The 144,179-nt window shown below is 37.3% G+C and overlaps 2 protein-coding genes across 7 annotated transcripts; one reads left to right on the top strand and one right to left on the bottom strand.

Annotated features, from left to right (window-relative positions):
- Positions 1–41,162: 41,162 nt before the first annotated feature.
- TMPRSS15 (transmembrane serine protease 15) lies at positions 41,163–92,621 on the top strand. Its single transcript, XM_066206772.1, has 27 exons — positions 41,163–41,264; positions 41,556–41,623; positions 42,452–42,493; positions 42,901–42,990; positions 44,717–44,859; positions 46,584–46,628; positions 48,919–48,960; positions 51,258–51,377; positions 57,777–57,885; positions 60,595–60,704; positions 61,554–61,691; positions 62,767–62,916; positions 65,158–65,260; positions 65,714–65,864; positions 67,030–67,171; positions 71,611–71,700; positions 72,953–73,078; positions 73,543–73,674; positions 76,160–76,270; positions 79,168–79,300; positions 83,055–83,150; positions 86,398–86,447; positions 86,890–87,064; positions 88,659–88,840; positions 89,055–89,150; positions 90,054–90,193; positions 91,849–92,621. The coding sequence occupies exons 1-27, from the start codon at positions 41,163–41,165 to the stop codon at positions 92,002–92,004; spliced, it is 3,042 nt and encodes a 1,013-aa protein (XP_066062869.1). The 3' UTR covers positions 92,005–92,621.
- Positions 92,622–95,847: 3,226 nt separating this feature from the next.
- CHODL (chondrolectin) lies at positions 95,848–122,604 on the bottom strand. Of its 6 annotated transcripts, none has more exons than XM_066177332.1 (8): positions 122,432–122,604; positions 107,253–107,565; positions 106,093–106,250; positions 102,327–102,374; positions 101,880–101,963; positions 100,422–100,524; positions 98,140–98,212; positions 96,264–96,350 (listed from the first exon to the last, which is right to left on the bottom strand). In XM_066177332.1, exons 1-7 carry the CDS (start codon positions 122,520–122,522, stop codon positions 98,143–98,145), a joined length of 867 nt encoding a protein of 288 aa, XP_066033429.1. In that variant the 5' UTR covers positions 122,523–122,604; the 3' UTR covers positions 96,264–96,350; positions 98,140–98,142. The 6 variants fall into 6 exon arrangements, with proteins under 6 accessions (XP_066033427.1, XP_066033432.1, XP_066033429.1 ...); XM_066177331.1 differs by lacking the exon at positions 98,140–98,212 and adding an exon at positions 97,930–98,008 and having other exon boundaries at positions 96,271–96,350; XM_066177333.1 differs by lacking the exon at positions 96,264–96,350 and adding an exon at positions 97,929–98,008 and having other exon boundaries at positions 98,102–98,212.
- Between the last annotated feature and the right edge of the window lie 21,575 nt (positions 122,605–144,179).

Genomic DNA, 144,179 nt, shown 5'->3' with positions numbered 1-144,179 from the left:
AGACCTTGATTTCCAAACCCCTGCCATGATCAGGGACACCTTTCACTAGACCGGGTTGCTTTGGGCTCCATCCAACCTGGCCTTGAAATGTTTCCAGGGGTGGGGCTTCCACAATCTCTTCAGCAACCTGTACCAGGGCCTCACCACTCTGACAGGAAAATAATTCCTTCCTGACATCTGATCTAACTCTACTCTCTGTAAATTTGCACTCATTCCTCCTTGTTCTGTCACTACAATTTCAGGTGAAAAATCTGTCTCTGGCTTCTTTTTATGCATCCATGGGAGAGAATGTTGCCTAGCAAAGTCCGAATCAGTGAAAACTCTCACTGAGATATTTGCAATCATTTTATTTAAATGGTATCAGCACTTCATAAAAGCTCAAGAACTGAGGAAACAAGCTCTTTCGAGAAGAGCCTTGAGGGATGTGTTATAAAAGCTTGCATATAAATACCTCTTGTGATCAAATATACTGCGGTCCATGCAGCACTACAGTGACTGCACTACTGTTGTAAATGAAAGTAGTAAAGCAGTCATAGGATCTCGTGGGGAAAAGAAATGAAAATGGACTACGCTTTCAGCAGGAAAAGCCTTAGTCAGGAACAGAGTCTGGAGAAATGCCACAGGCAAGTAAGTTATATGTCCTTCTAAGAAATATGTCTGTCCACCAGGGCGGGTAAATTCCTCCACTTTCAGCTTGACAGTCTCAGTCAAATGCTGTGGATCTCAGGAGCTGTGCAGCCTTTGTCTTGCTGCTGTGAATGTTAGTTTTGTTCTTGGGTATTTTATCTCAAGGTTGATGGGGTTGCAAGTGCATTAGCAGCTAGTGCTCTGAAAGGTGAGTGGAGTTCTCTCTATTAAAATAAATAAAGGAAAAAAAATCTATGTAACTCCAAGGCAAATAAAAATAAAGAATGAGCTATGCTGCTCCATTAGATGTCTCTTTTTTTTTGTTAGCTGAATATCAAGTTTATGCTTTACTGCTTCTAGTTGTTTTTTCTTCCTCCCAGTCCATCAAGAAATCTGCTGACAAAAGGAAAAAGATATTTTTCTTTCTTCTCCATACGTGTAAGCCTTAAAGGGAGCATAAAAAAAAACTTCCAAATAATTTCTTAACAATACCTTGTACAACATTAAAAGTAGTGGCATGTTAATTTCCCTTCTGACTAATGTGTAGCCTTTGCCTGTCTCCTACCCCAGAAATTACCAGCTTGTTAGAAAGAGAACTCAAGATGTATGGCTCAAATGCCTCTTGTTTCATTCTCCTGGGCATCAGCCTGCACAAGGAAAGCTGTATTGATCACTACGGTGATCTGTCCCTCCTTTTGAATAGACAACTTGAACTCAAGCAGACGAATTCCTCTCAGCCATCAAAATGAAACTTTTTAAATTGAAACTCAGCTTTGTAAAAGACTGTAAATATCCTGAATATCTGAAATGCAGAATATAAGTGAAAGCCCCTGCTTGGTAAGGGAAGTTAGAGAAGTGAAAGGGAAAACAGGATTATCCCCAAATGGAACCAAAACTACTCACCTTCTCTTTCTTTTTTGTTTTAGCTGCACTGCATATATTCAAAATGTTCAGAACTGAGTATATTCACAGAGACCTGCCTGCAAGAAGAAATCAGTGAGTGTCCTTGGCACACACTGCATAGTGTGTGTAAAGGAGCTCACCCTGCAACTGAGAGTGGCTGAAAGGCTTCCAGGCCTTAGACCATGATAATGTACCAGCTCAACTACTCAGGGGCTGAAACCATAGGAAGCTCTTGCTGTCCACTAGAGAACATTAGGTAAGAAATGTTTACTTTTTTTTAAGATTTCTGTAATCATGTATTTTTATAGGCAATTTCTTACAGAACAGATTATTCTTAATTCAGAATAATTGCCTGTCGTATTTTTGTTGAAAGCAATCAGAAGAGGAAGGGCTGAGAGATTTGGGATTGTTCAGCCTGGAAAAGAGAAGGCTTTGGGGTGACTAAATTGTGGCCTTCCAGTACCTGAAGGGAGCCCACAAGAAAGACAGAGAGAGACTATCTACAAGTGCCTGGAGTGACAGGACAAGGTAGAATAGCTTTGAAATGAATGAGAGTAGGTTCAGAACAGATATTGGGAAGAAATTCTGCCATGTGAAGATGGTGAGGCACTGGAACAGGTTTCCTTGAGAAGTTGTGGATGCCACATCCCTGGAAGTGTTTCAGGCCAGACTGGATGGGGCTCTGAGTAACCTGGTCCCTGCCAAGGGCAGCAAATGAGAGAATTTTTAATGTCCTTCCCAGCCCAACCCACTTTGTGATTCTAGGAAACTCTAGCTGATCTTACCCACTGCAGAACAGCTACTCCATGAATTTGTAGGGAAGGGCTGCTCCAGAAAGGGGAGAGTGAAGTTAATGGGAGAAAGATGTTTCTGCTGTTGAAGAAATTGTTAGATGATGGGGAGGATCTTTCCTGTCTTCCAAGCTTTATAAAATATTTTGGAAATGCAGAAGAGACTCGAAGGAGTTTGTTTAAACTTCCCCTCAGCTTTAGTTCACACACACCTATTTTACACCATGCAGGGCATCACAGGGATACTTAAAGTTCATGACCCAAGGTTCTCACAGGTAAATGGATACAAAGGCCTGGCATCTGTTTACTTTACAGGGTAAAGTAGCTTTGGATGAAAGAATTTCAACTGAGAAAGTTTGAAAAACTTTTTTTTTCCTTTTAATTATCTTTTGTTTTGTTATATATGAATCAGACTACACTCTAGCAAAATTTTAAAATATTAAAAAAATATTCTCTTAAATTAATTAAAAATTACTTCTCTCAAATGCAATAAAAGCTGTGCTGTCCCACTCTCACTGTTTCCCAGATGCCAAACAAAAGGTAATGCACTTTTTTCAGACATTTCCCTTAATCAGCAAAAAGCTTGGAATAAAAGCTCTCTCTGATTATTAGCTTTAAATCTTAATCTCCTTAACCTGTCAGGTCCCTGCCATTACTTTTGAATGTTTAAATATAGATTAATAGAGAGAAGACATGTCTAGTCACTGCAATCATGTAGCTATTAGAAGAGCAAATATGTTAAGAGCTCAAGCTGAAGTGAACCCCAAAAGAGACAAGGTTTAAATTCAAAAGAATGCAGTCTTTAATTTAGGTGAAAACAGGGAGGATTATGAATTGTTTGTCACTACAACCTCAGTGTTTATTTTGCTGAAGATTTGTAGTGGTAATTAAATGTTGACTTCCAAGTAGTGTTAAGAATCCATGGAAATAAATACAGCCTGTCTTCATAGACATAGAGATGAAATGAAGGTGTTTGTGGAGAGAGAATTTGTGTTTATTTATTAATTCAGCTTGTAGTACTGTGGGAATATCTGTCTTAATTTAAAATATTTGCTTATTTGCAAGTCCCATGTTTTCATTTTTGTCTCCCTAGTGGGAATAAAACAGACTTTCAGGTTTTTAAAAGAACTCACAAAACTTCAGTGTCTCTTTGGCATTGCACAGTGTCTTCATGAGATACTTAGGGCAGACTTTAGTCCTGGAATAGTTTTAGTTTTTAAAATTACCAAGATATTTGTAAATTTTAGGCTGAGCTCTGCAAAATTATCTGTGACTCTGAAGTCCACAAGTTTTCAGTGCATTATTCTGTCAGGAGAACTCTCTTGTAATTGAAGAATGGAAGCATTTTCCTCTGTTGTTCAATGCTTTTCTACCCTCCAGTCTTCTTCCCCATGCTTTGACCATCGTAGTAATAGGCACAGTCCTTAGATATTTGCATGCTCAGTACAATGGTATAAAGTAGGAATTTTCCTTTGACTGGATTATTAACACTTAAGTTGATTTTTCATTAAAATGTTGTTCCAGTCTTAACTGGATAAATTTGGGTTTGCTCAGAAAGCAGGGCAAATTTCCACTTTCTCCTAAAACCAAACCAAATAGAATTACAACAACAAAAGCCAAAAACCCTGGAAGAACTGATAGCTTATGTTCAGACCTGAATCCTATACCTATTTTTTTACACTGTTAGTGCCTCCAATAGTGTATGGAGTACTCCTGAGAGAAAATCCATTCTCTTCCTCAAATTAGAAATGGAAGAAAAAATGAGCAGCTGATTTATTCTTCTGGTTCCCATCTGAACATAAAGCTTCCTGGGCTTGTTTGAGGCCATTTAGATATGATTGTTGTCTTGCTTTCTTTCTAGTTCTCACAACATCAAGGAGTGTTTCCGGATTTCAGGATAATTTCCTGGTTTGGTAACTGATTTATTTCTATCTTGTTTTAAAGCTACATTGGCAGTGTCTTTCAAAGCATTCCCAGATGACTTTTCTCCTTGCAGCACTGTTGAGATTTAAAGTAAAAAGAAGAGAAGAAAATATGATGCTTTTTTTTTCTTTGAAAGGTTTCCCTTTTGTCTCCCGTTCCTTCAATGAGTAGAAAAGCATAAAAGGATTTGAAGTAAAGTAAGTCCAAGAGTCCAAGAGGTAGATAAACAACAGCCTGACAAACTGCAGTTTGTTTGGAAACCAGAGCCAATATTGCCTTTCTTATCTGTACGGAAAATGCTAACAATAGAATGACCTATTTTTATGGCCTGATCATTAAATCTATTCCTATGGCCATAAATTACTTTGAACTACTAACAGTCATTGTTTGCAGTTATTTCCTAGGTTTAAATGCTTCAGATGAGACTCTGGATTCCTTTTCAGTTTCACCCTGTATTATATAACAGTGACTGTCTCTGGGCATGCAAGGTCATGGCTGAAATGTCACTGTTTTTGGTGTCCACACTCAGTTATTTTCATTTGCTGATGAAGATCTGAGGCTAGTCAATCAATTTAACTAAATGCAAAAACAATTTTAATGGCTCAGTGGTTTCCTCCTGGGAGTGTGTTTCCTCCTACATGGCCAAACAATTGAACAGACATCATGCTGTGTATATTCAATCTGTGTAATGGGTATTTCTGGGTGTTCCTAGAAATTCAGGAGACCAAAGCATGGATAGAAACTTTTCACTGCGGTTCCAAAGCAGTGCAATAGTGGAGTTCCTTGGTACAGATGAAGGACTGTTTTGAGACAGGGTTTGGTTATTGACGACTTTTCACACAATAAAAGGAGGACAAGTTTTGTGAGTGAGAGTGAAGGTTTAACAGTTTCAAAATTATTTTTGGTCATTAAAAATAGATATCTAAAGGTATTTCAATAAAATAGGTATTATAGTAAGTTCATAATCAATCAGATGGCAATGAAATTATGGCAGTGCAATTAGTTTGGATGCTCTGGGTGTGGGTTTTGCTTTTTTTTGTTTGTCTTTTCTTACATAACTGCATGACATTCGCTGCCATGAGGGACTTCCAGGTCTCCAGTAATTTTAAGAGGAGTCAGAGCAGAAGATCTTCCATATATGAAAGTGGGAGCTTTAATTTATATTTCTCTTCCACCATCAACCAGTAATGCAGTTGTGGGAAAATCTCTCTGGTGTGTGTATGTGTGACAATGATCCATGAAGTGACACCAGTGATGGCAACATGGCACACACAGAGGAGATCACTAGACTGATAGGAACAGTAAAGATGGAATTGTTAAGATGTGCTCATGGATGAACTCAAAATTCCATATATTTCAGGTGCAAATATGTGTTCAAACTGCAATCTTTATAAAAATCACAAGTGCAAGGCTAAACAGCATTACTGTCCTGATGAGAGCAAACAGCATTACTCTCCTGATGAGAATAAACAGCATTATACTTCCATAGCAAGTGATTTAAACCTGTCCTAATTCAAGCAGAACAAGAACCAGATAGTAAAGGATGAAAATATCAATCTTTCTCCATGTGGAAGGCCAAAGATCACAGAAAAGTGGAAAACCACATTGTGGGTGAGGGAAGTGTTTCATTGTTTTGGAGTTATAGATCAAAATAGCAGCAATACTCATGCTAGGTCCTGAAACTTGGGCTGTGCTGCTTAGGAAAGCAGAAATGATCATTAATCAAGAGGGAAAAAACCTTGAATATATACTTCTGCCTTCATTTCTGTGTAACAAAGAAAAAAATTCTAGAAAGGTCTAGATTCACTCTTGTTTCAAAAAAAAAAAAGAAAAAAAAAAAAAAAGAAAAAAAGGATTGCAAAAGACTGTAAAATCACTGAACAATGTAGTGGGAAAAGTTTACTTCCAGTCTGCCTTCATTTTTGGGTGCCTAGCCCATGTTCTACACAGGCTGACTGTCATCAGGACATTTTGATCTCATTTTCTGGCTTTCTCCAAGACACCTTATGCTCTGCTAATAGCTACTTTTTCCCCCAAAGATGATAGCTGCTCACAGCTGCTATCCCTATCCTTTGTGGATGCTTGGCAACCCCTCTTCTGTCATGCTGAGAACAAACACCTGGTCACATAACTGAGAGGCTACTGGGCCCTTTGGAAGGATGACAACTAAGCACCAGCTGTTATCACTAAAACAGTTCATCCATTCCTCTCCTTATCATCTCCTGAAATGTTTAAAGGGAAAAAAAAATGGTGAACAGGAGTAGGCTGAAGTAATTGTTGCCCAGAACAGGGGTACTTCAGATCCTGAAGTCTTTGTTCTCCATATGATTAGAAAGACTGGGTGCACCTGCTCTCTTTTGTTCTAGTCCTTATGTGGTTCCTGTTCCTACAACGTTGGAAAATACTTGCTGCAGTTTAAACTTTCTATTTAAAAAATCACATTTTTAACTCCTATCCCAATCACTCACTCATTTTTAAGCATGCCTATCCTGTCAGTATTGATGTGCAGGAAAAGGGACAAGGATACTGTGTTAAGTCATAGTTAATGGCAGCTCTGGCCTCATCTTTCAACTTCAGGAAAATTTAATTACAATTTTTGGGTTCACTGAACTGATTTCTCTGCTTTCTAATATCAACTACTTGACTTACCGTTATTTTATCAAACATAGAAAAAGAAAAGAACACCCCAAAGTAGACAGATAACATAACTATCTTATATTCTGTAGCTGGAACTATTTCACAGTTCACTTCTCCAATGAGACTGTGAGGCAGCTGCTACATCAGTTGGTTGCTTTCTTTCTGTCATGGAGCATTCACCTCCTTCCTAGTTTGATCTTCTCAAGGTGCTGCCAGGTACTGAGCCCTTATCTAAGCAGAAGCTTTCCATGTTTGACCTGTCTCCCCTCTGACACCTATTCCTTACCTCCTGCACTTCCATTATGTTTGGTTAGCTATTCCCTACTCCAACAGTTGTTCCCTGCTGCCCCTTCCCTAACTGTTGCTTACTCCGTGACCTGTTCTGTCTACTGCAGTTTTACTATTAATTTCTGTTAATTCATCTCTTTCAATACAAACATTGCTGGGGGCTGATGCAGCCTATACAGCATCACTATTCTAACTTCCACTGCTTGTCTGGAAAATCTGAAGTAAAATATCCCATTTTTCCTTTTTTTCCACAGGACATAATTTGCATACACATCACTACAGAACTGCTGTTTAAGGTGAGCATTTACTTCAGAATTTGACTTGTGAGCTGACCGGTATTTTCCTATATCCTTACAGCTCCAGATTTTCTCTGGTTAGCTGTGGATTTCTTTTTCAATAACTACCAAACGCAATAAAATAGGATATGTTAAAAGAGGTCATGTTTCATCAGTTTCTTTCATCTATCTTCCTTTCTCTCTATCACAAATCCACAGAGCTGTCTATGGTCTCTGAAAATCTCCTGTGATTTTCTTCTAGCATCCAACCACCAGAATTATTTGAGAAAGCAGAATTTCTGCTCTGCAAGTGTAGGACTATAGTAGTTTATGGAATAGAATGAACCCTATTCTCTCAACCCAAAATTAATTTTAAGTATGGAATTCTGCCTTTCTCTTAGAATTATTTGTGCCAGTCAAAATTCAGAAGACATCTGACACAAAAGTAGGTTCCCATCCTGTAGCAGCTAGAAAAGCAGCGTCAGAATAAAGTACAAAGCCGCACCACCAGGTCCAGGACACACTCTCTGACTTTGTCACTAATCTCAGTTTAACTGATCTGGGGAAAACCTACACTAAGAATAGAAATTATTGCTCAAAATATAGAAAAGCGAGCAAGGAAAAATGTCCACTTCAAATGGATGAAACAACGAAGGAGGAAAAATCTTGATTTTAGGAAGATTTAGCATGGTAATTTACAATTGCATCTGACTTGTATAGCAAGCTGTGGACAACCAGCCATGTTAGTCAGTTTAAGAGAAGTGGAATTAACAGCATTTAACCACCACTTTCCTTTAACAGCTCAGTGTCCTAAAATAGCATCAGGAAAAATTGCCCCAGCCATGTGGATATCAAAAAATGCTGGTTTGCCATCCCACTGACAATCATCTCAGTTTGATCTGATTGCAAGTGGTGACATTGTCCACTGAGGAGACACATCCATTTTTGAAAGTCCTTCGACTTCTCCAAATTTTTGTGGCCTGGACTCTTCTGGGAAAATTTGCCTTCCTGGAAAGAGAGTAAGGACTTACTTCTCATGAATTTCCATAAGGGTCTCAGTGTCTCCATTTACTGCTGTGATGTATCACAGACCTGTTTGGTGCTCCCTCTGCAACCATCTCAAACCTTTAATGGATTAAGATATTTACAGTTTATCACAAAGAAATAAATTCCCTCTCTCTCTTCAAACTCAGATCTTACTGCTGGTTATCACACACCTGGCTGTGTTCAAATGCCACCTTCCTTGTGCTGTTATCTGCACACACTATTTCATGCCTTTTTTTCTCAGTAAGAGATAATCTCCAGTTTCTGCGGATCTATTTTCTTTGTATGGGCTCTGGACTGCACATGTGGTGAAGGACACATCTGTTAAATCACCTTCGAAGTGAGAGCAGGGCTTTTCTGAGCAGAGGTTGGCAAATATGAGCTCCATATTCACAGTAATGATCAGGTATTCTCTACCTCAAACAGTCCTCTTTTCCTGAGAAATCTCCTTATGCACATGCATTATATGAAGGCATTGACTGGATTCACCTTTTTCCTGGTGTCAGTAGTCTGTATATAGCTATGGGCTATGGACAATAATCCTGACAATGGCATCCGCTTCTGTCTTGAGAAAGCACAAAGGCCCTGGTCTACCCCCACTTCAGTCCTGACAAAGAGAGGACCTCGGCATGAGCTCAATTTGGATGAAGACCTTTTAAATTTATATATATATATATATATGTATGTATGTATGTATAGTGAAGACTGCTGTGTGCTGTTTTTGTGCTATGGAAAAAATAGTGGCAAGAGAGTTTCACTACCCCTGATACCCCTGAGGGTGTGGATGTTTAACAATAGACAGACCTGATCAAAAAAAAAAGATTTGCAATATTTTATACCATCTTTCTAGCTGCTTTATTAATGCTGAAGCAGCTGAGTCTCGCTCAGAATCTGGTATCTGGCAAGCAGTGTATTGAAATGCACTTGAATACAGTACTTGTAGAGCAGATACTGCTGAACAGAATATTCACAAATGGATGCAGCAATAATTTTTCCAGGGGTGCCTTGTAGCTTCTGCAGAGTGACAGCCAAATTCTCTGAAGATCCACCCCAGAACAAATTATTTAAACTAATTTCTCGTTGGCCCTTGCTCTAGTGAGTGCTATGCTCAGAATGAGAGCCTGACGTTTAAGAAGATATTTACTGTCCTTTGTTTGAATGACAAGTGTTGACCTTTGTGGTCTGAAATGAGCAATGATAGGCTGAGACACTGAAGTGAATGAGGGTTTGGTAAACATTTCTTGCAATGAAATAATTTTTCTGATACATCCATGTGGGTACCTTGAATGCTTTAGTAAAAATCTGTTTGAAGCAGGCAGTAATATGGAAGGAAGCATGCTGAAAATTTCTCAGAGGTATTAAGAGAAACAGTCTCGTATGATGTCATTAATGGCTTGTGAAATGGAGTTTAGTGTTTAAGTAAAGCAATTCTGAATGAGCTATATATATTTAAATTGGTTGCTAAGTTAGCTGTGAAGAAAAAGATATCTCCTTAAGGATGTTTTCATTCTTTACAAAAATCTTGCCTTTTGAGATCTTTTCTGCAGCACACTTGACTTAATTGAATTTCAAAGAGTAATAAATATGTTTTGTTGAAGATGTAAGATTTAATACCCATTTGAAGCTAAGTTATATTTCAAGTATGAACGTGCAACACAGCACAAGTATTTTAACTGCATCTTCTAATTTGGAGGAAATACTGTTTTACCTACAATGAGTCTGGTCATTCTTATAAAGTGATACTTATCTAAAGCAAATAATCCCTGCTATGAACATTTGGCTAGTACTAACCATGAATCTGAATATGGGTTTTCCTTAAGTAATATCTAGGATGCACACCACTTTGAGTTGATGTCTTCTAGAGAGAGCTTTGTTTGGTTTGTGCAGCAAGGAAGTTTAATGTACTCACAGTGTTCTCACAAATACGTAACTCTTGATCAACACTTGCCAACATGACCTTGAATTCTTAATTGTTAATTTGTTTTACACAGTTCCTTGCAGAGATGACACTTAACTCATTAATTTCTTTGCATTCCCTTTTCACAAGACATTTCTCACTAAAGGATGAACAGTTCTATTTGGGTACTTATTATCTTGATTTACAGATTGCTTATATAGATCACAGACTGTCTCTGTTTAGGGCATTAAAATTTATCACTTAGGTGCAGAAAATAGCTACAAATGTGTGGCTGTTTACTGTCCTGTAAATGATCTCATTTGTCACCGAGGTTAGATGGAGCCAGAGGAATGTAACCCCTGAATGCCACACTTTTTCCATAGGAAAACCTGTTAACAGAACAAAACTGACTGCTTTTGCCTGCCTTGAATGACTGCAGCAACAGTAGGAATAACAGCAGGTGCTTAGTATGATGTGGTTTGCGATAGAAAAAGCAGAAAAGGAAGAAGAATTCTGGGTAGAAAAAAAAAAAAAAAATTCAAATGGGTTTCTTTTAAACCTAGCTGTGTTTAGCAAGAAGTTTACAGAGAAGCTTTTAAACTTAGCTTGTATTTAGCACCGAAGGTCCAACAAACAGATTTTCATGAAGTATATTGAGTTGAATTTTGCTTGGTGGCCTGTGTTTCCTGCACTCCTTACTCTGAGAGTTCCCCTGGGCAATATAGGCAGGGATGAAGTCATTACTGCACTTCTGGTCAAAATCAAACAGTCCTGTAACCTTTATTAAATTAAATTAAATTCATTGCTTATTTTCATTTGTGGAAATGTCTGTTCTTCCCACTTTGCTTGGCCTTAAGTGCTAGTTTTTAAGCAACAAGAGGCTAGGGATCTTTGTCAGCCCCAAGGAAAAGAGAATTTTATTCTAGGCTGAATAAAAGAGCAAATATAGGGTCACTCACAAGTATTCTTTCTTGTATCCCTTGTGTCTCCCTTCTTTATCATAAAAGAGGCATCACTGCAAATTAACCCCAAACCATTTTTTTCGTCTTCATCCTTCCTACATGAGAGGCTGAGAGAATTATCTCAGAATGTCCAGGGAGAGAAAGCAAAAGGTATGGTCAAACTATCACCCTCTAAAAGGACAATTCACCAACTTTTTTTCTCCTGGACCTGGAGCTGGCTCCAGAACTCTTGCTTTAATCATGTACAACATAAAACATTCTGGGGCTGTGATTGTCTTGCTGATGCTTACCCAGCAGATTTAGTTTCTCATTCATTTGATGAAATACTGTATTTGTTGAACTTACCTGTGATGGTTTGACTGGGTGTTGAGGCTATAAAACCTGTTTACCTGCACTTAATAAATAGCATTTGCAGACATTTTACAAGTATCTTGGCTATTTAAGTCTTGCCTTCTGAATATTGTGGATATGGAACAAGCAAATCTGAATTTCCCTTTAAAATTTCATCAAAGGCATAGTTCTCAAAAGTGACTAGCTGTTTGACAGTCCAGGAGTGCCATCCACAGGACAAAATTCATATTTTATGCCACAATGCCTTTGAGATTTTAGTTGGAAAAAAATAGCTTTAAAAAAGAAGAAAAATCAGTAATTTACTTTTGATATCACTTAAATATTTATACTGTAACCAAACAGGAAAATCTTTCTCTTTTTCTGCTGGAAATGAATGACAGCAAAAGATATTATTTAGATTTTTAGGCAGTTGATAATTGACTTTGAACAGTTTATAAAAAGTAATGAGACAAAAACAACTTAGCTATGGTTTAGGGTTTCTTTAAGACTGTCCTGTGATATTGACAGAGAACATATTTCTTCTGTATTCATTGAAAGCTCAAGGGAAAATACTCCTTTTCCCAAAGAGAGCTCACTGGATAATAAAACCATGAAGTTGTGCAGGTCTGGATTTTCTAGCTAAGGTGATAGCATACAAAGCCAATTTCCCAAACTCAGGTGATATTCTTAGAAATAAATTATTAAATAGAAAACATTTCTTCATATATATTCTGTTATTGCGTTTAACACTGCCTTGAGAAACTATAATGAGAATAAAGAAATTATGGCAATTTTGTAATACATAGAAGGAAAAACTTTCCCTCTCAAGTAGAGGGAAATCTGCAACTAGAAAGGGGTATGTGTATTGAAAGGTAACTGTACAGAAACTATATAAATGTAAATGCTCTCTCACATCTTTCAAAATACCTATGCGTTACTATTTCCTTAAATACTTTCATAATGTGAGTCCACATAGAGAAAGTACTTAAAACTACAATAGTTTCAATGTGAGAAACCATTGAAATGCATCTTCATTATATCTTTGGCCAGTGTTAGTAGCCACTGTGAAAAAAATCTGGTTTTGGTGGGGAGTCATAAGTTGTTTTTAGTGATCCTCTACCATCACTGGTATTGCTACCATAGTTCTGGAATTTCTGGCCCATAATTTTTGTAAATCTTCTTACATTAGTTGCAATGAAACAAAAGATGGACAGCTGCTCATGGTCTCCTTATGGTCAGGAAGTTTTCCTTGCCCTTTTCTTTTCCCCATTCTCTATCCCCCAGCACTGTTTTCTATGCCTGTTATGATTTGCCAACTCACTCCAACACACTTTCTTTCCTCCCCTCTTGTGCCATTTTTTTGTTTTACTGCCTTCCTGTCCCAGCTGAACACAAGGCTTTGCTGCTCTGTATACATGAAAAAATTATGAATGACCTCAAGTCAAAACCCACTGAATCTGTTAATTTCTTTGACCTTGAATGTGCTTTATCTTGGTACAGTTGCTATCACAGTAAGTGTAATTATCTCCCCACTGTCAAAACTTTTCCCATATTCTATGGTTTTTGTGTAGCTAGGTCAAGCACATTTTCTTTCCAGTCCACAAAACACATTCCAAAACGTTCCAAAGAAAAAGTGATTATGATCCAGCTATCATTTTGCTTTAAGAAGAAATTGTGCTTGATTTGATATTTTTGGGAAAGTTGTGCCAGGGAAGCTAAAGACCAATAAGCAGTTCAGATGCCCAGTACAGCTCACAAAATTAACCTTCCATGATTAATTAGCCTTTTGGGCTCTCAGCTGAAAGTAACACTGAATGTTTTGGGGAATACCTAAGTGCAACACTACATACATACAGAAATACAGCTATTAGGACTGATACAGAAGTATACAGTCCAGACAGTTCAGTCCCAGCTGAAACTATAGGAATGGTGTTTTCACATTGGTTTATTAGGCTGGAATGGAGAAGAAATCCCTATTGGACTCATAATCTTATTTTATAGAGCATTGTTTCAGAATATCCTCCATAGAAAGTGTGACCCAGAAATTTATGCTATTTTTATTTGTTAGACTGCTGGCTACCATTGCGCAGGTCAGTCCTTAAATAATGCATCACCTAAGGTTATTCTCTCTCTTCGTTTCTCATGGAGAGTAAGTTCTGGTATCATGGGGGTTCTTAGTTTATGCTATTAATCTCTATAAAGTTCACATCTGAGAATGGAGAATAATCCTGAGGTGTGGAGAAAAAGATAACAGTTTCAAGTATTTTTTTCTGAGTTTCAGATATTTTTCAAATATCTTTTTATTTTTCCTTCAGAGAATCTCTATAATGTTTGCTCACTAGACTAATGACCCCTCATGTCTAATTTTTTCTATTTGTACCCTTTACAGCTTTATTCTTCCAAACCCCAATCTGCAAGAAACTCCATTTGTTTAGAAGTATCAAGATCTGTGTCTTCCCATGAATGTATATTAAGCAAACCAAAATGTACCATTTTCTGGTGTTTGTCATTATTGACAATATCATACTTGGCCTGAAGCTTATTATAGTTGTGGAACTCTTTCTGTATTACCACAGCATTCCTGCAATGTGATTTTAGCCAGCCATTAAAGATGCAAAAATTTCCAGTGATTTAGGTCCCAGTTAACACAGAAAAAACAACCATTCCCAGAAATAGGTACCTCTTCCAGGATCATAGCGGGAGACTAGAAAAGGAAAAATATAACTGTTCATAGATGCAAGACTTAAATTGAAGGTGCTGTGAGATACCCAGAGAAGCTGTGGCAGCTCCATCTCTGGCATTGTTCAAGGCCAGAACACTGATCTGGTGGAAGGGGGAGTGGAACTGGATGATTTGTAAGGTCCTTTCCAACCCAGGACATTCTATGACAACTGTGTAGGGGCTAAGAGAACAGCATAGGTTCTGCTGTGACACCAGTGCCCTCTAAAATGGTTTTCTATCATTTTAACGTTCAGAACATAAACACTGAGAATTCTGCCACCCCTGAGTGTCTTAGCAAGTCATATTTATTGCCTGATCAAATATTGATGTGATGAGAGGTTGTGCTTCTTTCTGAAATCCCATTAGTAACCCGTGTATTGGGGGAGAGCTCCAACATTCTTTTTAAATTTGGCTGCCTTAGAAATTCTTGTCTAAGATACTGATAAATAATACATACCTCAGGCCTGGCCTAAAAATATCAAATTCACTCTGAGCTGCTGGTCTTGACTGGAAACAGATTGTAAATGGTGGAGGAGTTATGATTTGTTCAGACTTCTTTTTCAGGACATAACACAACATTACAGAACAGAAGTGCTAATCACTTTTGGAAGGTCTCATTTGAGTGTTAATCTTTGAAACTGACCTTCCAAGCCTGGCATGAGATGAGCCTATTGAATTCTCTTTAGTAAAAGCAGGGACTGCTGGGGGATGGTCTAAGGTTGCAAGGGATCCCCACCTCTGTTCATGGGCTTTAAGCTGAGTAAATGAGCAGGAAAAGTTTTAAAAAAGCACACACACAAGAAAATGCCCTCTAGGCCAAGGACAGATTTATTTGCTCTACAGGCAGTACAGAGCACAGTGCATTATAAGCCTGTTTAACAGGTTGCAGGTTGCTTGGGAACCATCTCAGACTTTTATAACCTGATATGACAACCTTTGCTCAAATTTGTGCAATACCAGCCTGGATGCAGCTGTTCCAAGGGCTCCTTATCTTGCTATTCCACCTGGTCTATGAATGCAGTAATCATTAACAACTTTACTGATCCCATGGCTAGCAATGATAACTAATAATTAAGTTAATATGAACATCCATAGTATTATTATTTGTCCTAGTCACAATGCCATTTGTGCACCAGAGGAAAGTGAGGTCCCCTTTCAGTGAACATTATTGTCACAGTTCATTTGAATATCTCAAATTTAGGGAACAATGGTCTCTGTAAATTAAGCTTTATTTTATGAACTCATTAGCCAAAATAAAACCAAACAAGACAAATATTGCCTCTATTCCCTTTGTACGGACTCACATGTCTATGAGCAAAGTGGTTCCCTAGACAATGGTGAGAGGGCTCATTCTTCATCTTTCTCCCCTGCATCACTCTGGGAAGCACAAAAACCTCTGCAGTCCCACTGCTGCTGGAACTGTTTCAAATGCTTTTTTCAAAGAACCATGCAGTCATTATGTTTGAAAAAGACGTCTGACACCATTGAGTTCAACCTTTGACTGATCACCACCTTGTCAACCAGACCACGGCACCAAGCGCCATGTTCAGTCGCTTCTTGAACACCTTCAGGGAATTGTGGCTCCACTATCCTGGGCAGCCCATTCCCTTGTTTAACAACCCTTTCAGTGGAGGAATTCCTCCTTATGTCCAACCTGAACCTCCTCTTGCACAGCCTAAGGCTAAGCTTGAGGTAAGCCAATGTATTTATACCTTCCATCTTGGAAGTTTGGTCTGTACCACATCCATTAGTTGCTGGATTCTGAAGAGACTTCCAGACAATTGTTATGCAAGAGGGCAGGAGGTGTTATCTTCAGTTGAGGGTGAGCTTAGGCTGATAATGACTGCAGAGTGGATTCCCATGCATTTCATCCGAGCAGCATGTTGTTTTGTCTTTGACCTAAGCATCCATCATGTCTTAGCAGGAGGAATGTGTCAGGCCAAAACTGGAGCAGGAGTTGAGCCAACAGTTGGAGTTATGCAGGCATGAATTCAAAACTTCCAGAACAGCCAGATTAATTGTTGGGTATTATAAGGTTATCTTAAATCAAAGGAATTCAGAAAGATATTTTGTTCTTCTCTAGACCACGTCAGAGGGTCTGCAGGGTACATGTTAGCCTCAAAAGCTTTGAAAATGTCTAAAGGAATGCAACATAATCACCAACATCTTCAAAGTCAGACATCCAAATACACTATTCTGTAACTGAGAAATTACTCAGGAAATTCTTACCCAGGAAAACTAAAGTGACAGCTGGTGAATGTCTACTCAGAACGTCTGTGAGAGGAGCTGTAGGTGTCTACCGCCATGGGAAATGTCAACGTGTGTTTTCTTCATGGACTGATTACTTATCTTTATGAGAAAAGTCCATCTTTCACATTTCTTATTTGGAAGACTCTCTCAGAAAGTAATATTTATTACAGACAGTTTGTACCTGTTTGCATTTATATGGATGGAAGATTGTTATTTCTTCTTGCCACTGACACAGTCTGATCAAAGTAAATATTCTTTGCATAGCTGATGGTATTCCAGCAAATGATCTTCATATTCGTGAAGGATTCCTTTATGGATTACTTGGATTCCTTCATGGAATTATTTTGATAGGAGAAAAAAGGAAGAGAAAATGGAGAGAATGTTTTCCCAACTTAATTAAGCAAAGCTAGTTCATTTTTCTAGATTCATTAAAGACTCCATGTGCTAAATTTTCTCTCCCAAAGACTTTTTTCAAAAATACAATATAACATAATTTTCTACATGTACATCTTCTGGATCCACTTAGTCAGGAGTAGGCTGATTGTGGAAGCTGTTGCTGCTGCTAAGCAAAAATTACAGTGGGGGTTAAAGGATATGATTTTTTTTTTCATTCTACTTTTAGCTATTAACTTCAGCAAAAATCAACTTTCTAATATAAATTCAGTTGTCTCTGGTGTTCCCTTAATTTTTCTTCCAGTTTCTAGAAAACATCAGAATGAGTTTGTATTCTAATTTTTACCTCAGGTACCAAGATAGGCATCATTTATACATGGAACAGACTGTTTTCTTCTTGAGGCCAAGAAAAATTCTTAGGACAACCTCAGGTAACCTGCTTAGAACTATCAGTAATATGTTTTTCTCCTGTGTGTTGTTTGCACTGCTCTGTCCATGAAGTGTTCTCGGCCTGAGGGGGGCTGAGCTGGGTTCCCATTGCCCAGCCTGTCTGAGCTCCAGCTCTGGAAGTGCCACCAGGAAAAGGGATGGAGCCCCTGGGTGATGCTGGGGGTCAGCAGGGCATCTTTCACCCTTTCTCTGGGAGCAGAGGAAAAGTAGCAGATGAGGCAAAAGAAAATCCACCATCAGCATCCTTCTCCTGAAAAGTCTTTGGTATGCTGATGCCACTTTCTCTGCTACAAGAAAATTGTCACAACTGACTGTAGCAGTCGTAGAAAAGATGAGCATAACACATTAGAGGCACAGATAACTTGTAAGTCTTCCTGTACAGCTCTTAAAGTTTTATAGTCAGTAAGATTTTGGGGTTTTTTATTTACTAGTTTGAACTATGTGTTAGTGTTTTGTAACTCTAATAATTACTGCTTCATTTGAATTTATGTTAAGATTTTTATTAGGCTAACAGGAAATTCTTGGATACATGTTTACTGCATATTCCCCTCCACCCACCACCTTATTTTTAATGGTGCTCAGTGCTATTCATACAGCAGGTCTGTTCAAGGCCATAAGCAAAAATTATTTACACATCTATTTTTAAGTCACAGCAAACACTGAGGTAAAATCAAGGCCTAGCACAACATCCACAATAAGTGATGCAGATGGGAAGACAAGTACATATGAAACTCTAGAAGAGTTTATATATGGAACCTCCAGCTATGACAGCAGATTTTCACCTGTGTCCATTGCAAAAAAAAATAAGCCCTAATTTAAATGAAGAGTCAGAAAAAGGTGCAAGTGGATACATTAGTTATAGAGATACTCTTTATAAGCTAACAGCTATTTTTCTTCTCATTTTTTTCTGCAAAAGCCCTTATTGACTGTGTCAACATCTGAGATATCCAGGTCATTTTGCAGGTGATTTGTGGCTATTTAGCTTTCTATGCTTCCTGTTCAAAGTTTAAGAGAAGTGAGCTGTGTTTCCCTATTTAGTGATTATTTGATTATTTGCAGTCTGTCAGTTTAAAACCCTTTAGCAGTAAGAAAATGAAATAGAATAATTCTTCATGAACTTTCTGTCTTTCTCCTCCTAGTTTCTGATTATGGTCCAGCATTATGAAAACATCCCAATGGAATTTGTTGTGAAGTTAAAAATCAGTGAATTTGAAGGCACGGGGATCTTATTAGAAGTGAGCTGTGGATGTGGAGAGTGGGCTGAAAGGTGAAAATATAAAACTTCTGGGACACATACCAAGTTGAATTTTGAGCATAGTCATTACCATGCAAAACTTGTCCTAATTTAGTATCAGATTAGATCTTATTCTGCAGTTGTGAGAAGTGTAAGTGGTGCCAATACAGTCAACAAATCTAGAGGGACCCTTTCCGTTATCCAACAGGGAAACAGATTCCGTATCCAAATCCTCTAAAAAATGGTGATATGAGCAAGAGTGAGTGGAAAACAAGAAACAGGCAGATGTAATCAGAGTAAAACTGGATTCACTGATCTTTATCTAAGACAACACTCCCTAGAAACCATTTTTCAAGAAGCAATATAATTTGGCAATTAAACTATAGAAACTAACTAAAAAGAACTATCATTTCACAAACAGGTCATCCTCATTCTTGTAATTAATATCTTTCTCCAAACCCATGTGATTGGATGTGAGTTTCAGGACCATAATTCTTTCCCCAAGACAGCTATCATTCTCTTTTGCCTAGAAATAATGATGCACACATAAATCTCCTTTGACATATTCAATCTTATTTCCCGTCTACAGCTGTTGTTGAGCTTGGATGGACTACATTAAAAATCCTGTAGCAAAGACTACACTAAACTGTGTATAAAGTCATAATCATGCTGGAGAAGTACCACCTTAGAAATCCTGTGGGATATTTCTAGGTTTTGTAAACATGAAGAAAAGAATTTTGAAGCTTTATTTTTCTGTTCTGAAATCCTGAGTGATAATAATCTATTGTACCTTCTTCACATGTTCAAAATAGATTAAAGAGCAATATTTACATAGGTACTGGTAAAGCAGAACCTAAGGAATGATTGTCTCATCTTAATGAGTGCAGTACTGAGGGTAAAAACAAATACTTACAGAAAGCATTTCTGTTATTCTGAAAAAAAAAACCCAGCAACAGCTTTTACTCCTTTTTTATCTTTCTTGAAGAGAAAGTTTTCAACAAAAACAGTCCAAATTAATTTTTGTTGGTGTGCTACTTTGTTTTCGAGGATTTGAATAAAAAATTAGTCTGGCAGATACATAAACATGTGTTGCAGAAGGATCCATGCCTAAGGAGTTTGTTTAGCCATCTGGAATGCATTTCTTTTCCTGATTTCTAGGAAGAGGCAATCCTTTTATCAAGAAGCAGAATTGTTCTTGCATAGTCTGTGTGATCATCAGTTTCCAAGTGAATGAAAGAATGAAATTGTTTTGGGAATTACTCAGAGACCAAAATGTAATGTTTGAAGAATAAGTAGAACAATTTCTGGTAACTGCAGTTTTTATCAGAAACAAAGTTTGTTTGGAGTGATTTTCTAAAATTTTTAAACTGTAATCATAATAACAAATCAGCAAAGATGTCTCCCAGGAGTAGGAAACCAAGGCTGCCATTTACAGAAATAGAGTTTATTGTTAAATTCTTTCTTTTTTATATAATTCAAACTGAGATGTACAATTTCTATCAAAGTTGCATAGGCTGAGTATCATCAAATCAGGATGAAACTGTAAATTGTGGAAGAATCAACACAAAGTTTACATGTGTACATGGTTTCAGTGGTTAGTTAACTCCATCCAGAAGATAACTTTGGGAACGTTTCTGTGTGTTTTCCCTATCCTAAGCTGTCAGTGCAACACTGAGAGCAAAATACAGCTGCACTTTGTAGAGATGCACCCTGAAACCCTGGCTTCTAATGTTTGTCCTATTTTCCTTCCCAATAATGGAGGAAAAACATGGGATTTGGAAAGAGCAGCACTGCCCTCCGGTGGGCAGATTGATCCTTCACAGAGGGAAGCCTTGGTTTTCCTTCGGATCTTGAAATATTCAAAAAAACAGTGCCTAGAACTGTACTCCCAGCGAAACATATGTGGTTGGATTGAATATGGTTCGAATATGAATAATGAAAACCTTTTTATTTTTGGAGGGTTTGTGGGGGGGGGGGTGCGTTGTTGGTTTTTGTTCTTTTGGTTTTTTTTTCTTTTCAGAAATCTGTGAAATACTTCTATGCAAGATTAGAAATCACTGCAAAATAGAAGGGGAGTAAATTTGTCTATAGTAAACTAAAAGCAATGCATTTTCACTAAAAGTGAGTTCATTTCCTTCATGTCTCATTCAGTGTCTTACATTTTCAGCCCTGAATGAGCACCTGCCATTAATTTGATTAGAATTAAATATTCCACTCTTTGATACCCTAATCTTTTTGGTATTGGACAGAGCAAAATAAAGACTAGCTCAAATCAACAGAAAAAATGTTTCTATTTGAAGTTAATCAGAAACAGCAAAAGAATAAAATGTGTATGTTTAAAATTTGCATATATACAGCTGTATTTACATAGAAATAATGTTGGTAAGCAATTGTTTCTGCTGAAGTATAATTCTTATAGAATCCTTTCACAGACTTTCTGCTGGGTACCAAACCACTGATAGTAGCTTTCTGAGAACAGGATTTCAAAAGTTTTGCATTCACCTTGCAAAGGTTCATCATGATAAATTTTTATATAAAACAGAATCAGAAGTCTGCTGAAGTCAAAACATCTGACTGAGCCAATCTAAAACATTTGCTGTCATAGAATTCTGGAATAGTTTGGGTTGGAAATGACCTTAAAGATCATTTCATATACACCGCCCCTGCTACAGGCAAGGACACCTTCAGCTAGGTCCTGTTGCTCCATCCAGCCTGGCCTTGAACACTTCCAGGGATGGGGATCCAAAATTTCTCAGGGGAACCTGTTCCAGTGCCTCACCTCTAACACATCGCCCTTTTTTCGGTCTGGTTTTGTTTGTTTGTTTGTTGGGTTTTTTGTGTATGGGGGGTGTCTCTTTTTTTGTTTTTTGTTTGTTTGGGTTTTGTTGTTGTTGTTTCTTTTTTTCTTTCTTTTTTTTTTTTTCTTTCTTTTTTCTTTTTTGTAGCATCTAGTCTAAACCTGCTCTCTTCCTCTCCTGGGGAAAAAATAAATTGAATGACATTGCTCTGAGTGAATAATTTTTAAAATATCCATGTTATAACTTCTGTTTTCCTAACATCACCGTGTCATTTGGGATGCTTCCAATAAGTTGGAGTATTTTTTTTTTTCCATTCTTTGCCAGATATTTGGCCTGGGAATTGAACCTGCAATGGGAGATTTGGGGGTTGCAGGCAGACTTTTTTGTTTGTTTGTTTGTTTTTTCTAAATACATTACATGGTGAAAGTTCTTCTAAAGTCCTTTAACACTAGTAGTTTGAGATTGATTTAGAGAGATATTTTGGTTTAAGTACCTTAAGAAAAATTTCCTCAGACCCAGTTGGCTGAAAGCATGTGTCTAATACGAAGTACTCTCTAACGAGTATTTTTCACCCATACTTCGAGGTAAGGTCTTGTCCCACTCTTGCAATATTCACTTCTCTAGCTATATGAACATGGCTGAAATTCCTAATAAAGAAATAACATTTCCTCCTTTGCTGACACATCTTTTTTGTTGGCACATCATACCTTAATTTTTTTTTTTTTTTTCATGCTCCAACTAATTTTATACCCTTGGATGATCTCTCTGGCTCAACAGGCTTTCCTCAGACGGAGGACTTTTTATTTCACTTTGGGGCAGACTTGACTTCCCAGCTCTGCATTAGCTTTAAGCATGTGTTTCCATGCTTTACTGAATCAGTGTTAAAATTATGAATCAGGTTTAATTTTCTCTTGTTGATTTTCCAACTGCTGCAGTAATATGTTTTTCCTCAACAATTAATTTGTTTAATATTCATGAATGTACATTTTAAAACTATTCTCAAGATCATCACCAACTCACCTAAACACTTGTTAAAATGTGGGACTAAACTTCACTGGTTTTCAAGTACAGTCATTAGATGAAATAATGTAGGGACTTTTAACGTGGCTTAGCTCATTTTTATATGCTGAAAAGAGTTTAAAATTAAGTTGACTCTTTTTTAAATGCAATAACTTAATGAGAAATACACTACAGTTTGTTAGAAAATTACTTTTAACTATAGTTTCTTAATTAAATATATGTTTAAAAAGCTGTATTTGAATATAGATTTAAAATACTACTGAAATACAGGATATTTACATTGAATTTCAGTTTTATTTAGCCACTATAAATGTTTGGTGCAGTAAGATTAAAATGCAAGTATGATTTTTAATTTTTTTTTATAAACATAATCACTATTCTGTGATGTCCTGGGGCTTCCTCTAAAACCAGTGATGACTGCAATGGTGATGCCATTGAGAGTCTTCCAATTTAAGTAGGCTTTGGACCAGGCCTGTTAACATCAACTTCCAACTATGACCAGCTGGATTCATAGGAGTTAGTTGACACAACTCCTAGAGAAAGGGTAGATTGTTTCTGGAGCAACATTTACTACATCCCTAAGCTTAGCTGATACTTCCAGATATTAGAAGAGGCTACTCAATGATCTGTACCTGTCCATTTTGGGTGATGAAAAGGATGTATTTCCCTGCTATCTAAATTCCAATATACAGAAAGAAGACCTAATGAAGCTGAACTCACAGCTCCAGGAAAGAACATTTGAGTTCTATTTTTCTCCAAAATTGCAAGAGGACTAATACAGCCTGGGGAAGATTGTAAAATGAATTATCCTTAGCTGCACTTTTCCTTATGGCCTGCTTCCAAAGCAAAGAAGTTTCCTTTTACTCCCTATGAATATTTTTGCTGTCATCCTTTGGTTCATTTTACTTTAGGGGCATCATCAACTTTTATCTGCCATTAAAGATCCATTTCTGACAGCAGGTAATGGCCTTTGAAACCTTGTCCCTACACTATCACTTTAGACTCTGTGCCGTGGAATTGGTCCTTTTTTCTTTTTCTCCTTCTTAGTTTGAAGATAGTGAAAGTTGATGCGGCAGCCTCCCTGATGTTTCCCATTGGGCATTAGGAAATGACCTGGCAAAAAGCCAAGTCTGGATGAGATCAACACAGAGATGACAACAGAAACAAAACAAAACAAACAAACCCCCAAAAACAAGCACACAAAAACAAAACAAACAATAAAAAGCCATTTTTTTTCCTCAACTCTTCATTTAGCTAGAATATTGTATTGACTCCAAAACAGGAAAGACTGACTTTTACCAAAACTCCCTTTTTTTTTAAGAATTGAAAGCTTTTAACTGAAAGCTTCATTCTCAGCTTAAAAACCCTCTTTAAAATTCTAAAAAAAATTCTATAATTAGTTTAGACACTTTGCCTACCTTAATCTCTAAGGTCAAGGAAGCAGCAAATGACTCAGGGTGTTTCCAGGTCTGCCAGACTCTGGTTCCAAACGCAGCACACTGAACTGAGCCTGAATATAGGTCCTGAATTTGTCTCCCTTATCCATCCTACTTAACCTATGTATCTCTTCATCAGCACCACAATCCCCTGGATCACTTGTCTGGGTTTGATTTGATGTAGTTAGGCAGCGTGAGGAGGCCACATGCCGTGTTCTGTGAGCAGTTCAGTGCTGTGGAGTGAAGGGTCAACGCTCCCTGACCCCTCTTCGGTCATGTCTGGCTTAGCTGAGCCAGGTCAAGGAGGACAGTTTTAATCTGATATAGCCCAGTGGCAAAAACCCCTCTTCTATAGAGAACCCAGAATGTGCTTAGAAAACATAAAAGGTTGTATGACTAGGAGTACAGATCATACGGGCTTTTCCTGAATGTGCATTTATCCAATAGAAGAATATCATACAGCGCGAAACAAGGCATTTCCCACCCACATTGACATAGTCTAATATTCATTTACACATTATCTATCATGTGTGATATTCTATTACATATTATATATGTGTAATATATTCTATTACACATTACATAGAATGGTCTGCGTTGGAAGGGCCCTTACAGATCATCTAGTTCCAACTCCCAGCAGTGGACAGAGACGCCTTCCACTAATTCAGAAACTTTCAGAAGTTCTTGAAAAAGTTCCTTTGATGTAGCAGGAGCCTAATATCTGTGTACATTAATCACTTCTTAAGAAGGAGGACTTTTAGAAAGATGTATCTTAAGGTGTCTGAAAATAGACTGCTGTCCAGCAGATCCCAAATTATCACTACCAGTATGTTGTAGCAAGCCCAGTGGATATGCTACAGTCAAATGTCTGTTTAAAATTTGTCGTATTGACTTCAATGCACATTGGAACATGACTGTGAAGGTTAAACAGAAGGGATGTTCAGTCTAAATCCTGTAGCACAAAGCAGAAATCCCAGCAGTTCATGCAGTAGTATAAAACCTGATCAATGAGAATTTAAAAGCTAGTTTTCTAACATGGAAAAAGAAAATTATGTTTTATTTGTCTGAGTTAAAATATGAACACTGTGCAGAGAATAAGATTCAACAATAAACATAGTGGCTGCCTCCTGATATTGAATATATTGTTTCCAAAAGGGTGACAAATCAAGCAAGGAGTGTGATTCGTAATAGTATTGGTCTGACTGTGAGTTTTGTTAATGCAGGGGTTCATACCTTCTTTCAACTTTTCAGAATTGAGCTGTTAGTTAAGTTTCCTTCCCAGGAGGTTAAAATTCCCTATTACATAAATAGTGGTAAGTATTGGAAAAATTACCCTCACTTTTTCTTTTTTTTTCTCTCTTTACCTTGTCGTTCAGTGTCACCAACTGTCACCATTGTAAAAGCTTCATATGATTCAAGTAGATGTGGTGGTTATCATATTTAGTTAATTTTTACTTGCTCATTAAATTGCATCATTAGATTAAGTAATATTCTTTTTGTCTATTGTACTGGGCCCAGCTGGAGTGGAGGCAATTTTCTTCATAACAGTATGTGTAACAATGTGTTATGTAATCATGTCTGAAAGTCTCTCATATTTTGGCTATGGCTGAGCAGTGCCAAGGTTTTCTCTATTTCCCATTCTGACTCCCACAGTGAGCAGGGTGGAACTTGGCAAGATATTAGGCTGGGACAAAGTCAGGGCAGAGGGATATTCCAAGCCTTATAAAATCATGCTTAACAATGAAAAACAGTGTAAATGTTTGTAGCCAATTTTGTCAGGGAAATCTCATTGGGAATTCCTCACTATGGTTTGAAAGTTGCAGTGTCAAGGCAAGACCGATGGCACATCTGTAGGAGCCACAGGGTGTGCGTGTTTGTCCCTACCTATCTGTACTGCAGATACAGCTTTAACGTCCACAAAGTCACATTCAGGAAGGGAAATTTAGAGCATCCTTTCCCAGATGCCTGCAGCCAGGCTCCAGCGTTGCTGGCAAGTGCAGTGCTCTGACATGTTTAGCAGACAGATCTCTATACAAAATTTTAGGGATGAACGTGTTTCTCATTCTTCAGCAAGTCAGAATAAAATCATAGAATGTTAAAGGGTTGGAAGGGACCTTAGAAATCTTGTTGCAAGATTGGGTGGGGGCATTTTCCACCACACCAGGTTGCTCAGAGCCCCATCCAACCTGGCCTTGAACACTTCCAGGGATGGGGAAGCCACTGCTTCTCTAGATAACCTGTGCCAGGTCCCCATCACTTTCACAAGGAAGAATTTCTTCCTAACATCTAACCCAAATTTCCTCCCCTTTAATTTACACCCATTATCCTACCACTATGGGTCTTGATGAAATGCCCCTCCTCAGCTTCTCAGTATATACACACAGTTTCTTGCAACAGTTTAAATAGTGTTTAACAGATACTGTCTTCACTGTAATATGCAAAATTTCACATTACTGTAGAGAAGAGTAAACAATGAGTTTCTTTAAGAAAGAAAAAATGAATAATTAATACCTGAATTACTCATAGTTGACAGAATTAATTTATTTTTTTTATTTTTTTCATATTATGTCAAAGATTAGTCTACCCATTGTGGTGTTTTCAAAATTCATTACCTTGTCCTTTTTTTTTTTTTTTTTTTTTTTTTTTTTTTTTTTTTTTTTTTTTTTCCTTTTCTAGTATTTCTGGGTTTTGGTTTGATTTGGGTTGGGTTGGGTTTTTTACCTGGATTGTATTTTTTTCTGTTCTCTGGCATGGCCTTCCAACATGTTTCCTCTTACCTTTCATCTTACCAAATCTAAATGTCACTTTGGACAGAATGTCTCCTACTTGTCTGTATTGTTTTTTTTTTCTCTCATGATTGAGGATTTTAGTTATTAGAAATAAGGTGAAAATTCATCTTTTGTCCTTAATTTAACACATGGTTTCTCTGTATTTCTGTGATTTCTGAATGACCAAGAATATTTTGTTGACTTTCCCAAGGGTGGTGTAAATGCTATTAACTACATCATCTGTTTCAAAAGTGTCATGTTTTTCATGTATTTATGGAAGATGGTTTAAAAATATTTTTAAACAAAAATATCTCTAAATATTTGAATTTGTTTCACATAATTCTTAGCCAAGAGAAAATATATGAAATTATGTAACAGAAAGAAATTATAATTCCATTATCCTTTTACTTCTCAAGAGTTTAGACTTTAATATTATTTTAATAATATTAAATATATAATATTAATTTGTTGTATAATATTATTTTTGTACAGTTGTACTATTACACCATTTAATAGGAATTTTATGAGCCCACTTCCCCCTGAAAAGTTACTCTTTTTCTTTATATTTGACTGTTCCTATGCTACCATGTGACTGCAGCGAAAATCATTTTTTGTGGGAGACTATGCTGTTTTCATCCTCCACATACTCCTTTTTTTTTTTTTTTTAATGCTGCAAAAATACATGTAGTGACACAATTTGACTTTATTATTTACAAGCACTTTTTTCTCTTGGATAAACTTGATCTCAAAGATAAAATCTCAAAGATAACCAGCAAGAACAAGTATTACTGGGGGAGAAAAGAAAGATGCAGGATATTAGTGTCCCCAAAAGAAACTCTAAGCTCATGGAAGAAAGTCAGACTTGTGCTACAGTGTAGGAAAAATTTTTACTTAAGAAATAAGAAAATAACAAACCAATTCAATTGAAATAAACCAATTGAAATTGAATAAAAATTGAAATAAAATTGTCATGTCTGTTCTTTTAGAAGAAGTCACATATCATGATTATTCTTTCATACTCCTGGAAAAGAAATAGAGGCTTAATATTTGTTATAAAATATGTGATACTTATTCAGAATTTACAGATTCTGAATGTTTTACCTGTGTTGCTCTCTCAACTTAAATGTCTAAAAACTCATTAGACTTAAGAGTCCTTAGTATTCCAGAGCAGAGACTTTCAGGCCAGTTTATAGCAGACTGTGCTAAAAGTTTTTGTCCCCAAGACAAGAAGTAAACTGTAAATACATATGGATATTTTTCAGTTGGTAGTAACAGGAAAATCTTGCAATACAGTTGTATCACTAACAGTGATTTCTAAAATTATATTTCCAACTCAATATAATATAATTTTAAATTCAAGTTTAGTCTTTCATGACTGAAACAGTTTAATTTTCCATTTATAATTTGGAGAATTGACAGAGGTATGAGAGAGGGAACTGCAGCTATTTTTAGCAATAGAATTCCCAACTTGGTTCCACTCCGGTAATCTTTCATCAATTCTATATGTAAATGAAAACAAACAAACAAACAAATCTCATATCCATCTGCTGGGCTTGTACTTAAAAACACATATTTTTTTCACCGTAAATTGATTCAAAATGTGTTGTTTCTGCAAAGGTGGGAAAAATCAGGGAGTTTACGGGCAATATAATGTTTTCAGGGTTTTGACTTTTCTATTGAAATAAGTGATATGTGTGTTAGCTGGAAATGCTAAAATCCTTGTGTAATTGCACAGTGATAGATGGAGAGAAGGTAAAATGCAGATATATCTGCAAGTTTTAAAATATTTTTTTTGTAAAATTTCACTGAATCATCCCATTCCCACTGCCTGATCCTTTCTTCGTACAATGGAAAAAAGAAATGTATGAAATCCGAAATCTTGGTCACTTCTATAAGGATTTTGTAAGGCCTGATTTTTGACATCATTGCATTCTATCTGTTTCTAATAATTTTTATGCTTTTCCTATATTTCAGACTGACTTAAAAGAACAAATTTTTTGTCTTAGCATTTTCGTTTGTTTGTTTCTTTTCCTCCAAAGCATATGAAACCTGCCAGAGCTGATTTATGTTGGGATGCAGATCCTTCCACACAGGCTAGTCCTGTGTCTCAGTTGTCCAGTTCTCATTGGTTTTTCAGTGGCAATTCCAACTTTTAAATGAAGACAAATTGAGGCTGAAGGTTTGTAATAGCTATAAAATTTTGAATATCATTGTTAGCATTTCCTGCATGGTGTTGTGTTTGATATCAGGTATTTTTTTCCCAATTTAGATAGGCATTAAAATAAAGAACCTGTTGATAGTTTCAAGAACTGAGGGTTATAAAACATTTTTTCATTCAGTATCTTGGGAATATTTAAAGAGTTTTGAAATAAAAAGTGTTCTCTCTGTAATACCTACAATGGGTAATGAGGGACAATTTAAACACAATGACCAAAATTTGAACCCTTGTTCAAACAGATGAGCCCAGTTATTTGAATCTCTGCAAAAGTAATTACATGCTTAGTTGCTTTCAAAATCCAACAGCATTTTCCTCATCCTTCCATGTTACTTGTTGCTAAAATAGTTATTATGTTAAAAATAAGAAACCAATTGTACATTATTTTGGTTTTTTATCATCTTGTCAAATGTCCAATATGAAAAGGTAATTTGGTGCAAGAAGCTACATGGATTATCATAGACGTCTGACCTGAATATCTCTCCACATGTGTCTAAAAGAGTATAAATTACCTTTAGTTCAGTAGTTATTTTGGGAGTCAAGTACAGAGGACAAGAATATAAGAATGACCAAATCATGTAGTGCCCCAGCTTGAGATCTGTGTTACCTGGTTTGGGGAATCTTTTAAGATGAAGTACAGTAGTTTCCTTGTCATACCTTTTCTCCAAAACCCACATGTAATTGTTGTCTTGCTGTTATGTTAGGTGTAAAGTGGGACTTTTCAAAGGATTCTGCACTGACGTAAATCTTCTTTTTCAAGACAGGCTCAGCTTCTACTGAAAGCTGCATTACAGATTTCAAAAGGAAAGGAGCAAGGCTAAGGGCGAATGTTTTTGGGAGGATGTGTAGACAATTTTTAACATCAAAAAAAAAGTCGTGCTGCCAATATGCTTTGGAATATGTGTGTTTAGAGAGTAAGCTTATGCTTACCCTTGACACACTGAGCACTAGGTAAATGCTTATCAGTTTTCTTTTATAGCTTCTCTGGCCTCAGCTTTCACCTCATTTTGTGTGCTATTTGGGAGTGAAATGCAAGGAGTTCAGATTTACTTCTTCCTATCTTCTCCCTTTATTTAAGTAATCTGTTTCTGACCCGAGTATCTGATTTTCCTTTTCTCTGCCTGACGTGGACTACAAAAAGGTAACCACATGAGGTGGCAACAAAAGGTATAATAATGGAGAAATTTGAGGGTTTTTTCTTTATGATCTGCCCTTCAGAATCTCAGACAGTTAAGAATGTTACATCCATAACACATACACACAGGAGAGCAAATGTTTCATAAAACCATATTGGATTTAACATGCAGATTTCCAAAATCATTCCAAAGGGTCACAGACAAACTATCTTTGTATTATTGATTGTATAATGTAGCAATAGAGATAATTATTGCTCCTTAGGCATTTCTGACTTCTCCTGTTATGGAGATACCTATGCTTAGGATTCTTCAGGATCGTAAGAAAAGAGATCAGTTTAAATATGAGTAGGCCTAAAAGAGATGGATATTTAACAAGAGGACCTGGGAATTTTGAAGTACTTAAATTTCAGAGAAATAGATATATTCACTTTTTTAATAATAAAAATGTAGTGACCTTTTAAGTACCTGCAGCAAGCTGATCCGTAGAACAGGGCATAGAAAAGCTTATCAAGATCTGCAGTCAAGAGCATTCATTGAACAGTTGAAATAACACTCAGGAGATATAGATCCTAGTGCTTTAATTATTATTTGAATATGAAATTTCCCATTTTTCGTATTTTTTGCAACAAAAATCTGTGAATATTCATCAAGAATAACAGTTTTCTAAGTATCATTGACAAACTCAGGAAAAACTGCTGGGAACTACACAAAAGATGAAGATTAATTTTAATGACAGCAAGCTTTTCCCCAGATTTTTCCCCAGATTTTGCAGAGGTTATAGATATCTTGAAATGGTTTACATATGACAGAAAGAGGTTAAACTACCCCATATCTCAGTCCTTGTTTTAGACAGTTCCATCTTCTGTGTTTTTGTGGCCCTTTAACCTGCAAACAGATATGAAGATTTTCTTTCAAATCTCTTTGGAAACAACTATATACTGACAAAGCCTTGTGATGTATAGTATTGAAAACTTAGTTTGCATTTATTCTATCATTCTGAACAAAAGGTAAGGATGAAAGAGGAGAACCATTCCCCTGCCAATTGAATTTTCTTTTCAATGCTTCCATATTAGCCTACAAGGCACAAATCCTTATACACACCAATGTTCCTGTGATTTGTTTTATTTATAGAAACTATTACGTTTTATAGAAACTATTACATTGTGGCAAATTTACTGCTGTTTTCAATGACTGCTCCACACTGGCAGTTACATCAATTAACCAGAGATTTCAGAGAAGCAATAATGTTGCTGCTTCATGTTGACCTTTGCCTTTTACCTGCCTATTTTGCCTTGCAGTGCTATCAGCTGAGTTAAGACTCTGATTCTTTCCCTGGTGTGCCATATCTGTTCCTGACTCATCCCATTTACTTGCCACAGAGAACTTTACATTGACATGGTTTTTTTCCATTGTTTAGATGGTTCATGCTATTTTCTGTTTTCTTTTTGATTGCTACTATCTTCACTTTGTTCCCATGATCCACACCTTTTTCCCCTAACAGTAATAAGGGGGAATATAAGTATGTATACGTAGTAGCTTAAGCTCAGCTAAATAATTCAGTCTGGTCTATTAATTTATTTTTTGGATGCAAAATGCTATTCTCATTTTATCTAATTTTAATTTACTAAAAATTAGAAATTTATGATAAAATATTTATAAATTTATTTTTATATGTTAATATTTTTTAAAATTTAAATTTTATAATTTAAAATATTTGATGTTTAGTGAATGCAGAAGGAATTGATTGCCTCCAGAAGCAAATTCTTACTCTCACCATTGAGTTTCTAAAGTTAGGTGAAAATCTTCCTTTATTCTCAATGGCTGTTGCTGGCTCTGTGATCACTTCTGCTGATGTCAACTGTTTTCATCACAGATTTTCATTCTAGATACTTTTAATTTGCCCCACTTTTTATTATAATGTATTCAGAAATATATTTCTCTGAGTCCAACTTAAAATAAGACTCTTTGATTCTGTATTGGAAACTACTGGGAAAAGGAAGTGAATGTTGAGCTGTAGCTAACCAGTCAGACAAGATATGGACTGGACCAGAAAAGAACCCCAGTGCTGTCCTGTGAGATCTTCCTGGATGTGCTTAAACTAGGAGAGTTTTTTGTTTGCTTTAAAAACGCATTCCTCTGAATTGAGGGAAAAGTGATAAATTCCAGTTTTGCTTTCTGTGCAATTTTTTTTTCCTAAACAGTCTGAAGAACTATTCCTGGTGACAGCAGTGCCTTTTTAATTACTTTTCTGATATAAATCTGTTAACATGAAGACAGACTACTCCCCAGCAATTTGTTTGGATCTTTTAATAAAACAGTTCGGCTTAATCCAAATTTCTGAACACTTTTCAAGGGATGTACAAAATCTGTAATGGATTTATGCTTTTTTTCTTCCTTTTTGTAACAGTCTTCCTTGAATTTAGAATTTAAACTATGAATGCAGAAAATAACATAGATATTTTCTTGTGTAATAAGAATCTAAAACTCATCAGAACCTTTTGTCAGTCTCAATATGGTCTTCCACTCATAGTAAATGCATTGCTTACTTAATCTATTACTGCATTATCCATTACTATATTATTTTGCACATTACACATCCCCTCTGCTTCATGATCACCCCTAGAAACTTGTTAGGCGTGCATGTGGAAGTTCTTGGTCAGTGTCTCAGAGCAAACACTCAGATGACTCCAAGATCTTCCCACTAGAGTAAATCTTCCAACCTGATGAGGCCACCAGACCTCATCAACTCAGAGATTTCAATAATTGCTAGCTCAATATACACTTAGACCCAGAATTTGGGGAATGTTTAGGGACTGAAGGCGGATATCAGGTTCAATTCCCTTCTCTATCTTCCCACCTTTAACATACCACAGACAAATGCAGACCTACATAACCTAGACCAAGGGGCATTTACACTTGTTCCATGGCCTTGAAAGCAGGTTGGGGTTCTTTCAGTTTGGTTTTGGAGGGCTTGAGATGGTCAATTGCTTGGATTTTTAATTATCATAAACTGTATGACTGCAGGGCAGAAATGGAGGAACTGTTCCTTCATCTTTTCTCTTGGTTAAAATACAGGTATTCCCAAATTTGTTCAACACTTTTGTGTTCTATAGCATTGTTGTCTTACCATCTCTAATCCAAACTAAAGAGAATAACATTGCTCATTTCTGACATCTTTAATACTGCATGCACTTTTAAAATTTTGTGATCTTCTCTAAGAAGCTCAGGATAAGAAATAGCATTCCAGAAAACAGAAGATTCAGCATGTCCTCCAAGTTGGGTTATCCTGGAAACAGGTGAAAATAGGGTGAATGAAAAGACTGTGTACTCCTCTGCTGCCATGAATCCTCTGCCAAGTTATGTCTTGCTGGATCAAACATGAATGAGAAGATCTTTGAAGAGAGAATAACACATTAGTGTTGTATATTATGTGACTTTTAGTCAGCAACATTTAATAATGAATTACACAAAGAATTAAATACTTTTAACTAAAATTTCTGATAACTTGTTTCATAAATGAGGTCCATGTTTTTCCTTCCATATGAAGTTTCACAGTTGAACGACCACTGCCATGGATATTTTTCATCTTTTTTCTTTTTTTTTTTTTTTTTTTTTTTGTAACATGGCATTGTTGCAATCCAGCGCTGGGGTCCCTCGCACAGGAGGAACATGAACCTGTTGGAGCACATCCAGAGAAGGGCCACCAAGGTGATCAGTGGAATGGAGCACTTGTCCTATCAGGAAAGGTTGAGAGAATTGGGATTGGCATTGTTCAGCCTGGAAAAGAGCAGGTTTTGGGGTGACTTCATTGCAGCCTTCCAGTACCTGAAGGGGGCCAAGAAAAAAGATGGAGAGAGACTATTTAGAAGTCACCTGGAGTGACAAGAAAAGGGAGAATAGCTTCATACTGAAAGATTATATGTTTTTATCAGATATTAGGAAGAAATTCTTTACTTCGGGGATGGTGAGGCATTAGCACAGGTTGGTTTGGGCTCTGAGCAATCTTGCCTAGTGGAAGGTGTCCCTGTACATGGCAGGAAGGTTGGAATGAAATGATCTTTAAGTTCCCTTTCAACCCAGGCCATTATATGATTCTACAATTACTGGGAAATTGTTCTTCCATATGATCTCCATTTTAAACTTCTCCTTTAAATGCAGGGGTGAAAGTAGCTCATAGTCTGTTTCTGCACTTTCACAGTAGATCTTTCACTTTCATTTTCTATCTCCCACTCTGGAAGTCTGCTCAGGGAAAGGGACAAAGGACTTTAGACAACTGGTAAGAGCTGCCATAAGAAAGCTGATTTTCATTTCACTGTGGGGGTGACAAAATGTTTTCCCACAAAGTGCTAGCTATTAATGCAATGTCACGCTTTAAGTATGTTTGTGATAGTCTTGGTATTAGAGGAATTATCTGAGCACAACATCCCCTCTCCTCCTATGTCAGCAGTCTTTTCAGCCTGTGCTGGAGACTGATCAAACAAGGAAATAAAAGCAGCCCAATAAGGCTACAAAACCTGCGGGGCTGCAGATATGGATGCAGTATAAATCACCTAACTTGTGAATCTGTTAGATTTCTAGAGTGTCAATGGCCTATTTCTTTAAAAATTACCTAACCTGAAGTTTCACCTGTATGGCTATAGTAATAATTACAAAAAAAGCTCAATTATCAATATTAAATATGTTGACATCTTTCTCTGGGTTTTATCACATCAATAGAGTATTTGCCTTTATATAATTTAAAGTATTTAAAAATCATGTTGCATTACCTTATCATATAGTTCATATGTAGTATCTTAAAACTAGAGTTTAGAAAATAACATGCAACTGATTTTATTAGTTTCAATGGAGTAATCTCATTTGTTATTTTTAATTTTGCATTCTTTCCTTAGGTGATTAATTTCTTTGCTGCAGGGTGTCCATGACTTGTGAATATTCACAACTTGCAGTAGATGGTAATAATCTGTTAGTAACAGTGGTTAATGCTCACTCTTTTCCTTAATGTCTTATACCACTTTATCAGTTTAGTCATGTAGCAAACCAACTAAATCCAACTTTCAAAAGCCCTATCAATCCACAGAGGAAATTAAAGTGAAAACTAAATGTTAGAATTATGCCAAATACTTAAAAAAAAATGCAACTAAGACTGCAGAAGAAGAATGAAGGAGAAAAGTAATTAAATGAGGAATAAAAGTAGAAGCAAGTGAAGTCAATGTCTAGAGGGCAGTTTGCAGTCACAGGATGTGCTTATCATTAAGAGGCATAGAAATGGCCTGGAATAAACTTCATAATGTTCAACCAAGTTCAACAAGTCCAAAGTCCAGCATCTGAGGTGAAATGACCCAATGTCCCAGTACTGACTGAGGCTGACAAGCTGATAGGGATGTCTAATTGCTGCCTTCAGATATCTAAGGGATGATTGCAGAGAAGGCAAATGGACTCTTCTCAGAATTCCAAAGGAAAAGCTCAAGAAGCAACAAACACAAATTGCAGCAGCTGATATTCCAATAAAACACAGAGGGAGGAAGAAAATCACTATGCAAAGAGTCAATGCATAGTGTCTATGGAGTCTTCCACCTTGGAAGTATTCAGACTTTGCTAACATGGCCCAAAGAGCCTGATCTAATTTCAATTAACCCTGTCTCGAGCAGGAGGTGGTACCAGATGCTTGTCATAGGTCCCTTCCAGCATTAATCACTCTGCTTCTGTAATTCCTGACTGATAGCAAGCAAGCACTGGCACACTGTTGAGTTCTGCTCCCCTTATATTGAAGTTTTACAAATGAAAATGTAGAAACATGGGTCCTAATATTGTTTTATAACCAGCTCATACTAGAACAGACTGTAATATTTTGAAAAAAAAAAAAATTAAATGCAAGAACTCACTCTTAATTACTATAAGCTTAGTGTCCAGGGCTTGCCTATTAATTATTACTATCATGGCATTATTGCTTGATAAAATTGTTCAGCAAACGAGTTAATTTGTAGGAGTCACAACTCCAACTTGAGACTACCCATGCTAAATTATGTCTTTGGCCAGACTGTAATCAATCTGTGTGAACTGTAAGTGGCCACAGTTTTTACTCCTCTGGGCTAATCTCTTCACCATGAGAGCATAAATTCAGAATTTAAAATGCAGTGGCACCTTTGGGTAATAGTGTTTGTCTTTTATTAGTGATATATAGTGTCAATGATACAAATAGTGAAATTCTACAAAATAGGACAGAGGAATCCAAAGTCCATCCGCACAAAACTCCTCAGATTTGTTACAAAAAATATTTGATTAGGAATTAGACAGGACTAAACTAGTATTGTTTCAGATAGCATGGACAATGGCAGTGACTTAACCTCACCTGGCTGCCAGATTCCCACTCAGAAGATTCCTCAGTGCCCTCTTCAAAAGAACAGGGCAAAAGTAATTTATAGCCGTATAGTGGTGCAGGGAGATGGGGACTGAGAGCTTGTGATCAGTCCATAACAGCTCTCTGTCACTCCCTCCTTTTCATATTCTTCCCCTGCTCCCTATAACAGCACAACTCTGCTAGGTGTGGGAAAACCTAACACGTGTAACTGAGCAAAGTGAATTATTTACAGGCATCATCAATTTGCGTGATAGAGTCAGTATTCAAAAATATGTAGAAACTTAAACCCCTCAAAATGAAGGGTATTAAAATCATTGCTGAGAAAGCACAAAAAGTTACAAAGACACTACTGTGCCACAGTTCAGCAGTGCTCAGCACTACAAATATGGTCTGGTGATAAGTATACATCTATATCTACACACATTTGTATTCATATATGTGTGTCTGTGATACACAATATCTACAAAAGCAATTCCTACTCTATCCAGCATGACAACCCAGAGATCTCATCCATTTGCAAGATACAGAGTCAGTTTGCTCTCTCTCTCTCTCTGTGAGGGCAGTATGATTAATCTGCACTGAACTTTGTTTTAAAATCTTTGGGTTTAAGTAAATAATATTTATTTTAAGTAAGGTGAAAGATTACTATATTGATTTCATTATGGTATGATATTACACTAAAAGGAGGATCCTACTGTAAGGCCATGATTTTGATCATGATTTAGTCCAATTATATCCAATCATTTGTGTGGCAATACTTTCAAATATCATTGTTCCCAAAGACTGGACACAGAACTGCTATGTCATCCTAGAGTCTCATTTCAACACTTTCCCAGTTCTTCCCAATTTATATTATCTCCATTTCTGTCAATTAACAGATAGGTAGAGCTTCACTCTTCCAAAGATTGACTCAGAAGTTTCCCTCTCCTTTGACAGGCAGGAATAGGGCTGGTGTGCTCAGATTCTCCACAAGGAAGAGTGTCATACCACAAATCTGGTATGACACTCTTAGCACTCTGATTGGTAGTCAAAAACAGTAACTCCCAGGGCACAAAACATAGAATCAGTATGACTTCACTTTTCTGAAGCTCCAAAGTTTTGACAGATTAAATTTATAATCAAATTTATAACCAATTTATGACCAAGTTATACTGGTTGCTACACTGCCTGTTTAATTTACTCTTGCTCTACTAAGGCTGCAGCTCTGGCCATCTACAGTGCTTTAACTTTATCAAGGGCTTGCATCCCACGGCACATTTATGCCTGGAAAGAAAATACAAAACAAGCATACATTTCATAATGCCTTCTCTGATTAGTTCTCCAGTTCTGTGGTCAGAGAACCATGCCTCACACGGATTAAATTTGTGCTGCTGAATTACTATTCAGTGCTGAACACGTTGTTGAGCTATGGCACATTACTAAACAATTCATTTCCCAGCACTTCCTTTATAAATAAAATTACTTTTAAAGCAACTTTCTAAGCAGAACTAGGAAAGATGCAGCTTTCAGTGTTGCCCTCACAATTGCCCTTGTGAGGAATTAGAAAAAGAAAACTGTATAAGCAATAAATTTGGCAGCAGTATTTTATATTGTCACTTAAAAATATCAAATTACAAAAAAAAAATGTTCAAATTCAGTGTCTAAACTTACATTTCTGTGGCTTTGCTTGTTCTTTGTCTGAGACATCATCTTCCCTGCTTCCCCTCTGAGTGGATTTCTTTCCCTCTTATTTGCTTATCCTGTGCATGATTATGACTGCTCAGAAATGTAAGAACCTATGTCAGTGAAGTTTTATGGTGTAATTAATTTACAAGCATCTCCTATAAATATCTGTTCAGGTGGATTATTGCCTTCCTTTTCAGACTGTGTCTTTTGTCAGTTCTTGATTCGCAGAAGTTTTTGAGACAGAAATGAAGCTGAAAAAAACATCTGATAAGAAATATGTTCTTCTAAGTAGCTATGAGATTTTCTTTGCTTCTCTGCTTGCAATTTTTGTGTGTGTTTGTGTTGGACTGATTGTAGTTTCTTGGTTATCAATCCAGGAGCTGGAACGTGGTGAGTAACCAGCCTTTAGCTATGGACCTTTAGGAATTCCTTAGACTTTGAAGACAGTGCTCTTACAATTGTAATCGTATTATTCTATTTCATGCTATGCTTTTAATGCTGGGAGCAGGGGAAGTGGTGTTTTAGGGTTCATGTGTTCTTCTCCCCTGGAAATTGATGTGAACAAAAGAGGGAAAAAAAAACCCAGCACTGGAATCATGCTCTGAAGGCATATAAAATAATTTTCATGGTTAGGCTTTGGGAAAGGTCCCTAAGATGCAATCCAAGCTACAAAGCTTTGGTTATTCCACCATATTCATCAACTCGTGAAGGTAATATAGAAAACTGTGAATTTTTGCCTTTTTCTCCATGTATGAGGTTTGAGTCAGAAGACAAATAATCCACTGAAAGACTAATAATCTAGAGTTTGTGAGGCCCATCTCTTGGAATCTATTAATTTTTTATTTAAAAAATATATATTTTAAGTCATTTATTGGTGTGAGAGAGCTCCTGCATCAGTCAGTTGCCAGCCCCATGTAAAGCTCAGATAAAGTGACTCTTAGTCTTTATCTTTACTCAGTGCTCGGAATGTGATGGAAGAAGTTTCTGATACTCAAAGCAAACTAAATTAAAATAACAATGTTTTATGATTTTCAAATGGAATTAAAATTTTGGTTAAGAAATCTTGTGGATATAAGTCAACTGGGAAGGACACACCTGGAGGACTGCATCCAGTTCAGGGCTCTAAAACAAGTGAAGGATATGGAGCTAAAGGGGAGAGTCTCAAAGTGATTTTTTGTTGCTGAAGGAATATTCTGCTACACTGATGATTTTGCTCCTTTCATTAACCAAAAATCCATACCATTTCATTCTGAAGACTAAATTTTCATGAAGACTAAACTTTCTGAAAGACTTACATTAAAAAAATAAAAACAAACAACCAAAACCACTTTGTCAGAATATCATGTTCTTTCAGTTGTCAATGTTTTTTTCCCAGATTTTAAAAACTCCACCACCTACCAACTTTCTAACATTCTTATCAGAATGTTATCACACTCCAGTAAAATAAAAAGGTGTATTATTGAATCTAGAGATAGGCTTTAACCTAATTACTTTTTTTTTAGAAGATAAACTGGCAAAAGTTTATCCATATACAAATATGATTATAAAATATTTTTAATCATAGCTAATAATTAAAGAAGGCTTTTGCTATTTAGAAATATTTTTAAACAGGTTTGCAATTGTTTTAAAGAGAAGCCTTCAGAGAAACTCAAAGCAGTCTGCTATTACTTGTTGATATTAAATTGGTGTCACTATTGTGTGCCTTCCATCATACACTGTTCATTGTAGTATTTATTGCTTTCTCCTGTTATGATTGAGTTATTAAAACTATTGTAAATGCTTCTGCCGAAATTAAGGTGCAAATGAGACCATGTGCCAAAGTCAACAGCATGGATTTTATTTAACACTAAACAAGAGGGATAGAGAGAAAAAAAAAAGGGAAGAAATAGGAAAGGGGGGATTGGAAGGGTGGAGGTGGAGATAGATTAAGTAGAAAATATCAGTACTAAGTGGATCCCAATGTAATCCTGTTGATCTTTTTCCTGGTGGTGAGGTTTTCTTGAAAAACATAGAATCCAAGGGATTAATATACGGTTAGGCCAGGTGGGAATGCCCAGTTTCCTGTTAGGAGGTCTCTTCAGGGAAAAGAGGGCTTTGGTGGTAACAGCTTCTTTATGCAGTTTTGCTATAATGGGCCAAACTCCTTCACAATAATGTTTAAGCTATGAACTATAATATTTCAGTCTCTGACATCTGCTTTTCTCTTGGAACTTGCTTTGATGTTAATGCCTTCAAACACACCCTAAAATACCACTGGTACTGCAACTGGCAAACAAAACGCATTTCCTTTCAATCAACTTTAATTCAGATATTTGCTGAGAATTTCCAGTGTGTTACACAGTGAAGAAATATGTTTTTGATGTGTAATGAGTTCCTTTAGGTATGCCTCATGTCCTGTAGTATATTAAAACCAAGATTATATTTGCAGCAATGACCAGTTGTCTAATTTCTTTATATTTTCTCCCAGAATTTTATATATGTATTGGTGAGAAAGGTCAGGTCAAAAATAGTTTAATTATTCTGACACTGGATGTTTGCAGTGCTCTCATTGAAACCAGCTTACACATATAAAAAAGAGCACAACACAAATATGGAAAGTGTGAGGTAATAATACATAATAATTTTTATCTATAACATGCAAAATAGTCATAATTCACTTTTTGCCTTCCCATGTATCTCTGTCCATTATGTTAGACATAACTGGACATACCATTGTATCTTTTATGCTCTCACAGTTTTGCTGGAAAACAGCATCTAAAACAAAATTAAAAGTAATGAGACTGAGGGGCAAATAGTATTCATAAAAATATGATTACAGTTATAACTATTGTAAACATCAAAGAAAGTCTATTTTTTTTCTTTAAACTCAGCACTAGGCAGAACATGTCTGAGTGCAAAGTAACAAAAAATGCTAGAAGTTATTGTATTGATGATCTATGTGAAATAAAATCCAATGTAATATTTTTCATTTATTTCTATATAATTAAAACACCTTTATTTCTAATTATCTAGCTCAAGCAGGTGTGAATACTCATGGCTATATGGGGATATTTAAAATAGTCTCTGGCATGTCTTTCACTCCAACATTACAAAACAGTTCATCAGCTGATTTCAAAGTCCTCGCCTTTGATGTCGAAAAATTGGTAAGAGCCTATCATCTTGTGGTTAATTCAAGAGTATTTGTAGGTATATTAATTCCCTAACATTAACTGCTGCTGATTGTTTTTACTTTCTAAAAAAAGGAGATATTTCAGGTCCTAAGCCTGGTCAGAACTCAATACATTCCTTATTTGACAAAATCAGTGAATCACCAAAGAAACACCTTGCTTATGTAGGCTAGAAAAAGTTATTTAGTACTAAATCCGTGACCATTGTTTGAGAATGTGTGTATTTTTAATTATTGTATTGGTTCAAGATTTCTCTTTTTCATATAGATACAAAATATCTTTCAAGAAAGTGATTTGAAATACAAATTTGAAAGATGTGAAATTTCCTGGTTCAAGTAAGTACAGCTCAATTAAACTTTGAAAATAAATATCAAAAGCCCTCACTTAGATATTTCTCTCAGAAGGATTTTGATTTTCAAGATGTCCTTGGGAACCTCATGTTATGCCTTTCACATCTTGCATCTTCCAAGTGCTACTGTGCTCAGTTTGACACCAGTGTGCTTCCTGGGGCAACCTTCTTTCTCAAGCTGATGTGTTTCCCTGCCTTGGCCAAATCAGCAAGGCTGAGCCCCAAGACCTATCCACAAAAATTCTATATTTTAAAGAGTTATGAGAGTACTTTTTTTTTCCAAGGTGCTGTTTGCAGGATTGCCAGTCCTTGCTATCTAGAAGAAATTTCAGTTTAGAGATCTCCTGGCATAAGCCTGGAGGCTCAGGTACTCATATGTCCCTATGGATACAAATCCACTTAATTCATATTCCTTAGGGTGTTAGCAAGTGAGGGTCTCATTTGACACCAGGAAAAGCTACAGCTTGTGTCCTAAAGATTCCATAAAGTCAGTACAGCAAGATCTGCTTCATTTAGTAAAGCTTGTTTAACCTCATTTTCAATATCCTGGGGTGTTGGCTGTCCTACTGAAGGCCAATTGACAAAAATGTCCAGGTTACACAACCAGGTCTGTGGTGTTAATTCCATATGCACTATTCTTAATAAAGCCCGGATTCAGCAAAGCACATGTAACGCTATCTCTCATTATTAAACACTTCCAGGATGTGCATCCATCCTGTCCAATACATTACAATCTCAATGGGAACCATGTGGTGTTAGTTGTGGTTTTCCTTTTTTTTTTTTTTTTTTTAAATTGTTGCTTTTCATTTTACAGGAAATCTGAAGATGACCATGACAGATTCATGTCAGACACTGGGTAATTGTTTATAGAAGAGATTACTTAAAATATGGGCAAGAGACAATGATGATACTAATTTAAGCAATTCTTCTGTGGATTATGAATAGATTAAAAAAAAAAAAAAAAAAAAAAAAAAAACAAAAAAAAAAAAAAAACACAAACACTTTTAGAATTTGGATAAGGCCCTCTAAACAGGATGAAACTTTAGGATATATCTTTTCTCTAAAAACTGCCTTTAGCATTAGATGAAAAAAAAAATATATATATATATATATAAATATAATGCCTGGGACTGCCAATTTAGAAAGAAAAATGAAAGAGTTATAAAGATAAGAAACTATCTAGAAAGGAAAATATATAGATTTGTGCTGAGTTTGCTTGTGTAAAACTGCTTAAACTGGGGTCAGATCTCATGTCATTACCAGAAACTCAAGTTTTAAGTCAAGTCTGATGACACACTGTGATAGGCAAGAACAACACAGAGGACAAAAGATCAAGACTCTAGAAGAACCCTGAGAAATTAATGGTATAATTGCCTGTCTCATAGGTAAGCCCAGAAAATTAAAGTACGCAATACATGAAAAGAGATCAATAGTTCTGTGCTAGCACACGTTCCTGTGATAAATATGTAAATATATAAAGTTGATAAATATGCAGAGGACTTTAGTTTATATGAGTGATTGTCCTTGAAAAAAACCCCGACAAGATACTGGGATATTTGCTGACCATGAATATTAATAAGTAATGGGAAGCAGATTCGAATTGATGCAATCTTTTGATTGGAAAAGTGATGACATAACCCTAATTAGCTAGAAAGTGGAGTATTATCACTTTATGAAGAATTACATAATTTCCGTTCAGGAAATTTGGATTCTGCACAACAAAAGGGACTATTCTAATCAAAATTTGGGCATTAAAGATGGAGATATCTCTGAGTGGTTTGCTCAAGACTGTCTTTGTCAATACTGGGTTTTTAGCTTTCTCATCTGGTCAATTTAGATGCCTTTTTTAGGAGAAGACTAAATATGCCAAAGAACAGCTTGTCTTTTTCCATCAACCACAATAGGAACCTAGATATCTACACTATTAATATCTATGTTGGGCAAAATTCATTCCACTCCTGTATCTTGACACAACAATCAGAGAAACCACAAAAAGTCTGACGTTTCTGAATGTTGGATCTTTTTAATACATCAGTAAGGATTTGTCTTCACTTCTGCGTTGAATAACTTTGTCTCAGACATTACTTTCTTTTCACTTAAAAAGTCTTTACCCCTTCAGGCAATCTGCTTGGCATTTCACCCATGAAACAATGCTGCTGAGTCACAAGAGCAGCAATAAAAGCTTTTGTTTGCTCAGCATGGCCCAGAGGTTATCAGAAATATGCAAGAAGGAGAGTTTTTTTACATATTGCAAACTGCAAACTATGCTCAGCAAAATGACAGGATTAATCACTCCTTACAAAGAGCACTACTAAGTCAGTTGCAAGTGTGTAGCTTAAGGACAAAAAATAGTTTACACCTAAATTTAACTAAAAGGAAGAAACCTTTATCTTTGGCAAGTCTCATACTTCAACATTACCTTACTCTAGTTACAAACATAAAATTTCATAATAGTGTCTAGAAGAGATGGGAGAGAACAAACAAAACACTCTGGATAAAATTCTTCGAAGCTAAATGCAGATTAACCACAATTTCTAAATATCTCTATTTTCAGCCATCACTGTTTCCTTATGAGAATGCAGGCAGTCACACAGAAGATCTGCAAAAATGCAGAATCCACAGATGGTATTTGCTTTATAGAAATGGTTACTTTGGATTATATTTTGTCCCATGAAATCATTATGCAATTTTCACAATACTTCAGGGTTCACCTTCAATATTTTAGGGCTAAAACTAATAGACCTGTTGAACAAGTTAAGCTACTTTAGTTTTCCTCAAGTTCAGCCCCATTGCAGCAATTGAAATGAATGTTGTCTTTGGTTTTTTTGTTGATTTTTTTTTTCCATCAGTGCAAATAAGAGTAGATAAAGAAAGAACGAAGTTTCTCCAAGGTTCAAACTGACCTGATGATTAAGAGATGTTACCTGATGTCATCTTTGCCAGCCAATATTTAAAAAAACAATCTGCCTTTGCCAATGGACCCAGTGTTAGAACAAAATATTGATGAGATGATAAGTCTTATAGCAGATTTATTTAATCAACTTAATAACTAATTAACTTCTCTGTTTTGTATTGCTAGTGTGGTTGTGATCTTCACTCTGTATTTTACCCAGATGATACCAGTTGTGAAAGTGGAAAATGAGCTGATTTCGGGTGTCCTTGCAAATAACCCTAATCCTACCGAGACTTTGAAAATTGATGTGAACAGCATACAAATAACAGGTAATATTAGTACGGGTTTTTGTTTGAGGTTTTTTTGGGGGGAGGCAGGGGTTAGGGTTTTTTTTTCTTGATTCTACAAATCCTTAAGAGCTACAGGTAGCAGGAGTAAAAGCTTTGGCTCCCAGAAGCAACTAGATTGTTACTTTTTCTCTTGGATGCCCTCCTCCCCCATTACATAACTTTCAGTAGCAGCTGAAAGAACAATTTACAACCTTTTCTACTGGAAAGTATGAGCCAGTATTTTGTACATTCCCTAAGGAGGGAGTAAAGGACAAAGTAGTGGTTTCCCATGAAAATCACTCAATTTCACCTCTTATGAAGCAGAATATTTGTAATTCTTTAGCCCTCTAATTAAAGCAATTAAACCCCAACCATGTTGTTTCATAAGTAAATACAGTTACAATTTTGTTCTGCTAAAGAATAAGAAAAGGGCTCAGACTTGCAGGGAGTAAAGACTCATTTACTGAAAATGTGTCAGGAAGAAAATCAAACTGCTTTGGGAGAAGCACACTCAGCGAACCGGCTCCATATTCCTGTAGAGCTTAGGCAAATGTAAGTGGGGGGAAAAAGGAACAGGGCTTTAAGGACTAGGTAGCTTTAAATTCTGCAAATATACAGATATTTTATGTAAGTACTTGAAAATTTATCAAAACCTAAATGGAAGCCCTTCAAGATCAATGGGAATCCTTTTTTCTTTCTTTTTACCTGAATAAAGCTTCAAAAGAGCCCTTCGCTGAGGATGAGGTTAAAAAACAATCTGAATTCTTCGAAGTTTATTAGCTGATATTTGAAGACCTGCTGGAGTTACTATTAAGTAGAAACTGAGGAGTGAGAATCTGGTGTGCAATGTCTCTTATTCTGCCCTAAAAGCTGCATTTTTTTTGCTAAGTACTTCAAGTATTCAAAGGCTAAATTCAGACTCTGGGCATATTTAGTTCTCTTTACAACTTGTTTATTCCAAATTACCACACAACACTGTGGAAATTGCTCATTATACTTCAAAAAGGCCACCAAAAATATAATGAAGGGCTTCTTAAAAGGTTCAACCATTGATGAACTTTGAAGTAGTCAAACTTTTACTGCTGTGGATCATTAAAATGCCTCTTTTCACATGAGATATCACCTGTCCACTCCACCAGGAGTGCTTCAATAAAATAATTGAAACTAATTCAGAATCACAATCGTATGTGGCACTTTTGCATTGTGTATATCAATATATTCTGCCAGACACATTCCTGTTTCAGAGAGGGAGAGAGGTGTTACACAGGTGTGACTTGCTTGAAACAAGTTTTCACAGTGATTAAAAGTAACTTTCTTGTAAACTGTCCCAGGTTAATTTTAACTCATTCATCTCTTCTAAATACTGTTCTCTAAGGCACAGGTGCTCTGTAAATCTGTATAGAATAAAAAGCCTCGAGAGAGATTACCCAGGTGAAGGTATTCTGTATGCAATACCATCAGTAGGCATTGACGATTGAAAGGAGCTACAGTGGCTTTGAAACCTCATAACCTCAACTCATTTTTTGGGATCTTTCTTCCTTGGGAATATCATGGAGTTAGAAAAAAGATTTGGAGCAGGATGAGGCAAAAGGAGGGAAGCAGGACACTGATAGTGATTCAATGAGAAATAGTCACAGGTGATTTCTTTTTAATCTTTATATCTGTCTTCTGAAACTAGACACTGTGCTATAAAAGAAGTTTATAATGAACTTGCTTTCTTCCAGTAGCTGTTGAAAATCCTACTACAGTGAAGCCTTTAACCTCATCAGGTCAGTATCTTTCACAAAACAGGCACTATTTTTGTTACCAATACAAGATGAAGGAAAATAGGACTTGCTGTTCAGCTCATACAGCTTAGTAAAGCTGCTCTGACTGTAGCTGGGGCTTGACTGCCAGGGTCCTTTCAGTGCTAATTAGCTGCTTTTGCCATTTCTGACTGTTTGAGAAGGCACTGAGTGATCTGAAGTCTGTACAAAATCTGTAGGAGCTTAATAAGAGTATCAAACCAAAAGCTGAGTCTCAATTAACCAGATGAGCTGCAAGCTGAAGTTTTTGCTGATTTGGGGAGGTAGATCAGGCTAGGGAGTCCTGCTCTCATGTTGTGGTTATTGATTTACTAAGAAATATTGACAGACAGATTTTCCTTCCACCATCCCTGGAAGTTTTACGATGGTAAGACATGAAGCAGGCAAAACTCTTTGGTCTCACAAGCCTGCCAAAAGTCAGCCGGAGAGATAAACATTAAAATTAGTGCTTTATAGCACTAGATGCAGGTAGTCACACACGGACTGCATGCAAATTATCACATACAAACTCTCCAGGGCAGAGTACCAGACCAGAAGCTAAACTGCCCCTATAAATATAGGAGAGAAGTATTTATTGATATTCTAATTACAGTCATAGTAATGAAAGAGTTATTATTAGTTTGGTTACAGGCCTAATAATGTGTATAGTCCAAAGTGTGCAAGTACTCTAGTCTGTCTCCAAAAATACAGTTTAAACTGCTAGCATTCAGTTTTTTCCCCTTTCTGTCCCTCCCTCTGGTATGCTATCTTAATGCTCCACTGGTTCTAAGCTCAATGTTGCTAATCATCCTCAAGTAAAACTTTGGAGATAGAGGGAGGCCCCTAAGGAAAGGGGAATGGAGTTGGGAATTGTCAGTACTCAAAGCTGGAATGGCAACCATATTCCTGGTGTGAACTTTTCTCTTGGCCTTTAGCCTGCTTGAGGTAATTTTTGTATTTTTGTCAATATTTTCTACTTCCTTATTCTTTCTGTTTCAGTCCAAATGTCATTACATACCTATGTACCATACCAGGTACATTTACACCTGCTGGGTGCAGGGTTATGGCTCTGCTGTCTCTAAAAACATCCTTTGCCATCTCAACCTGTTACTTTAGTGAGATTTTTCTAGTAGTTGTGTTTATATCATTGCTACTTCTATCACTGTCCTGTGTTTTCCTTTGCAGATTTTGTTGTCAACATGTGCATGCCCTTTTGGGAAAATCTGTAGCAATTACAATTTTTCAACAGTTTTCAAGATGTAGCTCCCTGATAACTGTTTTCTTAGAACTATTTGCTCCTGTATGCATCTAGTTTTAGGTCTTGGAATGTTTAATTCCTTCTAAATTGGTTATGCTGTAGTAAAAGTATATGTATATATACCAGTAGATATGTTGGTGTATATATATCTGTGTGTGTGTGTGCATGTATAACTCTTCAAAAACCTGTGATGGCATGAATTAAGCTTTTTCTTCTCTGCTGTGAGAACAGTACATCTATTCCTTGCACTTCTCTCTCTCTGCCAAAGAAACTGTGTCCTTAAATTTGCTGACACAGAATGCGCCATAACCAGAATGATCTAGTTTAGCCTAATAGTATTTGCTAAATAAGCATGTTTTGATCAAAAATTGGTGGAAAATCATCCTGCAAGTTTGTGCATTAGGTCTGGGAACACAGGAATATCTAACAAAAGTACATTGGTGATGGCTAGTGGTCAGCATTTTCTGCCCACAAAACTGATGGGTGACAAACTATAGAGAGAGCCTCACTGTATTTCCCCCTTTATTCCTTCAGTCTCTTTGTCTTAAAAACTGAGGTACAGGATCCAGTACCTGCAGTGACATGAGGATTGTTTTCAGTTGAAGATGTCATCGTCCTACTCACATATTTGAGTCTTAATTTAGAAAGTAAAAATAGTAAACAGGGATGCTAAAGTAATTTCAGAGAGGAAAAGAAAAAAGACTGTTTGGGAGCTGTAAATGCCAGGTGCATCCTCAATGAAGTGGAACTTCTGTTGGAGCAATCACAAATACACATTCCATTTTTCCGGAATGTCTTGCAGTTTACAATCACTAACACAAATCTGCTTATTTACCTAGGCATTTGTTCATGTGTAACTATGTACACACACCGGTATATTTATATGCACCTGTATGCAAATAGACAAACACTAGATAGGTTTTAAACTCTTAACTTGATTTGTAGAGCAATGCTATTTGTCAGAAAATGTACATTTACCTAATGTTGAGGTTGTCATAACTTTTCTTGTTTCAACAGATCCCACAAGTTTAATTACAAGTTCCCTGACACCAACTTCAGGTAAGAACTTTTACAAAGGAAGACAAGAAAGCATTGCTCTTATTTTAGTGGGAGGAAGGCAGAAGGAGGAAATAAACCTTTTGAGGTTATTGAAATACTTGGGTTTCACATATTTTTTTCTTATGCTTTTTGTGATACTTGAGCTTCTGGACCGAGCCCTCAAACTGGCACTACCATATAATTACCTGGAGTGTGGGGAGCAAATAACGCAGATATAAAAGCAGATTAACTGCTGCTTAATTCTGCCCAAGCAACCACAGAGGTGCTCTCAGAGAGCAAGAAGTAGAGTTCTAATGTTGGGTTGTGTTTGTTGAGGTTCAGGACTACTCACCAAAAGCAAATCCTCAACAGCAGTGGGTGAGTAACTGTGTGTGGAGGAGCAGGGAGGTTACATAGAACAATCTGAGATTGCAAAATTGCACTGCTCGTGTACAGTCTCTCTTAACAGTATTCAATCCCTTTATTCCAATCCTGAAAATTCAGGATATGCAGGTTTACTTTAGACCAAGGAGACCTCTTCAAAGTGAAGGAACTTCTAAGACTGTGCAGGGTACAAAAATATTGCATGTGTTACGCATGTTAATGCACACATTGACACTAATACTAGGTGCTCTTTTTTTTTCCATATTATTTCTTTACTTTTATGAGGAAAATGAAATAAAATAAGCAATCTGATAGCAAAGTATGACTTCCAATGGACAGAAAGCTGATGATATTTGAATCTTTTAAAACGTTCTCCAGCCTTCTTACATGGTAAAATACATATGATATCTACAAGCAATCTAATGTGTTGAAGTCTTATGTGTTTACTGCCCTTATTTAATTGAATATAGCACTTACAGCAAAATTTAGAGCAATTTGCCGTTCAGAAGAGACGTCAGAATGTTTTAGTAGGAAAAGTTGACTTCTTTCAATCCAGGAGGTGGCAGTGCTGTTTAGTTTTCTGAGTTGAATAAGCTGAGAATTGATCATGTTGTATGTAAACAATGATTTCCTGCCTGATGGGCTTGTGCAAAATCTCTTCCTGGGTTATTGGTTGTAATTTTTGCTTTGGGTCTAGAATGCACACTTTTGTCTCTGGTCATCTGCAGAAATTCATTCACTGGCTCTGTGTACCTCCTACATTGGACTGGAGTATGTTTCGTTCATTTTAATTTCCAGTTGGATGCAAAATGGCAAATATTTTGGCTTTGTAACATTTGCATTGCCAGCACTGACAGTGTTTTGTAAAGCACTTTGAAATGGTACAGTACACCCATACCAATGTCAGTTTGGGACACACAATAGAATATCATACTTAATCTGATTACAGAACTAACAGCTCTGTTAAAAAAAAAAAAAAAAAAAAAAAAAAAAAAAAAAAAAGGTGAAACTTTACAGATTACTATTTTTCGTTCTTGCATCAGAAATATTGACCTTTTTTTCTGTAAGGATTCATTAAAGTAAGAGACAAGGAACTGTGTGAATAGTTCTATAGAATTTAATGCAATTTTAAGAATTTTGAAATTAGTAGTTCTCCAGAGTTTTTTTTAGCTGCATGTTTCTGTTCTGTTTAATAGGACCTACTTGAATTCTACAGATGTCTAAGACCAAAACCCTCTAAAGACTAAAAGATTTTGTTTGCAGCAGATGAATATTTATAGTATAGGAAAAGACATTCATAAAGATCTACAATTTCAAGGATCTGCTCGTGTATTCTTCTAACAGAAATTTGTTCTTAAATTATACATTTAATTTGTAAATCTGAAAAGAATATGGTTTCTGATAATTCTGGTGTTTCAGAATCTAGTCTTAAAGGCTCTTTTTTAGGATATGCTGGTTAAAAAATCAGATTGCTTAGCATGATGAGGTGCAACAGAGTGATGTGTCAAAGTTGAAGAAATAAATTAAATTGTATTTAGCTAAACCCAGAGATTTTTAACTGTTATTTAAACCAAAGTATAGTTTTCTCACATTATTTGAGCATAAGAAATTGGAAAATGCCATTTATTATGTTGCAAAAAGTAGTTTATTTGTGTAAAGGAAATAAAAAGGAATTCACAGAGAATTTCCTTCCAGCCTTACTTCAAGATAGGTTTCAAAATATATTCACTTCTGAGAACTCTCTCCTTTCTGTGCCAAATTTATTTTTTTAGTATGTGATATTTCATTCCAGGCTTCTAAAAATGTGGTTTTGCAAAACACTATAGAGTGGTTGACTTAATTTGTGGTAAAGCAACCAGATGTAAGTCAATTTTAGTTTGTAGGGAGACTGCATTACTGTTGTGCTGTAATTGTTCTCATCTTTACTATTCCAGCTGAGTGTTTGCCACCTGCTGAACTCTGTGCTGATGGTGTAACATGCATTAGCGAAGATTTCTTCTGTGATGGAGTCTTGAACTGCCCAGATGGTTCAGATGAATCTGAAAAAAGATGTGGTAAGAATGTAAACTCCTGTAAATCAGTCTTTTTAAACGTGCTTAACACTGTCAGTAGTTTGTAGTTTATGGGCAATAAACTGCACAGTGAATTCCAAATCAATTCTACTAATAATAATAATAAGAGTGATTTTATAGTCTTTATCTTGCAAGAGGAAACAAAGTTCTGTATAATTATCACTAATTAAGAATATGCTTAATAAAGAACGAAATATTAGTCTTTCTGTTTTAATATAAAGTTATATAATTTGTTGCTTACTATAGAAATAATAATAACATAAATACTATGTAAATTACAAAATAATCTAGAAATTTAATATGAAGATTTGCATCAGTGATATCGAACAATGTTCAGACCAGATGACCTCCAAAGGTCTCATTCAACCTCAGCCCATCTGTGATTCTGTGAAACTACAGACCTGAAACTCCTGAAATTGGAGTTTAAGATAAAGAGTTTTTATCCTGCAGTCCCAGTCAATTTGTTTGCTTTTGTCTTATCTTTGAGGGCTCTGCCCATTTCTGGGCCCCTCACCACAAGACATTCAGGGGCTGGAGAGGGTCCAGAGAAGGGAAAGAGATTTGGAGAACAAGCCATATGGGAAGCTGGGAGGCCTCAGCATGGAGAAAAGGAGGCTCAGAGGGCGACTTCTCACTGTACTACTCCCTTTCAGAAGGGTGGAGCCAGGTGCAGGTCGGGCTGTTTTCCCAGGCAACCAGTGGCAGGACAAGAGCAAATAGCCTCAAGCTGTGCCAAGGGACATTCAGGTTGGATATCAGGACGAATTTCTTCACAGAAATGTTTGTCCAGCATTGGAATGGGCTGCCCAGGGAGGTGGTGGGTCACCATCCTTGAAGGTGTTCAAGAAATGACTGAACATGGTCTGGTTTCCAAGGTGGTGATCCGGCAAAGGCTGAATTCAATGACCTTGGAGGTCTTTACTGACTGAAGTGATTCTACTCTAAGATTCCATTTGACTCCCTGGTTTCCCCAAGAAATCATTGTACCAAGGAGTTTGACTACAGTGCTCCTTACCAAACTGCTCTGCAATTTTCTGGGGAGGAACGTGGGTTAATGCTGCCTGCGTTGCTCTCCACAGTCTCAGCTCTCAGTTAAAAGTCTGTCAAGTTGTCTCACAGAGAACACTGCAAATGTTTTAGGAGAAATGGGAGCAATTAACTCCCTGAGTGTTTTGTTTGCTTGTCTGTTATTTTTTTTTTTTAAATATAGCATTTGGTGCTAGAAATCTGGAAAGCTTCTTTCCATTCTGCTGTGAGAAGAGGAAAACAGTGAGGGCAGTCTGCCTCGAGCTTTCAGAAACATGTGAAATGCTGTGGTCTAAAAACAAACAAGCGAGTAAAAGACCAATTATGTTTTTAAAGAACCTGATAGCTTGATCCTGATGGTTTGTGACAGGCTGAACCTCTCTGTCATGTGTAATTTCGTCAGAAAAAAAGAAAAGAGAATTGCAGATTCCCTGCCCATTACCTACATCTTTTTCTGACCGCAGTCAGCTCAGAAGGGAGACTTGGCTGAGCATTTTGGGGAAAATATCCATCAAAATACTTAGGTAGTATATCTACTGAAGCACATCAAAATGTCTACTTATCATAACAACAGCATCTAGCTAGAGCATAATTATTATTGGCTCTGAGTTGGTACTTCTACAGTTGAGGAAATCAAAAGGTCCTAAGGTTCACCTAGAACTTAGTTTCATGGAAAGCATTAGGTAACATAACTTTTATTTTTGAGACAGTGATATTATTGGGTGTATTTGTGGGTTTCTTATTATTTTTAATTATTTTTTTATTTTATGTATTGCTAAATAAGAAAAATGTAGGCCCTTATATTCATAAAGTAATATAATGCATCTCAAAAAATGAATGCATTTTACTTACCATCATAGAATCACACAATGGCCTGGGTTGGAGGGGACCTTAAAGACCATCTCATTCTAACTCCCTGCCAGGTACAGGGACACCTTGCACTAGACCAGGTTGCTCAACCTGGCCTTGAACACTTCCAGGGGTGGGACATTCATATAGTCTCTGAGCAATCTGTTCCAGAAGTTTTTCCTAATATCTGTTCTAAACCTATTCACTGTCAGTTTGAATCCATTTCCCCTTGTCCTGTCATTCCAAGCCCTTGTAAATAGACTCTCTTCATCTCTCTTGTAGGATCTCTTCAGAGAAAAGACACAATTATGCCACCCTAAAGCCTTCTTTTCTCCAAGCTGAACAATCCCAATTCTCTCAGCCTTTCCTCATAGCAGAAGATCTCCATCCCTCTAATAAACTTGGTGGCCTCCTCTGGGCTCATTCCATCAGGTCAATGTCCCAACTAGGTCTGAATTTACAAGTTTCATCCACATTTTATTGAAGATGTTACATTCGTACCTGTTATATATGACAGAATTTAATTGATATTATATATTGGTAGATACAAAAGTAACCTCAAATACTTGAAGTCAAAGCTGTGTAGACATGACTCATCTGTGCCCTTGGAGGCCACACGGTGGTTTAATTTATGAATTGTGCTTAAGTAGAATTTTTCAGCTGAGGCATAGACTCTTGAGCACATGGCTTTTGGATGTGATTTGCACATCCCCTCACACTTTTACCAAATATAATCTGTGAATGTTTTCCCCTTTGTGACCAAGGATGTTATTCTTAGTTTCAGCACAACTGAGTTGAAAATTTCAGGAGTGTGCATACTTAAAAAAAAGTAGTAAATAAAGTAAATAAGTACAAATAATAAAATTATTAATATAAGTATAAAGTAAATATTAATACTAGAAAAAATAGATAGTGTCATAGGGAAAACAGCTGTAGTTACAGCCCAGAGAGCTGAATGATTTGCCCCTGATCATCTTCACTGATGCCTGGTATTTCCGAGCAATTTGATCAGTTACCACTAGTGCAGCAGTTTTGGCTCATAACCTTATTGCTGAACAGCTCAGGCTGGAGGACAAATTGTTGGTCCATGTTTCTTATATTACATTTTCAGTCTTTTCTATCCTAAACCTCAGAGCTTCTCTAATTTTATGTATTCGAGTTTCTTAGCAGATTTTATAAAACCAGTGGAACAAGGGGGAAGAAGTCGGATGCACCTTTGGGATATCTGCCAATTAATGTTTCACTTTTGTCCCATTCCTAGAGAAATTTAATGTGGTCATATGAAAACTAAAATTGTTTAGATCTTCTGAAATTCTTCAGAATTTCACAATGAGATTTATGACCAATTCATAAGTCATGCTACAAGTGCTCCTGCATACAAAAGAGTTGCTGTCCTCTAAAAAACTTGGTTTGTTTTTCATCTTGTTATTCCCTCTAGTATTTCTGATTTCATAATGTCAATGGTTCCAAAATATAGGATTAAAAAGTGAATTTTAGTCATCTCTTTCTTGCATTAGAGAGAATTCAGTAAAATCTCAAATTCTCAGAAGGGATTAAGACAACAGAACACCCCTTTTTTTTTTTTTCTATTGATTAAAATTATCCTGTAATATTTCTTTCTGGCTCTGCAATGCAGTGCAGTAACAAAAGGCTTCACCCAAAGTACAGCTAGCAATTTCAGTGAAAGGATCTCTAGAGAAATGTGAAGTCTGAGTTGCAGCTCGTAATGATGACTGACACTGCTGTAAAGCAGCCATGTAGCATGTAGGGGTAGAGAAAGGGAGACTGAAGGCTGATCCCAGGAGGGGTTTCTGCAGACTTTTTGCAGCTATTATATGTCTAGACTATCATTTTGTGATTACTCACCTCACAGCATCACTACAGCACTGAGAGAGATTAATCAGAAAGTAATGAAGTGGCCTTTGGCAGAGAAAAGTCCTGTCAAGTGAAATACCTGGACTTGATTTGACCAGTTTGGGGCGCTTCACCTCAAATTCAAGGCTAACAGGATGAAGCCCTCATAACATCCCATGTATGGAACATTAGTAAATAGAAGTGGACAGCAAGATACATATTGGGGAAAGAGTGGAAATGGTCCCTACAAATTATATTTCCTGTCTCCTTAGGAGAAAAACTACAGCTTTTCTTTGGGCATCAGGAAGAGGCAAAAATGTAATTACTTCCATGCCCCTGCCCATCTTTGACCACAGCTGCTTTCTCCCTGCAAGGAGGAAGCATCAGGAGGTTCTCTAGGGAAACAGGACCAGTCCTTGCCCTCTTCCTGCTCATTCCTGACACAGGAAGCACTGACTATTGCTAGTCTGTGAATGAACTACCTAAGAACTTTTTCCAGAGTCTTGCTGTCCAGTTTGAATTTACTCACTGTCTCTTAAGAGATAGGGAACAAATAAAGGAGAATAAGAAGAAAAGAACAATCATAATAATAGGGGGCTGGGCCATCTCTCTCATAAGAAAAGGCTGAGGGAGCTGGGGCTGTTCAGCCTCGAGAAGAGATAACTGAGAGGGGACCTCATCAATGTCTGTCAGTGCCCGCAGGAAGGGGCCAGAGCATGGACCAGGCTCTGCTCAGGGGTGCCCAGCAATGGGACAAGAGACAGGAATGGATGCACAGGAAGTTCCACCTGAACATGAGGAAGAACTTCTTCACTGTGCAGCGACCAAACACTGGAACAGATCACCCAGAGAGGGTGTGGAGTCTCCCTCACTGGAGAGAGCCCAGAACCATCTGGACACAATCCTGTGCCCTGTCCCCTGGGATAACCCTGCTTGAGCAGGGAGGTGGGACCAGACGACCCACTGTGGTCCCTTCCAACCTGACCCATCCTGTGATTCCAACAGAAATTAATGAGAAAGCACTTGTCATTAATTTTATTAGATCAGTATGCTTATCTTTTTTTATTATTGTCCATACTATAAGATTCCTTTTATATCACATTATGTTAAACTTGTTAACAGTACCACTTTTTTGTAATCTTCATTGATAACAAGATGAGTACTTTCTTTCTTCTCACACTGATTTTTTTTTTTTCATTGGCAAGGACAGGAAATATGTGAATTAAAGTGGATATTAAGAGTGCTTCTATACCAATACTCAGTTCTAATGCTAACATAGAATAATAACTATCATTCATGGACCTTTTCTCTCTATGTATTTAAAATCTTATGTGCTCTGTTTTCCTCTCAAAGATTGCAAAAGGGAATATGCTTCTATTTGAGCTCATGCATTAGGCATGTTGGCAAAGTTCATTCTCCACAGTCTTTATTTATGGTGTACGGCTGCCTGAAACAAAGCTTGATTTTTATTTTGTGTTTGCTACAGTGATAGGCAGAAAGAATTTTACACTTATAAAAAGAACACACAAGGAGCCACAATTTATTTTTTTATATATCGTTTCCCAGAGGAGGACTATGCTCAATAAAATTCACATTTTATTTTCAATATGGTTGGTTATTTGTAATTTGGACCATCATTATAGGTATGATTTCATTTCTGAAATTAATTAAAAACTCTGTATAATTTCTGATCATCTGCCTCAGATTGATGAACTTGTCCTTACCTCTCCAGATAATCATATGTGGTACTGATTTTATCCTTTTGTGAAAGCTCTATGACACTTTTGAACAATAGAAGAGAAAACATCATTAGACAGATTCCTAACATGATGTTGAAGAGATGCAGCAAAACCTTCAGCAGTTCTTCAGTGCTGCTGAACCAAAAAAAAACTCTACATGAATTACCATTTCCAATCTTGCTGAGGATAAAAAAATTTTTTTCCTTTTTTTTTTTTTTTTTTTTTTAAGTGAAGAATTATTATAGAATGGAATACTAACACCAAGGAAACAAAACTAATAAAAGCCTTTGGAAAAAATAGATGATGATAAATGACATTTTCCTCAGCAGAATGAATTCAATATCTGGCAGGAAACTTGGGAGATCCACTTATCTCTTTGAGTACTCAGTAATATATAAGGCGAGGAACTAGGAAGCTCATAAAAGTACAGATAACAATAGTCAACCATATCGCCTTTTGCTTTCATTCATGGGATATCAAACAGCCTGTGCTAGTACAAACACAGTTTTCTGATTTAAAGTAGTTTTAGATAAGAACTGGTAAGGCAAGATCCTGTTTCCTTATAAAAGTATAGAGTAAAATGAAAGTAATAATTGGATTAGCTAAATCCAGTAGCTGGTTTTGAATTATTTGGATTGGAATAGACTAGTCTGGAGTAGTTGGATTGTGTCTAATTTAAAAGTTAATTTTCTGTACTGCTTTTCTTCTCATATAGTACTTTGAGATCAAACAGTGATGAGACTCAGAAATGGGAATAAATTGATAATGTATTTTACGTTGTCTTCCTATTGTTGCTTACAAAGCAGTTCCAAGGTAATCCATGTAAACCAATATCCAGGGTCATCCACATTTTGGCTCTGATTATGTTTTTCAAATGTCATTCTGACAAACGTTCTTCATTATATCTTTACAGCTGCCATTTGTGATGGAAAATTCATGTTGACTGGTTCCTCTGGGTTTTTTCACTCTATGAATTATCCAAAGCCATATAATGAAGACATTGTTTGCCAATGGATAATAGTGTAAGCCATTTTCCAATAGTTTTGTACCTAACATTTTTTGATTATGAGGTAATCTTGTTTCCTGCACCATGGTCTTATGTCATTTGCTTTTATTCCCAAATACTCCAGCACAGAAAATATGTCATAACATTTTCTCCTTCATATTTATGTAACTTTTCTTTAAAAATCTTCATGCATAAACTCCATAACTATCTCCATATCTTTTTTCATTTACAAAAGGTCTTGGGTACAATTTTGAGAAATCTTATGTGCTATATAGATCAAGAGAAACATTAGTGTAAATTCAAAATAAATCACATAACTTAAAATAATTGCAAGATTTTTGTTTTCAAAGGATTACATTAAATAGTAGTCTTCCAGCAATGGCTTTGTATGAGGTAACTCTTAGTTAAGAGAAAGAGTTTTCAAGAATTCCCTTGTCACTTAGGTGTAAAGGTTTCATCTGTGAGTTAAGAGTACCTGTGTACCTAAGTAATTTAGGAATATGTTTTAGAATTCTATAGTTAGCATTTTATATAATAGCACCTTTTGTGCACCTAATGCGCCTTGTAAGCCTTAGACACAAGTGATTTTTTTTTTTTAAACCAAGGCTATATATCTATAGACAGGGACAATTGTTTGATTTTAACTCTCTAGGTGTAGTTCTTAGGCCAGGGAGAAAAAAGATAGCCACACTATATGATAAATCTCATCCAAAAGTACATATCTAAAAACATTAGATGATCACAAGTTAGACAGTCCTAAAAATCCCTCCTATGACTGCCAATTCAGAAGTTACTGCTTTGAAAGGCAGTAATTCTTATTATGGTTTTGTAATAACAGCTGTTCTTTGATTCTGAGAAGTATTAATTTGGCAGAAGATTACAAAGGAGATTAAGAAATTGCCTTTAAAATTGGAAAAGGTTTGGACTTCTCATTCCAAAGGTTCCTTTGAAAGTGATAGACTTTAATTTTGTACAGAACTTTCATCTTCACCTTGAAATCCCAGTTTTCCTTCTGTTTAGTACATTTTTCCTTCTCATCTTCAGTGGTACAGTTCACCAGCAATTACTGGCAACACCAGTAATGCTTTAAAATGCAGGTGTGTCCCAGGAAAAGAACAAGATTTTTTTTTTTTTCTCCTTCAGAATATGCCAGCCTTGTTCCTCATTTCATGGCAGTGCAGAATTTGAGCTCAGTAAATAAACATTGCTCAAGTGCCCTCCTTCCTTCTAAACTGTCAATGTTGCTCCAAGTGCTGCTATAGCTGCAAGAAGCATTGTATTAGGTAGATATCCATATGTATGTAGCTAATAAAAACTTCCTTTAGGAAAGAATCATGAGCAGTTGAAAATAATATGGTAGAGGTTCTGCAGATATGTGTAATTACAGACTGAAAAATGACAAAAACAACCATCTCAATTTATTTTCCACTTACTTGCTTTAAAAAAATCTGGCAACACTGAGAGTAAAGGCCTAAAAAATTCAAAGTGACACTCAGATTTTGTCTTTCTTTCAAACAGAGTTGCTTCCATAAGGGAACCTTCTGGGTTTTCCAGTAACCTACGTTTTTTATTATCCCTACAAAAATATCTTAAAAGGCAACCTATAATACATCCAAGATTGGATTTTTCTTGTGCCTGCCTTTGTCTAGAAATATTTCCCCATTACCTTTAGGAAGAGCTTTCACATTTTCATGCCATTTAACTCAAAATGAAGATGCAATCTCCTCTCCTTCTAAAAGAGCAATAAGCTCCATATTTCCCTGAAAGTTTAGTTTCCTGAACTTTTCAACTACACGTTTTACTCTTCTCTAACTAAGGCTGTTTCTTCCTGCTGGAGAAGTATAAAACAACAACAACAACAACAACAACAAAAGTTTAAAAGGCAAAATATCTAAGTATTTACTTCACACATCTCTACTAATCATTACTGATAAGCACCAGCAGATTGCTGTTGAAAGCCTATTTTCACTGAGTCTCTTAATTCTGAAAAAACCTACATAGTGATAGCTAAGCTGATAGTGGTGGTAGTACTACTTTAGAATTTGGACTACCATATGTGTCTAGTGGAAAAAAAATGGGAGAGCAAAATAAATATAGATTACTCATAGAGCATAACTGTAGCAAAATAAGGCCAAGAATTTTTACACTTTACTTCAAGTGACGTCTGTCATGAAACTTTGAGTGTGATGGTTTGGATTTATAACAATTTCCCAAAGAGTGGGTTTGAGATCATCAAGTCTGCATGCAAATCCCATTTTGCTCATAAAAGACAGTGTTTTGGACTTTCAGGAGAGAGATTTTGATATCTTGCTGTTTTTATTGGTATCTTGATACTATTCCTCTGGCTTTGGGAAGTCTACCTGAGCAGTGAGACATCTAACAGTAACATGTATGAAAAATTGATTGCAATTCAATGAGATGCAGAAGACAACAAAACCCAGCCCAAACCATCCAAAAAAAAAATGTTTCTAGAACTGATTATCACATTCTAGAGTTTAGAACATTCAGTTTTTAGAACATACTTAACTCCCATGCATAAGGGTGCACGCATACTGTTATGAAAGGTTTATGCCAAATTACTTTGGAATTTTACAAGCTGAAAGTTAGAAAAATAAATCAACTTGATTCATAATCTTGATTGATTTAATTTCATGTTGCTTCTGAACTTATCATTCAAGCAGTCAATGACTTCAGTTTTGAGTTTACGTTTCTCTTGTTGCCTTAGAGTTCCTCAAGGGTTGTCCATTAAACTGAACTTCACTACTTTTGAAACACAACCATACACGGACATATTAAGTATTTTTGAAGGATTAGGACAAAACAAGGTTTTAAGAGGTAAGTTTATTTTTCAGCTAATAATACTTTTCCATTAATAAAATCTAAGTGGTAAAGTAAGCATTTTGAGGTTTCAAAAGTTGCAAAAAAATGTATGTTTAAGAGGAAGGCTGGATCTGTGTAAAGCTAACCTGTTAGACAATCTCAATATACCTGTCTGCCCTTTAATTTGACCATGTAAAATCCTTAAACATTATGAAATATCTACTTGTACTTCAAGACCTTATTTGAAAGTTCTTGACAGCTTCATCAGCCTCATGGTCTTGTGGGGTCCATGTGTTAATGGAAATACATTGTCAGGAGTTCCTGTAATATAACACACAATAACATAAAATGAAAGCATCTAAACTGAACTGTGTGTTATGAAACTTCCTGAAAATCTTTACGAGTATGGAATTTCTTTCCTCAGATCTTGAAATACTGATCATACCTTATCTCTGTCTCTATATTCTACTCTAAAAACTGGGACTGTACTCATTTTTCACAAGACTCAGTCTATACGGTTGAATTCCATCAGAGGTGGAAAACACATTCAGAAGATAGACTATAGGAAGATAAGTCAGAAAGATATACTATCATTTATCTTTTTTTTTTTGGAAATAGGCAGAGAATGGGAATGAGGAATGGTAAAAGACTAACCGATATCCATTTTGGTGGATATGAGAGATAGAATATGCAGAATATATGTCAACCAAACAGCTAAATGCTTCAAGGGTTTGAAGCCATTGTTGCAGAATCACAGTACAACAGGAAAACCATTCCTTTGTGGTTTTGTGACAAAGCTGGAAATTTTAATGTGCATGTGATTATTTTCTCTCTGACTGTATGTTTTTTTTTGTTTGTTTTCAGCTTCTCTGTCAGGGACCAATCTTGAAACAATTTACATTTTTTCTCATGAGGCTACAGCACAGTTTGTGTCTGATTATTCAGAGAATTATAATGGCTTTAATGCAACATACACTGCATTTAATGCTAGTGAACTAAACAGTAAGTGTTCTCTGTGTGTGGGTTTGGTTTTTTGTTTCTTTTTTATCCCAAAATTTTGGTTAATCTACATTTTCAGTTTGAGAAAATGGAGGTGGAAAAGGAAGCAGCATTTTCTGGCCTCTGTCCAGCAACTAGATCCACTTTGAAAAATTTCATACTATTTTAAAGATCAAATAAATTATTTCTGTAAGGCCATTCACAGGTTTACAGGCCTGTATCTAGCAGCAGGGTGATATCTGACAAAACTCATCTGTGTAAATAAAACTGTGTCTGCACCTCCATGATATTCCTATCAGCCAGTTTGTTCACTAATCAATACTATGAAATCATTGACCACAATATCTTTATTTAAAAAACCATTCAGAACAACATTTAGAAATAACATTCAGGAAAACACCTGCCTCAGTGAACAGGCCTTAGGAAGTCTGCATGAGGTAAATTTACAGTGACAAAAAAATGCAGTAATATGACTCATGCTTTGGTAATTGGATAAGTGAAGGCTTCTTTAGCTGCTAAATTTGGAGCAGCAGGTGAACAGGGAATGTGGCTGGGATGTGATATGCTGCAGGAAGCATCCAGCAAGTTCTTGTCATGTGGAAGCCCTGCCTGACCTGCATTTCAAGGCACCATGGACAGACATTGAAATATCATGAGAACAAAAGGGATGAGGATGCTGCAGCAAAACCGTGTGAGCAAAGGAGAAAATGAGAAGAAAGAAAGGGGCAACCCAGGGGCACAGAGCACAGCACTCTGCTCTAATGGTGAGCTCTTTCTGCTGGAGTAATCCAGGCCTTGGCAAAGAAAAGAGGAAAAAGAAGGATCAGAAAGGAAGATTGGTGAATGAGTGCAAGAGTATGTAGGGCTACCCTTCAGAAATAGTCTTTTATTAACAAATACAAACAACACATTTACTTGAGTAATTTTGTTGCATTGCATAAAGAGGAAATTAAGTCAGTGTGGGCTGGTTTACAAGTATATTTAAAAATTTACATTGTTCATCACTCCTTTCTGTATAATTCTGAGAAAAAGCTTATCATTCTGTCATCTTTTATTTACTAGCAGTTCTTATTCACAGATTATGAGAAAATCAATTGCACTTTTGAAGACGGCTTTTGTTTCTGGATACAAGATTTAGATGATGATTCAGAATGGGACAGAGTTCAGGGTCCTACCTTTCCCTTCATGAGTGGTCCTGAATTTGATCACACATTTGGCAACTTGTCAGGTAAGATCAAAAAAGTGGCTTGAAGATTAAAGGAAAATCTTGATTTAGCTTATATCACTGCATTATGGATTCTTCATAGTGGTATTACTAGGATATCGTATTACTGGGATATATTCTGCCATAAAAATGTCAGGAGTACCAAACAAAATGTTTTATGCTACTGATTGCCATCTTGTGGAAATTTCCAAAACTAAAAGAAAAAAGAAATAAAAGAATAAGTAAAATTACTTAAGTGTGAGGTACTAAAAATTTCAAAGCTATTATTACACCAAAATGCCTTATCTGAGAAAGGAATTTTTATTGGTCAAAAATGTTATAGGTCAAAAATCTGTATGTTTAACTTGAGCGGAAAAAAGCTTAATTGCATTATTAGGCAAATCACTTCTGTTTCATCCCTCTCTACTTTTGACATCCTCATGGTTGTCACAAAATAGTTTGACTTAAATAAAGTTGGCCTGCAGTTTATAGGAGGCATCTGTCCTCCCAGTTACTGCACAGTAAACACACCAACTGTGCCAAACACACAAACACTCCAGTAACTGTTAGAGTTAAATAACTTAATTTGAAGAGTGGTCATATCAAAAGTGGAATTTATTTAAAGAGACAATATTGGAATCAGATTTTGACTGTATCATGAATTAGACTCTGTAAGTTTTTTTCTCCTTCAACAATAAAGCTAAATAATCACTTTCTCAGCTGATTTGTCAGTCCAGCTAAAACCAGATGAAATATAAACTGGATTTTGCAATGGTTATATGTATTTTATGCAAGATTTACATAAATATTCTGTGACAAATAAGTGAAAAAATTGCAAATTATTCTGAAAGAATTCTGGGAAAAGAAAAATAATATTCTGCACTTTATCAGATAGAAATTATTCATCTCTCTTTGAGTAAATGCACATTTTCTAAACAATCTTCATAACACTGTTTTGTCTTCCAACTTGGCTCCTAGAATGTAAATCAAATGAAAGACTGTAAAATTTGTTTAATAAAACACTTGGCAATGATTTCTCTCTCGAAAATGTTTATCTATTTTAGGTGCTCTCCGTTTTCTCATGCCAAGTCTAAGATGCCATATGTAATGTTCCTATGTGTAATGTTTCCATTGTGTTGTATATTTAAATTTCTATGACCTCTATTTTGAGTAAATTGCATTATTAATAACAAGCTATTACATTCAGTGAAACTCTTTTTCTTGCTTTTTTCTGCTCTTGAAAAGTAAATACCTTAATACACATTCAAAAATTGAATCTGAATGCTCAGAGAATTGATGAAACAAAGACAGAGGACCATCCCTTTGACTATATTAATAACTTTATTCTTTAAATTAGACATCATGTGGTTTTTAGTGCATGCTCTCTAAGTCAATAGAGGAACTTAAAAGCCTGGTTTGGATTTCAGATTAGTTTTCAGAAATTTTAACCACCCACATGAAAAAAAAAAAGATAATCTGGAAGTATGAATAACAGAATACAATATATAAAATTTAATTCATATAATTCTATTAATTTTAAAATGTTATTAATATAATATTTGTATACATATGTATTAGATAGATTAAACAAATTATGAGATTACACCCGTGATTTAAATAAAGCAAGAATTTAATTTTAAAGCTGCCTAAGTTTGCGTTTCTTATGAAAAATGCCAGTTCTTCTGTGGCCTGGCCTCATATGGCAACAAGAGGTCCAAATTCTCTTCTGCAACAAATTATCTCAGAAAAAGCTACAAACTCAATTTCAAAAATAAAGGAGGGGTTTGTTTGTTTATAATGTCTCACCTTGCTATAAAACAGTCACATGGTCATTCTGTCACCCTCTCAACACACAATCCCTATCTCCCATTGTCATGTGGATACAAAGTATGAAAACGTGGGGAAATTCTTCTGCAAAATCACGAGCAATATCAAACAGGAAGACATTTTTTATAAACCCAGGAGAATTGCTGCCTTCACTGAATATAAGGCAGGATTCCCACTGACTTGAAAAGGACTAGTTTCCCATTGATTATCTAGTTCTGAGGAGTATCCAAGAAACTGAAAAGCTCAATTTAATATATCATTGACTGATGAACATATCTTGGGATAATCATTCACATTTACTCTGTTAGGAATCTTCCAAATCACGCAACACTATCTGTTCCTGATGTTATTGTAAATGTAAAAACTCTAATTCAATAAGTAAAACATTAAAAAAGGATGTCGTTCTGTCCTGGCTAAAGTGTGATGATTATCTTGCAGGATTTTATATTTCAACACCCATCGGAATTGGATTCATAGAAGAGCGAGTGCGGATTCTGAGTTTGCCTTTGGTCTCTTCAGATACCTATTGTCTAAGCTTTTGGTATTGCTACATAATTCCTAAACCTGTATTTTGTTTAACAATATACGCAAAGAGCTGGCTTTCATTTAAAATATTGTACCTACTCAATGTGCCAGCAGTGTCAGCCTGGTTCTGTTTGGATTTCCACAATCAGTCTCAGCGCCGGGCCTGAAGTTCAGCTCCTTCATAGCTTTGACTTCTGCAGTTAGCTATAATGTATTTTCTTTTTCACCCTGCATCCAATATTCATTTCTATACAAAAATGGTATAAAGAATCCCTGAAATGTGCTTTGTCATGAAGCTTAACTAGACCTCTACAATCCCAGGTGTAATTTCAACATGCAATTAATATTATTTTCACTCTCATTTCAAATTAATCCTAATTTCATACAACATTATAAAATAAAAAGAGTGACATTTTTCCAAGGAATTCAACTTTGTTCTAATGATACCAAAATGCTTTTCCTCCTCTAGGTATTTCATGTATGCAGAAAATGTTTACCGTTTAAGTGTTAGCATAAGTGATGAGCGTGGTCAGGAAAAGATCATTTTCGAGAAAGAAGGAAACTATGGAAACAACTGGAATTATGGACAAATAACTTTAAATGAAACATCTGATTTTAAGGTTTGTTAAGCTGGTTTTTTTTTTCTTTTCTCATTTATTTTAGCTAAACTGATATCAGTTTTCTGTGAAATGAACCCAAAATTCCACTGTTCCGAAGATAATTCTTAGTATCATTTAACAATTCATGCCATCAAATAAATATTAGCATGTGGAAGTTTGGAATCCCCATTTGGAATCTCACAGCCCCTTTTCATACTCTTGAATTTAAAGTATTAATATTTCAGAAAACAGAAAGCCTGATCATTGTCAAGGAAAAATGAATGTTATCATGAGTGCTTTCCACAAAACAAGTGTTCAAATCCTATCAAAATCTGCTGTGGAATATAAAATCTCAGTAGTGAGGGCAATGTGAAGCATTTAGCCATGAGAAGATCTAAATTTAAATTGCTTCAGATTGTGAATCAGAGTTTTCACTTATTACTTACAGATTAATCCACTGAAACTATGTTGCGGATGGAACTGGTTTTGACACCACATGATTAACAACTGATTTATCTGCAAACAAAAGGAGGAGATTTATTCCAGACAATTATTTCAGCACCTCTCTTTTGAAAACAATTTATTTTTGTTGCTATTTGGGATGGTTTGCCCTGCTACAGTAGTTTTGATTGATTTCTGGAAAGCCCTGCTAGAAAGACACATTTAACATCCAAGGAAATAAATGCATCTGTGACCTGGCTGCATCAGACTTCCAGGAAACATGTAACCACAAATGATGTCAAGAAAATTGCTATACCTGACTGTATTTCACTGGCACTAATTCCTTGTTTGCAGGATTACTTTAAATATGTGGATATCAAAGAACACTAAAGAACAAATGAGATTAATTTTAGTTTTTTGAGCCACTAGTTCAGAAGTTTAGGCTGATGAGCAGTGCAGAATTGTTTATAAAATTACATGTATAAAGGTATTAAACATTTTTAAATCGTGTTCATCATTTGAATGAAGAAGATACTACATTCCTTAGAATGATCCATAAGTTCATATAGTGCTGTTTTGTTTTGTGAGGAATTCTGTCTCATCCCTGATGCCTTCCCCTGAGTGCAGCACCAGTGTAGATTACGGTGGAAATAAGAACATTCAAGAAAAGACAGAAAAATGCAGAGTAGGAAGATGAAAATGGTTCATTAAATTATAAAATTCTGGTTTTTTTTCCTGAATTCAGGTTATTTTTGATGCCTTTAAAAGGCGTGGTGCCAGTGATATTGCCATGGACGACATTGGCCTGATGAAGGGAAAATGTGATGAAAACAATTATGTGGAGCCAACTGTGAGGCCAACTGTTCCTACCACGCCTTTAGTTCCTAGTAAGTAAACACTAAATCACTGTTGATTTCTTATTACTGTATTTGTGTTTGAGTGGGTCAGAATTTTCAGAGTCAGTTTTATAAAAACCTCTTGTCAACATTATAAAGTTATCTTTGGTATAACACACCAAGATCGAGTTCCATGCCTCTCCAGACAGGTTGTACAGCTTGATCCAGACTCTTCCACCTGCAGAGTATTTTAGGGGAAAGTACAGAGCTTTCAGCTTCCTCAAAACATTCCAGTTTCACGGAGACCAGCAGGAAAATCTCACAGCAAAAAACAGAGGAAATACCTGTAACCACCCTTGTAAATCTAGGTAACTTATATGAAAGAGAAAAGAAAGATTGTACATGATGTTAAACAAGTACAAGTACATTCCAAACAAAACTCAATACAAATATAAATAGAGCTTCTGGAAAAATCATTAAAATATCTGATGGGGCTTCCTTTGTCATTTATTCTGAAAGTTGATGAAATTTTGGAAAAAAAATTTCTAGAAAAAGCTTATTCAGACATGGCTTCAAATCATTAAAACAAACACTGAGGATGTTCCAGGGCTGCCTCATATTAGATTTACTGAGCCTTTCAAAGCACAGCTAGTTTCTCTCTTGACAACATATAGTAAATAAAAATGATCTAAAATTAAAATTATAGTTGGACTGTTTGCATTGTATTCATGTTGAAACACTATATACTAATATTATTATTCTTTCAAATCTGTCACTTCCAAATCTACTCCATCAAGACAGGGAAAAAAAAGTCTAAATGTAAGAGTAAAATGCACTTTAAGAGCTCCATCATGAGACATGGGGAGGTAAAGTTCAACAAAGTGCGTGTGTCAGCAAAATTAAATTTTATTAACAGTAGTAATTTCAGTCCTAGTTTCTCAAAATGAGTTTTGGAATTCAATAGCTCTTTTTATTAAAAGAATTTTGTAGAGAGATGCTGATGCCTGCCCCCTCCTGCCAATCTTCAGGTGCTGTGGTTTAACACACCTCAGTAGTTAGAACCAGTATAATGATTACTGGTAGAATAGCCCTGTAGTAAATAGTAGCTGAGTGTTTCTGAAAAGCAAGGAATTTCAGAATATAGTTTGATATTCAAAGGAATATCAAACTATAGATCCCTACCAGTCATAAAATTTTAGTATTCAAAAAAGAGACATGGTAATTGTCTTGGTTTAGATAGACAGGTATCTGCCAGGGAGGGTTGGAGTCTCCCTTAAAATGTAAGCCCCTCCCCTCCTTTTCCAAATTATCATAAATTTGCAATTAAAAGGCTGTCAGGCAAAGATTTTGGGAATAGGTATAGCAGTTCTTTACTACGGATATAAAAATACAGATGTTGTAGTACAGAAGAATAAGCAAACAAAGAAACAAACAAGAAATCCTATAAAACCCTGACAGAGTCAGAAATACAACCAGACACCCTGTTGGTCAGGGTGTTGGAAGCAGTCCAAAGTAAGCCCTCCTGGAGTGGCAGATGTGGTTCTGTTGGAGTAGAGATGGTCCCGTTGAAGAAAAAGGGTCCAGTAATGGTGAGATGGGTCCGGTCTTCCTCCAGGGATCTGGTGGAAAAACTGGATACCTAGTGGGACTGTGGCTCCTTTTTATCTAGGTTAAGATGCTTTGGCTCCTCCTCCCTGGGTGGAGCAGCATACAACAGTGCACTGTAATGTTTAATGTCATTGATGAGCTCTTAATGGTCCATTAGCAGAAGACATTCCCGTGGAAGTAGTGAAACAATGAAGAGAGATAAGTAGCACTCCACCATCTGATAAGCGACACTGACCCATTTGGGCAAAGATAAGCAATTCTGCTCCACCCAGACGGAATAGAATAATATGCTCTTCACAAAACCCACGACAGTAATATGTTTTATAACTCCTTATGAAAGAGATCCATGATATAAAAGGACAGTCTTAAGCTGTTTCTGGGGGAAAAAATAACTTGTTTTCTTAATTTTGTTGGGACATTCCATATGTTATCTGTAACCCGATGAAAAGAAAGCAAATGTTAGCAATCATCTTCAAGGAAGGATGAAATTACTTTGATGAATGTGTACAAGCTTACTAACACTGATGATTTCAGCACAAATGTCACATCCATAAACAAGACATAAAAGAATTTGAGCTGAGTCAATTTCTTTTACTAGAATTAGAGCTTCAGTACAAGTCGCTGGCATCATTCACAGTGCCACAAAAGCCCCTTGAAACATAAAAAAAGATATTTTTGATGGTGGCACGGGAAAGCCGGATTTGCTTTTGTCTTTTGCACAAGACTGTCACCTTACACTTTCATCTAAAACAAAGATTGCTTTCATCTTTGTGTTAATTTATAATTGTCTTTTAACACAATCAAGGGTGTGGAAAAGACAGTGTACGTTCCACACTTAAGACATATATGCCAATATAAACATTTTGCTTTGAAATTTTGGCCAAAGCACAGAGACACAGGTCATATATAATTTCTAAACTGTTGAGAAAATCATCTGTTCTGCTCAATCAAGATTGTTGGTAGTGATTACTATTTGGTTCTCTAATGAGTAAAAACTGTATAAATAACTCCATAAGGATTAATGTTTAAACATCACTGGAAATTTTTAAAACATTATTTCAAGACATGAGTAAATTCAATTTCTTCTCTCATTTTTCCATGTTAGAACAAAATCACTACAAATGTGCCTTACATGTAGTGAACACCAGATCAGATGTCACATGCAGTAATATTCCATTAAAAAAAAATGCAATCTTTGTCTGTTGTTCGAAGTATTTATAGAAAATAATCCTCCTTGTGAGCCATATGGCTGAAACACAATATACTTATTAGTTCAGATGAGATTATTAACAATTCCTTTTCCTTTCTGAGAGCTCAGCTTTTCTTGCCAGGAGAGATTCAGTGAAATACAAAGTTCTAGAAAATAGCTGTTGTGAGAAAGTTCAAATTTTTTCTTGGTTTGGGGGGGTTTATTTTCGGTGTTTTTTGTTTGTTTGTCTGCTTGTGGCTTGATTTTTTTGTTTGTTTTGGCTTTTTGGATTGTTTGTTTGTTTGTTTTTGGTTTGGGGGGTTTTTGGTTGTTTTTTTTTTTGTTTTGTTTTGTTTTTTTGTGGGTTTTTTGTTTGGGTTTTTTTTTTTTTTTGAGCTTTCTCCCAGTGGGATTCAATGGCCAGACTTCGTAGGACTTGAAGATTATGCAGTCCCCAACCAAGGGGACCAGAGCGTGAGATGCTGTCAGACATCATGGAATGCAAATCTGAGCTGTAAGGGGTGGGGAGGAGAGCATTAAAATTTAATCAAAGTCTGAGAATTTAAAAAAAAAAAAAAGTCAAGGAGTAAAACTTCAAAAAATACCAAAATAAAGAAAGTAAAGCTGTTTGGGTTTAACTACTATTTCCTGAAGCAAGTGGAGGAGCATTATTCTTCATTTTTGAATGAAGCAATTGTGAGCAACAAAAGTGGGAAAACATCAAAGTTTATTCTCATTATTCATTCAGTTATTCTGATGGCTAAAATGAAAAAAAAATAATATTTCTCAATATTAAGTAAAGTTTTTGAACTGACATATTTGGGGCTTAAAGCACCATAAAAATCATATATTGACACAGAATATTGAATATATAAAGTACAGTTAGCCGTGTCCATGTTGTGAGTGCACGTATATGTGTGTACACATATCAAAAATATTTGCTTTAAGAGATATTTTATTAATTTTTACCTGTAAGGACATATACATTTTTATGACAAAGCTATTTCCTACTAGAACAGCTGTTTTAAGGAAAAAGCAAATGAATGTTTTAACCACTGACAAAGTTTACCTGTAAAAGGTTTTGGGATCCTGAAGAAAACAAAGTAACAGTATAAGGGATTTTTTGTTTTTTGCTGAAAGTTTACTTGCTCAATGACAAAAAGAGCTTTAGATTTGAGTATCTCTGCTGATGCTGCAAGAATAATTTCTCCACAGAAAGGGTGATCAGGCACTGGAAGGGATTAGATACCCAGGGAGGTGGTGGAGTTCCTGTCCCTGGAGGCATTCAGGAAAGAGCCGGACGTGGCACTCAGTGTACAGTCTCGTTGGCAAAGTTGACAAGGTCCTATTGAACAAAGGCTGGACTCAATGATCTCAGAGGTCTTTTCCAGCCTTAATGATTCTGTGATTCTAAGATTGATCACATAATAAGAAAGGCATAAAAGCAGAGTGTATGAATTGGTTATATTTGGGGGCCTCTCTTATCCTCAGCATTTCCTAGCTTTTTTAGTATTGTGCTAGTAAATGAGACAGATGACTATATCACATTCTTGTCTTCATACTTCTGTCATGGGTATAGCATGCAGATCAATAATCATGAAAATTGCTTTTACAGACTATCATTCTTATCACAGGTTTCATTAAAGATGAAGACAGCAGGTTAATTGTGTTCTTGAAATGTTTTCTTTTTCAGCTGACTGTGGAGGGCCATTTGAACTCTGGGAGCCAAACAGTACATTCAGCTCTGCAAACTTTCCAAACAATTACCCTAACCTAGCTTTATGTAAGTCATTCTTTTCCAAATCTTCAGAACTTTAACCATATAAAAATAGAGATACTAAATCTGCTTTCCGACTCAGATGCTGTCCAACGAAACAAAACAAAAATATCTAAGGTAGATACAGTGGGATCTTTTAGTTGCATTCTATATGGTACTGAGAGGAAGCTAAGGAAACAGCTGATTAAAAAGGGATGAAGAGAACCAGAATCCAATGGAAAGGGCCCAGACAGGCCAATTCCATCCTGCCTATTATGTCAAATGTCTTTATGCAGATGCAGGAGCACATAAGGTGATGAACGCCTCCACTTTACCATAACCTGGTCTATTTGCCAGGGTAATATCATCACTTCTGCTATTAAATAGCTCAAGTTTTCTAGAGGCAAAGAATATGTGCATGAATTATGTAAAAAAACCTCTCTTTATTGAATATTTTTGAACATACTAGTGAGAAGACATTGTTATTCTACTGACATTACTTGATTTAGATTAAATGAGAGCCAGCAAAAGTGAATACTTCATGGTGGTCCACTGTGTCTTGTTGATGGATAAAGCAAGGAAGCGAGCTTTAGCATTGCTTCTTAATGAAATTTTAACTATTCATTCCTTCAGTCCTGGGGAATTATGCTGGGATGGTAATCATAAGAATTGTCATTTTATGTTTCTATTCTGCTTGAGATATGGCTCACATTTCCAGGATTCATTCCACAAGCTCCCAAATGAGGTTCCTGCTAGTGAGAAAATACTTTTTGCTCCATGAAAAAAAAAATAATAATTTTTTACTGTCTTTACAAGATTTCCATAGTATCCACACTGAGACTAAATATGAGAAAGTATAGGCTAAACAGAAGCAAAGAGCTATTCTAACTTGAAAGACAGGCTTCTGTGACTGATTATAAAAATTATCTTACTATCAAATGAGACTTAAGTGACAAGACTTTTTGTCATATTGTCACAGTCAGAAAAGAATGAGCTTTACTACTTTGGGGAAAATCACAGCTGACATGAATGATTAAAAACATGTGTATATGCCATAGAACCCTAAAATTAGTTTTCAAAAATGTTTTAAGAAACTATAGAATTTTGGATCTTGACAGCTTTTAAATACAAGATTTAAGCTTCTTAGTTTCTTGGATGATTATCAACAAATTAGGAGATTTTTTTTCTCCCCCAAAACACTTCAACTTGAAAATGGCACAGTGACTGTAACTACTGAAAAGGTTATTTGTGCGTCTGTGTGTGTGTTACTATTTTCCAGGTGTGTGGTACTTGAATGCTGAAAATGGAAAAAACATCCAACTTCATTTTGAGGTTTTTGATCTGGAAAATATTCATGACGTGGTTGAAGTCAGAGATGGCAGAGGACCAGATTCCTTACTTTTGGGCAAGTAGCAGCAGCGGATACTAAAATGAATGTAATCAGACAGCTGGAGCAAACTGATGGATATAATACCAAGGAAATTAAATTCCTCTCATTCCATTTGCATTTTTAGGGCCTTAGAAATTCAGAGGAAAATTTTAGAAAGCATATTCTATGTGGCATCAGGTTCCCAAAACATTTGCACACACTCAGCTCTCCATGCAATCCGTGTGAAATTCACGTCTCAGCAAATCAGACTGTTTACATGTGTGGACAAACAGACGGATAATCTCTTAGCTGAGCTCTCATTGTTCTATGCTGATTAGTCAAACCTGGTGTTGGGGTCTGACCATGGCAGTCTGGCAGCAGTCAGGTTTGGGGGACCAGCTACATCCCTGTGGTGGCAGTGTTTGCTTTTGAAACTGAAACATTTTGAAATACATATGAACAGAATAGGCTGAATGCACTCATGTTTTCCTGGTGAACAGCTGTCTACACAGAGAAAGGCCCACTGCCAGATGTCTTCTCTACAACAAACCAAATGACAGTGATCCTCCGGACGGACAAGTCTATTACAAGGAAGGGATTTCTTGCAAATTTTACTACTGGCTACCATCTAGGTAAGCATCTGAACCTTTGTATTCAAGAGGTTATACTGCTGGCCGAATATATTTCAGAAAACATGGTGAGTGCAAAGTGACTCTCAGCATCTGCTTAGCAGAAAAATGTAAATGTTAAAGAGAAAAAGGCTGGTTAATCATCTGTACTTTATATTTCCTGGCATGAAAAGTGATGGGTTTGTTTCTTAGTGTAATTGGGCAATGTCTATGATCATGTGCAACTCTGTGATATGATGTGGAAAACTGACTCGGTATTTTGACCAAAATATTTGCAGATATTAAGAAGGTAAACACTAATTATCCACTATAAAAACCTGAGGATAAAACATCATTTTGTAAATAATCTCAGGGTGTCATTAAAGTGTGTTTAATTTATGTGCATTTATAAAATATTTAATTATGTGCATTTATAAAATATTTACTATTGATAACATGCACTATAAGAGAAAACTGTATGTGGTAACTCTGATCAGTATTTTCAAAATGGTCCTTCTTGCATCATTAAAAATTTGGTCTTCGGTGTGTGAATAATCTGAGAAGAACTAGTCTCTCAAATATTTGGACAGCAGTGTTTCTGGCTCCAGCCAGACCCCTACTGGAAGGCTCTTGATTTTCTTGGGGACTGCAATTAGACTTGTCATTCATAATTCAGCAATCAACTCTCCAAAATATGCAAAACAAAGCATAATGCAAATTACATGGAACCGTAATATGCTTAGCAGGACAAATAATTATACTAAATCTAGGCCAAATCTTGACTGAATTAAATAGAGGCTTTGTGTTTATGGAAGTCTGTCAGGAGAGAAACAGAGAGAAAGAAAAAGCAATATGTGTTGAGAGATGTGCGAAGTACCATTCATTTATTTGAACAGAAAGTCAGCAAAGATCTAGGCTCTTTTTCTTATTTTAGTTCTCAGAAATGGCAAGTTTCTCCCAGTTTGTTTCACCAGTGGTAGATTTTTTATGGATTCAGAGTAGTAATAATAATATTACTTTTCTTAGTTTTTTTTTAAATCTTCACCTTTAGTCTACATTTGTAAAATTAACAATCTTAATTTATATAATTTTTAATTTAATAATTCATAAAATTAACTCTGTTTAATCTCATTGTGCAAGACTGAAATGATAGTTCATATGTCAATAAGACAATTTTGCTGCTTCTGGCTCTGCCTTTTCTATCACATTTGCTCAGTCCAACGACTCTCTGCCTTTTTGTTTTAGCTGGTTCAGCATCCTTGCTGGGCCAGCCTTGCCCATATTTTATAAAGTGAAAATAAAGCTTAGCAAGGCAGAATTCCCAGAGTGGCCATTGCCAGTTCTGGTTGAATATATCTAAAAAGTTCCATTTGCAAAAGAATTTTGCTTATTCATGATCTTTGCAGCCAAAGGACAGAGACTAATACCATTAACATGCAGGCCTAAGGATAAAAGGATTGTCAGTAAATAAATTAACTTTAGAAGAAAAGCAGACATTTCTTTGTATCTTATTTTTTTTTCTATGAAATATTGTTCTTTTAAAAGTAAGAATTATTTTAACAGAATTAATTTTGGCAGTATGCAATGTAATAAAAAAACCTGTCAATTAAGAACTAAGTTCTTTGGAATATCTATCATTAGTTATGGACATTAAATGTGTGAAAATCTGGTAAAGCCTTTTATAAACCATATTCTTCTCCTTCCATTTGATGCAGGCTATGCTCATAGAGGAATGAATCATTTTACAGGAATATTAAAAATTCAGAAGTAAAGAAATTATCTTGCCTTAAATAAGACTTCTAGATAATTAAATATGTCTGTCAGTAAGTCCAGGAAGGTAAAAGAAACAATTTTTTGATAGAATTTAAGTTTATGACTGTATATTTCCTGTAATACAAATGAAGCTATTAAAAATGCACTTTGGCCAGAGAAAGAATTATAACTTTACATTTACTATCTCCCTCATTTGCTTTTGTTTATTTATTGTATAACTGATTCTGAAGTAGCTTAATCCTACTTTTATAAATGCTTTCCTCATTCATTCCATTTACTTTTGTCTCTTCCACCTTTACTAACAGGTTTCAGAAGGAGGCTCTTAGCTCTCATTGCCTCTTTGCTCATATGCTTGACTTGACAGAGTTTAAGGTCTCCAAAACTTATGAAAATGTTGAGCATTTGAAAATTTAAATCATCAGTCACTTTTGCCAGAATTTGACTTTTTGCTCCCATGTTTATTAGTTGCAATGGAAGAACACTACTAACTGAGCAACTCTAACTAGAGCAGTAAAGCTACAAGGCAGAGTACCACAGATTTTATTCTTGATTAGTTTCTATTTATCTGAAAATTATTTTTATTTTGAAAGAGAGATGGATGGAAATGGAAAGAAAAGGAAATTAAAGGTTCTTCATATTATCTACGTAGTTTTCTTCAGGTGAACTGTAAGATCTCCTGTGAACATCAACCTTCCTCACAACTGCAGATTAATTTTCCTCTCTTGTTTCTCCTCAGGGGCTTGCACAGTTGATGAGCATCAGTGTGGGAGTGGGAAATGCATCCCATTGCATAACCTGTGTGACAACGTACCTCAGTGTGAAGATGGCTCTGATGAAGCAAAATGCAGTAAGGTTTCCTTCATAAAAAGAAATCATAGAATCATTTAGGTTGGGAAAGACTGTTAAGAGCATTGAGCCCAACCATTAATCCAGCACTGCCAAGTTCAGTGATAAACCATGTCCCTCAGTGCTCCATCTGCATGTCTTAAATCCTGCCAGGGCTGGTGACTCCACCACTTCAAAGGCAGCCTGTCCCAATGCTTGACAACCCTTTTGGTGAAGAAATTTTTCCTAGTATCCAACCTAAGCCATGCATACCTGGCAGGAATTGCCTAGGAAAGCAGCCACAGGGCCTCAGCTAATGTAGAATGCTGTAGACGCAAACAGGCCATGCCAATTTGCACAGCAGCATCTCATTGAGTTTGTCAGGGCTGGGAAAACAGCCACTTTTCTGAAATAGTGTATGGAATCTGGTGAAGGACTCTGGAAAAGGTAGGAAGCTCCTCTGTGCCCAAAAACTGTAGTTGTTTATAATGGCCTCAAAATTAAATGAAAACTCAACATATGCTTTTCTTCTGTATTCATTTTGTATTTCCAAATTCTACTGGGTTTTGCTGTAATCAGTTTGAGTTTCACAGCAGTAAAAATTCTGCAGTTCAGGGTAGAGAATAAACTTGCTCTTGGTGGAAATTCCTAAATAACTTTGTGGGTGTGGAACCAAACAATAACACATGACACCTTCCAGCCCACCTGGACTCCATGGGGTGAATGGATGGCACAGCTTAAAAATCAGCATCCCTTTTTCACTGCTATTCCTTACGTCTCTGGTAAAGTGGTTCTCTCCAAAATGCATGTGTACAGTGTACTAATTCATTTCACATAGCAGGGAAATAAGATTCTCTAAAACAATAATTTAAATGTAAGACTAATGCTAAGATCATGTTTGGCCTAGCACAGCAGTTAAGCTGCTCTTTCTCACAATCGTCTTTGGAGAGCTAACGGAAGATTTAAAAGTGGTCTTTAAGCTTAGCAAAATCCCTTTGTTTTAAAGAGCTCTATAGGGATCAGATATGTTTTTAGGTGTGTGCTGACAGTCCACTGATTGCAACATTTTTTACATGCATATATATAAAAATATGTATGCCATATGTAAACACATGCAGATAGGTAGATAGGTAGATAGATGGCTGAAGACACAGATTCACTCCTGAAATTAGTGCCATTGGCTATTTTGTTGCAAAAATATTCTTCTTTTAAAATGTATAGAATAAAATTCACTTCAGTTTCTCCTTAAGCAAAGAAAACTTGAATATTTTCTTCCAGTCATTTCTGAAGAAGATCTGAACAAGGTAACCATCACCTACATTAACAAGATGTACATTTTCCCAAAGATTTATTTTGCCACTGATTGCCTATTACTTCATAACAAATTACCTCACATGAAAAGCCTGGGATATCTGTTTCCAAAAACCCAACTAATCCAAACTTTGGCTAAATCAATCTATGCCTTTAAACAAAATGAAAATTCAATTAGAAACTCTCACATTGAGTCTTTCCAGAGTCCAAAAGCCTTGCTCATTTTCCTGAAACCAATTTCAATATCTTATCAGAAGAGACAATATGAACTAGAAAAACTGTCTTTTCAAATCCCCCAACTTCTGAAACTACCAGGAACTGCAAAGAAATTCCAAAATTCTAAAATATATGATATCTGAATTAAGCAGTTGTTGGATCCTCAATGACTTTATTATGTCTTATCAATAATGTATTTGGAGAAGAACATGGATCTTATAAGGAGAAAGGAAAAGGAGCTATAGTTCAAGTTCTCTCAAGAAGAGAGGTGTCAAAAGTAATTTGGAGAAATCTTGAAGTGCATACAATTCCAGTATTTTTAAGAAGCTCAAAAATTTAATATCATTTAATCTTACATTTATCATTAATTAATCACTGTATATAATCTCTTTCATTCATGCACTCCAGGTGTCACAGAGGCATTTCTAAAAATCTAGTTTGTTTGGGTTTATTTAGGGTTTTTTTGTTTTTTCTACTATTGAGGGTACCCTTTTTGAAAGCATTTTGGTGGAATAAGGTTTTCTGCACAAGTAAGATTTTTTTCTTATAAAATATTTTGGTAGCCAGTAAATGTCAATGCATTACATGCTTTCCTCTACTTCACAGTGGCAATACCTGACATCTGCCTGAAATGCAGCTGTAGCTGCTAAGACACATGAGACTCTGATGACATTATTATATATAAATACTATATAATAAAAGTGTTATTTTATACACATGTGTATACATGTGAATCTGTTGACCTTACAATCCAATTTCCTTAGTCACTTATCTTAGTGACTAAGCCTTTTCTTAGTCCAAAGCATAAGATTTTTTACCAAGAAGTTAATGAGTTTCTGAATTTTTGTTCTGAATATTTTCTTTTGGGAAAAATTTTTATAGGAGGACTGGTTTTCAATGACCTTTTAATTATTGAGAATGTTTTAACTAAAACTGCAATGAAAACAGTGAAAAGTCACAATAATTGGAACTGGAAATCTATTTTTTTCTTTTGGGCAAAACTTATTTAAGCCTTACTTCCAGTCAGTGTTACTGAGCATCATGGAGCCAAAGCTTCACTCATTATTTGGAAATTATATAATGCTGACTAAGAAAAAAATGTATTGTTTAGAGTCGAGGGAAAATGTACAGTTTATTGTCAATTTCTGAGACATTTGCAAAATACAAGGTATGAAACTCCTGTGGCAGAAATTTAGAAAATAAAAACAGCATTTCCTTCCTGTGGGAACATAACATCCTGGAGATGCTGGGTTTATTATCTCTGCAATGCATTTTAACTTTTTTTGTGTTCTTCACTGGCAGCAATAAATCTTAATATTGTATTTCTGTTTGCTTGGGGAGCAAAGTGGTTTGCCACCAGTTTAAAATGCTTCTGCCCATTTTGTTTTCCAGTGAGATTACTCAATGGCTCCCTGAGTACTGAAGGGCTGGTACAGGCCAGGATTGGGAAGATGTGGCATCTGGCCTGTGCAGATGGTTGGAGTGAGGAGATTTCAGACAGTGTTTGCCAGCTGTTGGGGTTGGGGTGAGTGATAAATATTCATTGTCCTTTGTAACTTGTTTGCAGATTTGTTGAGTGTATATTGGCATTTTCCTCCTCATTTTACTGCTGTACTCTCCAACAGAACGGCAAATGTATCTGTCTCTGTCAAGTGGAGTGCTTGGTGTGCCAACAAATTTGAAAGTGTGGCAAACCCTGTCTTGATGACATTCAGTACAGGATTGATAACTCTGAACATGGCAGGTTGGGCATGAGGACACATATTGGAGAACACTGGGAGAGTGTTGTGGATGCATCACACTTTTATCACTTTATGTCATCATCTACATCTTCACTTTCATAAGGATTGCTCAAGAGTAAAGCTGGAGCCAACAGCAACCTTGGCTGCTTGCTTTTGTGGTGTTACTATTCATTCCGAGTAGAGATAATCAATTGGATGTTCTGCTACTGGGCTCCCAATACACTTCATACCCATCATTAGATTTGAGCTGTTCGGAGAGGAAATTGAATTTCCCTCGAGGTAGGCTTAGAGCAGGGATGGAGTAGGGAAGTATATGTCAGAAAAATATGTTTGGCTTTAGTCACTGTTCAGAAGAATTTTCAGAGGAAACATGGGGATTGTTGAGTGCAGGGCGTTGCATTTTTCAATCTATGGTAAAATTTACAGCCTAAATTTTGGCCTTACTTACATCATGTGCTACTTCACTGCCATCCACTGAATAATAATTAGCTTTCCTGCAGTGCTGAGGTTTTTAGGGAATGTCACTCACCCAACTAATAATCAAACTAAATTCTAAGACTGCAATTCATTATTTTTGTCTCTGACCAAAGAAAGATGCCAACAAATCCCTTTCTGATAAATTTATTGTAGCAATCACAGAGTTAAAATTACTTTAAAAAATATCCAAGTGTTATTTCAAAAATGCTTCTAATTGGATGAATGTCAGCTGGTTTGTTGGGTTTTTTACTTTTTTTCCTTTGGGTAAGTACTGAGTTTACATAGATATCGGGTAGCTACATGCACAAGTCCTGACTGTAATTTATGTATGCATGCATGTAAGAACGTACAAACTATGTTTAAATTGCTTCTGATCAAATACGTTGTTCTTTAGAGTGGCCAGTGGCCTTCTTCCTCTGATTCTTTCTGCCCCTGCCCTGCCTCCTTTCCCTTCTGGACAGAAGTAATTTTGCGATCTACTGATTTAATTGACACATTTGATAGGCTTCAACAAACTTTGCCATCTGTGGTATTCTACCTTTTAAAAATTACTTAATGCTTTTGTTCCCATAACATTCTCTGGCAATATCTTTCAGGTTGTCTCTATAAACAGCTCAAGTGCACTTGTTAAAAGAGTTCTTGTTAAGCTTCCTAGTTACTTCTTATTAATTCCATTTCTCAGTTTATTACATATTCCCATTGTCAAGAAAAAAAAAATTAAACCTATCTTGTATCACATTTTTGTAACCTACTGCAGCTAGAACATAGGACAAAATTATCATATGTGTGTGTCTATATTTATGTATTCATATATGAATAGGTGTATGTATATATATATATATATGTAATTCCTGTGAACATCACACTATTCTGCTTCCCTTGAATCCCCCTGTAGAAGTATATTTGCTCATAAGTGTCACCATATTTGTTACCAAATGGATGTTTGCAATAATAGGTCCTGAGTAGGCTTTAGTTCATGCTCCTAGACTGAATTACAACCTAGGACCATGCTTTATTAGAAAGACAGGCTAAAGTTCATCTAGGACAATTTAGTTTAACTATTAATTGCTTATAAATTTGCTAGTCTCATTTGCTGTTTAATTTATGAAAAGGACTGAGCTGATAGGAGTCGTGTATCATATCCTGATTATTTATGTACCTGGGTTAGAAAACGCAATGCTCCTCACGGGTTCTAATAAATCTCACATGTGAATCCTTTTGCCTCCATTTCTCAAGTATGTGACTGTTGCATTTGTGATTTGTACCAAACAAGAAGCCAGTCTGGGGGGCATGCTCATCATGCATATACAAAATACATCTTAGGCAATTAATTTACAAATCTTCTTAATGTTTGGGGTGCAAGATGAACAAATTGATGCTCTGAAAATAATCATGAAAAGAATCCTTTGCTCAGCTTGCACTGTTAGCTGTGTGCATCTGACAGCACTGCTGAAATCTGTTGTCAGCATCTTATTTCCTGGAACCAAGAAAATCATACACTGAGCTTTTCACCATTCCTTTGGGCAGATGCAAAACAATCCTGTTTCCCTGGGACCAGAGCCAGCTGGGTCTTTGCTGAATTGTACCCAGGAATGGGGGTAGACCTGGCAATTTTGTCACACCTAAAACTCCAACAGGAGTGAGAGTTTAGGCTTTACTCTGAAACCCTTCATTCTATTTTCTTCATGAACTTGCAGCATTCTTCAGAAGGAACTTAGTTCCTGGGAGTACTTTGCTGGTCTCAGCGAAGTTCTCCATTATAGAATTTGACTCCGCCTGCCTGGCTTGGCACTTTACTGCTCTCTCAGACTGTCTGAAAGGTACCTCCAGGCTGAGAAATGCAGCAGAAGTGACTTTTCCAGGAGGTGGACCATGCAACTCTCCTGGTGGCACAGCAGGGTTGTTGGACACCTCTTTACTTCATACACAGCAGATTTGCAGGCAGATTCCAGACTTCATCCTTCCCAGGAGAGCGAGATTTACTGCATTTGAAGAGAAGACACAATGCAATTGCTCCCTGTGTATTAAACCTGCAGGTGCTCCTTGTGTATTAAACAAATGTTCTGCTTGCTCCTAAGTCTAAAGGGCAAGATGGGAGGCTGTCACCCCCAAAAAAATTATGCTGTCTAACAGCAGCTATCTTTTTTTTCCCCCATGCTTTCTCAAGGGAAAGCAAATATGTTTCATAGATATGTGTGTTCCAAACTGGCCATATGAAGTATCACAAAGTACGTGATGCAGAATGGATTTTAAAGTAAATCTGGGTATGGATTCTAAATGTCAAAACAATTTGTCTCATCAACAGTCCATAGAACCCTTAGTTCAAAAAGCCATTGCTACAAAAAAAAAATAATAATAGTAAAAAAAAAAGAGTCAAGGAATAGACTAATTGCTGCCTTTAAATTGACTACATGACCTTTAAAGGTCCCATCCAACCCAAACTGTTCTGTGATTCTGTGACTCTATGAATACACCCCAGTCCTGCTCAATAGCAAATATGACACTATTGACTTATTCCACAGTTACTTTGATTTCAACAGATCTATGAGGTGAAAATTAACTTTCTTTTTTACTCCACTAGATTCTTCATGATACAAAATATAATTTCACTTCTTTCCTAGACAGTATAGTATAACTGCACCCCTCAAAAAAACAAGATTGTGATACCCCAAGCTTCAGCTATTACTGCCCTGTTTGGCATTCTAGCTTCATGCATTTAAGAGCAGGTGTTTCAAACCCTTCACTGTGGCACTGAAAAGCCAAAATAAATATTTACTGCTGTCAAAGGAACTAAGTCTCTTTCAGTATTTTTGTAGCATTAGAAATCTTACAATAAGATGTAAGACTGGAAGTAAGTGACTCACATTTTAAACTGAACAAGTTTCAAGCCTCAAAAATCTCCTGCTAAAGAGTCATTATTTGAGAAGAAAAACAAACCCCAGGGAAAAAAAAAAACAAAAGGTGGTGTATATTCTATCAGCATAATTATTTCCTAAATATTGCTCCAGTGGTGGAATAGGGTATATGTCTAAAAATATGCATGTGTCTTTTTTGCCCCAGGGATGCAAAAATGACATCAGCAGTATTATTAACTGGAGATGGCCCATTTGTCACCATCACCAAAGGAGGTAACCACAGCCTAACTTTTACAAAAAGGTGGGTACAGTGAGGTTTCTTCCTCACACAAACAATGTCTTTAAGTATGTTGTTGATTATTTATGCATTAATACATAGTTCAAATCCAAATTGACATCTCTATACATTTACTGTGAAAATGATATGCTCTTTTAGCAAAATATTTCTTATCCAGAAATCTCTAAATAATGAGTACATAAGGTAGTAGAATTAAGACTACCTATATATAATATAGAAGAATTAAGATGGAGTGATATTCACCCATAGTTACAGAGCAGTTGTCACAGTAGGTTCTCTCTGTAATCAGCAGAGAAAAATAAGCACTCCAAAATGTGATCCATCAAGGCATCTCTTGAAATATGATGAGTCACACTCTATAGTCCTTTGACTTTATTGATATAGACTTTAAACATACAGAGGATTGCTAATTTAAGTCATCCACAGACGGGTATCTATATTTAAACAAACTACCCTCACTCAAAAAATGACTGCTGGATTTGTCTCCACAATTTACAACTGAATCATTAGACGACATGATCCTCGGAATACATTTGATTGTATCTAACCTTTCTCAGTCCAAATAACAGCTGAAGTGATTCTGAAGGGTGCTACAAAATGGTATTTTCTTGTAGATTAAATGAAAATGTGATACTAGCCCAGGATTACATCCTCAGGAACTGGTGAGATTTACAATGCAACTCCCAACGAGAAAAGCTTGCCATCATCAATTTAAAAAATTGTAATGACTTCAATTACTGTTTTCTGCTTACAAGAGGGTTTACTGTATAATTTTTTCTGGATTTCTACCAGAACACTGAGCCAGAAAATTACTAATTGCTAAAATTCTGAAAACATGTTGAGGATAGCAAGAGTCCATGTTCTTTCAGTTTTCCTTATAAACATACCACATAGTAATAAAGCAAGAGACATTTCTTAATTTTCTATGGTCTATTATTTTGTCTACAAGAAAAAAAATTAAAAGTTACATTTCATGGCCTAATTATACTCTGTTAACCCCAAACATTTATCATTCTTATGGGTGGTGAAAGTATCTTAAACTAATCGAATATCATTGGAGGCTATTTTTCTTTTTTTCTTGAGTGAATGTCTAAACCAGCATTCCCACGAGACATCCTGAAGAGCAGTAATGATTTAAAGATGTCTTCTGCCAATACCTATTAAACACTAAAAGTGATTAAAGCAGAAGGAAATGGAATAAATTAATTTATCTTAGTTGTATTTCTGTTTCAGAAAAAGGTGTCTTCTCCCATGTTTCTTCTGGACAGCTGATAGGAATAATTTTGCAGGGTGACACTATAGCAGATTAACACATGGCTTTTGTACACATAATGAATGCTAGAAAGAGCACACAGATTTGATAATTTAAGCAACTGAATTCATTAACTGGTAATCTAATTATAAAATGTATTTCTCACATTGTCTTTGCTTTTTATTCAAGTGCATCCACCACTGAAACAAAGGAGGGCACATATAATAAGGCTTGAAAACTGCAGTGACAGAGACAGCAAAAGCATTCTCTGGTGCCCTTGGGTAATGTGATTTTTGGCAGGATAGCTTTGTCAGAGCCCCAGATCCTGCCTTTGAGATACTTGTGAGCAGATTCCACAGGGACCACTTGTTTTTGCCAGTTCTGAAGATCATGCTCACAGATATCCTAACTACTCCAGATTTCTGCCTGGCATGCTGCTTGACAGCTGACACTCAGAGAGGCATAGAGGAGGGTGTTCAGCACATGCCTCTGGTGCCTTTTGGCCACTCCTGTGCTGACCAAGAGGCAGCTGAGGACTGTAGGGCTGAAGTGTAGGCAAGGAAGTGTTCTTCCCGCTGAAAGCTAGCTCCACAAACAAGAAAAAGCAGAGGCAAATGAAGTAATTTCTACTAAAGCACCCAGCAGATACTTGTAGTGGGACAGGCAACTCCCCTCATACTGAAAATGTAAAATTATAGGGATAAATATGGCATTTTGGTTCTTAGTTTGGGTAGTTTAGGCATCTACCTATGAGAAAGCGTAGGATCAGAAAAAGTACCTAGTATACAGCACCACTGACCCCCCCTTTGAAAGTCTATGAAGGCATTGTGGATAAGGGTATTTAGTTGCTATGAAGTTTATGCAGAAGATTGTGTTGGTTTCCTGTGGGTTTATGCATTTCTGGTTGTCCTTGATGTTTATCTGGTTACAAAGGGACACCCTTATGAAGTCAATACAGATTTGAATACAAGTCACAGGAATTGGTTTCCACGTTTTAGATTTCAGCTTTAAAATTAGGTACCTACCTTGAAATGGAAAATGGCAATGTGGGACTATTCAGGGCCAGAGGAGTATCTCATTTGCACCCCACTACAGTGAAGGTTTAACTGAGGAGTCGGTGGGTGGTTACTGTTCCCACTTTATTTCTTGTACCACTGTGCCATTGGGAAACTACTGGGTCACATCTCCCTCACAGCAGATATCAAATTTTAGAACAAACACAGTGAGGGATGCATCATTCCCTATCCTTCACCTGTCCACTTAAAAATGGAATACGGAAATGCTCACTGGAAACAAACTGTTGGCAGAGCTTGGTCTTCTATCTTCCTCTCATTCATATTTCCGTGTGTATCAGATTTGAATTGCTAGCACGCATGCTGTCCCAGGTGTTTGAGATTCATTACACACTATGAACATAATATTAAAACCTTTGGGTATCAGAAATGCTTGAGCAGTTTTGATCTGTGGTCTTGTGCTCTTCAGGCTCTGGCTTTATATCTCTGCTAAATAATTTCTAAGCTAGCATATGCAACTATGTATTTTACAGTAGCATTATTTTCTTAGTAAAATGATACAGGGATATAAAACTAACCTCTTAAATTCTTTGGCCACACTGATCTCTAGTGGTAAGGTATTGAAAACACTTCAAAAGGTGGGAAAAAATACCACAGGCAGCTATAACTTTATTGCAAGTCTGTCATGGAGAGATGACTCACTTCCCTAAAACAGAAGAGTCTATTTTATTTCCATAATATAAATCAATTAAGTGTCCAGTGAAGAGGAATGTGTACATTTAAAGTTGTATAACATATAATGTTGTATATTTATCATTAAAGTGTAATTTAAACCTGTAGCATTAGTTGTACTTAACAGGCTGATACTCCTAAATGAATGTACTTTTCTATATACAATTGTATAAATTTGTGTATGTATATATATTTGACAGTCAGAGCTATCTGATGTGCAGATACTTGTGATTTATTTGTACTTTCATTCTAGAGAATACTGTTTGGACAACCTGGTGATTCATCTGCAATGTAACATTCAATGTAAGTACACAAAATCCATGAATATTTCACAGAGAGATCAAATTGTTCAGACCATAAAGCCTAATGTTCATAGCTTGAATGGAAAGGTTAGGGAATGGGTTATAAATGCTATACTCATGACATAAACACAGGAAAATGTAGTCTTCACTCAATTTCAGTGTTAAGGGCGCACTAGAGATGGATCTGTAGTGAAAACATATTTAAAATAAATGTATAAAAATTCCAGAAGGTCTGAGGAAAGAAAACATCTAAATCCAAGTTAGACAGTTGTATCTTGATTTCAGCTATAAAAACCCAAACCTTTTTCCACAGTATTTTTGAATAGCAGTCCAGATTCTACAAAGCTTTTTTTTCCCAAGAAAACTGACTAGTCTAATAAAATATGTTCCATCCCTTTGATTTTTTTTTTAATCTGATTTGGTTTTATTTTGCTTTATCATAGCTTGTGGAAAACACATGGCAATTCAGAATAATGGAACAAGAATTGTAGGTGGAAGTGATGCCAGAAGAGGGGCTTGGCCTTGGATAGTTTCACTCCAGTTTAATTTGCAACCCGTTTGTGGAGCTTCCCTAGTCAGTGATGAGTGGCTGGTGACAGCAGCACACTGTGTATTTGGGTAATGTTCTTTTATGTGCAAATTCATTAAGAAGGCATTTGATTATCAACAAATTGTGACACTGATATGAGACATTAACAACTGGTTTAATGGCTTAATTACCATGTTTTGAATCACTTGTAGGCTCGGCTGAAAGGTCCTTTACTTCCTGGTAAATCCTCAGTCCTTACTTTCATGCAGAGAATTTTGGAAATCAAGCAACATTTCCTGAACGATAAGGAATTGCACTTTAAATGTGTGGTGTTAATACTGAGCATTGGTACTTAATCCATAATTATTGTGGGCTTCCATAAATTAGGTGAATTCCTACCAGTGGTATAAAAGGTGACATCATATCTCGTAAATTAAACCCAGTGTTCCTCCTGTATATTATCATGGATTGATCATGATTTACTGTGCATCACTGAAATGAATCTTGATTTATGTGCATTGATTAGGCAATATTGGATATCTTCTTGATGGTGTTATTTGTACTGTTCAAAGAAGTGAAGCATATTGAAATATTTTCTGGGGTTTGCTTTCATAAAATCTACGATAAAAACAAGTGTTATAAAAGACATATAGAAACTGGAATGACAATTAAAAAAAAAAAGAGAAAAATCAAAATTAGAGTAGAGCTTTCACTACAAAAAGCTAAATAATAAGGCAATGGAGACTGTGCCAAAATCCTAATGCTGCTTCACGGCATGACAGAACTACATTCCACACAAAGACACTAAAATGAAAAGGATTAAGCCCTGTTAGTTTCCACACAATAAATCCACAATTGTCTTGATACTTCCTTTTCACTTGAATCCCCTTTCTATTTTCAACTAAATTTATTTTTATCATCTTGCCGCTGCTAGAATTTTCCTAAATGGAAGCTTGCAGTTTCACACCTTCTGAACATTTAACTTGAACACTCCTTGTTTAGAACAAAAGACCCTCTTGATATCAAACCAAAAGATGAGCAGAAACCAATTCAGTCCAACAATCAGGCTGAAAATGCACTTTTTAAACCATAATGTGGTTGATTAAAAAACAACAAATATTTAAGTTCTCTCATGAATACAGCCTCAAACCAGCATGTGTAGGTTAGGAAAAAAAAAAGCAGATTATGCCATATTTTGTCTTAGCATATCTTTTTTGATTGGAATTAAAAACTAAGAGACTAGTTTTCTGAGTATGAGCTGCAGCAGTTCCAACAACATCTCAGACCTCTTATTCTTTAGACATTCTAATACAATTTTCTCACTGGGACCAATATTAATTGCCTACTGGGCAGTCAGCAGTATTCTTAATAGCATTTTAAAAGCTGTGATAATTTAGTTAAAGTATCTTCCTCCTCTGCACCACAGTCTGATTAATTTATTATAAATAATGCACTATAAGCTCACCATAAAAAAATCAGCAGCACCTATCTGCAGCGTGGATGTTTCAGACAGTAACACTCTCGTGGAATTCTAAGCACATCTACTCTGCTCTGTTCATTTGACAGAACATGCAAATGCCATGGATTACCATGAGGTTAAATATCAGCATTTCATCTGACACATGTCTCTCAAAACTTTCATTAATCATTCCTAATTGTGAACACTCTCCTTGCAATTCCTAGGAGACAGCTAAAGCCATCGCGCTGGAAGGCAGCTCTTGGCTTGTACATTCAGTCAGACCTTGAAAAGCCTCCAGCAGTGGTTCACAACATCGACAGAATAATTATAAACCCTCACTATATGAAGGAAACAAAAGACAGCGATATTGCTCTGATGCACCTTCAACAGAAAGTGCAGTACACAGGTGAGTTTCTATTCTCCCAAGAGACCCATTTATTCCCATTGATTCTATATTGCAAAACAGTGCTAAGCATGAGGGTGGTAGGGAGTCTGATCAGTACTTCCTGGATATCTTGGCCAAAAAAGTGGGTTTGAATTAGAAAGTTTTCTGGTGTGACTCTATAAAAACCTGAATACAGGGAAGAGGTTGAAATTGACTGCTTGTTTCTTGCTCACAGATTACATACAACCTATCTGCCTACCAGAGGAAAATCAACAGTTTTTACCAGGAATTAACTGCTCCATTGCTGGCTGGGGAAACATTAAGAATGAAGGTGGGTCATGTGCTTGGAAAATTCTACAGGCATGTAGCTGTGAAGGAAAGCCTGTACCTGCTCCATAGGAGTTGCTAAGGTCAAATAGTTTAGAGAGTTACTCCTCCAGTGGAAAATTTAGAAATTAACCCAGTCCACTGTTCCTTCTCTGAAGCAAAATGGTAAGTTATATTTATTAAAAGAAAACATGCATATCTAAGTTCATTAGACTATGAAGAAAGCTTATTACATCCACTTAGAAGTTATGATGACTACTTTTCTCAACATGAAATATGTACATTTTGGTTCCAGATATTGGGTGGGGGAAGAGGAAGATTAGTCTTTCTGACAATGTGCAAATCATTTTCCTCAGAAGTCAAGAAAACTGACTGCAGTGTGAAATGTATGTTCTGTTTGTATGTCATATGCTCCAGATTTGGAGTCTCTCTGAAATAATCAGCATGCCATTTCACTTCCACAGTTGAATACATTGACTTCTACATTAAACTGCATTTAAAATTTTGGGTAGAAATTTATAAAAGATTTTAAAAAACCCAACTTTAAATAGCCAAAATTTCACAATGAACAGTGAGGAAACACTGTTCAACCCACACTCCTAAGCCTTTAATTATCCCTTATATCTCCCCACAGTGAGTTCACAGCCATTGATTTTAGTAATCTTGATTTAATTATAACCGAATTCAGTCCCATTACACAAATGAAAGACAGAACTCAGTTAACAAGACCTGTTTAATCAGTGACTGTGTTACAGGGGTATAAGCCTGAATAGTATAGCAGTAAAGCAGGGATTCCTGCTGCTCAGGAGCGTGCCAAGCATGCTGGAACAGGAACAAAACCATCAGCTTTCCCAGCGGGATGCAGGCATTTAATGCTGCAGGTAAATGTACTTTGTATTTTCATCAGGTCCCACTTCAAATGTATTGCAAGAAGCAGAGGTCCCTCTCCTTTCCAATGAAAAATGCCAGCAATGGATGCCAAAATATAATATTACGGAGAATATGCTTTGTGCGGGATATGACATAGGAGGAGTAGATTCCTGCCAGGTAAGTAGAAGAAACTAATTTCCACTGCTGGCACAAACCTTATCTGGTTACTGAATAAAATGCTCCCTGATCCTCCACTCACAAAAACCGGAACAATCCCTGTCCATTAATGCAATTTCTACTCAGGGTATTTTGCCCATTTAATATTTTTTCAGGATACAAGTTTAAAAAAAAATATTTTTTTGTGTCATCTTGGCATAAACAACCATGGAGGGAAATAAATATCAGGACCGGAACTCTTCTGCACTTGGCTTTGAAAAATTCCTGCTGAGTAATTCCAAAAAGGAAAGAGGCATGTGCTTAGGGAAATGCAGAGAACAGAGAAATAAATATCAAATAGAATGAAGTCTCAAAAATCTTTCATTAAGGTAAAGAGAGAGCAAAGCTGCTTTTCCACAAAATCTGTAGACTCTGGAGACCTTTCCTAAGCAGACACCACAGTATTTCAGAGAGGCTGCCTTTCTGCACTGATGTATGTTCTTGTGGGTTTAGTTTTTATCCATTCCAGCTCTCTTTATAATTCACTACTTCTCTTTGAAGAGGTACTCAGATGTGGTTGCCAAATGCCAGCAATATGGAGTCTGTGGCACGAACACTGGCTTCTGAGGAGCACTCTCACATAATTTTTCATACTGCCTTGCCCTCTCAACCCAAGCCTTCACCACGTGCCCTGACTTTGCCCAGTTTAGTCTAGAACAAGGACTGTGTTGAAGCCTAATGCCCTTTCCCCTCATGGTTTTCCTTTCCCGTTTTTGTTTCTGAACCTTATACTGAACAAAAACAAACAAACAAACAAACAAACCAACATCAGTGTAGGACCACAGGCTGATACAGAGTACAAGTGACCAGCACTGTGATCAATGACCAGTCAGCCATGAGCAAAGATGAAAAACTGAGTCCTGATAGCACATCTCCCTTTAGGCTGCTGTCACAGCCTTTAATGTTCTGGGATGCCCTAGAGTTATGGGCAGAAGTATTTTAATGGCTGAGTCCTTGCAGAATTCTCTGGTAAAGATCCATTCACAGGGTCTGGAGAAGATACAATTAATACTGGTTTGACTAACTCGATAGACAGTGAAAAACAGTAATTGTTTTCTTTCTCATCAAAACAAGATACCCATGGCTGACTCATTCCCACTCATGCTAAATCAAGTCCAGTCTCTATTACAAAGCTACATCTGCTAAACTATTGAAAAGAAGGTGAGAGAAAAGGGCACCTCTTCTGGAAGTCTTATTATTTTATTCTCTAAATTTGAAACTGAAGAAACTGTGGGGTGACTTAAAATAGAACTGTGTTTTGGCTGGATATATTCAACTGAAAAAAACCCTCCACATTTACCCAGGCTTTGTGAAATATGAAGGGCTGAACATAAGAGGAATAAGATAAAAAAAATCTCTTGAAGTGCAGTCCTCTATTGGAAGACTGACAACAGACTAAGCTCACATCATTTAAAAATAAAGAAAAAAGAATTGGATCCTTTCAAGATTTTTTTTTTTTTCACATGGAAATATTCATCTTGATCTCAATTCCTGGTGCTCAGGACATACAGGGGTAGTGCACCTATGATTAAGAAACAAAATGAACGAACATCATAAACAAGCTCTGCTTCAGAGTTGACACCGCTCACTTTTAACTTTTGAATTTGTTATTGCAGGGGGATTCAGGTGGCCCTCTCACATTCGAAGATGGGGACAAGTGGTTTTTGGTTGGTGTAACATCATTTGGCGAAGGGTGTGCACTTCCCCAGCGACCAGGAGTGTATGTTCGAGTCACCATGTTTGTGGACTGGATCAAAAACATCATCTATTAGCTTGATATTTTTTAATTATAGAAATGGAATTTAGATGTTGAAAGTAAGACATTGCATAATGATGAAAACTAGGCTGCCATTTCAATCTCACAGAGAAACTGAATAAACATGTAAATCTTGGTGAGGAAAACATTGGTAACTTCTGTTTGTTAATGAGACCCATTTCCAAGTGAATACAGTATTTCAAAAGAGGTGCTGTAGTTTTGTTAATAAACAGTTTTGTCACTTTACTTTTTGTTTTATATATGAAAACAGATTCTTTGAACATCAGTGCATTAACTGCACAGTGGAGGGCTTTACAAAGCACGGGAAATAAAAAAAAATGCAAACTGTAAATGTAGTGGAAAAGAATCAAAATTGTTAATATCAGGAGAATTATCTGTTTTATGTTTTTACATTGTGTTTTTCAATGTCCAATTTCATCTTAATGCAAAGTCAACTCTTTCCAGCAATCTCTCTGCGTATCAAAATGAAAGTGCATGTTCTCTCTTTAAACTGGGCTCATGGGAGTTCCTCTGCTTTGCCTATTACAAAAGGCTCTGGAATGAGGTTTATGGATTGTGCAGAAAGGCTGACCATGGATCATGCTGCTTTCTAATGAATAAACTGAATGCCAGCCAAAAGTTCTCTCTTGTGTAATGTGTTTGGAATTAATAGAGTTAAAAAAGGATTGAACAGAGCTTTTCAGTTTTCTTTCTAGGCAAGTGCTTGGCAATTACTCAAACAATTATAGAGATGTGCTTGTCCACACCCAACCACAGACTCACAATACTGCAACTTCTTCTCATAAAAAGTGATGCTTTTAAAAACATTTGACAATAATGAGTACCAGCTCTCGCTCATGAATAATAGTGTTCCTATATTACATGCTTTTTCCGTACTGGTGATTTTCAATACATATTTTGTGCTTTATAAAAAAACTAGCAGGGTACCCCATTACAGCATTCTAAAGGGGAAAGAATATTAAAACAAAAATAAGAAGTTTATCTTCATAAGCTTTTTTATAAATGGTTTCTATTAAAATATAATTACTTGCTCAAACGCCTTAAAATCAACAGTATCTTAGCATAATGTGATGCACTTCTTTATTTCTGTTTTCAGACCAGTGTAGGACTTTATGTATTTATCATTCCACAGCACCAAAACTATAAAATGTATTCTCACTTACTGTGTAAGTGTATCTACACATATACACACAGGTGTATGATTGGGGTAAGCTCCTGGATTTGGTTCTTGCAACCCTAAATGAAGGTATGAAATGCCTGCAAACAGAGGTTGGCAGACATTGATTAAAAAAAAAAAAAAAAAAAAAAAAAAAAAAAAAAAAAAAAAAAAAAAAAAACACCACTAAAACCAAACCAAAGAAACAAGTCCCAAACTGCTTTCAGGTCTTTGTAAGCATTAGAGAACTAGGTCCAGACCGAAATATGTAGCTTTATCAAGAGACAGGTGATCACAAAGAACACAGATAAACATAATTATGACAGACAGAAGGTAAGAAGGTGTTTTAGACACAATTTCTCATATGAAATACACAGTTTTTAAACACTAAAATATTAAAGTTGCAAATTTTATCTTTCATAGTGAAGCACTGTTTCTCCTATTACTCTGAAAAGTAGAGCATTTTTCTATCAGCATAAATTGATTTGGATGAAGCAATTAGATTAAAATGCTGAAGTAAAATATGACCTGATTTTTGCATTATTTACCATATATGCCTATTGTGTTTCAGTCTGTTAATGAAATACAAAAGCCAACTAAAAGCAGATCCAGTCACTAGAAAATGTGCTTCCCAGGAATATAGTAAGAACTGTATTTGTGTGCATTTTCTTACTTCCTAAAATGCAAAGCATAAATGTATTTTGAGACATACATTGATACACCATCTCATCAGACTGAAAAAAGCTGTATTATAAAACCTGGCATAAAAAGATATGACATATGAACTATTTTAATTTAAAAAGCTATTTTATTTCAACTAATTATGTCTAGATAAAACTAACATAACCTTAGTCAATCACATTCTCTAGCCTTTGGTCAACATCCATGGATTCAGCTGCCTGTGAATTAACCTGTGGAGAAACCAGTCAATACTATGTTAAAACACTTGGGCAGAACAGATCATTTGCAATTGACTCAATTCCAAGATGCTTTGAAACAGAGGATGGATATGGTGATAAATACGGGAATATTTTGTCCCTGTAGCCAGTGTTTCTTATTTCTACATAAAACCTAAGTGCACTACAAAAGAAGCACTGGATGTCTCTTCTCCATCTGCCTTCACACAGAGTTTGTGACAGGTCTGTGCCAATTCTTGCCCAGCCATCCCTTTCACACTGTAAACAATACTCCTGAAGGTATCTTCATTGCTGCTCCAAAATCACTTCTGCTGCCATTACTCTGGATATTGATTACTGGAATCATAAATCAGTGGAAGTGTGAAGAAATAGTTAATCTTTAAGTTAAAAGGAGTTAGTCCTTCAAGAACACAATACCAAACAAAGTCCTTTTTACCACAACTCTTCTCAAGAAAAAGGTCTTTCTTCCCCTCAGCTGTGTTATTCAATATTTACATCAATTTAAAAACAATTCTGGTCTTGGTGATCATGTAGGATCACAGCATTTTCTCACTGCAAAGGAAACTGAAGTAGGGGAGTGAACAAAGAGAGAAGTTCCTACTGACTGGAAAAATTAGAGAACATAAGTAGGAATAAGAATATTTAACCTGAACTACGGGAGGAGTTTTCTTTGAAAAGGAAGTAAAACGACTGCATTAACAGCAACTTTAAGATACTTCCAAAAGTGCTTTAGCAACTAATTGCACAATTAGTATTAATGGCACTGAACTTTCAATACTATTTCTGTACCCAGAAAAATTGAGACACATTTGTCTCCAAAATGATGTGGTGAACATCAGGCAGCACAGTGCAGGCAACCCTTCAGTTCTGTTTTGGTCAGTCCCTCCCCAACACTCACCCAGAGCTAGTTATGAATCTGTGTTAAAGCCAGCAAGGTTGAACTCAAGCTCTTGAACTCTTGCTGCAAGGGCAGTAAAACCCCTTAACTTTTTGCTCTGACACCAGATTGTCACCAACAAATGATCCACAGTGCTACTGCCATCACCCTGGACTGTTCCTAATGATTAGCACAACATTAAGGCACAGAAAGCTCTTAAGGAACCAAAGATAATGGACATTAATGATGTTAATCATAACTCTAGAAGTTTTAAATGCATCACAGTTACCTCTAAATCTATCCATCAATTAATATAATTAATGTTTTTCTAGATGACAGTCAGAGTAATGTTGGAATCAATCTATGAGTGCCACTTCAAAGAAAAAGCCTTTGTCTTCTCTCTGTTCCAACATTACATTATTCCGAACAAACTATTAGCTATATTTAAATGACTTCTAATGTGTTTTTTTGGGTAGACTTACTGAAACAGTGATTTTACTCTTAAACTGTTGCCCACTGTGAATCTTTTTCCATTAGAAAAATATCTTACTCAAGTAACAAGTAAAAGCTGCCTTTAAAGGACACACCATTAATGAGGTATCACTTTCCAAGTTATTTATGTCGACCTTGGGCCAATATGACAAAAAGTTACAGTCATTCCCTGGCAAAATGAATTCATTCTATGACAGCAAAGGACTTGGATGAATCCTTGAATTTTGCCATATCAGATTGATACCACAACATGGTGGCTGTTTTTGTTAGCAGCCATGTTAATATTAAATAAAACAATGTTTGTTCCTGAGGTTCAAAAACTGTGTTAAGTGTACAAATAAATACTAAACAAATATTTTGTATCAAACTTTTATGCAAAGATAAATAATTGCTACATTGTAAAATTGTCAGTTCCATTTACTGTACATTGACTACAATACAATGCATGAGAGACTAAAAGAAACAGAGGAGGTTTGTTTAACTACAAACAGTCTTAAAACTGACATACATTATGGATATTTCCCCATAAAAATTACAAATGCTCTGTTCATTTCATTGCTCACAACTAGCTAACTTACATCTCTTAGCAAAATAAACACATACCCTTTATTTAGCATGGCATATTTTGTTACTGAATTAATAAACAAATATTATATAAAAATGATCTAAACATTTGCCTCAAGGGGGAGCTTACAGTTCATTCTTGTAGATCCTTTGCATTTTCAAGCCATTCCAAGCTAATGTTCTTTGACATTATAATACAGCCTCACTGAAAAAAACTGTTATTTTTGCTTTGTTTTCAGTCAGTAAATCATTATACCTCCATGCTACTGTCCTTCCTAGGCGTCTTTGAAATCCATAGTGTGGACTGGTTTGGACTGGTTTTTGTTCTTCCTTTACTGAAAAATAAAAATATAAAGTATTTTCAGTGCATGTGTGCCTTTGCAGTCCTGATTCAGCTCTGTGATCAGACCTGAGTGTTCCATCCCCAGATCTCAAGGCCACATTTGGTGCTTTAACAGTGTGGGTTCCCCATCCACAGTGGCACTGTTACCAAAAATACCACCCTGCTTAGCAGTGCTGCTCCCAGGAACTGTACTGAATTGGCCTGTACAGTTTTTTATTTTATTTTGTTTCCAGTTCCCATCCAATCACACCTCTCGTACAGAGCAGTCTTTCAGAGGACTCAGTTTGACCATGGCTGATGGGAGCTGAGCACTTCCCTTGTCGGGGGGGGGGGGGGGGGGGGGGGGGGGGGCAGAGTACATACAGCCCCCTAAATCCATGCCCAGGGTGCAGCCCACCCACCCCAGTGGGTACCACATCCCTGCCCACCCTGGGTACACCAGCAGGTTCACTGCACACTCCTACACCAGCAAGCCTCTTCCCTTCTGGGCTTGACCTGACATCTAATGAAGTGATGGCACATGAATCAGACTCCTAGCAATGAATGGCTGGTAGAAAGATTCCTTAGGGCTAGTTTTCAGTCAAAACTCTCAATAGTAGGTTTAATGTTTGGAATTGTTTCAATTAAAAAAAAAAAAAAATTAAACTGGTTCCAAAATGTACCTGCTCCGCAATACTGCTAAAATGTTCACTCTGATTTTTCCAGGGAGCCCTGAGGCACCCTGAAAGTTTATGGCAGTCTTTCACATGGCTACAGCTGCCACAGTACACCATCCTCCCTTACTTAGATTGGCAGATGACAGTGCACTGCAGAAATAGGAGCCACTTCAGGAACCACTGCAGCTGCACTTCAGTGAAAATGCTTCATCTCTGGGTAGAATATTTGACACTGACGGTTTTTGTTGTTTTTTGTTTTTTTTTTTTTTTTTTTTCCCCCAATTAAGGAAAAAACCAGAGGAAGAGAAATAGCCCTGCATAAAACTCTGTAAGGTGGGAACCTGAGAGTCCCAACAGTCCTATACATTCAGTTTTACTCCTTTCCTGGTGTGTAAATGCAAGCAAGTCTGAGTTGATTTAAAATGTAGTTCGAGGGTGCTGAATGCTACAGTAGTTTTCAATCCCTCCAGACTTACCTCTGAAGTCCTACAAAGTAATGCATTATGTACCTGAGCCCATTGGAGTAATTGAGAAGACTCCCTTTGGCTTCAGTGGACTTTAGATCAGGCCACAATGCTATAAACAAAGCAATTGCAATGAATCAAGTAGTTCCAGCGCTTCCTTCTTAAAGAAACGAAGTCACTACTTCCCTCCGGATTAATCCAGCAAATGCAGGCATAAATTAATGATGAAAGGCTTTGAATGGAGAGTCCTTGCTACACAGCAGGAACAATTTCCAAATACCTTGGATCAGAACTTGAGCTGTATCAAATGAGCTTATCCTCAGCAAACCTATGCTGATTTTCACAGCTGGCTCAGGAAACAGATTTTAATGACAAAGTAAGATGCAATAAATAGTTTGAGCGTATTGGTGTTTTGACCATCAAATGCAATCATAGAAACTGAGAAATATACCAGGTTGGAATTTAAACTTTCTGCAAGGCATTCTGATGATAATGGAGATGGGTCTTTGAAGCAGTTTCTCCTTGCTTCCCTGGAAGAAATGAAAGGGAGAGCATCTAAGCATGAATGAGCTGATCATTTCTGCTAGCTACAGGGACGAGGTGTTGCTTTGCCTTATTACTACCCTTCAAGAGCCCAATGCCAGGCAAAATTAGTCATGACCTTTCAAGCTAGGCATGTCCTGGTTGGCCATGGGTTGTGGCTTTCAGAGGAAAGGTCACCATGTTGTGGAAGCCTAAAAAAGAATGAGAAGTCAGGTTCACGTGGAAAGTCGGGGATCCCTCCTTTCCCAGCAGGGCAGAATCCCTTTTCTAAAGCTCTACAGCATCCAGATGATAAGTTCAAACAATTGTCTCTTTTTGGATTTGGTTTTTGCATATTTGTGATGAACTAAAATGATTTGCAAGGCAGGTCATAAGTGGAAATTGAAAATAGAATGAAAAATATTTTTTAAAAAGCAGTTTTGTTTCAACAGGTAAAACACTTCATTTTTGATGATGATTCTTTGATCTAAATGATTTTGAAAAATTGTTTAATTTATTTAATTAGAAGTTTTGATGTAACTCAAAATGGACATTCTGAGAATACAAAAAAAATAAAAACCCAAACCAAGCAAACAATAAAAAACCCCCAGTTTTGCATCAAAACCATTTTGTCCTTGAATTTTGTATCATTTCATCTATCAAACTAATCAGCTAACAAAAAAAAAAAAAAAAGGCAATCTTCAAGGTGAATTTCCAATATCTGTGTCATGCAATTTTGAAGTCTTGGAAGTTCAGATGAATTACTTCTGGATGAACTGCTATAGCATCAAAGGCCTGATCAAAGCCCACTGAAGTCAACACTACTGTTTCTATTGATTTCAGTGGGCCATGAATCTCACTGTTTTCCCAGGACTATTCAAGGGCTGAAACTTTTCTCTGAAGAGAAAAGACCTGCCAGAAAAGGTACTAAGACATACCATACTTACTGAGAAATCCAGGGCCACTGTAGTAAGGGTTCCAGAATTCAATTACCATGTAATTGCTAGTATTATACATATTATTATTTTACTACTCTTTGCTGTTTTGAGCTTCCAACCTTCTGCAGCCCCAGTGGTGAGGTTTGCACACAACATTTCACAGGCTTGTATTTGCCTGTCATAAGACAGGTTGGAAAGTGTACATTTTCCTTTTCTTTATAGAAAATGCATAAAATACAAACACAATCAACTTTGCTATGCACACATCATAACATCTGTCCTTTATGGCAACTTGTTTCAATGAGACATGGTACCAAAGAGTACTGCAAATATCACTGTGCACGCACTCACACGCACAGTCTTCACATTTGGAGTGTTTTCTCACCTGAAATAAGTTACTGCAACTATTGGCAGGAAATATTAAGTAAAAAGCATAAGGAAAAAATAAAGGCTAAAAATAAGGAAGAATTTTTTGTTTTAATTTCTTAAAACAGTGGTATCGTATTCCTTTTAGTTATTCCTGCTCTTCAAGAGGTCCAACAGCTTATAAATCTGCTTATTACTCTTGATATTTTACCAAAGTAGCATTTATCTATAAAACATATTTCAGTTTAAACTCCTGTGGATTACATTAACTTGAAAACACTTCCTGAACTAAAGGATGAAAACGATATTTGAAAGTTTCAGAAATACTAGTTCAGGAAAAAAATATAAATTATACGCTGTCATATCTTTATGTATCTGTATCTATAGCATATTTTAAGGAAAATGAAAAGTCCAAAGAATTTTAAAGCAAAGCAAATTGTATTTCAAAGGCTGAAATGTTTCCTTTCTGAATAACAGGACACCTGCTTGATATCACAGCTATAAACACATATCTATTTATTTTATGCATCCTCTTTAGCACATACATGATGTACAAAGGATGTCACACTGGTGTGTGGCTCAAAGCAAGCTTTTGCTTTTCAATTTCAATTTCTGTGCCCCAGTGGTCTATCTGTTGTTTGTATGGTATGTACAGTGGAGCAGGATTAAGCAGCTGCTGGCCCTTAAGTTTGTCCTTGGAACAAATCTTTACTTTAGGTTAGAAAGTGAGTCCTTGGGTTCACCCTCTATCTGTGAGGGACCCCTCTACTCTTTCCCACAGCCCAGGTACTTTACAGGTGGCAATCACAATGAAAGAGGTGAAGTAAAAGTACTGACAACAGCCCTGCCTATCAAGTGGTCTGCAAAGAGACTTCCTTCAGAAACAGGTGGAGTCCCAACAGCTACTTTGAGACCTGGAATTATCTCAGCACGTTGTGTAAAAGCCTGAAGGTGAATGTTCAGCTGTAACAGCTGTAAACTGCTTGCATTTTAATAGATGAAAAGGCCCTTTTTTGCATATCTGGGGACAGATGTAAGCAGCCTTTCAGTAGGAATAGCTTGTCAATGGAAATACGAATTCTGCATTATAAAACCACTACGGATGAGTATATTTTACCTTTTATGAAGCATCTGGAAACAGCAAGTCCCAAAAGCCACCAGTATCAACAGCAGTAGTGGTATAGTGGGTATTACAACATAAATTAAATTCGGAATTATACCTACAAGACAAAAGTCCTCATTAATGTCTCCCATGTTGAAATGTTTTTAACTGTGTGAGTAAAAATCTGGAGTAAAATAACAGGAATACATTAACTTACACAAAAGAACACATATTCCTCCTACAGGAAGAGCTCCAAAGAGAACTCAGCAGTATCAAGAATAAAGCAGCACTTGAGTTATGTGCAAAACATAGCTTAAGGCCTTCAATTCTGATATTTTCCAGTTCTGTAATTCAAAATTCAAGTGTTTTAATGGACTACTTTTACAGCCTAATTTTTTACAGTCCATTTTAACTGTAGACTTAGTTGTCTTTGTACGTGGATTCCCTGCCCTTGCAGGACCACAGGAGCAATGAGCCTGGCTCTCATCTTTCCTCTTAGAAGGCACATATAGCCTCTTCTTGACTAATGAGGTGCTAAAGGTGCTCTTCTGCAGGTCCCGGCACAAACTGAGTGGGAAATAGTACAAGCGACTCTGTTACCTGTCTAAAATAGAGGATGGGGTCTGCAGCTTCCAGAAGGGTACTGTTTCCCAGTAACTATATGCCCATGGTTTTATACTAGTACACATTTAATGTACAAATTGTGGAGATTTTCTTACCCATTATCCTATTTTGAACGTATTTTTTACTAGCAAGAATAAATGGGAATATTCAGGTTGTGTTCGAGTTTTAGTCTTCACACAGTTTGTATGAAATGGTATTATTGATTTCAAACCACAGTTCAGCAATATAATAATTCCTCTGGAGTTACAAATAATGGAAACACCAGTTAGAAAGCTAGCTCAAATCCAGACAACCAGTGTGGGAGAACAAAGCACCCACTTTCCATAATCCCATGATGCACTCCTGTAAAATCCAAAGCCACTCCTTAGACATGTTCAGTTCCTTGAACTAAAGCTATGCTACAACCCTTCCTGAGCCTCAGGACTCCATTCAGAACATAAACTGCTGAATGAAGCAGCCAGGGGCTTTGCAGAAGCTGAGAAGTAGGTATCCACTTCCCAAATATCAAGTGTCTTCTCTACTGGGAATCTCAGCAATGCACTGAACTCCTCTTAGCACGTGATTTTCCCAAAACACAGGGTACTCGGAGAAGCTATAGACACGGTGTTTATTCTAAGTTTGGTGAGACAAGGAAATCATTTGTTTCCACAGTAACTAAGAGGACTAAGACTCTTGAAATGTTATTCAAGAAATATGTATTGAAATGTTAATCCTGAAATACGTATTTTCAGGGCACTTCCCAGGAAAACAGACTGTTTCTTCCTATTGACAAAAATGGAAACGGAAATATTTATTTAATTCCACTGTTAATATTTTCAGCAGTACACGACATTCATATGAACACATTACCTGTTTCAGTAGCAATAATATGATACTGGTCTTCTGGTTTGCTTGTGTCATAAGGATTTCCTGCTGGCACTGTTGGAAAAATATCTGAAAAGCAGATCAGGCATTTTAGGAAAGTAGTAAAAAATATGGCCATTTTGTTGTTAAATAAATTAATTACATTTTAATTTATATTGGGAAAATAAACATTTTTATGATTTATTAAACATACATGTAAACAGGATTTTATTACAAAATTGGAATTATATCGGCAAGAAGAATAACAAGCAGCGTTATTCTGAACAACAGCCATATATTTGTAGCTGTTGCTCTCTGAAGAATTCATTTTTCCTGTGTTCCAATTCTTAACTGTGTCTGTTAAACTTGAGTAATTTTGGAGGTTTTTTTATGCTGTTCTTACAATTATGTATTTACCGGTGCAACGGAATTCAATGTGTCAAAATTTCTTACCGTATTCTGGCTCTGCTCTGTCTCCTAATTCTTTTTCTAAGACATTATCTGTTAAATCAATATTTGAAATTGATTGTTGAAGAATGAAAAATGTGTGCAATAAAACAAGTATTTCCATTTTTTTCATGCAGTATCAAAGAAATAGATACATTCCCCCAAACAGTAATTGCTTAATTCTTCAGTATTTCATTTTCTTACCAAAGACTATTTGCAAACTAGTGTCAAATCACCTCTAGTTCACACCTTTTGCTCCTTAGAAGAAAGCTATAGTTTAGTTCTTGGTGGCCTCTGATTTAATGGCTAATGGTTTAAGGCTAAGCCTCTGAACACCCCAATTCCTTTGCTGAATAAAGTGGCCAACATATCCAAAGCTTGATTTGTGCGGACAATTCTAAAACAATATAAGAAGTTCTCTCTATCATAAGGTTACACTAACTTAGTAGTGTTATGGGATTACAGTTCTGAGTGTCTTGATAAATACAAACTGCTGGGACAAATCAAACCAGTGATAAAGCCTACTAGATAAAGACAGTTATTTCACCTACTCTGGTGAAAAATGACTACACTTGCCCTTATATAAAGAAAGATGCCAAGATACCCCAAAGAACTGAGCTGCTGTCTCTTGACAGCAGAAGAGGAGATGAGTTTTTAATTTCATTGCATAATCAAACCCACAGAAGCTGGACAGGAACTAAATGTGGTTGCAGTTACCAACCTATAATTAAATTTAAGATTGCTGAATGATCAATATGATCCAAAGCCAGACTGAACATTGCAACAGTAAACACTGTCAAGGGAAGGCTTGGAAAAATAAAAGTGTCTACCAGAAATGTAGTAGCTGCTTGAGCAAGGCTGCCTAATGAGCACTGTCCTGGACTTGCTGATGAAACAATTAGATGCAACTTCATCAAAGTCACCTACAACCTGCTTTGGCCTGTGGCTGGTATCACACCCCCTGTATTGAATACAGACAGGAAAGTTGTGATAAACAACATACTCGGATAACAAACTGAAATTCAATGTGCACGTGGCACTTTAGTACTCCTGGTGAAATGCATATATTTTGCATTGCTAAGAGCTGACATTGAAGACTTCACAGTGACTTGAGGGGGGAGAAAGGTCATTTGTAAGTCTCACTAGGTTTGAGATAAGAAATGCAATTTTCTTACAAACATTGTGTTACTTTCTTCAGGCAGTGAAAGAAATGTCATATATCTATTTATATACATTTTTGCATATACTCCTTTCCTCCATGTGACAGATAAATACATTTCTGGAGAATAGTCTGTTTTGCTAAAGAGACAATTCCAACAGAAAAATAAACAGCTACACATCAGTAGCACTGTATTTAGGAGCAGAACAATGTCGATACTATCAATAATTTGCCTATGCATTGTTTGCTTTATATGCCTCATTATAAACTAATAACCCATTTCTACCTAGAGAAAGAAATATAAATGTATTTTCATTGTTACTGTTATCACTTTTCTTACTGACAATCCAAAATACCCAGCATTTTCTGAGATAGTAAAAGCCATAGAAAAAACAATTCTTTACCATATCTCAACAAGAATGGTAAGCAGTTCACTATTACAAAATAATTATCTAATTTAAATTTGTTTGCTTTTAAAGCTACAAAATACACCTGAAACCAAACCTTTTTAATAAAGCCTGCAATTTCTGACATAAAAATGTTGGGATTTTAGCAACATAAAATATTTTTATTTTGTTACATCATTTCAAAATAATTTGAACAGTTCTAAAAAGGGATAAAATTGTCACATTTCCTTGAAGGGCCTATGATGATTACTGATCATCATAAAGTAGTGATATCCACTAACAATTTCAAAAGCAGGAACAGATTTAGGGGGTGACAGTATACCAAAACATGTTGGTATATCAACTCTGCCAAATATTTAATATTTGCTTGCAATATTAATTGCCATTAATATCTTCATTAAGAGACCAGAAAGTGCAAAAAGTTATGTATCCACCAAAACCAGAGGAACAAAGTAACCTGGATCTCTACTGACAGACAGATGTCTACAGAGAGGAATTACTGTTTGATCATCAGCATAGACAGAGAAGGTAGGAAACTGCAGAATTACATAGGTGAAAAAGCTGCTAAGAGTAGGATATCATAGAATGGTTTAGGTTGGAAAGCACCTTAATAGCTTTTTTTCAACCCCTTGCCAGGGGCAGGGACACCTTCCACAAGACCAGGTTGCTCAGAGCCCCATCCAACCTGACCTTGAACACTTCCAGGGATGGGACAGCCACAACTTCTTCCAGCAACCTGTTCAGTGCCTGACCACCCTCACAGGAAAGAAATTTTCCTAATACTTAATCTAAACCTACTCTCGGTCAGTTTGAATGCATTCCCCCTTGGCCTGTCACTCCAGAGCCTTCTAAATAGTCTCTTCTCCATCTTTCCTGTGGGCTCCTTTCAGGTACTGGAAGGCTACAATTAGGTCACCCCAAAGCCTTCTCTGTTCCAGCCTGAACAATCCAAATTCTCTCAGCCTTTTCTCACAGCACAGCTGCTCCAGCCCTCTGATCACGTTGGGGCCTCCTCTGGCCGGGCTCCAGCAGGTTCCTGTCCTTGCTGTGCTGGGAGCCCAGAGCTGGATGCAGCCCTGCAGGTGGGGTCTCAGCAGAGCAGGGCAGAGGGGCAGAATCCCCTCCCTGCCCTGCTGCCCACAGGGCTTTGGATGCAGCCCAGCACACATGGCCAGGGCATGTCCAGCCTCTCACCCACCAGCACCCCCAAGTTCTTCTCCCAGGGCTGCTCTGGGTCTGTTCACCCCCAGCCTGGATTGGTATTGGGGATGCCCTGACCCAGTTGCAGCACCTTGGGCTTGGTCTATTAAACCTCATGAGATTCCCATGGGCCACTACTTGAGTTTTCATTAATTAATAAATAAATCCATAATTTCATATGCATTCTGACTTTTGGCTTAGTCCCGAAAAACAAACACATAAAAAATTATTTGAAAACATTTGTATGACCCTGCTGAAAAACACGTTTTCATTTACTTTAAGTACCGCCAAGAACAGAAAATGTTACAGGCTCTAACTGGAAAGTTTATTTTTCACGTCCTTTCTGGTTTTGCACCATATTCTAGTTTATAGTTCACTTTTCCTCTATTGACATATACAGAACTTATGTCATGTCTGAAAGCATAGCCAAATTGCCTAAGATCTGTTTTTTTCTGTCACCATCTCAACTAGCATGCATCTGCTTTTCATATCTCTAAGTCTACAAGCATGAATGCAGATTTTTTTTCCTGCTGTTCTGGACTCCATTCTTCAAGACATAACTTTTTGAAACAACCTTCACATGTAAGTAGGTATAAAATGGCAGGGCTGCAACTACAAAAGACAGTGCAATATTTTTTACAGGAGGACCAAGAGATGTCTTGGTCATCCTACCTAGACAGCAGAAAATGTAGACTCAAAAGGCTTTGTGAAGGGAATTAATTAAATTAAAAAAAAATAAAAAACAAACCTGGGAATGCATGATACTAAAGATAACTCTGAAAACACTTTTATTAGATAGAAACAGGTTTATTTAAATGTATTTAAAAATGTATTTTAAGAGTTGTTATTGATATCCTATATCCCCTGTTAATGCCAGCTCAGGCACACACCAAAGGAACAAGTACTGCAGGCCAAAAGATACTTGAAGATTTCCTCACAAACCAAGAGGCAACTGTTTTTCTAAGACCATGTCCCACCACTGAAATGTAACTTCAGTTTTACCTACCTGGGGTATATTTGCAGATAAAATTGTGCTTCATGTTGCATCTATCATCATTCCATTGATAAAGGTATGGCCCTCCCAGACCAGGGTTTGCAGTTGGCTGATGATACATCACCACACAGGCTTCACTTCCACAGGAAGGCTCATCTGTGTACCAATTTCTAGTTTTTGAAGGTAAGATTCATCAGGATGACAAAGAGTTTACATCAATGAAGAAATACCAACTCCAACACTCCCATCCTCTTCGAAGACATCCTGCACTTCCCACAATCCTTCTGTAAAAGGAGTTTAAGGCCCAAGCTGCCACACCTCTGAATCGTAAAAAAATTCTGATCAAAGCATCTCTGCAGAAATAACACCCTACTGCTCTGCCTTCCTCCCTGTTAGACTCTTATCTGTCCCCTTGTCTTGAGTTCTGTGAGCTGCTGCTACTCTGGCCTTTGGCTTCATCAGGAAAATAAAGGCTTTTCAGAAAGGGTAGAAACAGAACAATTTACACTAAGCATCGCACAATTATTTATTTAGCGGCTGGCTCCCTGATTTGAGGCGGCCAGAGCCTTGCAGAATTTACCTTCCTGCTTTCAGATCACACCTGAAAGACTCTACATGTGGCAGAACAACCTCCAGACACCATGCAAAGACAAATGCTGTGGGTGGAAGCAAAGAATTTTGTAGGCTGAAGCCACACAATGCCATCCTGTCATAGCTTCAAATTCAAAACCCTGATTGCCAGCTACCTTTCATCTGGAGAAGTCAAGGGGGGGATGCTACAAACTTCATGCCTTCAGGCAAGGCTTAGCATTTCAGGCTCCATTCCTTGAACACCTTCAGGGATGGGACATCCACAGCTTCTCTGGGCAACCTGTGCCAGGGCCTCAACATCCTCACAGCAAAGAATTTCTTCCTACTCCATAATCTAAGCCTACTCTCCATCAGTTTAAAGCTATTCCCTCTTGTCCTGTCACCCCAGGCACTTGTAAATAGTCTCTCTCCATCCTCCCTGTGAGCTCCCTTCAGGTACTGAAAGGGAGCAAACAGATTACCCCCAAGCCTTCTCTTTTTCAGGCTGAACAATCCCAGTTCTCCCAGCCTTTCCTCACAGGAGAGGTGCTCCATCCCTCTGAGTATCTTAGTGGCCTCAGTAATTAGTTTCACACACTTACCTGAATGGCGACATACTTCCATCAGCCCACTGGTAGAGGTCGGGGCAAGCACTCGACGTGGCCAGTCCATCACCACTTCTCCACAGTCCAATCCAGAAATCACCATCAGAGATCCCAGAGCCTGATTTGGTGAGGTTTTGCAGCATGTTTTCTATCAGCTGCTGCTCAGCTTCACTCTCCAAGCTCAGCAAAGCCCCACCATCGATTTCACAAGCCTGGCGTGCCTCCTGGAAGCCCACACGTCTGGACAAGTCCTGGAAATAGGCTAATTTGTAACATGAATGCTTGAAGGCACCATAGCACACCTTCTGGCCTGAAAAACAAAAGCATGGGACTTTTCAGGGTGCAGTAATGAACAGCAAAGCTGCAAGAAAAGAATACAGCACATCGTGTACGTGCTGGTGGAGGACAGGAGATTTTTGTCTGAGAGAATTCATGGTGATAACACTGGCAGCACTGAAATCCTTCGCTCCAATTTAAATTTCAAATAGCACACAGCTCATGGGAATCTATGTCATCTTGCAATGGCCTGTGAAACTCTCCAAAACACTGAATATTCCCAGTAGGTTCTAGGAAAATATTCTCTCCTTTAATGACTGTACCATCAGGCCTCTGTGTTATAGCCAGGATCTGTTAGGAGGGTATTTCCTTGACTATTTCATACTAATGGGCCAACTTCACTTTTATTGTGTAATCAGAGCTATTCAATTAAAAAAAAAAATTCAAATTCACACGTTTAGTGGCAAGAAGCAGCTGGGCATTTTTTTGATCCCCTAAGTTAACCGTGACAGGCTGTACATGAGATGAACTCACAGCCACTCTTCACTACAATGTGTCTAAATACAGCCTGTAATGGTCTACAAGAGGGGAAAGTCTGCTCCTTACAGTTCTTTGTCTGAGGAAGATATATGGCTATTTCCCAAAAAGGAAAAATAATTATTATTTTCAACTACTAATGCTCTCTAGAGTTTATTGAAGACATACAAGATGAGGAATTAACACATTCACTTATCAGCCACAACTGAACTCCAGTATGTTTATTTAGGGAGAGAAGAAGGCTTCTAAATATAACCATCTCTTTAAAATAATAATAGCAATAATAATAATAATAATAGTAATAATAATAGTAATAATAATAATAATAGTAATAATAATAGTAATAATAATAATAATAATAATAACGTTTTTCCAGTACAGAAAGTTATCACCGGAGAAGAAAAGTAGAAAAAATTATTTTGTTAAGTGAGAATAACTGAAGGATACCAAAGTAACAAAAACTACCAGGCATTATCTAGACTGTTTAAAGATCAACACAAGTCATCATTTTACAGGCAAATTTGACAATCACTCAATATGCTGAGTTGGAAGAGATTGCTGAGCACCATGAAGCCCAACTCCCAGCCCTGTGAAAAACAGCCCAAGAATCACACCATGTGCCTGAGAATGTTTTCCAAAACCTTCTTGAGCTCTGTCAGGTTTGGTGCTGTGACCACTTCTCTGGAGAGCCTGCTCCTGTGGCCAGCCACTCTCTGGGTGAAAAACCTTTTCCTGATATCCAGCCTAAACCTCCCCTGACACAGTAACAATTTCATGCCATTCCCTCAGGTCCTGTCCCTGGTCACCAGAGAGAAGAGATCAGTGTCTGCCTCTCCACTTCCCCTCGTGAGGATGTTGAAGACCAAAATGAGGTTTCCCCTCAGCCTCTTCCACTCCAAGCTGCACAGACCAAGTGATCTGAGTGGGTCCTCATATGGCTTCCCCTCCAGGGCCTTCACCATCGTCATAGCTCTCCTTTGGGCACTCTTTAAGGGCTTTATATATATTTTATATTATCTTATATTGAGGCACCCAAAACTGTTCACAGCACTTGACGTAAAGCCACACCAGCACGAAGTACAGTGGTTTATTGTGGTATTATCAGATTTACATTTAAAAATCTTGTACTTAGTCTCACTCTTAAGCAAACCCAGATATGTGACACACACAACATTTGATCAAGATTTATCCTGTTTCACCTTAAAAAAAAAAAACTAAATTGTAATTTGTCACTGGGAAACAGCAACATCCTCACATAATTTCAATTGTATTTAAGTTTTCCCAGGCAATGTTTTTCTATAGACGAAGAACAAACATCAAAGTAAACAACCTTAAAAGCTACGATAAAGTTAATTCTTTTTGCATTAGCATTGCTTCATTTTTGTATTTAATAAGTAGGATAATTCCCATAGCAGACAGCACAAGGACTGAGATGAAGACATCTCTATATTTACACAGAGCATACAAGTATTTGCAGAGAAAAAGCAGATTTTATCAAAGATGCATTATTATAGGAATGGAAAAACAAGATCAGCTCTTGACTTTTAGCTAAATCTGAAAGTAACTCATGTTTTGGGATAATTTCTGTTGTAGAAAGCTAAATTATAGGGGCAGTAGGGAAAGACTATGCTTAACTTTCTAGGGTTTCCTATAATTCTTGTTATCTTTCTAGAAAAAACAAACAACAACAAACTCTGGAACCTTCACTTTACAATACCCTATTAAAGTTCGTCTGGAGAAAGACTATCAGGAAGAAAAACACCTTTTTAATCTCATTCTTACCTTGGAAGACAGACTTCTGAAAATTTAGTTGTTCATCAGCAATTAATCTATCAAAATAACACAGGAACAAAACAATCTAAGAAAAGGACAAGCTTGTGCTACAGATATGCCTGGAAAAAGCCAGGCTCCAAAATCAGGCAGAGAGTGCCAATTTTGATTTTCTCTGATAACATTCTGACAACACAATGTATGCCCCAACTTCTTTCCTGATATTTCCCTTTATTCTCTTAGGTTAAGAGCCTTGCTCCCAATAAATGCAGCAAGGGCCATAGTCCTATCTGGGCAGTGGTGCTGAAGAACAAGGGACAGACCCTTTAACAGTTATAAAATAATGGGCTTCTTCCTAGACTTCTTTGAACGAAAGAACTACTATTATCAAAGTAAGAAAGTGATAAGCCTAAATGTTGTGAAGTTGGAAGTGCAAGAATGAAAGCTGCATGTGAAATCCCAGCTCCTTCCCTTCCTCTACAATGCTGAAATTCCAATTTTGTTAACGTGATCGATTTTCCCCAGCTCTGTCTCACTGACAGGACAGAGTGCATGGGGAAGGAGGAGTTAATCAACATTTTGACCCTCACTGCTGGGTGAGTGACAATGGCTTATTGCCAGAGTACACATGTGTACATAACAGCACAAACATCCAAAGCCTAGCACTGAATTATGCAGGACACGAATCACTTCCAAGGAAAAGTGACCACACATTTCCCTGCAGCTGAAAATTGGATTCAAAGCATTAATTCAAGATGTACATGCAAATTTAGGAAGAGTGCTTTGTCCATTGTCTTGTTCTTTCTATTTTCCTAGACAATCTTTGAAATAAACTCTCCCATGATTCCTTTCATTCTGCGCTCATATACCTCCTTGACATCAAGTAGTAAGTTATGAGCCAATTCAGGTGTCAAAGTATCCTGGCCACAATTTCAGTCATGCAGGAATGTTCAACCAACTGCCATGAGCACTATAACTATGACCACTATGAATCATAATTCCTGTGCTGTTCCTCCTTCTCATGGGAAAATAGCTACCTTTGCCTTCGTAACACACAACCCACTCCCCATCCCTGCATGTTTCTCAGGTGGCTGAAGTGCTCCCCTCACTCTCTGTTCTCAGGCACAGCCTTTGCCTTTCTGTGATTCTCCCAATATCTGAGCCAAAGCTTCTAGCTGAAGAAATGGATCCTTGCTGGCTACCTGAGCTTTCTCAGGATGCTCATCTGCCACTCAGCTGCTGCATAGAGACTCAAGTAGAATCATAGAATCTTTTAGGCTGGCAGTGACCTTGGAGACCAACAAGTCATGGCAGGTGCTGTCTGTGACGTGCTTCAAGGCTTGGACCCATAAGCCGTGCTGCATTTTTGTCCAGTGCAGAGGCTGTATCAGCTCCATCAGCCAAGGAAACCAGGTGGGGCTGTATGGAGCAGCAAGGAGAATGACAAGCATTTGTGATACACAATGGCGAAGAGCTACTGCAGCCCCTAATACGTGCCCAGCTTGACCACCATTGTGCACTCAAAACAGAGAGCCCTCTTGGAGCCATCAGAATACAGATGTGAAGGCCCAATTTCTATCCAAGGGTTTATTTGAAAGGGTTTGCAAGTTAAAATCTTGAAGCTTTGTGGAAAAGATTTTCTTTCTTCCCTTAAACTGACCTGAATAATTTTTAAGGATGCCACTGTTATTGCAGACGTTTGGGCACGGTTAAGTAAGTCTAAAGTCAAGTTTTAAAAAGTGAAAAAATTGAACAAATGAAAATTTGCATGAAATCCAACTCCTAAATTACTGCTCTTTCATTTATTGCTCTCTCTACCTGTGGCAAGAGAAATAATTTCCTCCTTATAGGCTGATCCTTTCTGCAAGAATATACCTCCACACACCACTAGAGAAAACAGCAAGAAACAAAGAAATAATTGGCATTAAGACCCATAGACCCAAACAGTGTGAATGAAGTGTGTGAGGCAGAGCAGTAAGCTTTCTGGAAGAAGCTGTGAATTTCTCTTGTTCTGGTTAATTTAATCCCTGTGTAGGCAGTGACCTACTCTGAATATCTTCTTTCTTCTTTTGAAGCGGACTTTGAACCAGTTCCACTACGGCAAATAAATGTGTTAATGGAAATCTGCAGTTATGCCTTAATAGCTGGCAAATCAGTTGACATTTTAGTGCTCTTCTCGGAACACACTGAGATGTCAGCTTTTAAAGCCTCATTTTTTTCCTCTCACTGCTAATTTCTGAACTACAAAGCAGAAATAATTTACCACTGAAAAATGACAGAAAGGCCCACATTGTACAGGAGACAAGTTAAGTATGGAAATATCAACTATGTGCTATTTTACCTTATTCTAACATCTTTCAGCAGACTCCACACTTAGTTCTAAAGCAACATTTTGCTATTTCAGCTGCATAAATTGAGTTCAAATTTTTGTCACAATTGAATAGAAACTAGATTTGTAAGCAAGACTATTGGAATGAATCATGTTAAGATACTACACAACGTGAACAATGTTTTTTGGTTTTTTTGTTTGTTTTTTTTTTTGTCTGATCATCCCATTAGCTGATGAAAGCAAGTGAACAATACTTGCTCCAGAAAGTACTAGCTACCATTTCTATCCATATGGGTCAGTTTTCATCTTTGGGTGTTTCACAGAAGCGCCACAGTAGAATGTTTCGATATCAGCCTCAGAAAAAAGATATTTTTAAACTAAATTACTAATCAAAATATTTCTTCAGATAATTGTATTGGGGGGGGGGGGATCTCCTTCAAGAAAAAAAGAAATGAGTAAATTGCAAGCTGTTATTTCAATCAGCTGCATCTCCATTCTGTTTTAATAATCCTGCTTCATTAAACAAATAAGAGGTTCCTTGATTTCTATCATGACAGAAGTTACAGCGAAGTGTCATTTAGAAGCAAAATTGCTGCTAAAATACCCAGGTCAAAAACTCTTCTCTCCATAAGAGCATCAGGCTTATTACCAGACTAAACCCCCACAGGCCCATGAGGGCACAGATGTCATTCTGAGTGACACACCTCACTTAGCTGGAGTCTTTGAAGACATCAGGTAGAAGATAAGCTCCCTGCTGATAAATCCCATTCCTCTTCCTCTTGAACCTTACAAACTAAACTGCAATCCAGGGTTTGATACCATTAGGATCCACCTAGATTAGGTCAGCCACTGCATGTTCACAGCATACATGAAGAGAGACAAAAATGAATGCACAAAGCCTGATGTACTAAACTTCATTATGTTTTCGTATTTTGACTTTTTTTTTTTTTCTCCCCAAGGCAACAGATTCAGCAGAAAACACAAAGGAGCACTTGGCAAAAAGCAATGTGAAATATTTAACTTTAACCAGAGCAGAGTGAGCCTGATGGGGACCTCTGAAAATAAAGTGACAAATAAAAACACAAGGACTTACTTAAGTGAAAGTGATAATGAAATAGCAAAACAGAAATCTATGGTAATTAACCAAAATATTCTCTGCTTGTGTTATGAAGACTAGTCTTGGTCTTGAGTTTGCAAGAGCACAGCAACCTCAGGAATGACTGACCAGCATGCAGGACACTGGGCACATTTTGTTTCCACCTGCCACAGGGCACTCCACACCAAGTCCCAGTGATGCACTCCAAAATGTGACCAGCAAGAGACTAAGTGGTAATAAATTTTCCTAATCATATTTTGTTTCAAAGCTGATGTATCTTGTCAGATGGTCTTCGTAACATACAGTCAGATTTTGACTGGGTTCACTGCTGGTCATATTTCGCTTTATTATGTTACTTCTGTTGATGTTTTACTGCATCATATTTGTGTCCATCCACCAAATATTTTTTTATGATTCATATTACTTAAAAAAAACACTGTGATAATAGTTCATAATTACATTCTGTCTGCATTTATGATAACAGCAAGTTGCCATCTTCTCTCCCAAAGTTTACAACACTGAAGACACATCATTCTCTAGCTGAGTCAGTGTTCAAACCACTGCTGTTTCTCAGCTCACAGTCCTGAGCAGTTTAAGGAATTCCATGTGCTCATAAATTTTACATTCAAATAAAACCTGCTGTACAGATCACATGCCAGTCTGTATTTGTACTGATATCTTCATAGCTATCTCTTCCATACCTTAGCAGGTACTTTTTCCTCCAATCCTCCTAATAACCAAACCTGCTGAGAGAAGATATAGTCATTACTGATTTATTCGGGAGTGGGAATTATGCCAAAATTGTCATCATACAGTTTCTTCTTAAGTGATTTCCCAGGGTGAAAATATTTCAAAGGTTCCAGGTCACTTTCAATGGCTTATGTAAAAAACCCTGAGGGCCACATTTGCCAATGCAGTAGCTGTACTTCAGGGAGACGTGCACAGCAGACAGTTTGTATGCATCATATCAGACCCACGAGCATGCAGACCATGTCTGAGGTGGCTAAATAGAGGCTGCCCCCAACCTCTCATGCAAAACTCGTCTATCAGCCATTCTTAAAATGCTTCTTGTAATGGACTGTCTTTCTTGATAAGTTCTTGGGCAATTAAAAGTTATAGATGCATTTATAGACAGCAAGTCTAAAATGATAAATAGGATTTTTTTTCTATTTTCTCTCAAACACAGACCAGATAATGTAAGTTTAGCCAATAATCATCCCATATCTTGTGAATTAGCAAAGATGATGCAAGAGGTCCTCAGACAACAGGCAAACAGTTGTCTCTAGGATTGATGCAACTTTCACAAAGAGAAAAAAAACCAAGGATGATGAAGTTTTAAGTAAAATCAAATTACTGTATTATACCATTTATATGGAGTTATGTAGAATATGAAGCTACACGAGATGCATTTGTCCAATCCCTGTCTTTATTTTTTCTTTTGCCATGGAGAGTGATTTTCAGTACATTTACTGCTGAAAATGGGGTTTCACCGGTATGTTAGCCTTTACTTGTTCAGCTATTGTGATTCTAAGCACTTTTGAGGACAGGGAGTGGGTTATTTCTGAATGACAACTGTCCTCAATAGACCCATAATACCTACACCTTTAAAAAAATCAAGCAATCAAAAAGGAGACAGTGCAAAGGAGCACCTGGCAGTTCTCATTTACATATTAAATGTTACTCATTCCTAACACCTGGATTTTGCCATCAGCTGAATACAAGTGCAATTAAAATTGCTTCCCTGCACTGTGCAGCAACATCGCTGGTCCCAAAAATGGGTAGTAAAGAGTACACATATGACTCCTTATGACAAGTATTGATCTAAGCAGGTTATTTTTGGGGAGGTTTGTCAAAGCCTCTGTGTGCTCAGAACCTGTACTGTTCTAGGTCTTGGGAGGATGCAAGAGGATTCCTTGTCCTGCAAAATGTTCTTCATTGCGCTGAATAAATTGCTGTGAGAATTTGTCTTTTCCACAGCAGATTAAGAGTTTGTCTGGATTTTCAAAATACCTGATGTGGTGCTCCAGGCTTGTTCCTGATGTACTGGGAGCTGAAACACACAGCCTGCATGAAAGCTTCCATCTTCACACAGCAGTGATAGGCTTATTAACTCATTTCCAAAAGAAAATGACACACATTCATTTCTTATACTTAGCTTCTCAACCCTGGCACACAAAGGAGGGATCTCAGGCCATTGATAACAGAGCTGTAAAAAAGTAGCTTGATGTCTAAATCTCATTAGAAGCTAATCAACACTTCACCCTCCTTATTTACCATTGCAGGAAAACATACGATTACAATTATGTGAATCAATACAGGGTAAGCGTCTTCAACTGGAAAATTAATATCCACTTTTATGAAAATACTTTAGTCACTTATTCAGGTCATAACTCAGCACTAAAAAAAAAAATACTATAAAGTATTTCCCAAAAAGTATTTTTTTTCCCCCAGGTCAAATCATTAAATCCCTGACAGATTTCCTTTCTACTAAGTGAAACATACCTTCATTTTGCCATCAGCTCTGGTTTCAGTTATCTAACACATCATAAATTTAAAGCATGAGATCCATTTAGCTTTTCCTGTAATAACCATTTCCCTTTCTTCTGATCATGTGAACTTTGCAGGTGTATATCACAGGTCTGGCCATGGCAGTCTGCCACTTCCTTCTCTCAGGGGCCAGCTCACAGCTGCACTGTCCTGGGGATTCACAAGAAGTGCCAACATAGCTACTAAAACAACCCCCTAAAGCTGCCAGTTGCCTTCCCTTTTTTAAGGAAAAACTTGGACACAATCAGGCAATTTATAACACCCAAGTGTCAACAGCATTTATTTGAACCTATTCAAAACAAGATGAAATACAGTGTGTTGGAAAGATCTACAAGTCTTCTCTGGGATGTGGATTATTTTACCCAGAACTTTAAAACCTCAGAACAAAGAAAAGAAAAAAAAAAATAAATAAACACCCCCTTACTGCTGAAGCTGTTAGCAATGGGCTTGATTTCTTTTTTTAATTCTTATAAATACAGTAACACATTGGTTAGTTCTTATAGACATTGTTACACAAAAAAAAATTACATATCATAGCCTAAAGACACACCAAGTAATCCACGATTTCAGCTGTTTATTAAAAAAGTAGAAACACTGGCCCAGAGAAGCTGTGGATGTCCCATCCCTGGGGGTGTTCAAGGCCAGGCTGGATGGGGCTCTGAGCCATCTGGTTTTGCGGAAGGTGTCCCTGTTTATGGCAGGGGGTTGGAACAAGATGAACTTTAAGGTCCCTTCCAACCCAAATAATTCTGTGATTCAAATTAAGTCCATTCATCAATAGTTTTCTGTGTGGCCATGAAGCCCAGAACAGAATTCACAGAAACTTTAAAGACAGACATACTATGGCAGCTAAGAAGTTGTTACCTTGCTGTGGAATAGACATAATAGACAAAAATTGTAGTCTCAATGCTTTCAGTATGTGTGCCAGCCTAGGGGAGCAGGGAATAATTTTATCCTCCTATCCCAAAGCAGCAGACATTTTCACAAATACCCAATTTTATACCCATCAGTAGGTTCCCTCAACAAGTTTTCTCCAAGGCATAAATGTAAGCACTTTTGACAGTTTCTCATGATGGCTTGTTCTTTTTGTTTGCCTCTAGAAGGAAATAGTTCATAACTCTGGTCATAGAACCACAGAGTATCACTCCGGTGGAAGAGACCCCAAGGATCATCAAGTCCAACTCCTGGCCCTGAACAGGACCATCCCCAAGAACCCCACCACTTTCCCAAGAGTGTTGGCCAACTCTTCTTGAACTTGGTGCTGTGACCATCTTCCTTGGGAGCCTGTTCCAGTGTCCAGCCACTCTCTGGTGAAAAACCTTCCCCTGATATTCGACATGAATCTCCCCAGCCAACAGTTCCACCCTACATCATTGAATGAAGAAAAAAAGGAGAAGAGAGAAAATATACTCTTTCTCAATTATTTTTCATAGCAAGCATCATCCATTCTCAGTAATTTTCAGTGAAATTTGAATGTCTTTTTTCCAAGCATGTATATTTTCATGAATTTGTTACAAAAATATTTGCAATATATTTAGGTTTTATATATATATATGGGAGGAATTTATATTAAATTCCTCAGTTTAAGAGTTTCCTAGAGTGTCCTTTAAGCATTTCAGTACAGAAGTGTAGAGTGCCTCCTTTTTGCAACAGTTCCACAAGTAAAAGAAAAAGCAACAAGCAAAGCCTTGGTCATTCACCTGCTCCTAAGGAAGTGGGAAAAGCCAATCCACATGGAATTTTAAAATTTGTGACAGTTCACTCAACGCAAAAAAATTAAGGGGAAGTTTGAGAGGAGGAGAAATCTGTTAGAATATTATGAAGGATAATTTACACTCAGAAAATTCAGAGGTAAAGCATCACTGGTTAATTCACATTACATGTAGTCCTTGAGATACAGTGTGGGATTGATCTCAATTTTAGATCTTCCCAATAACCTGTCCATATCTAAACTGGCTCACTGACCTCACTGTGTAGACAACTGAACAAAACAACCACAAATTGCAGTAGCTGTTATAGTAGATCTGCAGTACATTCAAAATCCAAATTTAAATGAAATTATTCCCACTCTTATAATACCAATTCCCTTCTTATTAAGTGAGCCTAGAGTCATTAGCTGGATACTGCAGCTACATTCAGATTCAATTAGAGCCATGCCAACTTTTTAGTTAGGACTCATTATTTCTTCAGATTTCTTGGAACTGAAGGTCCCAGTGTTTGTCAGTGGTGGGAGTAGGGACTGCTTCAACAGGAGACTCAGCTTCCAACTAGTGACTGGTAAGAGTATGGTATTAAAGTGCAGCAATTACCATTGAAGGATTGTTTCATCTTACCTATTGTAAATAAGCATGTACTATCTTTTCTGATCCATCAGAGATTTGCAAAGAGAAAGCCATTACAGGACTAGTTTCAGAAAAATAATGATGTATAGGACCCTTTATGAACCAAAGCATGTTCCCCTGCAAACATCTTATAACTGAGAAGTTTGATCTACATAGGATCACGCTTGAACTTCACAGATTTAAAATCAAGGTACAGAACATGAGCTCAACCAGGGAAGAGACCAGCCTTCTCTCTCTGGGAGCAAGAAAAGCCACGTGAAAGCAAGTAGATTGTCCATACCATTCCACATGGTTTTTACCATAGCTCCCTCCATGGTAGGTGTTTCTTCTTCGGCTCTTTAGCCAGGGGGAATACTGGGACTTGACAATCATGAGTTTGAGATTTGCAATGCCTCTCTAGTTTTGAACAAAATGCTGAGAGCAAAAAGTTCTATTCCTGGGAAAGTAGCATGCTGGTCTGAGACACAGCACTACACTAGGATTTTCTATGTCTCTTTCCTTATCCCTGAACAGAATTGCAGCTTGGCCAACCTGCACAACTCTCACCCATGGGAAAGGTAAGATTTACAGGGTTGACAAAGTGAGATCACTTCTAATACTGAAATCTGACTCCTGAAACTGATTAAAGTTCTTGGGTATTTCTATCCTGCTACAGGACTCTTCCACCATCAGAGGTCTCATCAAAACTGGGCTCTCATTCCACAGGGTATTGTAGAATTTCTTGGTTTGCAGCAAGGTGTGTTTAGAAGAAAAATGTATTACATCCAAAAGTCATCCCTCATTTCACTTTAAGAGCCAAGCTAATTGATTTGCCCCCAAGAACACAGTGCTCAGTACTGCTGCATGAGAGAAATAATAAAGGAGTCCATGGGAAACCAATGTCCAGCTTCTCCTGCTTCTCCAAGTCTCAGCTTTAGTAATACTGAGACCTTTAACTGAGTGAAAGGATCTTGTACTATCTGGGCATACCTAAGCAAGAAAAGCTTTTCTAGTATGGAACTAAATGCTGAATATTTCCAACAAAATGTGTTCAACACACACCTGTTGCACAGGTAGATGAGATGGCAGTGGTTTTATCAGGTTATATCTTTTCAAATCCTGAGCAGTGAATGTACCTTGAAATTTACAGTTCACACTGATAAAAAAAAAAAAAAAAACCAACCCACAACTTAACAGTAGAGGGCTTCATCCAGAGAAAACGCTCACATTTTAACAGACTGGGGCAATAAGCAGGCCAAGAAAATTAAATTTAATTAAGTTATGCATCTTTTGAGAAAGAGTTTGTTATCTCTAGTCAATCCAGTACCCAGAAAGACACCGCTTTAATTCTCTTACTTTGCAGTACTTTATGTAGAACTCCAATCTGATCATAAACTATGTGAATGAATGCATCCACTTCCTTAAAAGCATCTGAAGCACCAAAGTCTATAGTTTAGGGGCAACTCTGGTAGTTTCCTGACCCACAAGTGTTTTTCTTCATTTAGTGTTTTATATATCCAAGTACTTTTGAACCAAAATAGAGACATACTGCTTTAAAATACTACATCACTACTTAATCTGCTATTGATGCACCGCAATAACAGAGAACAAAACTTTAAAAGCTGTAGAAATACTAGACAAACAGCAGTCATTAAGCTGTAATACTTATGATTAACACATAGGCTGTTAAATGATTAGTAATAAGATTAGCTTGCATCCCTCCTGCCCAATAGATACTTAAAGTAATTGCATTTTTGCAAACTGCATTATCATCACTTCATGTTCTTTATGATATCATGGAACAGCAAGGCAGACTCAGCACTTTCTCCTGAGCCTGCTTTGGTTTTTTTTTCCTATAGGAATCAATCTCTGGCAACACTAGATAGTTTGATATGGAGGCTGTAAGCACTGCTCACAAAACATCTGTCTAACTATATCAAAAAATTAAAAGCATTTTGCATCACTGTTCAAAACTTCCCAAATTAAAGATGACAAAGAACACCAAAATGCGAATTGTTTGATGCCAACAATAGTTTTAATTATATCCTAGGAAAACTAACATACTAGAAAAAAGTAACAGAAACCCTTTACTTTAAGAAATGGCATTTCAAAAAGGCAGGCCTTTCCTTCTCTGTCCTCTTGACACTGTGATCAAAATGGTAGCAAATTTGCAATTATTGCTAGGTCTGCTGCAAACTTACTGGAGTCAATGGGACTCTTTCCACAAGGTCCAAGCAGTCTCACAAACACCTAGATGAATAATAGGAACTATATATTTATTTGAAATGAGAGCAGTGAAATTTCCTACTATGGCAGATTACTAATCATGACTGAAGCATAAATAAACAGGGATTTTTTTAGTAATAGGTCTGTTTAAGATATAGATTTCAAACATAAGATGGCTTAAGTCCAAACTGCTGGTTCTTATACAAGAGAGAGGTAAGCTAGATGGGAGTCAGGTGACAGCACACACTGCCCAGTTATCCACTGGTACTATTTCTTGCCTGAAATAATGTCAGCTACTGCTAGTACTACACCTAACCATGTGCCAGAACACGGGTGTGGTCCTTAAGAGAAAGAAAGAGGGGCTAAAAAAGTTCTTCCAGTACATAAGAATATCTGCAATAAACATAAACAAATAAATGTGGCTGTTGTTTTCTAGGAAGCCTTTATCTAACTAATACAACTTCAACAAATAACCTAATAATATTTAAATGGTTCTTTCTGTAAGTGGCTTCAAACCCTCTCCTGTATTCTACCAGACAAGTACTATCAGCATAATACAGTGACATGAGACACATCATATGCTCTGAAATGCTTCAGGGAAATATGGGGCAGAGTCTGTGTCCTCTCAAAAGCCCCTAAAGCTTTGAGGGTTTTGAGAGGACACAGATTCTGAGAGGACACAAAGCCTAGTGCATCTAGGAACCGTTTGACAAGGCAGTATACAAATATCACACGTGGCTTTAAAAGCTGAACCTCAGTTTCCTACGACTCAGTCAAACATAGAAGCTGCAGCTAGAAGATTAAGGGACTGGGTTTCCTCAGCCACACACAGACTCCTGCACTGAGACTGCTAATGCCTAACGCATCTCGTAGATAATTAATCTTCACTATTCCTTACAAATAGCAGTGTTACACAGCAGGCATATAAATTGTAATACTTAGAGCTTTGATGTATCATATAAACTAGTATAATTCACAGTATAACAGAGGTAGATTAAATATTTCAGGTTACTGTTGCGGCAAATATGCTTTTTCAAAGTGTTGGAAGTACTTAGCTATTCTTTCCTGAAGATACTGTTTTACCAAAAGCCCATCTCAGTTGTAGCGTTAGAACATGCTTCAAACAAGAGCATGATGAAGAGTACAGTGACAGCACTTCCTCAGCAACTAACAAAGTTACCTGAATTCAGCAATCAAATGCTTGCAACAAAAAATTAACCTACAAAAAAGTTTTGTTGATATGCTATTACACCCTCTGAAACAGTAGCATACAAATACTTTGCATTGTTCTGGAGACAGTTTGTAAAGAGCCACGTTCTTACCCACACACACACATACAACTTGTTAACAAGCAGAGCGGAGCGTGTAAATCTTTGTTTCCAGGCAAATGCATGGATGTATAGGCACATGCAACACACCTTCGAGAGCCTGTCAGCTTCAGTTTGGAGGGTCTGAACCAAAGTAAGCTTAGAAGAGGACTTTTCATTAAATTTAGCAGCTTCTGAGCATAATGCACCTGTATACTGCCGACACACAGTGGGAATCTACACCTCTTAAATGAAACCTAAGCTCCAGTGTTAGATACAGATTTCTAAGGCACTGTCTTCCTTTCAAGTTTTGAGAGTTGTGGATGCACGCACACACAACAAAACTATTCATGCCGCACGGTCTTAAAAGTTTGCCCTCTCCTCCTAACAACAGCGCAGACAAAGAAGAAAAATCCCTGTCCAGCTGCCAACAAAACAGCGCACGGACGCTCCGCGGGAAAACGCTCGAGCTTTTTAAGCAATTCGGAGCGCAATCAGGCAGCTCTGAGAAGCCGGGGCAGGGCAAGGCAGGGCAGGCCTCCCGGCTGCCGCAGGAGCCCGCAGCCCCACGGCCCGGCGGGAGCGCAGCCCCGCACACCCGCGCCTTCCCCGCAGCATCCGCGCCCCGCCGCGGGGCAGGTGCGCCCGGGAGGCGCTCCCAGCGCTCGCCGCCGATGCTCGGGTGGTTTTGGCGAACGGGGCCGGTCCCAGGTCCGCCCAGCGCCGCTCCCCCTCCCGGAGCGCCGCGCTCCGCACCGCGTACTCACCGCTGAGGACGCGCCCGGCGAGCGCCCCGGGCCCGCACAGCACCGCGGCCGCCAGCACGGCCGCCAGCCCCAGCCCTCCTCCGGCCCCCATGGCGCTGCCCCGCTGCCGACTGGCTCCGAGAAGCGCTCAGGGCAGGGCGATGCCGGCCGATGAGCGACGGACACGCACCCAACTCCGCTGCTGCCCTCCGCACCTCCCCGCATCCCGCCACCGTGCCTTTATCTGCTTCCCCCGAGGAGGGACCGCCCCCGCACCGCCCCCAGCCCCAGCGACAGCGCCTGCCCCAGCCCCTGCCCCAAGCCCTGTTCCAGCCCCTGATCCAGCCCCTGTCCCTCCTGTCCCAGTCCCAGCCTTTCCTGTCCCAGCCCCTTCAGGTGGCCGGTGAGCGGTCGCTTCCCGCTCCTGGTTGGAGGCTGCGGGGCGGCGGGTCCCTCCCAGCCTCTCTGCCGGGTCGTTTAGGGTTAGTCACTGTCCCAGTGGCTTCTGAGTGTGATCCAAACCCAGGTCTGTCAGGGTTTCTTACTTCTAAAGGGCTTTGTAGACCTTCTTGGTCCGTGTTTTCCCTAAGAAGAATAGAAATGTCCTGTTGCCAGCTTGAAAATGTGGGAATATGCATATACAGATATATACCTGGAAAGCACATATACACGCTAGGCTATAAGTATATATTCTGGAAAGCCCCCTTTTCTCATTGCCTCAAAAGATACTGTAGTTAAATCCACACGGCTGTCACTCTGAAAACGCACTGGTAATTCTCTGGATCTCTTCAAAGGACCACTTTCAAGACTTGTTTGTTTGTCAGAGTCATGATGAGGTTTTATCTACAAAGACAGTTCATACATTTCTGTGATTACTTGGGTACTTTGTGTACTATGCTTTTAAATAGGATAGATCACTGCAGATGTGTTTAAGGGGCATCTTGTATGCAAATTACTGGATGGTTTGCCATTTAATTTCATCTTTCTCAGAACTCAAAGATCATATACGGCATATTGTTTAGTCATTTTCCCTTTGGATATTTATAGCCGGGTTTAGAAGTCAATACGTTTCAGATTATTATGGATTTTAAAACATTTGACGGATTCCTAGCTGCCTTAAAGCTACCTGGGATCAGTTTTTTTACTTAAAAAACACCCCAAACCCTTGAGGTTCATAAGTAGCATTGGAAAATTATTTCAAACACTGTTGTGTTTTGCTACCAGCTATTTCAATTTAGTAGCAGAGTTATTTGTTTGTTTGGCTGACAGTTTTTTTCCAAGTGAATTTATTCTTGCAGGCAATAGCTAATTTTTCTCTGCACCTATAGGTAAGTTGAGCTGTGAACATACTGAACAATACATTCTGAAATGGAGAAGTTACCTTGAATCTCCATGGCATCTGAGATTCAACCTTTCCTTCATGTAAAGCTGATGGTATGCAGAAAGAGAAGAGCACAATCCACACCTAGGATGAATACAATGAGAATTTTAAAACATTTTTGATAATCCATATGTTTTTAACCTTCTGCTATGTTGCTAATATGAGGGAGTTCAAGTTTCTTCAAATAATCGTGGATCTCAGATGCCCATCCAAAGGAGGTTTGGAAAACTTAGAAAGGTGTTACTAGTTTTCTGGAGTGTGTAGTCTCCTACTGTCTCAGAAATGAGGTATGGATAATGAGGGACAAACTCCTCTAAATTGATGGGAATCATATGTTGAATACCACCCATAGATACCGAAAAGGTCTTCTGTCTTTTTCTTACACCTTTGCAAATTTTCTTAGCTTGCCAGCCCCTAAAGTAATTTTGAAGTGCAGCAGTTTTATATTTGCACAGCTAAAGAAAGGCTTCAGGCATCCACACCACCTCTTATCCAATGAAAATAACTGGATGCAAGGGAAACAACAAATTCTGTCTTTAGTAAATTATACATCACCTTTCTGACATGCTGTGTGCTGGTTTATTAGCCAAAATTGTACACACAGTGACAACATTGTGAAGTGACTGGGCAACCTAGAATTTTAGCAAATACAGTAATTATGTTCTAACTCTGAAGCCTAACAATACATATATTAAGATTCCGATACCCAGAATATGAATAACATCCATGCACTAAAAAATTATATACATATATAGGCTAAATCCTAGCAACTTGTATGTCCATTAAATTACTCTTTGAAGGAGGACTGTGTTTTCTCTGGCATCATTAATTTGCCATGTTGCCAAGTTTTATTTCCTCATCTGGAGAATAAGAAATTGGAAAGAGAATAGTTCAGCTGAACATAAAGCTTTCAAAATGTTGCTATCTTGAAATCAGGGCTAGGTATTTCTCTAAGGTAACTTTTCTTCTGAATGAAATTATTTAATAAAACAAAGAAGAAAATTGGTAAAATTGAGCAGTGTTGTTCCAAAAAGTAGGTAAATAATTTTTGAATAAATATGATCATTAAATGCTTCTCATTGCTTTATGAACACTTGAAAGACCGGATTTGGGCAATTTAAAAAGATGACTGCTATTCATTATCACTAATCAATTTTCAAATAAACCTGGAAGAGAAAAAAAAATATATTAAGTTGTAATAGTTGCTCTTTGCAGCAACTTAAGAGTTCTTCTACTTTGTGATTCCCCAAAGTGGTAGTGCTCTATTCTTTGGTTTCATGAAATGCGGTTTAAAATCTGAGTTACAGCTGTTTTCTGAGTTCATTTCTCACCAATGAATATTTTCTTTTTAGTTTTCTCACTGTAAAATCCTTCTGTCATTTGCCCATGAGCTTAGTCTTTGAAGATGCCCTGGTACACAACTGAAAGTAGGAGGAGAAAGCAGTGGCTTGCACACGGGTCATTTATTAGATAACTTTGCTAGAACTCCATCAATTTGATATCTCATTGGCTTACAGAAATGGTTTAAGCTACTTAGCTTCTCCTGCCAAGTTTCTTGGGGCTATAATGGCATTATACTTTTAATGGGATTTTTATTCTGTAGTTATGGAAAAGAATTCAGTACTGATGTTATAAACTTTTGAGAAAATATAAAATGTACTAGAGGAGAGAAGGGAATGGCAAAAATTTCAAGATTCCTTCACCCCTTTTAGCATTAACCTAAACCCACCATTAACTATCCACCCATAAATTTAATGCAGGTCAAAAGAAAATAATAATAATAATTTAAAAAATATATAAAAATAAGAATAGGAGAGGAGAATAATGGAAGTGTATCATTATTTGATATACAAGGGTCTTAAAAATTTATATCCACCCTGCACAATATGGTGTGCCTTAGAAATTCCCAAACTACTTGTGGAATTAGTGGTTTGCATAGCTGGGGCCAGTGGTCCCCCAGTTCCCATGGCAATGTTCCCAGCTCAGCCTGTCCATCTCCCAAGGCTGCTAACTGAGCACTACCTAGGGTGTTTCTGCAGAGTGCTGCATTGCACAGCACAAAATGCCACTGTGGCTCTACGTGCAATGCAGCAGGACTGACAGCTACAACAAGTTCTGCCAAGGAGGACCAAAGTAATTGAATTTCCTTCTATTATAATCCATTTAGATGTAACATATAGCAGAAGTAGCTTAAAAAAAAAAAAAAAAAGAAAAAGAAAAAGAAAAGAAGAACAAAATGGTTTAGATAAACAGGATTTCTTAAAGACCACAGGACTTTTTTTCATATATCAGCACAAAAATTTTAAGTTCACAAATTAATTGAATATGCTTAAACTGTGATATCTTGCATCTACTAAAATAACATGCTCTCTCCCCCTCCCCCTTAAAGACCCATTAAATCTAATTCCTCAGGAAAATCTTCATGGCTAGAGACCCAACTTATTAATATCTCTTGGGCTTGGATCAGAATAATCAGTAATGGAACTCTGCATGTTAATTAAGCCTGATTCTCAAAACAGCAGCAATTCTAAGTCAGCAGCAGTTCAGTCCCAAACTGAGATAATAAACTGAGTTTCAGACTGCCAAAATGAACGTTTCGACAACTTTAAAGCTTCATTATGAAAACATATTCAAGGCAAGGAAGTAAATTAGAACAACTGTTCTTTGAAAATACCAGTTCACTGGAATTCACAGCTGAGCCAGATTTCTAGCCGTTTCTTTCTCTGTCCTCTCAGTGGAAGCAACAAGTGTGTAGCGATATTCTCTTAAGACATATGCCCAGCTTCAAAGTCCAGCTGGTCTCTACTGGAGGAGGTTGAGTTCTATCTTTGGATGAGAACAAGCATGTGCATATCTTTACCTGATATGCCTTTACTTGATTTGAATGACAACTCAAGTCCTGGTTATTGTTGTTTGTCAAATCCACACAGCAAATTTGTGAGAGTAAAAGTATTAAGGTTAGTATTCCTCTTTCACAGTGTTAGCCTGTTTTCCCTGCATACCAGAGATGATGACAGAATCTCATTTGGCTGCTGGGGTCTCTATGTATTGCAGCTACTAACTGTATTTACCTAAGCCTTGTACCCTCCATGAAAGATGCACTGCACATTTCCCTCTTGCTGTGGCCCTTGTGATTGTGATTTTAATCAGATTTTGGGCTCATTTTCTCCTAAAAACTTCTTCTCTTTCTTAAAACATGACTACCAGGCCAACACACCCATTCTTTCCTTCTCAACTGCTTTCAGGCATTTGAAAAGAAAATGTGATTTAAAGGAGATGTGGTGGCCAATAAAGATTGATGACTCAGGCCTTCTCAGCAATAGAGATTACCTGACAGTCTCAGGATCTTTCCTTTCCGTGTGGAACTGAGCTGTGGGTTGTGTTTTGCTGTTTCTTCTTTCCCCTGGAGGCATTTGTACCTACCAACAGAAAGGGTGCAAGGCTGTGGAGACAAAAGCAGTGTCACGTATAGTTTTGGGGCATGTAGTTTTCTTTCTAGCACTTCATTGAAAAGCTTCTTTCTTTTCCTTGGCTCTACCAATTCTTACTCTGTTTCTCTACTCCTCACCCTGTTATCCCAGTTTGATAATTCTGAGGGTGTTTCTGTAAGCATCCTGCAATGTTACCTGTCTCAACCCTCTTCCTTCAGTAGTTGGTCTCCTGAACTCTGCAGATGTTGATAAAACTGCGGCTCATTCTTGCTCCTCCTGATAAGGCTGAACCATGTCCTGCAAGCCCCATAATGCCATGGAAACAGCTCTGCAGTGCTGTTTAGTCCTGCTCTCCTAAACTGCAAGTTTCTATTAAGTCCTGATGCTGAGACACGGGATCTACCATCAGATGAAGAAGTGAGAGTACTCAGGCAGCTGTGGAGCAGGAAGGATGTCTTCTCTCTCTTCTTCTCTGGAAAGGACTTAGTATTTCTTAAGTAGAACAGGGAGTCCTGTTTATTCCTTTGTCTTTGCTTTTGCCAATATCTGAACTTTTTGACAGACTAAGCTAAAATCAGCATTCAAGTAGGAGAGAAAATAAGGCCTTTGTTTCACAACCTTGTCCTGTTTTCTGATGTTTTCTGATCAAATTTTGCAATTTGTGTGCAAAAACTCTCACCATGTTTTGTGTCATGAGTTTGTGATGCATGTCCTCTTCTCTCTTCCAGGCAGGAGAAGGGGCAATATTGATGCTGGCAACATTACCCTGAATCTTCTTCCCAGAAGAAGATGCTTGAGTCTGTTCCTCCCAGTCAGGGCAGGTCAGCTCACATCTCTGAGCCAGCCCGACTGGTGGGTTTTCCCATGGAGTGAGAGTATGTTGTGTGGTGTGTCAAAGCAGACCTAACTATGCTCAATATCAAGCTGGATACACCCACAGTGCAATGAACGTGTGCAGAGGTGGCTTCTGCTGCCTGAGCTGTGTGGACTGTAAGTTCATGGAGTCGGGACCAATTTCTGAGACAGAAATACAAGAGAAAAGCAAAGAGACAACCAGAAACCCACAAGAGCAAGATTATCTCAAGTGGCTCCAGAGGCTGTTTTGCTTGGGTGTCAGCAGCTGATGATTCAAGTTTTTCCTGCTGTCATTCTGGTCCACTCTTCCCAGCCAGAACCACTAAAAAAACCTCAAGGAGAAATATGTTTCCTGGGAAAAAATCATTGTCCTTCTTGAAGATCCACACCAAAATTCCATGCAAGAGGCCTGACACAAGAAAGTCAGCTTATATTAGCACTATATAGCCAGTGCTTCCCAACCTTGTGTGAACTTCCAGCCTGGCAAGGCCCATCTCCCTGGGACTGAAACAGAAGTAAGAAATCCCTGGATCTCTGACCTGCATTTCTTTGCTGGTCTTGAAAATGCTCATAGATTGAAATTTTTGTATTGCCTCCCAGATCATGACATCATCATGTGCAGACACCAGATCTGATCAATTTCTCTCACTTAAGTCCAGGTTTCCATTAAGAAAGAGCTCCATTTAGGTCTGGGAGAGGACAACCCAGATGATGCTCTTGTGTATGATTTCATCAACTCAAATTTGATGGGAGAGAGGCCAAGATCAGAGACCCTGCAGTTGTCTGCAGTGTAACAGCAGGCTAAAGACTCAGAACACTGAAGGATAACTACAGACTTCCCATCCAGTGGCTTGCACTTTAATTCCTCTCTATGAGAAGGAATCATCCTAATTCTTAAGTTTCACTGCTGAAGAGTAATGGTTAGGTGCTGCTGACCTTGCTACCTTGGTCTTCTTCTTTCCCACACACAAGATGTTTCTTGCACAAAACACAGCTCTGGCTTTGTTTTAACCACAAGTCCTGCAAGTCAGAGGCTCCCCAAAGCTGGCCCTTGCTGGAAGCATAGGAGATGATGTGCAGATTGTACCCTACTCTTTCTGGTTCAGCTGCTGAGGACTGGGCCCCAAGGCAGCTGCATGTCAGCCTTTCTGTCTGAGCAGTCAATGTCTCAGACTTGCCTACATTTGGGATTTTTGTGTATTGAAGCAGTTTAAAAGTGAAAGCTTTCTGTAATGAAGATGGAGAAAGAGGAAAAGAATGGGGTGGAGAAAAACTAGAGTCCTGCTGCTACCTAGATGCAAATTAGGCAAAACCTACAAGCATAGACATGTTAGGTCAAGCACATGTAGCGTTTAAAATTCCAATTATGGAAGATGCTCAGCATAGCATAATTATTGCATTTCATTCATACCCTACATTGCCTTGTTTACTGGCCTTTTAGCATTTCATTTAAAAGACTGGACAGTATGGCTTATTATTAACACGATCTAGTTCTCTGACTGGAAGCAAATGAGCTGTGATGCTGAAGCTCTGGAAGAAACTGTTCTAAATATCATACTGTTGTTCTAGTATAACACGTAACACTAAACCAGTGACCTCTTTGGATTTTTTGTCTTGAACAAATGGTGGAGTTTTCCAGATGCAACACTACTACCTCAGGGGATTGCTCTATCAGAGATCTGCCTTCAGTAGGGAGAACTACCACGGCCTCACAATCTGAGTATTTTAGATGGTGGTAACAGTGGCAGCCACCCCTTGCTGTTTCAAGATTCTAATTCCTGGAGAGCTGGGCTTAATTCAGTTGCAGATATCAATTGTTGCTAATTCAGCTCTGCAGCAACAAGGTGGCTGATTCAGCAGGAAAGAGAATTCATTTTCTTCTAGACACATACTGGTACCTCTTTTCATGAGCTAAGCTATTTGTGATCCTCCCTACCTTGCAGAAGCAGGAGTGCCAGCTATGACTACTGTTCTTGCATTCCCAATAAGGTGTAATCAATGTTAGGGATGCCAAGAACTCTGAAGACTTAGCTTTCATGCTTCTGTCCTAAACTGAGCTTTGGCAACTGACACCATCTGAACATGCTACTGCTCCTAAATTGTTCTGTTTTCCTCCTTTCCATCGCTTTATCTGTATAATTTCTTGAAGTGTGCTTGGGGAAGGGGGAAGTCAATCCATATAAAATGCCCTGTATCAGCTAGTTAAATGGATAACATGCATGAAATTATTAAAAAAAAAAAAAATTATCCTCTCTAGAAAGTCTAATCCATAGATTTTACTTCATCCTTGCAGAGAAGACTGAATAATCTTATGAGACTAAATTGTTGAATTAAAGCTTCCATTCTTTTAAAGGTTGAAGATTTTGTTCAAGGAAAGAAAATTGATGGAATCTGCATCACAGAAAGAAATCTAGGCATTAAAGACATAAAAAATTCCTATAGGAAAAGTTTGATTAGTAAAAACCTAGAAAAGAATATATAGCTTTATAGAAGAGGAGAAGATTCTATTCCTTTAGAACATTTGACAAGCTTATTATTATTGCATGAGGATATACAACCCAGAATACTACTTCAAAAACAGACATCTAAGGGACTTTATCTTAAATAAACTTAAATAAAAACAAACACTGGCACTCCAAGAGTGCTGACTGCACTTGGTATAACAAAACCTCTGTGTAATAAGCTTGTGCAATACAGTCTCTGACTTTAAATATGTGGCATACCTTAAGGATATCTGCTCATTAAAATGATTCTTGTCATACACTATATTGCACAAACTGACCCATGGCTTTATGAGTTTCCAAACTTGGAATGCCTTCAGCTCTGGAGAGCTGAACATCAAATGACAGGTAGTATCTATGAGGAGATGGGATGGAAATTGCTTTGTGTCCTCTTGGAGGAAATTTGCTGCAGAAAGATGATTACAATGCTTGTTATTTCTTTTGGAGTCACCAGGCCATTCTTCTCTATGTGGTGTAAACCCTTGCCTTCAGTTTTCAGAATGAACTGTAGAGCAGCTCAGCTGTTAGGGAATGGATGTAGTGAAACTGGTGATTTAGTATTGCCAACAAAGCTTCCACCATATGGACAGTTCCACAGGTGAGAAAATTAAGGATTACTCTTAACCAATCATCTTCCCAAGTGAAGGCCAGTGTCTCTAAATGTTTGGATTCTCTTTTTATCAAAATACTGCTAACAAGGACTTTCGTGAGGTAAATATACTACTTAACTAACAATAAAATCTAGTTACTTTTCATAGATCAGCAAAATAAAATTAAATAAGTAATGACAGTAAAATAGAAGAATAAAGGCTAGATGTTACTGTGGAGTAAGCCTTGGTGTCTATTAGCTTATCTTTGGAATCATCAGAGTAGTAGAACTGCTCATGAGATTTTAAACTATACCTATAGTCAACCACAGAAAACCTTTTCATACATGTTTGAAAGATCACATTACAGACAAAATATCTGCTCTTTTGGAGTTGTTGATTAATTAGGATTACTTCAATAGTAGAAAAAACTTTAAAACTGTCTTGTTTAACGTTGAGTTTCAGGGAGATGCAAATGTGTCAAGTATCAGAGAATATGTATTATTATATTATATATCTATATGATATATATAGATATATATAGTTATATAGTAATATATGTTGGTGCATATTCTACGTGTATACATCTTAGAGTACAATATTCCCCACAACTGAAATAGTGATGATATCTATAAAATAATCAAGTGCTGTAAGCATGAGTTCATCTGTCACAAAGCAATGCAAAAACCCACTAATTCCTATGTTCTGTATAAGCTACTTCATCCATAAAACTGAAAAGAACATTGGTCATGCCATTTGGGGCATATATCCATCTTTTTGGTGGAATTTAAAGAGTCATAGAGGCATATGTGATACAATCAGGAATGTTAGATTGCTATATCTTCCTAGCTTAACTCTAGTCAAGTGATCAGGTTTAGGTACTTGTGTCTTTTTTAAGTGTTTGGAATGTTTGTTTGGGCTGACTTGTTTTTTTCTGGGGGGAAATAAAGCTAAACAAGTAATTAAAAGATTAAGAGTGTGCCTTCTGGAGTCAGGGGCATGGCAGGAAAGTGTCGTTGCACCTGTAAATGCAGAGCTGCTACTTTCCTATTCCTCCATATAAATATTTTCAAAAAATATTAGTATCAGGCTATTTTCATCTTCTTTCTTTGTAGATTCTTCTTTCCTTTCTCCGTGGATTTTTGCATGAAGCTAGTCTCCTGTCTTGCACTCAAATGGAGTAGTCCAAGTCCCAACAGAGCCATAGTTTTATTCTCTATTTTCCTTGCTTTCGTGTTTAAATATTTGTTATTCTTCAAGTTAGAAGTAAATTTTCCACTCATGGAGATAACTCCAGTACATCATGATCTCTCACTAGATTAAGCTTTTCCTTTGGATGCTGTTTTACCTCCCTTTTATCCCTCTTTATTGCCCCAACTTCTACTCCACCAATGTTTGTTGCATGCAATTTCTCTCTGCAGAGAGCAGGGAGCAAAATTGATTAAATCATTAAATGCAAAACATCTTAGTATTTGTGGCTGTTAGAGCTGCCTAATATGCAAAACCTGAGAGTGTTTTTTTAGTAAGCTGGACTATGGAATTGCAGCCAAGTAGATGCATGGGGACTGTGATGGAATTAGCGGTCTTAGTTAGCTATGGGTATGTTATGGTGCTGAATTAACCCAGGAAATAATTGCTCTCATCTAGTTGTTAAAAGCAGCAGAAAAAGGTATTAGATAAATTACATATGCCATAAGGTACTTTATTTCTAACAGTCTCCTAAGTACGTTAAGGAAATTAATATTATCACAAGGCATTTTGAGAACTTGCAACACCTTTGCTGTAGGAATATTTGAGTGGAAATGAATTTTTACTTTAAATTTTGGGTTTTTTGTCTCTCCTTAAATGTTCTTCCTCAGTTTTCCATTCACATGAAAATTGTTTTCCATCTCAAAACACAGAGGCTAGGAATGAGAGGTTCTTCTGACTGTTATAGGAGCTGCATTTCAGAAGTTTTAAGTATCTGAACACCTTAAATCTAGTTTTTCTCATCTAGATGTTACAAAAAAACCAAAAACAAAATACCAAAAAAAAAAAAAACCAACATCAAAACAAACAAACAAACAAACAAACAAAACCCCTGAAAAATCTCAAAGCATCCTATTCTCATCACATGTGTGTCACAGACCTTGCTCTTCTTGCCTTGAGGTGCTTGCTGCTGATTTGGATGATCCAAGACTTTGGAATCCTCTTTCCACAAATAATACCAAGACAGTATCTCTTTGGGGCTTTATTGATCTTGATCAACTTGATGTCACAGAACTGTTCCCAAATATCTAACATACGCTCCCATATGTTCTTCTGGAGTGGGCTGTATTCCTCTGTAGTCAATGTGAATAAGGTCATGGACAAAATTCTTTTTTAAAAATAATACCAGTAGTTAAAATGCATTGCTGATAAAAACTGGGCAAAAATTGTTGCCCCACTACTGCTTGCTAGAGTGTCTCTACACTGCCATCCGCCAGGGGTATGAAGGGAAAAGAACTACACAGTGAAACATGAGCAATCAGCTTAAGGAGAACATCCTTTATTTTAAAAGGCTCCAAGAGCTCCTCATTGACTTTTCAAACTAATTTGCAGACATCAGGAAACACAAGGACGCTAAATTCCCTTTTGCACCTTCTTGACCTCTGAACAACCTGCACAGTAACATTTCTGATGATTCAGTACTCCTCTGTTTAATATTTTTGATCTGACCATGTAGAGCATAGAAAAATAACCAAGAGAGTCTGCTTCTATCTTCTGGCTTTTACTAAACCAAATAATTTCACAGTTCCAGTACAAGCTGGCAAAAGTTACTTAGGAAAAGTTATTAATTTTGGTTAAAATCCATTTGAGTTACAAGTTCAAGATGTTTCCCTTCTGTGTTATGAAAAAGATAATTGATTTTATAGGAATAAATCTTTGTTGGAAACATTAATCTGTGGAAGCATAATGGTTAAAATCCTCCACAAAGTAAATCCAGAGGAAACTTTTTTGTAGAAAATATCTGGTAAAATTATACCTTTCCTCGTGATTCTAATTATGATGAATCTGGAAGCTGATTGTCAAATTCTCATTTAAAAAACAACAAAAACTTAGTTTTTCTTCATATTTCTTCATTCTGTGCTATTGACTGAAGTTGCCCTTTTCACAATGCTACTTTCCCGTTAATACTTTCCACTTTATGACAAACTAGGTATTTCACATTAGAGCTTTCTGCAGCTAGAGTCAAGACTTTAGAGAATCCCAATTGGCATAAGGAGAAGTTTGATAAACTGTATTAAAAATAAAAAGAAAGGAAAAAGAGGTTTTGTGATAGTGTGTTAAAATAACCCTTTGCAGTTTAGCATACTTTCTTCAAGTGATAGACTTCTCACTCAGTTCTGAGGTCATCACACATGGTCCAACTTTCATAATTTGTATTTCACCAAGTTTTCAGATTTCAGATCTACTTGCTCATCCATGAAAATCAATATAACTTCTGTATCCATTTATTAAGCTGTGGTGGAAAGGACATGAATCATCAGTGGCTAACTTTACTTTGTTCGATATGATACAGCATTAACTTAATAGCCTCTGAAGATCACATTTAGCTCTATCCCAGCACTGTGGCAACCACTTTTCCTTTAACAATGATTTGTATGCCTCAACCCATTCCAATGCTGTTAATGTGTTTCAGGCATTCAGAGCTATAGAGCTCTTCAGGTGTGCAGTATTCACGTGTATCGCTGCAGATGCAAAGTGCAAAACGAAAGTGGCAAAGGAATACAAATGTTGGTTTACTTCAAGGCTTTCTATTTTGACAAAGAAGAATATCATTCTCTAAATGTCATCTTGGTGCCAAAAATTCTGCATTGAATCACAGAATGGTTGGAAGGGACCTTAAATAACACCTCATTCCAACACCCCTGCCATGGACAGGGACAAGTTCCACTAGACCAGGTTGCTCAGAGCCCCATCCTGTCTGGCCTTGAACACTTCCAGGGATGGGGCAGCCACAGCTTCTCTGGGAAACCTGTGCCAGGGCCTCACCACCCTCACAGGAAAGAATTGCTTCCTAAAATCTAATCTAAGCTGACTTTCTGTCAGTGTGAAGCCATTCCCCTTGTCCTGTCACTCAGGCCCTTGTAAATAGTCTCTTTCCCTTTTTTTTAGGCTCCTTTCGGGTACCGGAGGGATGCAACCAGGTCATCCTAAAGCCTGCTCATTTCCACTTGGTTCCACCCACAGGGCACTAAACTCTGCCCCTTCTCTGCAACCGGGACACTAAGGAATCATCCATAGGAATGCCATAGGTTCCAGAATCTTTTACTGTTCAGAATTTCATAAGTTTAAGTTTTCAGAAGTTTGGGTTTAAGTTTTCATAAGTTTAAGTACCTCAGATGCCCCTTTGATTCACTGATAAACTTGAGAGGCTCAGTGAGGCTGTTGTAGTAAAAAGGACTTGAGTCATCGCTGGCTGAATTTTAGGGCTTAGAGAGATTAGACTGAAGAAAACGCTTCAGCACTGACCTCGGCAATATATTTAAAGAAATTTTGGGTGTGCTAGTAAGTTCTTGATGAAAGCTTCTTGTGTCTGTGCACTAACAAAATCTGAGGTTTTCCTCTTCTTTTGTGCTGAGACAGACCAGGTAAAAGAGCAGTATCAAAAATAAGCTGGACAGGATGGACATAAAGCCTAGTTTTGCAGCGTGTAAGTGCAACTATCAAGTTATTTCTGTTGTGGATGCTGACAAATGTTTATCCAACAGGAAACAAGCTGCTAAAGAGGTCCCCAGATACACTTCCATATGTTTTTTTTTTATTAACTTTGGATTATTTGAGGCTAGAGAATTGGATCAAAGTTGTCTCAAGTCCTTTGAAAAGGACTGTGTTGAAGACCAGACTGTGTTGGGACTGGACACTGAGCACACCTGGCATGTGGAGTAGTGAAGCCAGTTAATGCTGTTTTCCATTTCACTGGGCCCAGACCTATTCTGTAGCTGTTGAACATCCTCTGCACTCACTGACATAACACTGATACTGGCAACCAGGGCAGGAGAAATCAGATCTGATGAGGGAGAAGAACCTCACACAGGACCACACATTGCACCCTGGACACCTCCTCACCTGAGAGCTGTGCTGCCCATTTGCAATATGCAAGTATCTGTTCCTATAACTGCTGGCAATTATACCATATGGATGGCATCCTTAAAAATTATATCATAATGAGTACTCTGCTTTTTAAAACCTACTTCCTGAATAGTATTATGTGAACATTAATTAATTCTGGTAGGCTCAGAACAGGATTATGAAACTGCTGGCTAGTCTATCTAATCAATTTATTGCATCAAAACACCAAATAAAGAAACAGAAACAGGGAAAAAATATTCTGGCTACAGCCTAGGTTTTCTTGTGCTGTGAATAAAAATATCAACTCCTTAGGGAGGAAGAGAATTATGCTGTATGTCTGCTGTAGCATTTATGGTACCAGAGCTAATATAATAATCATTACTCACGTCATCTTTGTGAAAGAAAGGAAAAGAACAAAGGTGAACTAAATGGTCATAAAAAGTCCTGGAGTTAGGGAAGGTGCTTTCCTGGAACTCAGACTTCTCTGCATGCTGTGGATTTAATTTTGACAATTTAAATAGACTTCATCAGAAAGCAGAATTTTCCCTCTGGAGGAATAGTCTAATTTTTCTACCTGCAAGTCCTAAAATGAAATATAAATGAGAAGACTCAAGACCAATAATTATGGTAAGAGCACAGCAAATATATAAATAGAGAGGTTAGTTTTCATTTCAGATCTGATCAGTAATGCCTTACTTCTAGTTCATAGTGAAAGCAAAGTATTTAACCTGAAACTGAATACTGTAGTGGAGTCACCTATTAAGAAAATCAAAACAAGTGAAGTTTTTCCTCCCAGAATGACCATTTCTGAGCTTCTGCTCTTGCCAGTGGCCAATTTCAGGTGACAACAGTATGACAAAGACTAAACACAAAGACAGCTGCAGGAAGGTGGGAGGGACAAATCCTATATGAAACTAAAATTACACTGGAATTGATAAATAGCATATGCAGCCCTTTTCTGAAAGACTTTTAGCCTTAGGTTTGTTTCTAAGGGAACCTAGCCAGGAACTTAAGGGTTGAAATGAGGCTTAAGAATGTGTCTATCTGCTTCTCAGAGATCTGTTTTGCAGCTCTTCAGAAGCTTCCCAGCCACAGGGCAGAATGGTCCATTGCTGGTGCTGGGTCAGACTCTGCTTCACATACAGTGAAGTGTGCCCTGGCACATGCTGAGGTCTTGAGGGTTGTTAAAAATCTTTGTTGTGCTCAGCAAAGAGATTTTTACCTTCTCTCTATTGCTTTACATTTGCTCAGAGTTACTGCCCAAGGCTCCTATTTAATTTCAACCCACCATAATTACTGATAATGGCCTGTCTTGGAAGGGACTTAAAAGATCATCTCATTCCAACCCACCCCTGCTGAGGATAGAGACAGGTTTCACCATACTAGATTGCTCAGAGCTCCATCCAACCTGGCCTTGAAATCCTCCAGGGATGGGGGAGCCACAGCTTCTCTGAGCAAACTGTGCCAGCACCTCGCCATCCTCACAGTAAAGATTTTTTTTTTTCTTAATATTTAACCTAAACCCAATCTCTTTAAATCTGAAAACATTCCCCCTTGTCCTGTCCAATGATAAGAAAGGGTTGTTTTGTCACTGTGGCCAGGCTTTGAGATGGGCTCCATTTCTAGCTTTGTCAGCATCCTGAAATGTATCTAGCAGGACTTCAGATCCAAATCAGCAAAGCAAGGTGGACAGTACTGCTCTTATACCAGTTATGAGTGTTTTCTTTTAAAAGAAGTGTCTGATTTGAGGCAGGCAGGATTTCTTACTGGATCATCCTAGCAAAGGTGGTAACAGAAACAATCAGAGCTTCTGGGCAGCTAAGCAGCACAAATAATAATGCTGAGCACAAATCATTCCAGCGAGGAGCTGATGAGTATCTGCTTGCACAGAGGATCTTTTTGCTTCTATTTTATCAGTAGAGTTTTATCTGTATTGTCTTTGCTAAGACACTGTGCTTCACTGCCATAGTCAAACTAGAACATCAGAGCAGAATACTCTCTGTTGATACATTTCTTCTGCAAATTAGTCCGCCTCATTTCTCCTCAAAGAGAAAAATGTCTCTTCTGTCTTTTGGGTCGGCTGGTAATTAGACTTCTAGAGCTGTGTCACTGGACATCATCAGGCACTTGGAAATCTTGACAACCTCTTCAGCTGGTAGATAAGGCAGTAAAAACAGTTTTGTTTTTCTATTGTCTTCAGTATTAAAAACCTCAATATTTCATATTCATAAGTAAGCTGCTAAATATTTACACATTTAGTCACTGCTGTATCTAAAGTCTTACCATAATGCTAACCAGTGAAAAGCATTTTATTATTTTTTGATGATTATCTAGTGTACTTACAGACTGTGTGCAGCATGCCATTTGCACAAATAAGCTCAATTTGAAAAAAATGTCAGGTTCAGAAGAACTAGAAATACTAAGGGCAAAAAATGCATTCAGTACTAAATGAGGTGCAGTGTTAAACACTCTAGAAAAAAAATCTGATGAATGTGCACAGATCACAGTCAAACCACACAAAATTGGTGTAGTTCTGAAATTGTCAGAATTGGGATTGGGGAAAAAGACTTCTGATTTTGCTTTATCTGAGTGTTCCTGTTGCACGTCTAAATGGAGCAAGTGTTGCCAGGTACATGGTTTCTTCTTTCTTTCCTGCTGTTGTGCCAATCCAAAAAGAGGATGAATTGCATCTGGTTGTCCGTTTTTTTTACCATATTTGCCTTTATACGTTTAATCTCCCCATCTCTTACACCTTCTGTAAAATTGCACAGATTGAAGCCCTTATTAGGGACAAGACTAGTGTCAGTTTGAGCAGGGGTGAAATTAGGCCACCAGAGACCTCATTTCTACTGGAAAATGCATGAGCTGGGAAGAAAAAGTAGCTTGGCTTTCAGATTTAAGCATGCTCTGACAGAACTGCTAGTAATAAAATCCAAACAAAACACTGTTTTGCATGTGAACTGAGGAAATGTAATCTGAAAGTTACCGATTCACAGCGTACCCAGAATCCTGAAATCAGCGTGGTGTGGCAGGGCCATATGGCCTGTCTGAGAGCAGCTACTTGCAATACCCAAGTCTTGCATGCCATTCGCTATCTTAAAGAGAACTTTGAGAATTTATGCTGGTTTGGGCTGGGTAAGACTTAATTTTATCCACAGAGGCTGGTGTGGGGCTGTGTTTTGGATTTATGCTGAACACAGAGAGGATAATATAGAGATGTTTTTGTTATTGCTGAGTGAGGCTTGCACAGAGCCAAGGCCTTTTCTGCTTTTCATACTGCCATGCAGTTTACTTCACAAATATACATGTGTGCCTTTTCATCTGCCTGTTTTTCAGTGTGCTCATAATGGCCACTACAGATGGTATTTTGTTCCCATGGATGGCTTGATGGTTCTGTCAAAATTTTTGACAGAAGCCAGCCTGAAGGTTGTCTAGCCGACCACTCAGCCCACACACTGAAAGATAAGTCCACCAAATGGATCTCTTTGGTGTCTGGGTTTTTCAACTTCCCAGCAAAACATCTGAAAAACAAAACAAAACAAAACAAAACAAAACAAAAAAATACAGTGAAACCTTTCTGCCAATTGTGTTAGGTAGCCAAAGGATCACTCCATTAAGGTAAGGTTCTGGCCAGAGCAAGGATTATTCTGCCTTATGCTGAGCCATCCAGAGGAACAGGAGAAGACACATAGCTTAAGTGGCTGTGGATATCTATTTTACTTCTATAGCTCCCCTCCAGGTCATTATTTTATGTAATCATATAGTTTTAGTGAGTCTGGAGCTATTAGGATATAGAGGTCTCCATTACAGATTTTTCTGTGGAAGCCCTACTAACAACACAGATTTTTTTAAAAATTATTTTTGAAGGAAAATTTGATAAAATGTATTTTCTATTTAATTCAAAGGAGCAATTCTATAAGGATGAGGTTAAAACAGGCCAAGGCATCCTAAGATATTCAAACCTGACATTTATTAGAGCATAAAAGCACACTTTTATTGCTTCACTGCAGAATTTACAACTACAGTTAAGAATATTACCTTACAGTATATTTCAAAGAATTCTATTTTCTGTAACATACTAGCTACCTTAGCTGGTAAAAAGTTTTTCTGATATATGTACATTACTTTATTGACTTGCACTTTGCTCCATGATAAATTTATTCCTTTAAGTGACGCTGAAAGTAATAAATATAAGACTTCAGATGAAAAACACTTTTATTGGCACACTGGAGAGGGAAAGTAAAAGCAGTGTATAATAGCTTGGCGCAAGTAATCTGCATTTGTGAAATGAGGCCAAATTAATGAGGAAAACCAGTTAAAATGGAGCTTCAGCATGCTGTTCGCTTTCCAGGAGTTAAAAACAAAAAAGAAACACTGAAGGCCTGGTTGTGAATTTTTTGTTCCTGTGCATGCAGTGATATATTTTATTGTCTTACAGAAAATTGAGGGGTTTTCCCGATTCCAAAAATATCCCACTGCGCTCCTTGCCACAGTTCCTTATTACTGTGGGTACTACTAAGTGGGCTATGGAGATGAAATTCACTGTCAGAGTTCATCATGCTGTGTAGGAAGGCTGGAAAAAAATGCAGCACATATCTGTTGCAGTTAGGTTAGTTCAGGTTACCAGCACAGAGGCAGAGATCCCGTCTTATGCGCACAGCGAGAAGCTCAAGAGCTGTTTTGCCCTGAGGAGGTGCCAGTTCTTCTCATATCCCATAAGAAAGGCACTCACAATGCAGATAACTAGTAGTTCCAAAAAGGTGATAGCAGTTATAAAATCTTATTTCTGATGCTGGTGATGCTGTATGAGAAGGATTGATGGTCAGGGCACAGCCCACAGCACAGAACCCAGCCACAGTGAGGATCACCAGCTCAAAGATCCATGGAATTCTGACAGAGCCTTGGTCAAAATACAGATTTGTCAGTCAGTGACAGCAGTCAGGACTGGAATATGCACTTAGATTCAGAGAGTCCCTTGGACATGCACTTTAATATTCTCATTAATAAAGCTGCAGTTCCTGAACTGGTGCATACAATATTTCAGTGTAAGAAGACAATATACTGTACATTTACTAAAGATTGATGCACTTTGACTGCAGGGACATCTACAAACTGTAACTGACTGCACAGATATTGACTAAATAGCAGTCACATGATATCCACGATACAGAGGCATTCACCTAGATTAACCATTGTGGGGATCAAAGTCCTATGATATTCTTCCAGGTTAACCAGTGCAAGGGCAGTTTGAACTTTCCTGCTGAGATCTGAAATAAAGGCAAGCTACTGTGCATAGATAAGAAGATTAGTAGGTTTTTGGAAAATTGAATTGCCAATTAAAGTTAATATAATAATTATTATTATTATGTTACAGTTTTCAAATTCTAGTCATTAGGGATTTAGAATAATGAACCTCAAATTCCATTTTATCTGGGAATATCTATTTCAATGATACCTATATAATTCGTCAAATCCATGAAGTGTCTTGAATTTTCTGTTTTAAACTTGATTGCTCTCTCCATACCTTACACACTGTGCTTATTTAACTCCTGCCTTCCCTCACTGTTTAAAGAGTCTGCTGTGCAAGCCCCCTGAAGCCAGAAGAGGATGACCATGGTAGAGATCCACCTGCAGCCTGGAGAGGTCCATGATAGAGGAGAGATCCAGCCCATTAGGACCCCTCGCTGGAGCAGGTGGATGCACGGGAAAGGCTGTGACTCCACGGGAAGGCCATGCTGGAGCACGTTTGTTGGCAGGACTTGGGACCTCATGGGAGACCCACACTGGAGCACTTCATGAAGAACTGGAGCTCATGGGAAGGACTTTAGCTGGAGAAACTCACGGAGGACTGTCTCCCATGGGAGGGACTCAGCACTGGAGCAGGGAAAGAGTGTGAGGAATCCTCCCTCTGTGGAGAAAGCAGCAGCAGAGACAATCCATGATGAGCTGAACACAGGCCCCATTCCCCATTATTGCATGCCCCTGTGGGGGGAGGAGGTGGGAAAATCTGTGAAGAAGGCAGGGGGTGGGAGGAAGGTGCTTTTTTAAGATTTGTTTTTATTTCTAATTAAGCTACTCTGATTTGATTGGTAATAAATTAAATTGATTTCCCCAAGTCGAGTCTGTTTTGCCAATGACATTAATTAGTGAGTGATCTCTCCCTGTCTTTTATCTGAACCCAAAATTTTATTCTGTTCTTATTGTCTCTCCTGTGCAGTTGCTGAGGGGAGTAATAGAATGACTTTTGTGGGTATCTGGCAGCCAACCAAGGTCCAGCCACCACAGAATCAGTCAGTGAAAGGTTTCAGATGGAAAACAGCTTTTGGCTAGCCAATATGCCCTGGCCAAAATGGATAGACAAACAACTTCTAGAGGCCAATGTAGACTCAACATTCCTGGTGTGCAACTCTCTACACTTCTGCTTCTGTTCTGCTGGTCATTCATCTTCCAGCAGCCAGGCATGTGACACTGGGATGATGGTCAAGAAGGAAGTGTAGATCTCCTGTGACTATAAACTTTTGAAATCAAATTCAAATGGTCCTGGTGTTTGACAAAAGTAAGTGTATTCAAAACCTATATCCTTTCTTTAAGAAGATCAAACCAGATCAATTCCATAACAGCGCATAAACTCTCATAATTTTTAATATTTACTAGCAAAGGCATGAATCCATGCAGTTATTTATCCTGGCTTTAAGGCTGGGGGAGTTTTGTTGATTTGAGACTTCTCTGACAACCCAGAAGGGTTCCATCTTGGGTCATCTGAAATAAAGGTGTTTGCAGTGGTGTTCACAGTGAAAATTTGGCTGCATAAATTTATCGGTGTCATTTTTTTGTTTCTACATGGTTAATTAGACCATGCCAAATTTCCTGCTTTAGCAAAGTGATTTCTAGGTTTTATATCAATGTGTTTTCAAGCTCATTTAGGTATCTCTGCTACCATAAAACTTGTACTATGCACACATTGTTGAACAAACCAAACAGAATCTAAGAATCCAGATTAAATTAATAGTAGAAATTCTTTCTACACATTCAAACAACAAACCAACTGTATTTATTTAATTATTTTAACATTTTTAATCGTCTTTAAAACTGCAAAGAACTGGCAGCGTTGAGCTGGGAGTACCCTTGTAGATCAGCCAACATGATCTGGTGAAAATCTCATGCAACTCTTCCCTTAGCCTTGCAAATCAGTCTGATCTGCTCATTCACATTACATATTTGCAGTGATACAGCTAATACTTCCTTTTTTAACTAAAAGTAGTGGAGTGATGACAATTACCAATTGTCATCGGTGATGACAATTGACAATTTTCTATTAGTGGATGATGCTTATTTAAGTAAGAAACATTGAAATAGCAGACTTCTCTCTCACTGGTTATTTCATTAGCTTTTAATCCCAAGTTAGAGAGAGAGAATAGTGAAAATAATGATATTTTTATTTTGTGAATAAGACATTTTATCACAGTTTGAACTGTGCTGTTCAGCTATTTCTGATTAAAATCACTCAAATTTGAGAATCTGAGTTGTTTTGTGGCTGAGATGACACAACCAGACATCCTGGCACTCAGAAGCGTACTCATCTTATTGAACCTTTTGTAAACTCCCTGTCTAGCCTACACCACTCTTGATGCACCAACCGGCATCAGTGGGAGAGTAAAGTTCATTATTACTGAGGCAGGGTAGCACCCTAAGAGTACTTCTGCTTTAGAAGATCCTGGCTCATGGGAAGATCATAATCATAGAATGGGTTGGAAGGAACATTAAAGATTATTTAGTTCCATCCCCCTGCCATGGGCAGGGACACCTTCCTACATCAGGTTACTCAGAGCACTCTCACACCTTGAACACTTCTATGGGTGTGTCATCCCTCACAGCAAAGATTTTTTTTTTTTTTTTCTAATATTCACTTCCTATAGCTTT

Source organism: Chamaea fasciata, unplaced genomic scaffold (genome assembly GCF_029207755.1).
Source record: "Chamaea fasciata isolate MVZ Bird 193981 ecotype frontalis unplaced genomic scaffold, bChaFas1.0.hap1 SCAF_2, whole genome shotgun sequence".
In the NCBI taxonomy this organism is placed as follows: Eukaryota; Metazoa; Chordata; class Aves; order Passeriformes; family Sylviidae; genus Chamaea; species Chamaea fasciata.
Note: the sequence above shows the minus strand (reverse complement) of the source record. Positions and strands in the feature narration are given on the sequence as shown.

What these genes read in the sequence shown, in the direction of transcription:
- TMPRSS15 (XM_066206772.1), top strand. Translation starts at nt 41,163, where the DNA reads ATGGGGATATTTAAAATAGTCTCTGGCATGTCTTTCACTCCAACATTA. An exon ending in CCTTTGATGTCGAAAAATTG is followed by an intron (nt 41,265 to 41,555) that starts GTAAGAGCCTAT and finishes TTTTTCATATAG; the next exon opens with ATACAAAATATCTTTCAAGA. An exon ending in CTCTGATGAAGCAAAATGCA is followed by an intron (nt 76,271 to 79,167) that starts GTAAGGTTTCCT and finishes TTTGTTTTCCAG; the next exon opens with TGAGATTACTCAATGGCTCC.
- CHODL (XM_066177330.1), bottom strand. Translation starts at nt 122,522, where the DNA reads ATGGGGGCCGGAGGAGGGCTGGGGCTGGCGGCCGTGCTGGCGGCCGCG. An exon ending in CAGAGCAGAGCCAGAATACG is followed by an intron (nt 101,964 to 102,326) that starts GTAAGAAATTTT and finishes TCTGCTTTTCAG; the next exon opens with ATATTTTTCCAACAGTGCCA. An exon ending in TTCCAGATGCTTCATAAAAG is followed by an intron (nt 96,351 to 100,421) that starts GTAAAATATACT and finishes TTTATTTTTCAG; the next exon opens with TAAAGGAAGAACAAAAACCA.